General features: G+C 40.0%; 1 protein-coding gene across 2 annotated transcripts; it reads right to left on the minus strand.

Annotated features, from left to right (window-relative positions):
- Positions 1-66,493: 66,493 nt before the first annotated feature.
- SEC23A (SEC23 homolog A, COPII coat complex component) lies at positions 66,494-115,569 on the minus strand. Of its 2 annotated transcripts, XM_043516445.1 has the most exons (21): positions 115,236-115,431; positions 106,258-106,499; positions 102,758-102,815; positions 102,277-102,363; positions 101,817-101,822; positions 100,585-100,821; positions 100,377-100,456; positions 98,989-99,133; positions 96,496-96,654; positions 95,816-95,931; positions 92,909-93,032; positions 88,173-88,253; positions 87,165-87,254; positions 81,746-81,852; positions 80,491-80,644; positions 79,282-79,359; positions 78,031-78,192; positions 74,865-74,951; positions 73,849-74,004; positions 71,820-71,885; positions 66,494-67,994 (listed from the first exon to the last, which is right to left on the minus strand). In XM_043516445.1, the coding sequence occupies exons 2-21, from the start codon at positions 106,476-106,478 to the stop codon at positions 67,905-67,907; spliced, it is 2,304 nt and encodes a 767-aa protein (XP_043372380.1). In that variant the 5' UTR covers positions 106,479-106,499; positions 115,236-115,431; the 3' UTR covers positions 66,494-67,904. The 2 variants fall into 2 exon arrangements, with proteins under 2 accessions (XP_043372380.1, XP_038261813.1); XM_038405885.2 differs by lacking the exon at positions 101,817-101,822 and having other exon boundaries at positions 115,236-115,569.
- Between the last annotated feature and the right edge of the window lie 6,421 nt (positions 115,570-121,990).

Below are 121,990 nucleotides of genomic sequence, written 5' to 3' on the forward strand. Positions count from 1 at the left end.
CCACCCTGATGGATGGGGAGAGCCATGACTGCCTTACAATGGGCATTAATCAGTTTTCTTAAATAAAATTAAAAATTACAATAGGAACAAAAGAATTTAACCACAAAAGGAAGACTGACATAAATCAAACATATGGGTTAGTGTAATGAGGCAATGACTCACTGGTGCAGCGCCTCCGGCTCGTTGTCCTGGGCATTAGCTCTCCAGCCTCTGGAGCGCCCTCTACAGGCCAGCACCCTGCTTGCCTCAGGCCCCCGTGTCCCTCCTGGACCTGAGTGCCCCTTTATCTTGGGTGCTGCCCCCTGGCAGTACACCCTCTCTCTGGGTCTCCCCTCCCAGGGGAACCCCCCACCCTCTATCCCCACCTCGCCTCAGTCTATGGCTACGGCCAGTCACCATCTAGCCCCCACTCACTGGGGCCGACTGCAGTGTCCAAGCCATTCCTCATTGGCAAAGCCGGGGAGGGTTGACCTGCTGCCTTTGCCTATCCTCTGGGCTGCAGCCTGCGCAACCCCAGTACCTGGTTTGGCCTTTGACAAGGCCTGCAGCCTGGGGAGTTGCCAGGCTGGAGCTCCTCTTGCCTTTCTCCAGCCCTGCTCAGTTGCCTGTACCCTCAACTCCCAGGCAGCTAGGTCCTTCTCCCTCTGAAGCTGGAGGGAGAATGTCTAACTCCTGGCTTAACCCTTTTATCAGGGCCAGCTGTTGCTGCTTCCCCAATCCAACTAGGCTTGCTGCTTTCACCAGCAGCAGGCCTCACAGACTCAGCCCTCTCCCAGGGCTGGTTTAACCCCTTCAGGGCCAGAGCAGGGTGACTACCCCACTAAAGCTAGTAACAAGTTCAATTTTTCTGCTGACTGATCTGTGGTGTGTGGTTGCTGGTGAGTATTTGCTTCAAGTTGTGGGGCTGTCTGTAAGCGAGGACTGGCCTGTCTCCCAAGATCTGTGAGAGTGAGGGAGCGTCCTTCAGGATGGGTTGTAGAACCACACAACAAAAATACTAACCCAGGAACCTATCCTTGCAACAAAGCCTGTTGTCAACTTTGTCGACATATATATTCAAGGGATACCATCATAGGACCTAATCACATCAGCCACACCGTAAGCTGCTCATTCACGGGCACATCTACCTATGTGATATGCCATCATGTGCCAACAATGCCCCTCTGCTATGTACATTGGCCAAACGGGACAATCTCTATGCAAAAGAATAAATGGACACAAATCAGACATCAAGAATTATAACATTCAAAAACCAGTCAGAGAACACTTCAACCTCCTTGGTCACTCAGTTTCATAGAATCATAGAATATCAGGGTTGGAAGGGACCCCAGAAGGTCATCTAGTCCAACCCCCTGCTCAAAGCAGGACCAAGTCCCAGTTAAATCATCCCAGCCAGGGCTTTGTCAAGCCTGACCTTAAAAACCTCTAAGGAAGGAGATTCTACCACCTCCCTAGGTAACGCATTCCAGTGTTTCACCACCCTCTTAGTGAAAAAGTTTTTCCTAATATCCAATCTAAACCTCCCCCATTGCAACTTGAGACCATTACTCCTCGTTCTGTCATCTGCTACCATTGAGAACAGTCTAGAGCCATCCTCTTTGAAACCCCCTTTCAGGTAGTTGAAAGCAGCTATCAAATCCCCCCTCATTCTTCTCTTCTGCAGACTAAACAATCCCAGCTCCCTCAGCCTCTCCTCATAAGTCATGTGCTCTAGACCCCTAATCATTTTCGTTGCCCTTCGTTGTACTCTTTCCAATTTATCCACATCCTTCCTGTAGTGTGGGGCCCAAAACTGGACACAGTACTCCAGATGAGGCCTCACCAGTGTCGAATAGAGGGGAACGATCACGTCCCTCGATCTGCTCGCTATGCCCCTACTTATACATCCCAAAATGCCATTGGCCTTCTTGGCAACAAGGGCACACTGCTGACTCATATCCAGCTTCTCGTCCACTGTCACCCCTAGGTCCTTTTCCGCAGAACTGCTGCCGAGCCATTCGGTCCCTAGTCTGTAGCGGTGCATTGGATTCTTCCATCCTAAGTGCAGGACCCTGCACTTATCCTTATTGAACCTCATTAGATTTCTTTCGGCCCAATCCTCCAATTTGTCTAGGTCCTTCTGTATCCTATCCCTCCCCTCCAGCGTATCTACCACTCCTCCCAGTTTAGTATCATCCGCAAATTTGCTGAGAGTGCAATCCACACCATCCTCCAGATCATTTATGTCCTATTTATGTCGTTTCAGTCCTAAAAGTGGCAATTCTCCAACAAAAAAACTTCAAAAAACAGTCTCCAATGAGAAACTGCAGAATTGGAATTAATTTGCAAACTGGACACCATTAAATGAGGCTTGAATAAAGACGGGGAGTGGATGGGTCATTACACAGAGTAAAACTATTTCCCCATGTTTTTTCTCCCCCCTACTGTTACTCACACCTTCTTGTCAACTGTTTGAAATGGGCCATCCTGATTATCACTACAAAAGGGTTTTTTTTCCTCCTGCTGATAATAGCCCACCTTAATTGATTGGTCTTGTTACAATTGGTTTGGCAACATCTATTTTTTTCATGTTGTGTGTGTGTGTCCCTACTGTATTTTCCACTGCATGCATGCGATGAAGTGGGTTTTAGCCCACGAAAGCTTATGCCCAAATAAATTTGTTAGTCTCTAAGGTGCCACAAGTACTCCTCATTAAATAGTGTTAAATGCTTAAGAAAACATTGAAGGCTATTGAACTTTGGAAAGTGGGAGAAGGGATGCCTGGTGGAAATGGGAGACAGTGAACAAGAGAGAGTCCTTACAAAAAGAACCCAGTGATAGAATTAGGGAGCAAATTTCTTAGACTAATATTATGCTGGAGTAGAGTTGAGATTTGCTTGACAACTTTTTTTCTGGATCCAACAGAAATGTACCAGAGAGGTTAAGATGCCGGAATGGGTGAAACAGTTTGGATAAGAGAAATACATGTATAGAATCTTTGACTGTAATTTAAACATGAACTCAATTTTCTTTCCTGTGAGATTCTGCAATGCTATAATAAGGTTGTTCTAAGCCCCAATTCAGTATGGTACTTAAAGCAGAGACCTAACTTTAAGCATGTGAGTAGTCATAGTTGGCTTCAACAATGGAAGAAGAAATAGTATGAGAAATGGAAGACAGGAGACAGATTTTATAGAGACAGATCTAGAGTGAAGTTATGAGGTTTCACCATATCACTTGAGGTTGTCTCCAACTTCAGCAGGAAGAGTGAGAATTGTCAGCATCTGTCGGTCTACAAGGCCTACATCAATATACTAGCGCTCTTCTCTGACAGTGTGGCTCCTGCAGGAAATACATTATGAGAGGCTTCCCTGCCAGCCATTTGTGAGGATGCGGGAGTGTGTGGGTGTCAGGCACGGAGAAAAGCACATAAGCCAATACTCACAGGGTCATCAGATTTACCCACCAAAGTTACGTTAAGTGGTAACTCAAGCCCAGTACATCCCTCCAGTCTCTCTCAACATGCCAATTTTAAGAGCTGCAGAGCCAAGCTTCCATAGGGTTGGAGGAAAAGGGAATGATTCTTCAAAGGCAGCATTCCTCATTTCGCATACTCCCTGGACAATATTTCAGCCTGACTAGAGCTGGGTGGGAAACAATTTTCTCACTCCATGGAACTTGGAGATTTAAAAAAAAAAAAAAAAAAAAAAAAAAAAAAAAACCACACACACACACACATTGGGATGAATGAGACTGCTAGGTTTTTGCCCCCCCCCCCCCAAAAAAACCCATAAACATGATTCAGAGTAGGGATGTGAAGCTGGGCTTCCCACATCACAAGGGAGTGCCCTAACCACTGAGCGTTATCTATTCTGGAGTGAGGCTCTTATGCTCTCTTTGGCTTTGACCAGAAATTCTATGCTAGGCCCAAGAAACCTTTCCCCAGAAAACTGATATATTCCCACACAAAGTTTGTTTGAAAAAATAAGCACTTTCTGACAAAAAATGTTTTATTGAAGAATTTGACCATCTTTACTTCTTACCACTAGTGGAGGGAACAGTAAGACCTGCAGATGAGATAAATAATGTACTTCAATTAAAGTGTCTAAGTCGTACATGGCCATTTCATTACCATGCTACATTTAAATGATTACAGGTCCCTGAATTAAAATGCAGAGTAACAGCCTTAATTTGCCTCCACACTTGGGTTAGCACTTAGAGAAGTACAGTCGGTTAAGTCATGATGTATTCATGCTTGTGTTGGCAACATCAAAACTCCATTATCAGGAGACAAGGCAAATATACAGATGCAACGGGTCTCCTCAGCTTAATACTATTTTGTTTTCATAGGTCCTTATGATCATAGTAAGGGTTCCTCATTAGCTGGAATAAATTTAATAAGTTTTACATATTAAGAGGTATCCAGTAAGTTAGTTTGCCAAAATTTATTTTTGGCTGAAGAGATCCTTTAGGTTAAAAAAAAAAAAAGAATCCTGTGAACCATTACAAGAAAGTAAAATGCTCTGAATTACTCATGCCATTGAAATAAACTATTTCATCTTTTATTAAATGAACTGTTTGCCTTAGTTTAGTATTTTTTTAAAATTTTACTTTATTGCTACAAGAGTCCAATCTGAGATTATGTAGCAATTAAATTTCATGTCTGACTGAACAGTAACTGGCACAAACCCATGTCATTTTCCTTAGGAGAGGAAGTTTCAATGGGGTTTTTAAGTCCTGCTAAGAGCCCTTTGCCTTGGGTTAAGTGAAGCTAGAGAGAATTATATCCTATCACCACTGCCCCAACCCCAGATTTATTATTAATTTCAAATTCACTCCATGTTTCACATAGAACTAGTTTCCATTCAGTAAATAATGAGAGCCACACACTGGGGTCAGTTACACTTAAACAAACCCACTGATTTCAGCGAGGTTGCACATTCATAATTGAAGAATTTATTCCATTATCTTTTTACTGAAAAAGTGTGAAGTTACACTATCCTTTCAGAGGAGCCACTTAAGAACCATGCCGGAGAGTGTCATTTCAGTCTCTCAGCTGAACATATTGAAGATAGGATATAGAGACTATCCAACAGGCTAAAATTTTTTACTTGAACAAGATTAAAATAAAAATGGTGAGAATAACCTAAATTGTGAATCTTTGCTTAATCTTGCAGTCCTATTGAAAGAAAACATGGGAAGAGACAAGAGACCTCTGAATTTTCTGTAATGTTCACCGTAGGACGTAAGCACTGTTCCCATAGTATCCAAGAAAACAAAAAGGATGTACCAAACAGGTGGAGAACATGTGATACTTATTTCCTTCTATTACTGGCTACTAACTAAAGATTATGCAGGTGCTTCACTTGCATTTTTTTGCAGTAACACATTATAGCTTGTGGCACCTTAGAGACTAACAAATTTATTTGAGCATAAGCTTTCGTGAGCTACAGCTCACTTCATCAGCTGCATCGTGATGTAGCTCACGAAAGCTTATGCTCAAATAAATTTGTTAGTCTCTAAGATGCCACAAGTACTCCTTTTCTTTTTTGCAAATACAGACTAATACGGCTGCTACTCTGAAACACATTATAGCTTGCAATTATATAGCACTTCCCACCCGCAGATCTCAAAGTGGATAACAAATTTGGGTGCTATCCTATTCCAGTTTAAAGATAAGGTAACTGAGGCATAGAAAAGTTGTGTAACTTATCCAGGGCCACAGTCATTGGTAGAGTCAAGAACAGAAACCTGGTCTTGCAACTCCCTACTCTATGCTTAACCTGCTAGAACTGTTTATTCATGGGAGGAGTATTGCTGGGGGCAGGAGGGGAGGAAAACTTTCTGACTTAGACATAACATATTGGCCACATGTGATTTTGGAAAACAGCTCTTTTCACCATTTGGGATTTTCATGTTTTGGAAGGAAAACTGTAGCATAATGTAAGTACTAAATGTAATTTGAATGAATGCTAAATAAGATTATGAATATTTTATATCTGAGAACAAGCAAGCATTAAGCTGCTGCTTTGACTGTTTGGTGATGTACATCAACATTATTTGAAGCATGAAAAACATTTAAAGTGGTGTTAAGTCTAGTTTTAGCCCATAGTTAATAGTTTTAGTCCTATAGGGCAAACTTGTAAAGTATCCTGTTACAATATCATAGGGTGTACTGGCCTTTTAATATTGAGGATCAGAAGACCCCTTTCCAGGCATATTGGAATCAGATAGACTCCAAAATAGCCTTATAACAGGAAGAGAAGACGTGATCCAGGGGTATTAGTTGGATGGGAAAAACCAGGATACTGTCCCTTTAATTGCTTGGGATGGGGAGCCCTGTAGCATAGGGTGGGGCAGGACTCACCTCTCTCCCAACAAATCGGGAAGCTCTCTGCAGAAGGGTAGAATAGATGTGGCTTTTTCCCTCTGAACAGGGCGTATATTGATAGGGAGTAGGAAGCCAGAGCCAGGACACTGAGCTTTTGTTGGGAAAGTCAGAATGGCATTTCCACAAAGAACAGTTGGAGTCGTGGCCCTACAGGGATATGTGACAAAGCCACCTGGTACTGGACTCCATGATTATACTAGTGTTTTTCCACTGACCAGGCATGGGAATCTCATTGGGAGATAAAGGATTCCTGCCATATGTAAAAACTATTTAAGGCAGGGGAGTGACATTGTTGTTTGTTCTTCACTGACTCCCCGCCCAAGAAAGACGACTACTAGAAACATCAGAGAAAAGACAACTAGGGGAGAAGGGCTAAAACCAGGCTAGAAGGTTGTCTACCCTACGAAAGGAATAACTGGAGTTTTAAGCAGCAAGCAAGTACAGCTTGCCTTAAAAAATCTCTGCAATCTGCCTAAAACATTTAGGGTGAGAATTTGCTACACATCCAATTTCTTCAGTATATTAAGCTTAGATTGCATGTTTACCTAGGAAATAGATTAAAGCAGATTGCTTTGATCTGTTTGCTATTCCTTATAATCACTTAATCTTTTTTGTAGTTAAACTTGTTTTTGTTTTGTCTAAAACCAGCGTGGGGGGGAAATCAAAACTTTGGACAGAAGGCTGTGTATATTCCTCTCTATGTTGAGGGAGGGGTGAATTTCATGAGCTTGTGCTGTACAGTTCTCTGTGCAGTGCAAGATGGTATAATTTTGGGTTTACAATTCGGGGGGGGGTGCACTTGAGTAACTGAGCCTTCCCATGCAAAGCTGATCTCAGCATCTGTGCGTATAGCTGCAGCTGGGTGTGTGTATGTGTCTACTTGTATGTGTGCTGGTAAAGTGCAGTCTGAAGCCTGGGAAAGGGCTTGACAGGCTGCATAGCAGTACAGTGTAAAGGGAGCCCAGTTCCAAAAGACATCCCAGGCTGGGGAAAGAATCCATCACAGGGAGTTCCTAAGGGGCCTGGAAGGAGGAGGAGCAAAAGGTGGATTCTGCAGCGGCATGTCTGGTCTCAAAGGGGTAAACAGCCACCCCAGTACATGTATAGAGACAAAGACTGCTTTAATGTACATATTGTCATGGTATGTACTGGCTGATCTTTAATCAGTATTGCCAAAAACATCTTCCATAAGGGTAGATCTCCTGCTATGCTGCATTAGCTACAGAAGACCGGTGAAAGACTTGAACAGGCAAGGATAAGGCTGCCAATTTTAGTTGAATGTATTCCTGGAGATTCCATCACATGACTATCTTTAAAGAAAGATAGTCTAATTCCTGGCGACTCCAGGCCCATACTGGAGGGTTGGCAACCCCAGGTAAGGACAAATTTTCAATGTCTCTACAACAGTACCATAAGTTGTGAATGCATGTTTGTATGCACACACAGGTAACATTTCCACATAGTTATAGATATCTGCACGCTCAAAATGTAGGGTTTTGCACAAAAAAATTGATAACTCTACAAGCTCATTTTCAGATGCCCATTGAAGAAGTTTCCCAAATAGTCTTTATTCTTGGACATTTATACATTCTGATTGGCACTACAATATAATGGTTACATAGGTTGGCTATGCGTGTCTCCACTTCCCCCCCCCCCCTCTCCTTTTCATAGAAATGAAAGACTTGAAGGGACCTCAAAAGTTCATCCCCCATGCTGAGGAAGGACCAAGTATACCTAGGCCATCCCAGACAGATATTTGTCTAATCCAGGAGTTTGGCTGCCCCCTTGTGGGTAGAAATTCAACTTCATGGTGGTTTTAACTTCTCCTTTAAATGTATTGAATCAGAAGCTACAGGGGAAAGGAAACACTGCAGTTTTGCTTTTGAAAGAAGTTTCCATTTGAATGAAAGCTGCCTTTGTTTGTAAGGGACATTGAGACATGCATGTTAGTGCACTTCCCAACACTGAAGCAATACAAACAAGTGACTGATATTGACATTGGGGTCCTTGCAGAAACAGTCATCAAAATAGAAGCTGCATGTGTTGACCAATTTCATGAGTTCAGAAGGGAAAAGCCCACTTTGTCATTTCTGTTGAAATTGCTTAAAGCTGACACTTCTACATTGAAATTTTCAGCGTTTTCCAGAATTGATAGAGTGCAATTTCAACTTAGACTTGCAAGAGCAGAATTTACGGAATTCAAAATTAAAAGATCTTGTCACTGAACTTTAAAATCTGGAAAGGTAGAAATCCATCCTGGGACTACAACACAAGTGGTCAGAAATGGACAACCTTAAACAGCAAGACCAGATTATATTTGATGTTTGGAATTGTCTAGCAGTTACATACAGTCAGCTGAAGAAATATACATTGGGGCTTCTCTCAGTCTTTGGTTTAAATGTACTTCTGTGAAGGTGTTTTCCAACATGAATTTAATCAAAAAAACTGAGGAGCCGACTGCAAGATGTTAGTCTCAAGTCCCTCTTGAAAATGAAAATCATGGCATATTCACCAAACATGGACATCTTTAGAGAGTTGTTCAAACAGCAGAAGTTGCCTTAAGAGTACTGGTGAGTAGTATAACTTTAATATTCAATTATTAGTCGATAAATTCTAACTCTGAAAGTAGCTTTTCGTATGATGCAGCTCTTGAAATATTTTGGTCAAAAGACAAACCAAAAAAATTTTGAAAGTTTGCAGACCCCATGTCTAACCTGTTCTTATAAGCCTCCAATGATGGAGGCTAGCAAAGGTCTGGAATAACATGTCTGCCTGAATCCTGAACGCTGAGTGGATAGCAAAGTAATTTGCCTCCAGTGCCAAAACCTATTAAACTCCCAAAAAACAGAGCAGAGATGCAGAGAATGGATTTTACCTCCACAATCTGAATGTTTAAAAAAAATCAAAATACTTCACTAAGAAGAGTGTTTCTGGCTCACAGGGTGGAGAGACCTCACACCAAGTGAGCACAGGGCAGCTAAATCAAACAAATGCCTGGGCTTAAGAAAAATCAATGGCTATCATAGCTGACATTTCAGAGTTGGTTGAGTTTAAGGCCACGAGAAGATCTGACAACCAAGCTCCTCACAGTAAAATGACTAAGTGAGTCATTGTGCTAGAGCCTGGCCAGAGACCACATGCACGCTGCAGAGCCACCTGATGCTGATGGGGAGGGGGAAGAAGAGGAAAGAGAAGAGAGCGCGAGCGCAAGCCCACCCATGAAGAAACAATATCAGAATTAAGAAACTGCCTGAACATACTGAAGGAAGAACCCCAATCTGGTATGTAAAACCTTGACTTGTGGCGTGGTTACATCTCAGATCTCTGGAAGAGGTAAAAGAGCACATAGGGTATTGCTTGCCCCATCTAGGCCTCACAACAGATCCATGGATCTAATTGTGAAATCTGAAGATCAACAGAAAAGTTATGAAAAAAGCCAGACAGCATTCAGAGCTCACACTCAAAGCCACAAGCTGAAAATTTCCATGAGATTCCTTTGCCCTAAATTTAAAAAACAGAAGAGCTAGGAGAAATTACAGTAGCACTCAGACAGGCAGATGTAGGCTGCATATGGGGACTCCCATTTAAACTCAATCAGCTTCCAAAAAAAAATCCATATTTTACCATAAGATTCTTTAAACAAGAGAAAAAAAGCCTCAGTCACCTGGGATAAAAATCCCAATCGCAAAACGTGTCAAGGATATTCCAGAAGCAATCATTACAGAAACTGCTAAAGTTCTTGGCAGACAATGAAACCAAGGAAAAAAAAAGACCATACTGCCAATAGTACATGTGAAGCTGAACAAAAGATCTCTGTATCTGAGGAGTAACCCTGTATCTGAGGAGTAACTAGGAGGGACTTCTTAGGATTCTGCAACAAGAAACAGTAACTATCTTTTCTTCTTCTCCCTTGCCACTCCCAGGTTTGAGATCAGCAACTTTTACAGTCTCCTTCCAAAACTCTTGATTGTTCACCAGTCTGTCATGCAGATGGATCTCCCTGCAGTCTGCTGATATCCAGTCCATTTACTGAGTCTTGGTCATATTCCATCCACAACCATTGCAAGAGTCATCCCACTGCTATAGCTCTCAGGTCTCCACTGAATACACCAATGTAATCTAGCCTCCCACGACTCATCTTCAATTGAAGAAACCTGCATTAGGCCCTTAACCTCATTTTCATTTCCTATCACAGCATATCCAACCATTTGACCATCTCAACATCTTCATTTCCATGGTGGAGAGCATATTGATTTCCTTTCTTGTGGCTGAGCAAGTCCCTGTTCCATACATTAAGATGGGTCAAATTAGGTTTATGCATTCTACTTTTTAAACTTTGACAGTTCTCTTGGCATCTTTTTGTCATAATGTAGGTAGTTTGCTTAAGTGGGGTGACTATAATACTGTGATAGCTGTGTTCAGTTTCAAAAAGAAAATGCTCATAAGGGGGAAGTCCCAGTTTCAGGAATAAAGATTCACAGCTAGATTCCTTCCCTGCTAATTAAACCCCTAGGCACTAACAAGTGCAGCTCAGCGCCAATTGAGCCACCTGATCACCCAACTGGGTGGTTTGACCAAAAAGGGGGAAAAGCCAGTCTGATCATAAGACTAGCAGCATGGTGCTGGCTGCTAACAGCTGTAATAGCTCTTGCATTTGCTTGTCCCAGCACTACCCCTGCCCTGCCACACTCCAGATAGAGCTGAGCCACAGTCAAGTTGATTCCTGACTTAACTGAATGACTCTGGCATCTGGGCTCTGACTGCTGGCTACTACTCCTGCTTCAACCATTTGGCCTGACTGCCCATGTTTTTATCATGTTAACAGTGGAAGAGGATATTGATGAAAATAGAGAGGGGACAGGGAAGAGCCTTTAGTCTGTAAATCCTCCCCATGTGACAAGTGATCAGATGGTAATCTATCCCAAAGGGTGTGGGTAAAAGTCCTATAGATGGTAAAAATGTTTCTTCGGATTACAAAAGAAGTCATCCAAGAGTTCAAAGGAAGAGTATGGGGTTTAGGGTTCAGCAACACAGTTGTTTGGGGGATGGTTTTACATGTTATCTGTGGATTTAAAATGAATGTGGGAGTGGGGATGGAATGTGGGAGTTTGGGAGGGAAATTACTGCAAGAAATAGAGAAGTTTATAAAGAGAAACCAAACATAGATACACAATCAAACACAAAATAATTAAAAATGACATTGGCCACAGAAGGGTTCATGCTGTCAAACAGTTAAAGAATCACAGTAATGTCAAGTTCTCAATAAGATAAAAAGGTATCCTTCTAAAGTAATCTTTGGATGTCAAAGGGCTAACGGTCATTAAAAAGGAAAAAACCCTGGCAGAACTTAAATCCACTCATTTTGCTATTTCAAGAAACTCATTAAAGGGGGCGCAAATTATGAGCATCAAAAGCAATTGGTTTCAGCATACCTTTTGAGCTTCAGCTAAAGAAAAGAGGAGCGAGCAAAATATTTGGCTAAACATGGATCTTTCATATTAAAAAAAATCAATCAAAGATAAGGAGAGACAGTATCCTATTGAGACAGTATCCTAACAATTACTGGGTTAACAGTGGGTGTAGTGTATATTCACATACAATGTCTTTAAAATGCTGTAATACTTTGGGGAAGAGGAAGTTATACTTGGAGACTTTAGTTTGCACACTAATTCCTTACTAGGATAGATCTGATTAAACTGTTGGCATAGAGAAGTCAATGATTCATTTGCTTCCTTATCTCCCTTGTCATTTTTAATCTCTCAGAATGCTAGTGAGAATTGCATCCAAGGGAAAGACTACACATTTTATTCACACCCTCAGTTACATACAAGGATATATTTAATGTCAAAAATACATGTTCAAAGAAAGTAACTTATTAGGGGGAACTGAATGTGGAAATGAAAGTGATAGCCTTAAAAGGCATTCACTAGCAAAGCAATGTATTCCACAAATTAACAGTCAGCCAAGAAATGCTAATGAAATTGCTGCTTTTGCTTCATATTATAAAAGCCTCTATACCCGAGATACTCTGAGCTCTAAGTTAAAGATCTCAGCATAGCAGGCTTGCCAAAAGATAAGTAAAATTGACAAAGTGGTAAAACCCCAGGACTTGATGGCTTTTCCGCTGAATTTTTACAACATATTTGAGGAATTAGTGATTCCATTGAGGAGTACCTTCAGCTCTACTGTGTTAGTGGAGGAACTTCCACAACCTGTCATGGAAGCTACTGCAGTCAGAAAAGACTAACCTTATGCACCTAATATGGATTTATGTCACTGTTGAATCATGACAAAAGACTTAGCAAAAATACTAGTCAGCTGATTGTAGTCCATGTTCTCAGTTTATATAAACCCAGCTCAAATTGGATTAAGGACAGTTATCAAATATTGGGCGAATACTTGGAATCATCCAGTTACCTTGATCATAAGAAGATCCATTTCTTTTGTTATCACTTTTCACAGAGAGCCTTAGATAGAATAGAGTGGAACTGTTCAAGTCATGTCCCATAGAGACTTTGGCCACCAGTTCCTTAAATGGATAACTGTTCTTTACACCAGCCCAAAAGCTTCTGAGTGTTAATGAGGTTAAGTCTCCCGTTTGAGCAATATAGAGGGATGCCTGTTATTATCTCCTTTACTTTTTGCACAGCTTGAGCCTTTTGCACATAAAATAAGGAGCAATGAATCTATCACAGGACTAGAATTTGTAGGAACACATCAGAAGATATTACATCTGCATATAAAGTTTTTATTTAAACCAAATATTGGTTTAAAATTAGTTTCTAAATAAATCCAAGGTTTTGGGAAAGCATCTAGTTTTATACTAAGTTATGCCAAATCTGAAATGCTACCTACAAGTTTATATGCCATGTTGTTGTAGCATTGTTGGTCCTAAGTTATTAGTGACAAGGTAGCTGAGGTAATCTTTTATTGAACCAATTTGTTGATGAGACACAAACTTGCTGACAGAAGATCTGTCAGCTCAAAATCTTGTCTCTCTCACCAGCAGAAGTTCAGCTATAAGTTTGCCAGAGATTGAAGAGTCATTCAGAAAACATCTGGGTACAAATGGACAAAACAAGATATCTGGGAATTCAAATCTCAAACCATCACCTAGAAGAGCTCTCTGAATTAATGTCAAACCACTATTTCAGCAAATGGGGGGGGGGGGAGGGGAGAAGAGAAGAGGAGACAGACACCCAGACCTGGAGTGCTGGGTGGGTGGAGTATGCAGCTTCTTGATTAGGAAGAATAGCATTTTGAACATTTTAGGTTGTTTTGGTATGATTTAGTCTTGACAAATCCAAGTTAACTATTACTTATAAACAGATTATGTTATCCTGTGGGTACCTACAAATTGATTGTTTAATGATTTGTTCTAGCATCTTTCCCAGTATCAAAGTTAGGTTGACTTGTATATAATCCTGGGTCCTCTGTTTCCCTTTTTAAAGGTAGGTACTGTTGGCCCTCCTCCAGAGCCTCACCAGTCTTCCAGGAGGTGTCAAAAAGATAATAGTTAGCCAGTTCCGAGATTGCTTCATTTCTTTAATTACTCTAGAGTGAATTTCAGAGATTCATGTTCAGAGATTCAGAGCCTGACTTATCTAAACATTCTTAAACTTGTTCTTTCCCCATGCTGGCTCACTGTTCTTTCCCCCTTCTTAATATTGTATTAAGCATCTGGTCACAATTAATCTTTAGTGAAGACTAAAGCAAAATAGGTATTAAAACACCTCAGCCATCTTGAGGTCATCATGTATTAGTTCACCTTCCACACCATGTAGTGGGCCTATGTTTTCCTGCATCTTTCTCTTGCTAAATGTATATTTCCACATTCTTTCCCAAAAACCCAGCGACATTGCTGTCTTTGTGTATGCCCTAAAAATCAAAATAATCAGGGATAGAATTCAAAACTAATCAAAATGCAAGTGGAATGACAGATTTATTCCATTTTACATTAGAAAATCCACCCTAACACTGCGGCTGGAGCTCCATTGACAGTGACATTTGGCCAATTTACATTTGCAGAAAGTTTGGCCCTTCACAATATACTTGTTTTGAGGAAACAGTGAAATAAGTATTTAGTAACAGGACTGAGTTACTTTTGGTTAATATTTGACTAGATCTCATTTTAATGACATCCAGTGTTTATTTCATGCAGAGTGTAGAATCAAGTTATAATAAGACTCTTTTCAAGAGTACTTGGCATTTTATAATACTGTAGGATTAGTTACATTTTGCAGTGTCAAGACCTTCACACAGACGTTTTGTTCTATAGAAAAATCTGTTCAAAAAAACCCCAAACAGATCAGTGTCCCCATATAGGAAAGTCTTAGTGCACAGTGTTTTATATATTTCCCAAGTCCAAGATCAAAATTTTTTGCAATGAGAAATAGTACTTGTCAGACAACTACTAACAAGAAATGGTTCTGTCTTTTATTCTGTATCAAAATGTTCTTTAACATACAAGACAAAGCACGCAAGATAGCCAAATGATGCGCTTCCCCACCTCAACACATCTCTAGCTGTTTCAAACCAATTAAAACTGTTCAGGATCTAGATTGGGGTGGGCAAAACTTTTTGGCCTGAGGGCCACATCGGGGTTCCAAAACTGTATGGAGGGCTGGGTAGGAAAGGATGTGCCTCCCCAAAGAGTCTCGCCCCCCATCCCCTGACTGCCACACTCAGAATCCCCAACCCATCTAACCCCCCTGCTCCTTGTCCCCTGACTGCCCCCTCCTGGGACCCCCTACCCCTAGCTGCCCCCAGGACACCACCCCTTATCCAACCCCCCCAGCTCCCTGTTCCCCTCCCCCTATCCACACCCCTGCCAGGCCCCCTTGGACTCCCATGCGTATCCAACCCCCCCACCACCATTCCCCATCCCCTGACTTGCCCCCCCAAACCTCTGGCCCATCCAACTGCCCCCTGCTCCATGCCTGCTCCCTGGGACCCACTGCCCCTTATCCAACTCACCCACCTCTTTGCCCGGCAGGAGCTTGCAGCCCCACTGCCCAGAGCGCTGGTAGCACAGCAAGCTGAGGTGGTGGGGGTTAGGGGAATAGCAGGGGAGGGGCCAGGGGACAGCTTTCCTGGCCAGGAGCTCGAGGGCTGGGCAGGACAGTCCCACAGGCCAGATGTAGCCACGAGCTATGCTTTGCCCACCTTTGCTCTAGATAGGTCATAGAAGATTGCTGCCCTTTGGCCAATGCAACTAGCCAGCATTCAAGTTCTTGTCAGATTGCTTCCTTTGGAGTAGAAATTGATTATAAAAGTCAAGTATTTCTTTGGTGCAAACATGTTTATTTTAAAGGTTGGTACTTTTAAAAATAAAGCACTGTTTCCTTGAATACAGAAAGAAAAAACAGGTGGCAGATTTTGTCCAGAAATCCAAGCCTGGCTTTTCAGTGAGTAGCGTCTCTTGGCTTCCTTCAGGGCTACACACTGCTGCTTCACTCACTGTCTGCTCTCTTTCTGGTTCCTTTCACCCACAGACACAGCTGCAGCCAACTGATGTCACAGTCATATTTTCAATCAGTCTTCAAGGAAACCCCAGGGGCAAAATGGCTTAACTTTAGCTGAGGCTGAGCCATGCTGGCCCATGTGTTGGGCTGTGGTTTCTACAGTTTCAGTACCACTACACAGAGGCATTTAACTGCTCCTTCATTTAATTTGAAGTGTGCTTAAGATAGCCATCAATCACAGATCTGGTAAAAGTTGATGGGTGCCATTAACACCATCCCACATAATATAAAGAGCGTAGAAATAATACAGCTACAACTAGGATTTTTAAAGAAAGGCCAATGGTATCTACTGCAGTAATACTTGTACAGTGAATTTCATCTGAGGAATTCAAAGTTATTTACAAAAGGTAGATATGCACCTTCACCCCCTTTAAAGGATGAGAAAATGAGGCATCCAGAGTGTTAAATGGACAAACATGGCTGCATCCTGACAGGACTGGTTGACTTAGTAACCAAGTCACAGTGTAGCTAAAGTTCACCTATGGAGGAAAGCTAATAGCTGTGTTTATATTGCAGTAATGCCTAGCAGCTCCAGTCATGGACCAGGACCCTTTTTTGCTTGGTACAGGTATCCCTTAAAGGCAGCATGACTGCCACCTACAACTCACTGAAAATAGTAGAAAAAGGGGTTATATAGGTTAGGTTCCAGGGCTCCAAGGCCCCCCAATTCAGAAAAACCACTTAAGCACACGCCTAAGTACTTCCTTGAATAAAACCAACTTAAGGCCCTCAACTGAAGATTCACCTTCCTAATGAAACAATATTTTCAAAACACCACTATAGCAGAAGGCAAGATGGATGAATTTGCAATGTTTGCTTGCAGCAAATTACTTGCTCTCCTTGTAAAATACCACATCACTATATTTCAAGTTTTTAAAAATATTCCAATCTTTTAATCAAAGGGCCTTTTTAGCTACTTTGTGTTCTGTAACATGCACCTTAGTTTTTCCCTCCAGTTAAACCCAGGCAACCACATTGACGTCAATAGGGTTGCACAGGTGAGACTGAGGGCAGAATTTGGCCCCAAGAGTAATCATGTTTGCCATCCTAATTTGCTTTTTCATAGTCTTTGACATGACAAATCAACCTTTCAGGATTTCTCTTATTAATTTCCTTATTCTTTCAAGTTATGCATCATTAATTGCTGCCAATCAGAAATCAAGTATATAAGCAGAGCTTTTCAGATTTGAAATTTAAAAAAAAAAAATAGGATTTGTTGACTATGAAGATACAATATTAAAGTCATCTTTTGGTGTTCAACAAAACAATTCAACTTCCTGAAAGCCATGAGATGGAATAGCCATCTATTCCATTTCTAGCTGCTTGGCAGAATATAGTTAATGCCAGTTATTTTGACTCAGAAATACAACTCCTCTACAAAGATGGGGACACCCTTGACACAAACTTAAACATACTACTAGTGAAGTTACAGTGTAACTAGTCCAAAGCTGCAGCACTTTTCTCCAAATCCACAATCTACTCCTAAATACAATTTTCACATCTGCTAATGATTTGTGTAACCTTGGGCAAGTCACTTGATCTTTGTCTTACTTCACCCAGTTGTAGACCCAGGCTAATACTGCATATTTACTTTGTGGGTATTTAAGTGCCTTGAATGAAAGATGCTATATGAATGTTTTGTATTACAACAGTTACACAGTGTCAACCCCATTATAAATCATTGATTAAGGAAAAGGAGTACTGTGTCACAGAAAAGCCAATTGACGTAGGTTTAGTGATATTACATGTATTGCAATTTCTTTAAAGTGGAATTCAAAATATCTTTCCAATTTACTTTATAAAATGCCAACCTCTGCCTAGATTTTAAATCATTAATCTTTGTGGTAAATCAACTTCAAAGCCACCTTCAAGGAAATTTTAGGAGAGAATGACACTTAGTATATATTGTACATGCTCAAGGGTTGCAAGTCAGTTCTCCCCTGCAAGAAAATCAAAATTAAATTACCTGCCATAGCAAAATGGCTACTTAATAGATGAGCCCTCATGCCCATTATAATAATGGAACAGTCCCAATCACAAATGTGACTAATCACTCCCATGTTAAAAAGAAGCAACAAAACTTGTTAAAGAATCAGGAGGTTAAATCAAAATATTTGAGAAAGTTTATTCCCTAAATATCTACAGTCTAAGTTTCAGTTCTTTTTCTACTTCAGTAGTGTGAAACATCTATTGCAAATACATTGACTTAGCAGAGACTTCAAAACTTGACTATGTGGAAGTCTTTTTACTGTAAGACAGCACTTATTTTGAAGTGAATTGGACGCTGTGATTACAAATCACCAGGAGATTTTTTTTGTATGGAGTTTTCCATTAAAAAAATGGAACCAAAAAACACACATGCACTCTAACATAAGATTAAAGGAGAGAATAAAATCAAAGCCAGAATATATGAAGTGTATGAAAGCTAAAAAAAAAAATCAGAGAATTGGGCTTCCAACTCTGGACTTCAGAATTTGGCCCATCCCAGGTTGAGTTCACATTCTTCCAGGACCCATGCAGAGTGTGGAAGGGCAAACCACAACTTAAAGAGAAGGTTGTGTGGGCTCTTTCCCTTCCTATTTGTAATGCCACAAGCCATCTCTCCCTTTCCATTCACAAGTGAACAACATCCCTGTTCTAACTACAATCATCACTGCAATGGAATAGTATTAGAAAAACCATTTAGAACTGCCCCCAATACTCATTGACTTCAGTGGCTATTGTGGATTCTCAATGCCTCCAAAAGTCAGGCCTGCAGGGTATTTAATGGTCTTTAGTCCACTAAATATTTTATCCTTTTAAAAAAGGGATTATTTCCATCTCTTCCCCCCCCCCCCATTTTTCTCTCCCCAACACCAGGAAGGAGACCCAACACATGACTCACCAGCTTAATGGGAACCACCAGCAAGTGCTCCACATATCACATTTTGGAAATCTCTGCCATAGCATATTGTACTTGTTCTGTACTCTCCAATTTTGCTGATGGAAATGTCTGCATTAATTCAAACATACTATATTTTTACTAAAAGGTCTTTCTAGAAAGTCATGAGAACTACTGAGATATTATTAAAATATGAAAGATTCTGACAGTGGTATCCTTAACACCTGCTGACTGTTAAGTATTTGCTTGAAACCCTCACAATGCAACCTGGGGCCCCTGCTGAGGTAGTGTACCTCCACACTGCCCACAATACAGGCTTTCAAGGTATAACTGAGCCTGGGAAGTGTGTGCAGTGTTGTTGTAGCTGTGTTGGTCCCAGGGCATTAAGGAGACAAGATAAGGCAGGTAATATTTTTATTGGACCTACAGAAGTTGGGCCAATAAAATCATTACCTCACCCACCTTGTCTCCCTGGGAGTGTATACACACAGTGCAGACTAGTCAACTCAGACAAAGGAGGAAGCACCACACACACGGAACAGTTTAGGAAAAGAGTCAGCAAGATACATTATGCATTGATAAGATATTAATCAGACATAACAAAAGCTGTGCAAACTCCTCAGAGTATTGCATTACGACTATAGCAACTGCCACACAGCTTAATGCCTCTATAGCTGTACTACTGTGAAGCCAACACAAAAGCATGGCTAAAGGAATAGGAAGATTCCCCTCTGATTTGTCATGGTACAGGAGGGCCTTCCCTTGCCTATCCCTGCTGGCCAATTTATATTCTACTGTGTTATGGTTTTTTAGCAGCATCTAGTTGTTTCCCTACTTGTAGAGATAGGTGTGACATTCCTATTGAAATATTACCTAGGCTAGGGCTTCTCAAACTGTGATTCAGAATCACTTCTGTCACAGCATCCATTGCCTTCAAGCAGAGATGCTTGCCACTTTGTAGATCAGGGCAGGACTCAGGATTTCTAAAGCATTTCTGACTAACTGAAAGAAAAACCTCTGTGCCCTGCATGGCTGCTTTAGGACTTTATTTTTTCTGCCTTTGAAGCGGTTTACCTTGACTTGGTCTGATGCAAGTCCTCATTGCAAAAGCTGAGTTTGGACTTCCCTGTAAATAGCACTTGCCTTTCTCTCATTGCTGATTTCCACACCCCCATATCCACACCCTGGAGGCCCATGAAGAATGATCACCCTTAAATGTGACCTGTGGCACTTCTATCTCTTGTTCTCCTGACATTGTGAGTTTCTTGAAGGAAATGGCAGACCACTGACAAACTGCTTTTGTTTTGCTATTGCTATTGCCATTGCCTGGGTCTTTACCATGGCATGGAATTCAGATTTTCATCTCAGCTCTAGGAGTAAACATATTTCACTCACATCTACAACATCTTAATTTCAGAAGAATCAAAATAGGAAAGTGCCACCTCAAACTCAAGGTTTTTAGCAAAGGTTTTAAGCAAATGTTTTAGGACAACAATTGTGTTAGAACTTTGGAGCTCCAGTGGTACAAGGGAAGCAGGCTCACCTTCTATGAAAGGCAAAATACCTCCACCAAGGCAGAGGAGAACTTGATGACCTCAAGGCTTTGCTGCACTTTCAAGAACATGTAGCAAACACTCCTATGGCTCCAGCCCAACCAGACACTACAGCTGGTCTGGAAGCGAGGCCATCCCCCAGATGGAAAGTTTTGACAGAAAATTTGGTGGGAGGGGGAAGAGGGGTTGGGGCAAAAAAAACCCCAAAGAAGTTTGACTGATAATTTCAGTTTTCCAACAAAAGTAAAAAACTGGAAGTCTGAGGAATGCAGACACTTTCTATGACTTTTTTTTGTCATGTAAAACCCAATTCTTCCATCAGAAAAAGTTTAGTTAGAAAATTTTTGGCCAGCCCTCCCAGATGCTCCTTCCTCTGAGACCAGCCAATGATGCAGGAACTCTGAGCCACTCTGAACCTCTGACCTATGTTTGCCAGCATAGTCAGCCCAATTAGAGCTATCTTTGGGTGGGTGTGGTGGAAAGAGAAGGGTTCCTTGCACCATCTGTCTCACTTTTAGCACACCTGAACACAGCCAGTCAGAACTTCGCACAAGATATCTGGTAAATACAGACATGTGGATTTTAATCCCCTTTTCACAGATCTAATCAGGCCTGGAGACTGTTTCTAAAACATGTCTCGTAACATGCTATAATATAGTTCCCCTGAATCACCTCTTGTATTTATAATCCTTAAGAGTCTGGAGTAGAGCTAGAACTCCACAGAAATAAGAATTTCGTTCAACTGATTCTAACGGAAATTGCATGGGCCTGCTGGAGAATTCTAGTTCTGCCCGAGATCACAAAAACTCGGTACACTATAACTGCCTATCAGAACTCATCATAATAAGGTATACTTATACATATTAACTCTTTCATGGGTGTCGCACATAATTACACTGCTGTTGGTTCCTTGGGAAAAAAAGTGACCTATCTGCTTTTGATCCAAACTACACAGAGTGCCATTGTTGCTAAATGCTTACACAACTTTATCAGCCTAGTTACTGAAGCAAAGATCATTTCTGTTTAACAGTGATAAAACCAAAGCTGGCTTTTTAAGCACAAATAAAGGGAAAGAAAGAACTATACCAATCTTATTCTTAAAGTCAGGGAAACAAAAAGAGCATTTATAACAGTATGATTTATAGGTTACATTTCCCTGCTTTTCTCCAAGGGAACTTGTATACAAAATAAAATAGTCACAACCACATTTATTTAAAATGTCAGACCATCTTATTTAAAATGTTAAATTGTGATCCAACCTGGCATGTGCTAGAAAAACAGTGTCTGGTTTTCCTATCCATTATCTCCACACACATACTGAAGACTCAAAGCTACAATCAATTTGTTTTATTGTTCGTCTTTCACTGAGATTTGAGGGGCTTCATGTTCCTCATGTAACCTGAGGTACTCACTTTTGTTTTTCTAATTAATCCCTTCCTCCCCATTACAACCCTTCAAGTCCTGAGTCACACATTTTCAATTGAAGAGGACTGGCTGGAACTTATCAGTCAACTCACAAACAGATTGTCATGAGGTACCTCCCTCTGCAAGATCTGAGCAAAATGCCATTTTGCTTTAACCAGCCTCACTCAGCCCAAGGTAAAAACTCAAAACTGGAAATCAAATATGGGTGTCATGAACACCGAGGCACAAGCTAGAGATTGTCACTCAGACTCGCATTGCTCAATAGCAGCACCTTTGGCTCAGTAGAGTGTGGTATTCAGTTCTGGGAAGTCCAGTCCTTAGTCTGAAGAATTATGGCTGTAACATGGGACATTGAAGATGCAGGGATTTAGGGGGAGGTTTTTCAAAAAACCCACAGAGGAGTTGAGCACCCATCTCTCACTGAAAGGCCCTGGCCTATGTGACAAAGTGGGAATTTTCTGTAATTTTGTATCAATCCTATGTATGCCTCAGTTTCCTTCTGTACTTTGCATTGCTACCTAGTGGGGGCAAAAGGGTAGTGCTGCTTCTGGCACAGTACAGGAGAAAGGAGGAGTATGTGTCACCCTGCTGTCTGGATGGAATGAATAGGTCCTAAAGAACCTAATTGAAACCGACTTTAATCAACAGAGGATCCAGAAAGACAATGAGACCTCCCAACAACTGAGCAAGCAATGCTTAACAGTGGGAAACCCCACTAAGGGGAACATGTGAACTCAGCTGGAGAACAGAGAGGAAAAGGAGTGAGGGTGGAGGGGGAAGAATATGGGCTGTCATTTGGGCAAGTTAAGCATCTCTCACCTGGGCCTAAGGACAAAGGGCTTGAGACAGGACCAGAAATGAAGTCCATAATAGCTTGGCTGGTTGTCTACATTAGTTTGATCAAAACAGATTATGGCTTAACCTTTGTCTCTTTGCTATTTTAAGGACTTTTAGATTTTCTATGCCAAGTGACTAATAAATTGTTACCTTATTTTGAAAGTGGTGCCTGCTGTCACTGCATACTCACTGAGAGCATTGCACCCAGAAGAGATACAGTACTAGCCTCCCAGAGGAGTCGGGCTCAAGTAGCTTCAGAGCAGGGAGGGAGATAGGGATCACTGGTGCCTAAAGGCCCAGTCTTGGAGGCGACAGTCCTGCCCCTATGCAAGTGCATGCATCTTTGGGGCCCAGCCCACTAAAGAGGTGGTTCAAGGAAATTGAGAAAGGCTGGGGCATAGACCAAAGTGACCCTGGGGATCTGTGACATTCTGCGTCATCAAAGTCCCAAGTCACTGGAAGTTTCACCATGGACTTCAATGAGAGCAGAGTCTTATTCTTAGAATGGGGAAAGTGAATCAGGTGTAATCCTCAGGGGTCCATCAGGAATATGTCCGGCAAGGAAAATTAAAATGTAAGGAAAGCATTTACTTAATTTTTATAAAAATTTCCCAGTTATTCAAAGACATTTATAAGTTATCTTAGCACAAAGTCAAATATCTGAGGAAAAAAGTGCCCTCACTAAATTCAGATTAGATTCTGAATACCTATATTGTCTAAACCAGTGGTTCTCAACGTATTTACCATTGTGGGCCACATATGTGGCTCACAATGTGTTATCTCTATGACCCTGAGGAGGTCACGTGGGCCGCAGCTCTGTGCTGATGGGGCCACAAGTGGCCCACAGGTTGAGGACCATGGGTCTAAACTCACCCTGAAGTCGGGGAGGGGGGCACGCAGGGGGAAGGGAGAAGCAGTTCTTTCTTCTGGCCTCAAAATGTTATATTATTGCTGTGCATTACTGAACTGTTTGTTTCATTCCAGAAGTGGCTGCATTTCAATGTTAGATAAGTAAACCCTCTGTTTACTTTGTATACCTGTTTGGGATACTCCTTCAGAATGATAGGCCCTAAATAAATGCAAGATCTTGACCATCATTACCTTACTAAAATATGACATTCATAATGCATGGATGGATGTTCTCTAGATTGTAAGTTACTTGGGAACAGTCTATATTTCTGGTCCTCTGCCAGAGAGAGTTTCAGATTAGTGCTTAATAAAATAGCATTTCCATGTTAGATCCCATTTCTAAATGAAAAATTTTGCATATGGAAAAGATGCTGACCATATTAAAAACAAAGCTCATGTTGATTTCTATATAGATTAGTCATTTGAATCATTGTGTAAAGAAAGTCCTGGAGACTCCATAAAGCATAATATTAATAGGCCAGAAGTTTCATATTCCCCTCCTTACATTCTTGAGATGAGTCACATGGGACCAGATTTTCAAAAAAGTTTAGCATGTTGGTCCATGTAAGATGCTTGGTCCTGTTGAAAATCCAGCTATAAGCATCACCTTATGAGCTCCTGGATGGTGGTCACTTTTGAAAATATAGCCTCAGTTGCGGATGTGAGGTACTCAGAAAGCTGGCCCTTTGTGGTCTTTTGAAAAATCTAGCCTGATGAATACATACCTTTTACCTGTTATTGAAGGCTTGTGTTGCACTATTTTGGAAAATAAAGGGGGATTAATTATTAATATTGTATTCTATTTCTGTATTTTTCTACAGTTTATTTTTCCTTCTAAAATTTAGATTTATAAAATAATAAGAGGCATCTATGTGAAGACTCTAGATGCCTCTGACAAATACAACAACAACAACAAAAAAATTAGTAGCGACTTACCTGGTCCAGCTTCAGGACCATCTACTGCCTCAGTTTTCCAAGCCTCCTATTAAGTCACAAGAGTCTGGTTAACTCTGGAAGGAGCAAAGTCCAAAGGAAAATATCAAATCAATGTCTCGGCCTAGACTCTTGCCAGGCCTGGCCCATCTTCCAAGGGTCTGTTCTGTTCCCCTTCAGCTGGCTTCAGATTCCTGGACATTCCTTTATTCCCCTTGTTGACAGAAGTAACTGCACCCCTTCACAAGGGAGCAGCATAGGGATAACTACACTCACCCTTTACTGTGGGTCACTAGCCAAACAATCCTAATCAACTAGGTTATATACCCTATAACACAAGTTCATGGTCTTCATTTCTTAGTGCTTCTTCCCAAATGCACAGCTGGCCTCCTCACTGGCTAGTCTCCTACTTCATCAGCAAACACTGACTCCCCAGGTCTAGTCTCCCTCCTGACTAAACTCAGACTGTCCCCTAGCAAACCTGGTTCTGATTCACATGCTACCCCAAACTCATGACCCTTTTATTTATTCCTTCCACCCAAGAGGCAGGCTAAGCTTGGTTCAGGTTCCACCTCACCTGTGCCAGTTTAAAAGGCCAGTTCATCTTGTGACAAACCCTATTATCCAGACTGCAAAAATAAGCCAAAATTTCATATTTCTCCAGACATCATCCTTAATACTTGCTTCTTCGGCAGCCCTCCCAAAAATATAAGCCTTGCAGTGTGCTCTGAATAATCAACAGATCTGGGGCGGGGGGGAAATTGGGGTTGGACCAAGTTGAGGAAGGAACACATTCCATAACAAGGGGGACCTCGCAAGAAGTGTCCTGCCAGTGACCCCCTCTCTTTTATAATAAGGGGTATCCAGCTCAAGCACCTCTGCAGAACATAACTGTGGCTCTATGGTACAGGGGAGAGAGGCAGTCTTGCAGGTAGGTAGGCGCTCAGCCGTCCAGAACACAGCTGAGAAAAATCAAACTTTCCATCCTGTGATGAATTGATATTTTGACATTGTTTTCTTCCTAATCAAGAGAAAACCAAGATACCTAAATATTTTATAAAAGGAAAAGGTCTGAAAAATTTTGCAATATTAAGCTGCATCCAACTAGGTGCCATGGTGTCTCAGAGTTGCAGTTTCGATACTTCATGTCCTCATTCTTCCCTATGGATCAGGTTCCTTAGCTGGACCACATCTCCCCTCATCCATTGCAGCCATGCGACTCCCATGGTTCTCCCACTGCTCAGAGACTCTGGTGCATCATTGGAGATTTAGTCTGCTCAAAAAAGCCCTGCCTGTAGGCAAGAATTGAAACATGAAACAACCAAACAACAACTCCAATGAGGCACTACTGCAGTTTAGGAAGAACAACTTAATATTGCACCACTGCAAAATGAAATGTTTCAGTTCAGCTTGAACCTACCTGAAACAAGGTATTTCATTTCAATTTTCTTGGCAGAAAAAAAAAATTAAAAAATTGCACGCACACATACAAAAAAAAAATATCAAAGTTTCCATTGGAAAACTGAGTTTGTAGAAAACTGTTTTCCATCAAAATAATTTTTTTTGGACAGAAAGTTCCAAGCCACCTGTACCCTACATTCTACCCAAACTCGCAGGCAGTCAGTGCAGATCATGGAGCACTAGTCAAATATCTCTGTGGTGAGACCTTCCAGTTACCAAGTGGGCTGCTGCACTCTGTCCTAGCTTTAGCTCCCTAATTAAATTAAGGAGAAGCCCCCCCAGTAAAGAGCATTACCTAATCTAGTTCAGGTCTTGAGACAAAAGGCATGAGGCAGGGTGGCAGCCTGCACATCAGAAATAAAGGTTGCAGTCTCCAAACCTGCTACAAATAATAAAGACTCTGAATCAGCAAAACATTTAAACAAGTGCTTGAGTTTATTCCTTAACCACTTTGCTGAATAGGGTTCATAATAGGGTTTAAAGTGGTTTACTGAATCAGGTTCATAAGGTAGTCTTCGCTACTTCTTCAGGATGTAGATTCAGCAATAACTGAGAATCCAACTAGACTAAGTGCTGGGTTATGAATATGGGAGAATGTGTGAAGACATCTCCCTTTGGTGGAAAGGGAAGTTGTGCCATATCTTCCAGTTGCATTTTCCAACCCACCACTGCCTCTCTCATCTCTGGGTATGCCTCAGCCAGTTTGTTCTCATCCATGCCCTAGACTCTGCCAGGACAGACACTTATCTCTTTCTGACCCAGGCAGAGTAGCTAAGATTAACAGTGTACTAAAGACATCATGAGCTATGTTTCCTCACCAGAGCTCTTAACTACTGTCAGCTTTATTTCTTTGTATATTTATTTACTGTGACAGCATGTTAAAACTGTTGGGTTTTTTAGATCTTGTGCTACATGAGAGGTTAGTGGTTTGGTTTCTCGACAGCTATTAGAGAATCAGGGTTTCAGCCATGAGCTGTAGTGACAATTGGGCCTACAAAACTACCCCAATTGTGAGCTCAACTGTGGGAAAGTAGATTAAAGTTTATAAGAGATCACAATAACCTACAGCAATAAAATGTTGATGGGAAAAGGTGCAAGAGGAGAAACGCTACAAAAAGACTAAGTGATGTAACTCAAGGACTGTGCTAAGATCACACCTGGTAAACAAAAGAAATGTTGTATCAGAAATCATTGGCCTAAGATTGGTGCATCAGAAATTCAGCCTAGGTGGCAATAAAAATGATGAGGGGGGTGGGCTAGTCAACCTACCACTCCCCTTTTGGCTCCTTAAAAAGGGATATGGGGGGGGAGAGGGGGGCTGACTGCAAGACAAGAGAAGGGGAAGGAGTGAGTTTCACTATCATGGCTGCCACCCTTAAGACCCTGGAATCCACTTTGCCACCACTAAGCCTTCATTGTCCTAATATTGAGGGGTGTCCTGACCAAAGTGAGCCAAAGCTAAGGACCCAGATGACATCACCTCCACATAAATCCTGAACACTACTGAGAATGAGCTCATTCTCACACCACTGAGCACTAATTCAAAGAACTCAAGGTAGGTGAAGGAGGAACTACAAAGTGAGAAACAGCTTAAGTCTGACATCATCCAAAATCCTGCCAGTTTCTGAATCACTTCATTAATATCAGCCTAAACAGTGTCCTCACAAAGCAATCAACAAAACAAGCTGTAAGGGTGCATGACTCACCCCTGTGGCACCCCCTGCTGATCTCTCAGGGAATTAGCTCTTCCAGCCTCCAGAGCACCCTCTGTAGGTCAGTGTCCCACTTGCCACTGGGCCCAAGGCCCTCCTAGACCCCAGTGCCCCTTTTACCCAGGGTGCTGCCCCCATAGTCTCTGGGTCTCCCCTCCCCAGGGAACCCCCACCCACTATTCCCACCTCACCTCAGTCTTTGGCTACTGCCAGTCACCATTGAGCCCCTGCACACTGGGGCAGACTGCAGCCTATAAGCCAATCATCACAAGCAAGGGGGGTTTGGACCTGCTGCCTCTGCCTACCCATGGGCTGCCCCCTGCAACCCAAGTACTCATCTAGCCTTACAGTAGGCCTGCAACCTGCAGGGTTTCCAGGCCAGAGCTTCCCAGCCTTGCTCCACCTCAGGTACTCTAGTGCACACCCCCAGCAGCCAGGCCTATCTCCTTCTACAGCTAGAGGAGACTGCCTACACCTGGCCCACTGCCCTCTTATAAGGGCCAGCTGAGCCCTGAATGGGGCATGGCCACAGCTGAGCCTGCTTTCCCCAATCAGCCTGGGAACCACTTGCTCCTAGCCACAGCCTTCTCCCAGGGCTGATTTCAAGCCCTTCAGGGCAGGAGCAGGTGGCAGTAGAGAAGGGTCCTGTGGTGGTGGGGGGTGTTCATCCCTCTAGAACCCCTGGATGACTTCAGCGTATGGGTGGTATTGACCTCCGTCCTGCCCAACGCTGCCCTGTTACATGCCCTTTCCACCCTGCGGAGGCCAATTTCCGTCATCAGCCCTCTCCCGCTGGGCTGCAAGGACCCCACCCTCCGCCACGTTCTGTCCTTCTGCCGGCAGGTGCAGATTCAAGTGCCGCCGCCAGCACATGGTGGTGTGGCGCTCGACGGGACACCAAATGGCGGGACTATCTTCTACCTAAAGAGAGTGAGGAGCCCTGGTGGGCCAGCCTTTATTCTACCTTGGTCCCATGGCCCGCCGGGGACATCGGTTGGTGGCTACTTCATGGAGCGGAGAGCACGGGCGTGCACCTGGTGCAGTTCACCCCTATGCCCAAGGCCTGCCCCTTTTGTGGCGTGAGGGAGAACCTGGCGTGCGCCTATCTTGATTGTGCCAGGTTGCAACCCCTATTCAGGCTCCTCCAGAACCTCTTATTGAGATTTTGACTGCACTTCTCCCCATACTTATTCCTCTTTGCACACCCTATCCATGGCCCCACAAAGTCGCAAGACCTCCTTGTCAACCTCCTCCTGGCCCTGGCCAAAGTTTCCATCTATAATACCAGGAGGAGGATGTTGGACGAGGGGGTGCTCTGCGACTGTGGAGCCTATTTCCATTCCTCCCTAGTTTCAAGTATCCGGGCAGAGTTCCACTGGGCAGCATCCACTGGCTCCCTTGACAGCTTTGAGGAGCGATGGGCATTGTCCGGGGTTCTCTGCTCGGTGTCCCCATCCAGTATCCTCATTTTGAACCTATGACCTTCATTCCAACCCCTATTTTTCATTAGTTGTCCCCCGCATTTACTTGGTCCCTGGGTCCAGTGGTCCCTCCTGCTAGGCTGGGGGAGGGGCCTTTAGAAGTGGGCAGGCTTGCACCCACCCACATCCCGGGTTTTCCAATAAGACGCCGCTATACAAGCACAGTTATACCAAATGTATCACAGCCTTAAGGCCCTCTACTTAATGACCTTTGTAACATCCTTTAAGTCAGGGTTTCTCAGCTTGTGGGTCAGGACCCAAAATTGGGTCACCAGAATGTTTCAAAGGGTCGCATGGCAGCTCCTGTGGCTCCTGTCCTATGGGGTTGGCTAGGCTCACCTCCCTGCTCCAGGCACTGCAACCTCTGGGGTTGCAGCACCACTCAGGTTTGGCCCAGTCATCATAACAGGAGTCCAAGTAGGCCAATGAGCCAGGTAACAACTCTACTCACAAATTTAGACCAGTTACAGGGGCAGGACCATAACTGAACGGTGCTGCAACCCCAGAAGTTGCAATGCCCAGAGCAGAGAGCAAATCCCAGCCAGTCCCATAGCACAGGAGCCACCAGTGTGGGGTGAGTGCCAGGCAGGACCAAACCCCCTAAAGGGGTAGGATCTGACTGAAACCACTCCAAGGCCTCCACTCCCAGACTATTTACTGCATCATGACAGGCCATAAACATTTACAAATGGGTCCTGAGCCCAAAGGTTGAGAACCACTGCTTTAGGTGTATATTCACTAGATGCTGATTGAATGTGTGTGCTGTTTTTGATTACTTACATGGTCCATTGCACTAGGACATGACCAGGATTGTTTATTTTAACAAACACATAAGTCAATATATTTTTAAACATCAATGAGCACTATAATGACTATATCATTCGGCCTTTTGTTTAGTTTCCCTTTGACAAAGTTCTTATGCAAGTCCCAGGCCAAGATGAAGTAAGTCATGTTTCTTCAAGTACTGGTCCCTTCGGGTATTCACTGTGGATGCGCATGTGCTCTGTGCACCCAGGACCAGAAATTCTTCAGTAGTAGCATCCATCCGTCTACCTCTGCATCCTGTGCCTGCATATGCTCCCAGACAAAAGCATAAAGGGCAGCACAGTCCGACCACCTCTCTTTTTATTGCTCACCATCTGGGATGGAACCCTCCTGTGTCCATTTCTGCTCTTCAGCATTCGTCAAACCTCTAAGTATTTTAAATAGTTAAAGTTTGGGTAGTTGGGGAATGGGGGATTCTCCCCTCCCTCCAGCTCTTCCACTGTTTCAGGCACCTATGATGCCCAAACTTCCAGGCTTCTAGCTTTGCCTGGCCTGCCCCTGGGTTTTCCCAGTGAGCAACCAACTGAAGAACTGCCTGTATTGCCTTGGGGAAGCATACATGCCTTTTATGTGCAGCATCTGCCATGCTCCTCTATCCCCATACACACACCAAGCAATCTCATTAATTCAGGATCTGGAGACATCTCATGGAGCTCATGAGGCCCTGCATCCTCCTGCTCCCCATCTGGAGCCTCCAGGAAGCACCCCTCCAGCATCCGGTCCTGACAGATCACAGCCCTCAAGCAAGTATTAGAACTCAATGAAGCAGAAGCACAAGGAAAAAAAGGGCAAAACACTCCACAAGAAAGGGGCAAATCTTATAAATCCTCTAAAAAGAGGTCTTCTTCACCCTTTCTTCCAGAACAGCCTGAGACTTCACTTTCCAGGACAGATGTACATACTGATGGTAGTGGGATCTCCCTGTGCCTCAAAACTATGCACTGAACAGGAGTAACAACTCCCGCACCACTTAGGGGCAGAAGGGACCGTTCTTCTTTTGTTTCAGTGATACCAGCCCTGTGCACATCCTCTGCCTCCAAGATGGCATCGATGATCCAAGACACCAGGCAGTTCATCACAGGCGGGACCTCAGTATGCTCTCCTGGAAGGCCTAGCTATCTGGAATCCCCCAGTTTGTCAGAATTGATCCTGCGATGGGAAGTCCTGATGCAATCAACCCAGCATTCCCCAGTACTAAGCCCCAGCTATGAACTGGAGGCTCAGGATCAGTCCTTGGTTACCCATCTGCTCCTGTTCGGTCAGAATCAGATTCCCTAGCACCTTCGGTCTGACTATTGGAGCATGAGTCTTTATTAGTAATAGTAAATGCCTTTTTTGGATGGGTAAAGGCAATTCCCACCAAAAATCATACTGCAGAAACCACTGCCAAAAAGTTGTCAAAAGTAGTGTTTAGTAAATATGAAACTCCAAAAGTAATAAATTCAAATAATGGGCCACATTTTGTAAAAAAAAAAGTAACTAAAAGTTTATTAAAAGTTTTAAAAATAAAGCCAGAATGACATATCCCCTATCATCCTCAATCGTCAGAAAGAATTTAAAAAAAAAACCCCTCTATTAAACAAGCTCTATGCAAAGTAGTGCAAAAAAAAAAAAAACCTGGCAAACATTGGGACAATAAATTGCCAATGGTTTTGGCAGCCATCCAAAATAGTAATTGATTGGGTACTGGCTACCAGCCCAATCAAATTCTCTTTGGAAGGCCTATAAAATTGTGGAGCCTTTTATTGTATCCCCCCCGCCCCCAAAAAAGGCATCAGTTACCCAATGGGTAAGAAAGTTACCAATAGAACTTAAAAAAATTAAATTTAAACTAACTTACGCCATTAAAAAAGCAAGAGACTATGTAAATTCTCGTGTGGCTCAGAACAGTAAATTATAAAAAAATCAAAAATAAAATAATGTATTTAAAATGAATATAAAAAAATCATGTCCTGAAGTCTAAATGGATTAAACCATTTTCCATCAAAAACAAAATTTCACCTACTGTAGTGCAAATTAACAAGGGGGAAAAGGAAAAGTGGGTCCATACATCACAATTAAAGTTATGGCCTAAAAATTAAATAATTTTTCTTTCTTCTTCTTTTAGTTTATGTTACAAATCAAAAAAAAATGCCCAATTGCACCAAAGATTATCCTGTATGGACCTTGAATTTAAAGTGTAAATAAGGTGCTACAATTTTTGTAATTGGATTATTGCTTATACTTGCTTTGCATTTTGTGCTTATTAAAAAAAATTGTTGTGTGCATTATATTTTAAAAATAATAATAATACCGAGTTCGAGCAAAAATAAAAAAGGTTAGTGTAAGTATTTAAAATAATATGGCTGGAAGCATCGGACATTATTCCTATGGAATAATGGCCAGGGCTTCAATATTAAGGATCCTCATAATTCAAAAAAGGTAAAAATCTGGGTTTTAGCTTTTATGTTTTGTAAATATTTGGAAAAATTTAGGGGTATATAAATATACATATGGAAGCACCTCTAAAATAAAGGTATACATCAAAGAAAATCATACATTCAACTATTCATGGCACAAAATAAAAAAAACAGAACCAAACAAAACCAAATGTAAAAAAAAACCTTTTAAGGTAAAATTTAAAATATGGTGGGAAAATGGCAAAAATGTTACAAAAATATAAAAAGCCAAACAATTTAAAATGCGAGAAAGGTTTTTATACATACTAAGGAAAAAAGGTATAAAAATATGGTATAATGGCAAATCCTTCCATAATAATAAAATTAAGTTGCTTTAAAAAAATTAATGGGTAAATATATATTTGGGAATATGATCATTTATGTTTATTAATCAAATACGAGTAAACACAATTGCACCAAAAATCATGGCAAATATGCACCCATATAAAAAAAAGTAATCAAAGCCCTGTAAATCAAACAGTCTGGTTAAAAGAAGTACAAGTAAACATAAGTGCAAAACATCTGGAGTGTATACCATATGTCTTGCCTCTATTACAAGTGTGGCAACAACAATGGGAAAACAGAACTATGCAAAATCAGAAAGGTATAGGAAAATATATCATAGGTAGTATTGGTGCTGAAGCTGAAGTTTTAAGCTTATTTAATATTAAAATGTTGCCAAAAAAATGTCAGCTTTGGGTAAAACTTTGGGGGCTATGCAGACACATGTAACAAAATTTTGGTGCATTATCAAAACAAAATAAAAAGTGTAAAACTCCAATTAAAACAAGCCCGAGTCTCAAAAACGTCTCTAAATGTAAATCTATTTGGTGTGTCTAAAATTAACAATAAAACTGTACTAGCAATACAATGTGTACAGATGCAAACTTATAAAATGCAATACATAAAAAATGGTTAATCTATTAAGTAATGGGCTATGTTGCCTTTTAAGTGGTTCAAAAATCCTCATATATAAACTCAACAAATTGCAAAATAAAAAATATATAAAGTTTAATTTGAATCAAGCCACTATGAAAGGAAGTAAAAAGGCAAAATGCTGTTACACAACACAGGAAAGCAAAAAAAAAAAAGCAGCAATGCCTTGGGTGTTGCCAAAAAATATTAATAAAAAGTTATGGCAAATAAAAATAAGTGAAACACTTAATTTAAAAAAGGGAATTATAAATTAGTAAAATTAACGAAACATTGTAAAAAGTGGGAACAAAGGATATAGGTGTGCCCACAACTAACTTGTCATTTAAACCATTCAAGCGAACAATGTACCATGCAATATTTAGCCTCTAATGGCAAAGAAGTGTTTAATTTAGGCAACGGGTGTATTTGTGTGGTAACCACTAAAAAACTTGTATATTAAAAAAGTATTTTAAAAAGGCCCAATTAAGTCATGTAAATGTCATGTAACAAAGGTCATTATTAATAAGAACATAAGAATGGCCATACTAGGTCAGACCAAAGGTCCATCAAGCCTAGTATCCTGTCCTCTGACAGTGGCCAATGGCAGGTGCCCCAAAGGGAATGAACAGAGAGGTGATCATCATGTGTCCTGCGCAAGATATACTGAACAAGAGATTTAAATCCCAGTTCTGTCTATGACTACACAGAGAATTTTTCTGAAACCAAACCACTTCTAACTGGAAATAATGTTTGCATCTTGTTTACTTTTCCCCTACATGATTCCATAGCTTTGTAACATGAAAACCTAGACTAGACATAGTCATAAATGCCCCTGAACATGAGTCAGCCATACTACCCTCTTTCTTAGAGAGGAAATAATGTGATATTTGAGCTTCCTGCATCAGTTTATGTTGTCATGTTATAAACATATCTGTCCTTTGAAAGCTTCAAAAGGCTGTTTAAAAAAGGAAAGGAAAATTAAACAGAAAGTGTTAAGTTACAAGGATGTGTAAGTTTAGAGCCCAATTTCAAACCTGGGTTCCTAGGCACCCAAACTCACAGTTAAGCATCTAAAAATGAACATTTAGGTGACTAAGTGCCCATTTTGGGGTCTACATCTGTACTGAGGTACTTAACATTTAGTGACCTTGTTTGAAAATGAAACCTACACACATAAACAAAAGCAAGAAATTTCCCAGTTAGGGTTACCACTCCATCCTTAATTCTCCAGGCACCACATATAGTCAGAGGGTTTTATAACAATGAGTCATTTTATTAGCAAGACATGAAATATCTAGGTGCAAGGGAGAGCTAAGGATAGAGAAGCAGTCTAGACTGTGAAAAGTAAAATTATGGTTCATCTTACATGGCCATAGAGTAAAGAAGCAAAAGGAACCACCACCACTACTCCACCCCTGCTCTCTCGTACCAGCTTGCATGAAGCAGCAGAGCAGTCTGTACATGCCATTCCCAAGTGGGTGGAATCTTCCCCCCTTTCCTGTCCCCCTTCCCCCACACACACAGGGATGTGTGCTGTGCAGAGTATAGGCCTAGATATTTAAACTGCAGTTCAACTAGAAAACAGGAGGCAGATTGACTCTGATGGGCACAATCTGATTCCCAGGCTACTGTTGCCCTACACTTGTTTGGGGTTCATGACAAAGCCACAAAAGAGCAATAATTTACTTGCCAGCCAGATTGGTGTATCACCTTTCTAGTTCCAGCCTGAAAGTCTGAATAAATAGCTCCAGCAACTTACAAGGTGTAGCTTACTGAAAAAATAACCTACTGAATCTGAAGCAGTCAGTTTCTTTTTGTGTTGAGTTCAGCAGTAAGGACTGACTATGGGTAATAGTCAAACTTAAAAGTAAATTGGCTTTTAATACTTGACTCACATGCACCATTATTTGTTCTCGTTGCTATGTAATCAATGTGGGGGTGTAAGTCTAAAAGTGAGAGAACCAGAAGAAATTAATACTATCTGCACAATGTTTTAATGTAGTTAATAGGAAGCACATTATAGAACCAGCTAACTTCAAAGTAAAGCCAGACAGCAGTGCTGAGAGGATTCAGCAATGTTCGTTCATTTATGATCATACTTCACTCTATGTATAATGACAACTTCTTACTCCACTTCATCAATATAGTTTCATTTAGAGTCATAGAGGTTTTATATTCTCAACTCCAGCAGTACTTAAAGCACATTACAACAGGAGAGTGAGCTGAATTCTATTCTGCCTCATGCATTGCCAATTGCAGGCCAAATATCTGCCTTCATTCACACCTCTGCAACGCCACTGAAGACAAGTGGGTGGTAGAAATATTACCAAAAGAATTTGGCCTGCAGATGAATAAACCAGAATAAATTCACCTTGATTCTCATATCTTAGACTGAATTTGTAAGATGAATAGAACCATCTTTATTTGTGAACAGCAAGTTTGTTCTGCAAATCATTGCCACAATAAAAATTAAAGCCCACAATCTGATTTTACAGTCATCTTTAGAGCAGAGTGACACTAAATCAATTCATAGATTCCAAGGACCATTGTGATCATTTAGACTGATCTCCCGTATAACACAGGCCCTAGGGCTTCCCCAAAATAATATCTAGAACAGAGCTTTTAGAAAAACATCCAATCTTGATTTAAATGTTGCCAGTGATAGAGAATCCACTACAGCCCTTGGTAAATTGTTTCAATAGTTAATCACTTAAAAATGTACACCTTATTTACAGTATGAATTTATCTAGCTTCAACTTCCAGCCATTGGATTGTGTTACACCTTCCTCTACTAGATGGAAGAGCCCATTAGCAAATATTTGTTCCCAGTGCAGGTATTTATAGACTAATCAACCTTAGCCTTGTATTTCTTAAGCTAACTTGATAGAGTGATGGACTCAAGGAGCTCTAAGGCATGGTTTCTAATTCTTTAATCACTCTTTGTGGCTCTTCTCTGAACCCTCTCTAATTTATCAACAACCTTTTTTATTTGACACCAGAACTGGACACACTAGTTCAGCAGTGGTTGCACCAGTGCCAAATACAGAGGTAAAATAATCTCTCTATTCTTATTTCAGATTTCCTTGTTCATGCATCCAAGGATAGCACTAATTCTTTTGGCCAGAGCATCACATTGGGAGCTCATATTCAGCTGATTATCCACCATGGCCCCCAAATCTATTTTATAGTCACTGCTTCCCAAGTTAGAGTCCCCATCATGTAAGTATGGCCTGCATTCTTTGTCCCTAAATGTATACATTTAGCCATATTAAAATTCAGATAGTTTGCAGATGTCCCAAAAATTGGAGTGGTAAATAATGAAGAGGACAGGTCACTAATACAGAGAAATCTGAACTGCTTCATAAACTGGACACAAGCAAACAATCAGTAATTACTTTCAAAAAGAAAAGGAGTACTTGTGGCACCTTAGAGACTAACAAATTTATTAGAGCATAAGCTTTCGTGAGCTACGGCTCACTTCATCGGATGCATTTAGAGACTAACAAATTTATTAGAGCATAAGCTTTCGTGAGCTACAGCTCACTACATCGGATGCATTTATGCATAAATGCATCCGATGAAGTGAGCTGTAGCTCACGAAAGCTTATACTCTAATAAATTTGTTAGTCTCTAAGGTGCCACAAGTACTCCTTTTCTTTTTGCAAATACAGACTAACACGGCTGCTACTCTGAAACCAGTAATTACTTTGTTTTCTTTCAGGTTATTAATAAAAATGTTAAATAGTGTTGGGCCAAGAACAGAACCCTGAGAGATTCCACTATAAACACACCCATTCAAGGACTACTCCCATTTACAGGTAAATTGAGACCTATCAGTTAGCCAGCTTTTAATCTATTTACTGTGTGCCATGTTAGTTATGTCATTCAATTTTTTTAATCAAAATGTACCTAGTCAAATACCTTACAAAAGTGTAAGTATATTAGGACCCTATTTTTTTTATCAACCAAACTTTTAATCTCATCAAAAAAAGATATCAAGTTAGTTTGACAGGACCTATTTTCCATAAACTCCCACTGATTGGCATGACTGGGAATCGTAGGTGCTACATCAAAACAAATAACAATGGCATAAAAGAGTACTCCTTCACATGAATAATGGGACCCTAAAGAAATCAGCTTGACCTGTGGTTGGGAAATACAGTATGTTGTACCATGTAATGGCCCCCTATCCAGAACAGCTGAAGTGGTAGAAGTAATCATAAGTGCTGGAACTAAGGGTGCTGCCATACCCCCTAGCTTGAAGTGGTTTCCCATCATAGACAGGGTTTACAGTTTGGCTCAATGGCTTTCAGCACCCCCACTGTATAAATTGTTCCAGCACCCCGGAGGCAATGTGTTTGACTGTTCGTATTCTACCTGCTTGGCTGGCTTTTCTGTTGAACTGAGTCTTAAATTCATAGAGGTACAAAGTAAACATTTGTGTCTTTTAAAATGAGAGTCTATCGAGTACATAATATATTCCAAAGCTCACTTTGTCTGCACTTGGTTCAGGGTAAATTGGTCCCTAACATGCATTCTGAAAATTCAGACTTGAAAATCTAGGGTATCAATTGCTGTCTTGCTAACAAAGCAGTTTTACAAAATGGAATTTGTTTGGTTTTCTTCTTTGTTCTGAGATGCAGTGTAACTTGTAGACTAAAATATTTTCAAAAAAGTGACAATTAGGCACCCAACTCCCCTTGAGAGTCATTGGTGCCTTTGAAAATCTCCCTTGAAAGACTAAAGGCTTTTGACACTGTCAGTGCATGACAAGCAAAGGTGTAAATCTATAGCACTTTAGCCTACTGCTCACTAAGTGGCCAAGTGGAGTATGCTTTGACATATGATGCTTTGAAACAGTAGTCCATCAAAGCTTACTACAGAACTTTCAGTGTGCACTAGCAGTGTCCACATGGCCAGTTATGCAGGGCAAGATAGAGTGCTGTAGTTTTACACTCTGGCTTGTTGTGCACTAACAGACTACATAGACAAGCCCAGACATTTCACTCAATATTGCTAGCAATGTAACACTAGATTTTACAGACAATTTCCATCTAGACAGATCTGAAAACTTGCTCCCATAGAAAGTTTGAATAAAGATTACAGTACAAGTTTTTGGTTTTTCTCTTAATTATGAAGCCATTCAGATGCTTTTTTTTAAATGGTCTGGTTAAAGGACCAAAAGACAAAGAGATTTTTGTTTCTAAGGTCTTATCTACATTATACTGTTTTGTTGGCAAAAGGCAACTTTTGCCAACAAAACAGTGGAGGTGTACACACCACAATACTACTTTTTGCAACAAATAAAACCATCTCGATAGAGGCAGAGAGCTTTTAACGGCAAAGTTAAAGCAACAAAGCGTCAGTGTAGACGCTGCCATTTGTTATGTCCATGTAACTGGCCTCCCCCAATAACCCACAATGCTTGCCAAGCCACTCTGCTCACTGTTTTGAGCTCTGCTGCCCTGCAGGCATGTGCCCCCTCGCCTTTCCAAAGCTCTGGGAAGCTTTGACATTCCTCAGCATGGAGAGCTCATATGCTGAGCATGCCGGCAGGAAAACAGCAACGTGCTCTCCTGCCTGTAGTAAAGGGAAGGGGTGGGGTGGATCATTGGTCTGTGGGCTGAGGAAGATGTAGGAGAACTCAGAATCATTAATGTGGAATCCTGCTCTCCTTGGCACTAGGAACATAGCAGTAGGCAGAGCGGGGGGGGGGGAGAGAGACTGCTGTACAAAGCCAGGGAGGGAGGCAGGAGCTGATGTTGGGGGATCCCCCTCCCATTGCCTCAGGATTGTTTGGTTCCAGCTGCTGCCTGAACTTAACACACAGCATGCGACACATTCACTCCCCCCCACACACACACTTTCCCCCTCTCCCCCCTCTGCCAACTGCTTTTCAACTGAAGTGTGTAATCTAGTAGGATGCCCATGGAATAATGGGATTGAGAAACCTGCATCATGTGATGCTGTACCTGCTCCCATGAAGCATTGCAAACCCTTCCCAAAGCACTCTGAGGCCAGTTGCACAGTGGGATAGCTACCCACAGTGCACTGCTCTGTGTCAATCTAAAAACTGCTAGTGTGGATTCACTCTGCCGACACAAGCAGCATAGTGTGGACATGCAACAGCTGTTTAATTAAAGCAGTGTTGTATGTCGGCATAACTTTTGTCGACAAAACTCTGTAGTATAGACATAGCCTAATTCACTCAGGTGCTTTTGACAATCCCAACCATTTTCAACAGTCTGGGAAACCTATCAATGAATCTCTCGGAATAATGCAAAATAGCATACTCCGCATTCCAAAAGACCCAAAAAGCAGACCTGACTTGTGAAAAGGTCTTTAACCCTTTCCATGCTACCAGATTTACTACCTAGATGTAATAATTGTTCGTCTCCAGAGCATTCTATTGATCTGAATGGAAGTTCTATGAAAAGGCTGATGACAAAGCATGACCCAGTAAAGAACTTCATTTAAAAATAGAGTCAAAGCTAGGGATAGAGCCTTACAATATTGATTGTGACAAGTTTGATGCACTGTTAATAGTTACTTTCCACTTACAGCCCAAGAGAGAGCTGCAGATTTAATGAATGGCAGTATCATTAGAGTCAGGCTGTCATTATTTAGATATTACTATTTGGTGATTGGTGTCAATGTCTTTGTAGAGCAAAAAAATCTGCTCATTTACTAATTAATCAGAAAAGCAGTTAAAGCTTAGTCTGCGTATTGCACTAATGTTGTACAGAATGTGTAAGTATAAAATTAGGATACCTGACAAAAAGCTCACATTAAGGCATGTCATCCCTATGAGCACATGTATAGGTCATTTTAGTTGAGCGAGAATAGATTTGTCAATGTTTGCCATTAGTGTTATATTTGGGAGCTGGAGGCCTTGTTAATATTCTACAGTACCATCCAATGGGAAGCAAAAAATGTAACTTATAGAAAGAATGCAGGTTCTACCCTTCTCTCAATGTACACGTCAGTTCACAAAACAGAGGAGGAGATTGACCTCATCTGTGAAGTTTAACACCAAGAAACAAGGAACAAAGCATTGTTTTCCTCCCTCCATGAGGGTAAAATGCTGATGAGGCGTAGGCAGTCTCATTCCTAATCCATTAGTAGGGCCCTACCAAATTCACAGCCATGAAGAATGCATCACAGACCATGAAATTTAGTCTCCCCATGAAATCCGATCTTTTGTGTACTTTTACCTTATACTATATAGATTTCATGGGAGAGACCAGTGTTTCTCAAATTGAGTCAGGACCCCCAAAAGGGGTGTTGGAAGGTTATTGTAGGAGGGTCACAGTATTACCACTCTTACGTCTGCACTGCCTTCAGAGCTGCATGGCCAGAAAGCAGCAGTGTCTGGCGAGGCACCCAGCTCTGAAGGCAGTGCCCTGCCAGTAGCAGCACAGAAGTAAGGGTGGCAATACCATGCCATGCCACCCCTTTCTTCTGTGCTGCTGACTTCACAGCTGGGCAGCCAGAGAGTGGCAGCTGCTGGCCAAGAACCCAGCTCTGAAGGCAACAGCACAGAAGAAAGGGGTGGCAATACCATACCATGCCATCCTTACTTTTGCACTGCTGCTGGCAGCAGTGCTGCCTTCAGAGCTGGGCTCCCAGCCAGCAGTCGCCACTCTCCAGCCACCCAGCTCTGAAGGCAGTGCCGCCGCCAGCAGCAGTGCAGAAGTAAGGGTGGCAATTCTGCGACACCACCCCACACACTCCACAACCTCCTTTTGAATCAGGACCCTACAATTACACCACCATGAAATTTCAGATATAAATATCTGAATTCATTAAATTTATTTTTAAAATGCTATGACCATGAAATTGACCAAAATGGACTGTGAATTTGGTAGGGCCCTATCCATTAGGGTTCTACAATTTCTCCAACTATTTTTCTCAACCATGGATTCACCTTACAGGTTGACATCTGCATCCATAATCTCACTGTGTATTTCATCCATTCCCTCATTACCTTAAATAGATTTATATTCCATGAACAGTAATGAAAACGCCCAGGAAAGAAAATCGCAGGAGAAAACATCTACATGAGACTTGTCTGAACATGTGACCAGACTATTTCTGCTCATTAAGTCTTGTCCCAAGAAGATTATTTCTCCCCCCTGCCCCAAAAAAAAATCAGATTAGAAACTGCAATGGGAAAGATGAGACAGGTAGTTTAGTGGGACAAAACAGGTATGAGGTAAAAAAAATTTTACCTCCACATGTGCACTAGGAGGTATAGAAAAATTCAAAGGGCAGAACTCCCAGGAAATGAGAGGCCAGGAGATCACTTTAAGCAGGGGAAACTGGAAAAAAGTTAGAAAAGCTTAACTCAGCTGAACCTCAGTTGTCTCTGGAGCTCCAGTGTTAGAAACTGAAGCTGAAGTATGGTAACTAGTGTTGTATAAAATGTATTACAATTGCTGGACCTAAAGGGCATTGTGGAGCACTGAGTCCTAGCCAAAAAGACAAGTGAAGTCTAGGCTGTGAAAAAAACAGTAATGGTTTGGGTCTTTGAGGAGTCAACAAGTTTTCTTGTACATAAAATTTGTGGGAAGTAAGCTCATTCTCTGTCCACCGACTCCCCTACACAGACTCCTCAGCTAATAAAGTGAGCTGATCTTTTTCATCTCAGTCCTAGATCACTTCCCTTTTCAGCTAACCTACACCTCCAAAGTTATTAACTATAAAGATACCAGAGGCAATTTGTTGCTGATCTTATATTTAAAAGGGTTTCCAGAAAATCACTCTGATTCTAACACTGAAGCTGTGTCAAGTTATTACCCAGCACAAGGTTCATCAAATATGGTTGCAGTGGTAAGTCTAGCAAGACCCACAGAAAGGAAGAGACTATGATTAACAGGCAGATAAAGCAGCACCTAGAAACTAAGTCCCACAATGTTGCCCATTCGCTCTGATCCTGGGGAATGCTGGATTGCCAGACAAAAGAAATCTTGCACAAGCATGGACACAAGAACTGAACCTGTAAACAGAGCTGACCATGGGGGATAAAGATGAGAAAATTAGTGTACATTTTTTTTAACTATTTCATTGGGGGAAAGGATGAGAAGCAAGTAAGACATTGGCTAAGAATGAATGTCCAGTTGATACTCCTGGGGGAATTCTGTGCCACTGCACACATGCAGAATTCATGTGCCTTTCTCTGCAGAAAATACATTCTGCTGGAAAGGTGCTATAATTATGCCTTTCACCCACCAGGGGCTGCTGTGGCACCAGAACGGAGAGCAGCCACTCCCAGGCCAGCCCCAGCTGCAGACAGGGAAGAGACGAGGCTGGCCACATGGAGATGTGGAGGAGGGATGACTGAGTGGAGGTGCAAGGACACATGGGCTGGGGCAGAGATGCCTGACTAAATGGGAAAGACTTGGGGCTAGGGGGTCAGTATGAGGGAGGCCCCCTAACAAACCCTCCCAGTCTCAAAATATCCACCACCACACTGTTCCATACTTCTTCCACCCACACCCAACAACCTCCAAGTTCACAACCAGGCTACTTCCCAGCAATTACTTTCCTCTCCCTCTGCTCTTCTATTACCCCTGACTCCTCCAAGTCTTTGCACTGTTTCTGAGGGGTGCAGGAAATACAGTTCTGTATTGATGTAATAATAATAAATTACTCCAAGTTCTGTATTAATATGCCTGGTAAGGAACCTATTTGTCAAAAAACATTTCCTGAATCTTTTTTGTTGTCTGTATTGTTACAGACATACTTGCTGACAGGTATGTTGAAATAAACTACCAAAATAATTGAAACTGATGTGATTATATTGTGTTATCTTGACAAATAAAATATGCAGAATTTTAAAATATTGTGAGTAGAATTGTTTTTTGGGGGATTTTTTTTGGTGCAGAATTCCCCCAGGAGTAAATTGAGAGCATACGTGGAACAGCAGGAAGTGGACAAAGAGTAAGTGACCAACAGAAGACTATAAACTCATTAAATCCCAACCAGGGCCTGAGAAAAGGTTGTAACAGACTTGTTCATTTTTCTACATGGTCATAATAGATTACTGGTCCAATTTCTGTGTGCTAGACTATCTGGAGGGCACTCAGGCAAGAACTACGATCAGGAAACTACAGGTACATTTTGCAAGGTATTGCATATCTGACATGCTATGCTCAGACAATGGGCCACAGTACACTGCAGCAGAATTCAAACAATTCAGCACCAAATGGAAACCTCAACCCAAGACATCTTCCCCTAGATACTCACAAAGCCACAAGAAGGTAGAGGCAGGCAAGAGACTGATGGCAGAGGCAAAATGGACAGGAAGGGATCCTACTGGCAGTGTAAGACCATCACAATACACCCTTCCAGTGATTAGGTAGCAGCCCAGCACAAGGACTAATGGGCTGGAGAACCAAGAGTGAGTCCCATGAGGGGTAGCCTGCTGCAGCCCAACAAAGGTATTACAGACAGTACACAGCAGCAGTTAACAGAACACCAAACTAGGCAGGCAGCCCTCTCCAAAGGAGCCACGGATCTGAGGGCCCTACACACAAGTGAGCAGGTCTGTGTCCAACCAAATAGCCACTCAAAGCCATGGCAAACAGCCAGCAACAACAGTCCAAGCTGCTGTGGGACACAGAATGTATGAGGTCACTACAGACTTGGGGCACTGGTGGAGATACAGACAGAATAGCAGCAGAGAGCCAACAAATCCAGACAAACAAGCCTCGACCATCAGCAAGCCTGACAGAAGAGTCAGAACAGAAAGTATCTGGGCAACACAGAGGACTAATAAGATGCCACCCAACAGATTGAAGGCAACAAATAAGGTGGAAGCAAGTCCGCCATCAACAGCAATAACATAAACTGGAAGTCGGAGACTGGTTTGAAGACTGTAGACTTAGAGTATGAGGCCTAACAGGCTGCAATGGGCTGTTGGTAAAAGCCATGCATCACATATCTGATAGTGAGCTCACTGATGGACACTCAGGCTGCTAAGGGGATTCAAACACTGAATCCCACATGCCTTTAGCTTGCTAGGACTAGGCAGAATTTAGGCATTGTCCCTGTGTAATGGTCTTCACTCAGGATCTGGTTGGGGAGTGTGGCCTAGTGGTCATGACCGCAACCCCTGACTACCAATGGGAGGGGAGCCTGGGAGCCTGAAATTAGTGCCATCTCACCAAAGCCTCCCAGCAGCACTTGCACATTCCCCAGAATCCCACCAAGAGGTGTGACCTCTTCAGGAGCATGCAACAATGAAAGCCAGACAGACAGACTGCACTGGATTCTAACACTCTTTACTTAGGAGCACAAGAAATACATAGATCTATACAAAATAGACACCGATACTCATTTCCCTGCCTCATTTTCCAGTTCAGTGAACTTGGATAGATCCCTTTGGTTAGCCAGGATCCTTTCCGTGCAGCTCATGATTACTCTGCCAAATCATGGAGTGTCTCGAGCCCAGCTAGCTGTCCTTGATCTTGGTTGATCCTACAGTTAAACTGGATCACTCTGCTATAAAAACATACCCATTTCTTTCCAACTTCTGCCCCTAAGCTTCCTGTGCCCCCAAAAAGCTTTCCCCCTTAATTCCTTCTGCAAGTCCTTTCTAACCCCAAGTTTTGTCACCTCTGACTCTTTGTCTTGTTTGGGACTTTTCTATTCACCCCTCCCTGCAGAGATGTTGGAAGAATTAGTTTCTCCCATCTTCAGGCAACTAACTGTTCAGTCCAGAGCACAGTCATTCACCTTAAATGACTCCATTTTATCTGATCTGCAAAGGATGATTCTATAGCCCTATCAGCAGATGGTGGATTCCACATCCACATAAAGGCATTTCCTGATACAATAGCAATTTTCATAAATTTGTAACATCAGTCAGAACTCATAAATTGTACATAGGTTCTCCAAGTTGTCACATAGGATGGACTATGTACAAGTAACCTCTGGACCCCAACAAGTCAGCAAATGCTTGCACAAAAGATACCCCAAAAAAGGTTAAAAGGAGAGATGTAGCAACCTGCATGAACTTTGAGGAAGGAGCACAAGTTGCAGGAGGGAAGAATTTGGAGGAGGCACCAAGAAGCCAGTCTAGGTACACATGGCTAGAATGCTAGCTGCAGCTGCAGCACCTGTAAGTAATTCTCTTAGTAAGGAGCCAATTGTGTTTTAAAAATATTATTACCCATACATGGCACATGAAATAAAGACCTCCACTGCTTCTGCAGGTTATCAGTCCTTCCGGGGTCCTATATTTACCCCTTGAAGACTCCTATGTGCGCTGGATACCAGCTGCAAGTTGCAACAACATTGATATTTATTACAAACCCCCTCCTCGGTTTTTTTAAAAAACATCATCCCTTACTCTTATTATCCTCAGCCACCAGACATTTAGGATGCTGTGAGGAAGTGTACACACTACACACATGCCCCACCTCTTTGCCAATTTTTCTGCAGAGGGAAAAATTCTTCTTGAACACAAAAGATGATCTGATCAGCCCCCCAGCAAGCCTCCACTACCCAGTTCTGACAAGTATCACTTATAGGATAGGTGGAGATGGCAGCTTTCAACAGCAGAAATGACTGTTCTGTGGATGGGAATGCTTAACCACAAGATGAAGGGTGGCAGAGGGGGTCTGTGGCAGCTAGTTGGCTCCCTCACCCTCCTTGAACTAGCCAATGGGTAGCCCAGGAATGTGGAGATTCCATTCTACTGTTTAGGCTTTGAGCTAATGTGGGGAGACTTTGGGACAAGATTAAGACTCCCAGATAAAAAGAGTCTCACAGATGTTAGTGGGGCACAATATTTGCCCCTCAATGTACATTTTGGATTCTTATTGCTATCAGAGATGTGGCAGCGCTTTTCAAAAGGATCATTGAGTGATTAAATTGCAAATCCCTTAGGTAGTACAACTAGATTTGCAATTTATTGAAATATGTTCTTCCTTCTCTAGTCTGATTACTCCTCCTTCAAGGCAAATCAAATACATTAACAAAATTATCAAGCCATCAAAACATGCAAGACTGTGTTGCAGTCTTTTCTTTGTTTTAACAAGAGACCAGGATAAGAAGTCTGATGACTGGAAGATAAGTAATGTAAGACAGTTTTTAAAAGACTTCAGTGGTTATCCTAGCAATTACAGGCTGGTAAGCCTAACTTCAGTACCAGGCAAATTAATTGACACCACAGTAAAGAATGGAATTATCAGACACATATATAAACACAATATATTGGGAGAAGAGTCAACACAATTTTTGTAAAGGAAAATCATGCTTCAGCAATCTTTTAGAATTCTTTGAGGGAGTCAACAAGCATGCGAACAAAAGGGATCTAGTAGCTATAGTGCACTTGCACTTTCAGAAAGCCTTTGATAAGATCTTTCACCAAAGGCTCTTAAGCAAAATAAGCTGTCCTGGGATGAGAGGGAAGGTCCTCTCATGAATCAGTAACCAGTTAAAAGATAGGAAACAAAAGGTAGGAATAAATAGTCAGTTTTCACAATGGAGAGAGATAAAATAGTGGGGTCCCCCCAAGGATCTGTACTGGAACCAGTGCTGTTCAACTTATTCGAAAATGATCTGGAAAAGAGGGTAAATTTGATTGCCACTTCACATTGAGTGGATGTTTTCAGAGAACTATCCACAATGACTCCAAGATCTCTTTCTTGAGTGGTATCAGCTAATTTAGACCCCATCATTGTATATGTATAGTTGGGATTATGCTTTCCAATGTGCATTACTTTGCATTTAGCAACATTGAATTTCATCTGCTGCTTTGTTGGCTGGTCACCCAATTTTGTGAGATCCCTTTGTAACTCTTTGCAGTATGCTTTGGACTGAAAAGCAGTATCATCTGCAAATTTTACTACATCACTGTTTACCCCTTTTCCCAGATCATTTATGAATATGTTGAATAGTACTCATCCCAGTACAGACCCCTGGGACACACCACTATTTACCTCTCTCCATTTTGAAAACTGATCATTTATTCCTACCCTTTGTTTCCTATCTTTTAACCAGTTACTGATCCATGAGAGGACCCAAGGATCTGTACTGGAACCAGTGCTGTTCAACATATTCGAATATGATCTGGAAAAGAGGGTAAATTTGACTGCCACTTCACATTGAGTGGATGTTTTCAGAGAACTATCCACAATGACTCCAAGATCTCTTTCTTGAGTGGTATCAGCTAATTTAGACCCCATCATTGTATATGTATAGTTGGGATTATGCTTTCCAATGTGCATTACTTTGCATTTATCAACATTGAATTTCATCTGCTGCTTTGTTGGCCGGTCACCCAATTTTGTGAGATCCCTTTGTAACTCTTTGCAGTATGCTTTGGACTGAAAAGCAGTATCATCTGCAAATTTTACTACATCACTGTTTACCCCTTTTCCCAGATCATTTATGAATATGTTGAATAGTACTCATCCCAGTACAGACCCCTGGGACACACCACTATTTACCTCTCTCCATTTTGAAAACTGACCATTTATTCCTACCCTTTGTTTCCTATCTTTTAACCAGTTACTGATCCATGAGAGGACCTTCCTTCTTATCCAGTTTCTTGTGATTAAGCTTCTTATGACAGCTTACTTTGCTTAAGAGCCTTTGGTGAGGGACCTTATCAAAGGCTTTCTGAAAATCTACGTATATTATATTAACTTGGTCACCCTTGGCCACATGCTTGTTGACTCCATCAAAGAATTCTAGTAGATTGGAGAGGTATGATTTCCCTTTACAAAAAACATGTTGACTCTTCCCCAACAAATTATGTTCATCTATGTGCCGGACAGCTTTGTTCTTTACCATTGTTTCAACCAGTTTGCCTGGTACTGAAGTTAGGCTTACCAGCCTGTAATTGCCAGGATCACCTCTGGAGCTTTTTTTAAAAATTGGCATCACATTAGCTATCCTCCAGTCATCTGGTACAGAAGCTGATTTAAATAATAGGTTACATACCACAGTTAGTGGTTCTACAATTTCACATTTGAGTTGCTCAGAATTCTTGGGTGAATACCATCTGGTCCTGGTGACTTATTGCTGTTTCATTTATCAATTTGTTCCAAAACCTCCTCTAATGACACCTCAGTCTGGGACAGTTCCTCAGATTTATCACCTAAAAAGAATGGTGAAAATATAATGTCACTATATAAATCCATGGTACACCCACATGTGGAATATTGTGTGCAGTTCAGGTCACCCCATCTCAAAAAAGATATTAGAACTGGAAAAAGTAATGGCAAAGATGATTAGGGTTATGGAACTGCTTCATATGAGGATTAAAAAGACTGGGATGATTCAGTTTTGAGAAGAGACAACTGAGACAAAGAGTTTTGATAGAGGTCTATAAAATCAAGAATGGTGTGGAAAAAGTGAATAGGGAAGTGTTAGTTAACCCTTCACATAACACAAGAAACCAATTAAATTAATAGGCAGCTGGTTTAAAACATACATAAGGAAATACTTCACACAACACAATCAGCCTGTGGAACCAGTTGCTTGGGGTTGTTGAAGGCCAAACTGGGTTCAACAAAGAATTAGACAAGTTCATGGAAGATAGGTCCAACCATGGCTATTAGCCAAGATTGTCAAGGACACAGTTGCATGCTCTGGGTGTCCCTAAATGTCTAGCTGCATGACAGGAGATCAATCACTGAATAATTGTCCTGTTCTGTTCATTCCCTCTGAAACATCTGGCCCCAGCTCCTTTTGGAAGACTGGATAGTGGGCTAGGTAGACCATTGATTTGACCCAGAATGGCCTTTCATATGTTCTTATGATGAAAACACATCAGTTGCCACCAAGAAGCTTTCTTACACCAACAATCTTCAGTCATGAAAGTTATTCACCTGTATGAACAAAGTGCCCTATAGAGGAGCCAGTTACTTGTCTGCCGCTGCTTACTTTTCATGGTTCATTTACTTTTTCTGATGAGTAATATTTGATGACTCAGAGGAAAGCTGGCAGCTGCTGCAGCATACATGGCTTTGGCTCAGCCTGTACAATCACTAATCTCTAAGAAATCTACAGTGAGTCCTTGCATATAGAAGAGATGAAAGGGGTACAGAAGTTGAACACCAAGTATACTATAAACGAATAATAGGTTTAAGCTGAGAAATCACCCCCAAACTAATATTTACATAATGTGAGCAAAGAGGAGAGAATTAAGGCACTAGTCACATGTATACCTCTGATGGTTGTGAGCTAAGTGTGCTTCATTTAGAGCTTTTCAAGGTGTTAATTTTCCATCCCCATCATTTCAGTCAGTTTATTATATGCTTACAGATGTCCACCTATTTTTTAAATGGATACCTGATTGTGCCATAAGATAAGAGTACTTGGACCACAATTACTACTAATATTAAGGCCTCCGGCTAACATGGGCAGACTTATTACCCAAATCATAGTGTTTCTTACAAGGTGCTGAGTATCCTCAACTTCTATTGACTTCAAAGACGTTCAGCATCTTTTCTCTAAAAAGAACAAACAGATGTTGAACTTCTATTGACTTCAAAGACGTTCAGCATCTTTTCTCTAAAAAGAACAAACAGATGTTGCATTTTCAAAGGCTTTTTGCTTCAGACATCTTGTGGCCATGAAAGTAGGATTCAAAAAGCAATGATTAGGAAAAAATGCTTTTAAATGAGATCACTGAGTGACAGGAAAGCAAATACTGACATGAAAATGTTTTAAACCAGATGCTTCAGCATATTAACAAGGGATCATTTCCCAGAAAAGTAAAGTAACAGGGAAGTTACATTCATTATTAGTGCTATTCATGAACTGAACAGAACAAGTGATTTTATGGTGTTACAGAATTAAGTTGAGGCACTAAACTAAAATGTTGCCTAATTATAATTATTTTTACTCTATAGGGAACTGTCTTTCAGTATCAAACAAAACAGCCTTGTAACCTTTCTACTGTATAGCATATATGTACTAATATTTCAGTTTTTCTGTAAGATCACTTTCAGAGAGGAAGGATGAGTGTGTGATTAAGGCTCTAGGCTAGGATTCAGGCGATGTTAGCTCAATTTCTGACACTACTATGACTTTGTGTATGATTGTGGGCAAGTAGGGTAACATCTCAGTTCCCCTATCTGAGAAATAGAGATAATAATTCCTTACCTTAAAACAGGAATATGAGGATAAATTCATTAATGTTGATGGAAGCCCTCTAGTTTCTTTTGATGACAGTAGACTGATAAAGCAGTGAATGAAATGGATATAGAAAGATTCCAATGTTAACTCTGAAGGATTTAGGTGTGACACATTAGTTCATGCCTTGGTGTGCTCCTGTGTTGTATTTTGAAATGTTTGCCTTATCTCATTCACATATTCCCACTGAGGTGTCTTTTACCAGCATGAATTGGAGTTTATTAGGCAAATGCATAACATCATATGTGCAATGTTTCATTGACAAGTTTTTTTCATAGCATGCAATCAAATCTTTGAAGAAATGCTGCATTGGTGTTAGTTTTGTTACTCAGTAGTCCTTTGAGAGAAGCTGTGGTAGACAGATTGCTCTTTGTTTCATTCTCTATATTTGGAGACAATTCCTGTGAGAGCAACTTCCTTTGTATAATTAAATAGTGTGGCTGGGTCAAAGTGGAATAGCTTCAGTGGGAAAGATTGAAACACACCCCAGATTAGAATATCCAACAGCCCGGTGGTTGGAGCTGGTAGGAGAGCTGGGTTCAGGTACCTGCTCCATGGCAGTGATTTGAATCTGGATCTCAGGTGAATGCCATAAGCACTGGGCTTTTAGGTATAAGGACAGCAGCACCACCACCATTTTGTAAATGGTGCTTAAGGCCTGGTCTACAAAAAAAGCTGTGTCGACCCAGCTATGCCACTCAGGGGTGTGAACAATCCACACCCCCAAACAACATAGTTAAGTCAACCTAATGCCCAGAGTTGACAGCAGTAGTTCAACAGAAGAATTCTTTGATTGATCTAGCTACTGCCTTCCAGTGAGGTAGATTACCTACGCCAATGGGAGAATCTGTCAGCAGAGGTATGTCCACATTGAAGTGCAAATGCACAACTGCAGCTGTGCCACAGCAGCATTTCAAATGTAGACAAGCCCTAAGTCTCCTTGGGAAGCTAGCCCGAAAAACTGAAATGTTTCGAAATTTTGAAGCAGTTTTTTTAACCGAAACAACCCAGATCAACATGAATTCATGAACTGTGGTATTTGGGCCAAATCTGCATTTTTTGGCAAAAAGTTTGTCAAAAAAGTTTCATCCAGCTCTATTAGTAACACAATGTTTTAATAACAACTGGCAGTAAGAGAGGGGTAAGAAATAGATTACACCAAATACCCCCAACCTTGCCATAATAAGCCAGATAATTTTTTGGAGACTACTTTGGAAGTTGCTTGTGACCACTATTGTCATCACATGTCAGATATTGGATGTCACTATGCATGTATGTCACTTATGTATTATGTATGAAATAAGTTATATTTGTATGTTACATTTACAATAGGTGGAATAAATAGGCTGCTTATCTACATCTGCACTTCTTTTTCAAACCTGAGTTTTAGAAATCTTTTTAACAGTAATGGGAAGCTGTGAAACTAGTTAATGTTGGACTACTAATTGAATGTGACATAAGAAAGGGACAGCTCGGTATTAAACAAACTAAAAATCCCACACAAGGAAATGACTGCAGAAATTAAAGATATGACTTGTAGTCAACATGAAACAAAGCTAATTAGAGCATCCTGATGTGCCCTTAATAAATGACAGCTATATAGATAATTCTTTGTGCACTATTACATTCACCACAACTGAAATGCAATTTTTGCAGGGGGAAAAATATTAAAGTAGAACAGCAAAGAAAGTTGAGCTATAAAAAAACAATATGTCACATTCCCAATTTAGGAGCCTGATTTTCAACCTTCTTACACCAGTTTTACTGCACTTATTTCACTGGCTTCAGCAGAATTACTCTGTTGACACTGTTGTAAAGAAGATTAGAATCTGGCACTAGATCTCTTGCCACAAAATTTGTTCTTGTGCTGCTCTCAGTTATATTTGTATGTGCTTACACATTATTCAAAGAATAAATGTAACAGTTCTAATACCTTGGACTTCATCATTCCATGCTTTCATTTAACCTGCCTTTAATTTACGGCCTAGTTGTCAGAATATGATTACTACATTCTGAAACTGATTTTTCTGCTGCCATTTTGCATGACCTGTCTGGGAGCTGAGATGTAAATTAAGACTTCATGTAATTAAGGCTGCATTTGCTGTGGTCAGATTTAACTTTTTCTTCTGCAAGAGATTTCATTAACTTTGATTCATTGTTATTTTATCTCATTACTTCAGTTAAAGTAGTGTGGAAACTTTTCTTGGTTTTATTACACATTTATACCAAGGAACTAATTCTCAAAATGTAACATGACAAAGTGACAAATGTTTCATTTCCTGTAAAGTGTCAGCTCCAGTGTATAAATAACTATGTCTAAGTGTAAGAAATAGACTTCTACACATTTATCTACAGTGTGCCAGTTTGCTGAGCATTCGCTCTCAAAAAACAAGTTTATTCAACTATATTCCACATTACCAGAAAACACATACACAGGGCTTGTCTAACCTCAGAAGACATACCACTTTAACTATACCAGTATAAATAAAGCAGCACAAGCCCCATAGTGAGGATGCAGTATACCCATATAAAGGTGATTTATAGCAGTATAGGCACCCCCATATAGGAAGGGAAATAAGTTGTACTGGTATAAAGGCACATTTTAACTGATATAACTACATACATGCTGGGGTTGTACCGCTAACTATTAAATGGTTAAAAAAACATATGCAGAGTTAAGGTTGTCCAGTCATAGCTTGTACCATTCCAGAATGTCAAGTTCATCAAAACTCAAGCTTCTGAAAAAAAACAGGAAATACAGAGTTAAGATAAACACCCATGCAGCCTTAACTATGCCTTCTTTGAGCAGTGCCCCACAAACCCATACTCACACTCTGCCGTTTCTCTGTAATGGACTGACACTACCTGCACTCACTGTACACTGTCAGACCCTTCTCCCCCAGCAGGATACCACCCTAGTAAGAAGACTAGGAAGTGGCTACAAGGTAAATAATAGTTCCCTGTATATCCTGGGATTTTTTTCTTTTACATGATTCTCTAGCTGTCTGAACAAATTATTCTATACCTAGCATTCATAAATTTATGAGTTTTATTCTGAGCTAAAGTTTTCTCTCTTGAAAGATAATATTTTTCTGACACTACTAGTCCTAATTTGATTATGTTTCTGGGGAATCTTTGTTAAATTCAGTAAATATACTAATATATAAGTTCAGATTTAGAGATAGCCATCCTTTGGTTTTCTCCTTTTATAGAAAAAATTATACCATCCTAATGCTATGCATTTACACACAAATCTGTGATTATGCATAGACTTTATTTTGTATACTGTCTTTATGATGGGGTTAAAAGGGTGAAAATATTTAATTTTCACGACTGTGTTTATTTGGGCACTCACTAATTCATGGAAAGTTTGGGACTTATTTTTAAAATGATGGTTGTTTACATTTAAGTCAGTTTTTCTGATTAGTCTGTTATAAGAAGAGAATTCTATTTTTCTCTGTAGTTGCTCTTGCCAGTTCATTTCATGGCGCACCAAGAATGTAGCTGTGGAATTTCTCCAACAGACAGAAGGTGAGTTACTTTAAATGGTAATCATACTTGTTTCTGACAGGTTTCAGAGTAGCAGCCGTGTTAGTCTGTATTCGCAAAAAGAAAAGGAGTACTTGTGGCACCTTAGAGACTAACAAATTTATTACAGCATAAGCTTTCGTGAGCTACAGCTCACTTCATCGGATGCATTTGTTAGTCTCTAAGGTGCCACAAGTACTCCTTTTCTTTATACTTGTTTCTGATCATTAATGGCATAACAACCAGTAAGGAAAATGGGGGGGGGGGGGGAAATAGCTGTGTTTTCTAAATGGAAATTAATTGTACTCAAATACTGTAAGGCTTGATTCAGATCTTACTTACACCAGTGTAAGTCAGGGATAAATGCAACAACTTCAATAATTACACCAGTCCCCTGAGTAACTAGGATCAAAATCAGACCTGAGTATTATGAAGCTACTGCCCTCTTGAGGTTTACCAGTGATAGTGCCCTCAATTGAAATATCCCCACTGATCAAGTGTTCCAGTGCTTGTCTTTGCACTTTAAAAAGAGTCTAAATCACTCCTACAATGATGTACTTTATGTACCATGAATACTCCCATGGATTTCTTACAGCAAGTAAAATTAAGCAAGTGTATAGTCTTTGCAGGATTAGAGTCCAAGTCTGTTCCTCTCAAAAGTCATATGTTGATAAACTGTGTCTAGAATCTTAGGATAGGAAGGAAGCTCAGTTAGTCCACCCCCCTTCCTCAAAGCAGGACCAATCCCCAGTTTTTGCCCCAGATCCCTGAATGGCCCCCTAAAGGGAAGTCATGTGGTCTATAAAGGGAAGCGGACAAGAGTCATATGCAAAGGTATTTTTCCCTTATCAATAATTACATCATAGTTTATTAAAATTATATCCAAAATCTGTTTACCAATACCTTTTATGCTATTTAATTAGTATGTATATTTCATTCACCTACAATGGTGAAGGTAGACTGGCATGTTTATAGGACTTTTCACTTCCTGGCTCTTATGTACTTATAGACAGAGATCAAGTTACCCCAGAGACCACCTTACCCTCTATGAACCCTAAAGACAACTTCACTTCATAGTGACGATGTAGTTGGATAGACTGATGCACTAGACTATCAAGCACTGGGAGCAGAGGTTTTTTAGTTGGCCAGGCAGCAACAGTGGAAGTCACAGCTAGACAGAGCTCGAGAATGATATTATCTGTCCGTGGGAGATAGGCACCTAACTCCTTTCTCTGCCTGTGAAAATCTTCCCCTTTTCTTTACTGAAAAAGTGTAGTGTATCTCCCAGAATTAATGTTGTTAAAAATAATAATTAAAACAAAAAAAAATTCTTCACACACAACGTCACAGATTTGAAATGGGAGTTGAGGGCACTCAGCAGCACCCCGCAGTAGGGCCTCAGCACCTCATGATTGGGCTCAGAGTGTTACCCCCAAAATCAGCCTCCAAGTATCCCTATAATGGCCTGCCTAAATTCATAACTTAATCCTCAATTTGTCTGGTTTTGGTAGGTAAAATGGGGTGGCCTGCCCTAAGAATTAGTTTTACCAGGGAGGTTCCCTGCAACCTGTGGAGAACTCCCCAGAACAGATTTCTGTTAACCTTGGGGAGGACACGGATACAGCCTTCCACTCGAAGGATTGACACTCAGGCAGTAATTCTTTGAAAACAAAAATAATCTTTATTTAACACAATATTTTCTAGTACAGTAACTCTAAAACATAATATTATGAAAACAAACAAACACAGCAGATCACACACCTTCCCCTCATTCTGACTCAAGCCTGTCAGCTCTCTGCCTTATATACAGATTTTGGCCTATTCCGATTGGTTATTTTTACAATCCTAAACATTGCCACCTATCCCGTATAAGCCCTCTATCTGACAAAGACAGACCTGATTGAAGACCTGCGCCTTAGAAGCCAGACCTGATTGAAGACCTGTGATATGCTTACCTGACCCCTGCCTTTAGGTTTTGGAGTGACCTTTGTCTCACCTCAGCCTGCCTGCTCTTGGCCGAATTTCTTCCAGACCTCCATTTTGGATTTCCCTAACAGTGACTGCTTGCAACTGCCAGCTTGTTATCGCTCACCATAACCCCCCAAAACTATCTTTATTAATTATTAAACCGTTATAATTAATAAACAACTGTGCATAGCTAAGAATACCCTAACTCTACGATTCACTGTCACCACTCTATTTTTTATTATTTTAAACAAGTTTAATTTCAATCTCTCTCTGCTTCAGCTAGTGGTGACAGCGTAGTGTGCTCACTGCTGTATTTCTTACAAAGGCAGAGCAGCTGAAAAATCTCTTGCATCAAGAGGATCTGATTTAGAGTCCATTGCAGTCTATGAGAGTCTTTCCATTGACTTCAGTGGGATTTGGATCAGGCCTACAGTTGTGCTGTATAACAGTTAGCCTTTGCAAGGGGTACCTCTGCTTGGTAATGAAATATCTTGCAAAAAAAGGAGTTGAAAGTAGTGGATGAACTAATGAGACTTTGAGAACCTTAAAAGACTATCTCTTCAGATCTATTGTAGTTATTAAATGTATATCTGTATCCATGTTAATCATTTCCATGTACTGGGAACCTCTCTCCCTTCTACCCCCACCCCCGGTGCCTGGGCCCCAGAGAGGCATCAAAGCCACTTTGAGTGTGTCTTCACTCACCATTAACTAGAGACCTTACCCAGATTTTAGCCTTAATGTCCCTACCATCCACAAAGAAAGACCTTTTTCCCAGGTTTGGAGGTACGGTAAACCCAGGCTAGCTTATCAGACTGGAGCAGCAGGGATAGAACCCAAACTCAGCTTTAATTCAGTCTGGAACCAGCCCTGAGGATGCAGGCTAAATCACCTTAGTGCTGATAGCCCTCTAATGTCTTTCCCCCCAAAGGACATAAGTTCTTTGGCAATTACAGTATTGCCACTTTGCACGATTTTATCTCAAGTGACAGGGTTTTGGACCCCATCTCATGACTATGCAAGAAGCTCCAGCTCCCTTGTGAAGTTCAGCCCTGGCAGAGTCTCTCCCCTCCACTTGCCATTCTTACAGGAGGGGAGGAGGTTGCAAAGAGCCCTGTGAAGCTTTGCTTCCTCCTGTGAGGAAAACAGACAGGACGGCACCTCTGTTCCTCCCCATTCCACCCTGCAGGGGAAGGGGCAGACGGGGTGAAGAGCCCCAGGAACAACCCCCTCAGCATGGAAAAGGGGAGAGAAAAGTGGACCTGCTGCAGGCGCAGGAGAGGATGACCCTACAAGGAGGAGAAGGTAAGGCTGGGAGTGGGGGGGCCTGAAATGATGGTGGGGGAATGAGAAGTGCTGCAGGGCTCAAGGAAGGAGAGAGGCCCTGAAGGCAACAGGAGGGAAGAATAAACTATAATAAAATAAATTATTTTTAGCTATTTGGACAATTTGAGGTTTATATAAAAAGAAACTAAAATAATTTATTGTAATTACTAGATAATATACATTATTTAATTATCAAATTTATACAAAGAAAGAAGTTATTTTAAATTATTTTTGAAGTATTTTCAATGTGACTGAATGGATTTAAGAAATATTTCAGAATTATAAATATAATTAAAGAACTGAAATATATAAAACCCTAAAAGCTGGTTGATCTTTTAACAATATTCTTGCATTTAAAATATTCGCAGCTCACATGCATCTTTACTAAAAAATAAATGGAAAATTTGAGAGAGAGAGAGTGCGCTTTGGGTTCCTTGGATGTTCATTTTCCAGCTCCATTTTATAGCCCTTATATGATATATTTCTAAATGTGTGACTTATGTTTTTCCATCATATTTTAAACTTTACCATACCATAGAGCTCTCCACAGAGTATATATACAAAAAAATGAAGTAGTACCCTATGAAAGGGGTCAGCTCACCACAGGAACACCTCCTGATGGCCAGGCATAGCATAGCATCTCTCTCCCCTAAAATCCCCCTGCCAACGACTCATTTCTGTGGTGGTCCTTCATCGCATAACTTGGCCTCCTGGCTAGGTCATGATTTATTCCTCCCCTTCCAAAGTAACACAAGGCCCAATATAAGGTAGTCTAAGGTCCTCACAGAGGGTCTTTGACCCCAACTCCAGGCTTATGCCATTTTGCCAGTAGCTGGTATGGGAACCTATGCCCTCCTACTACATGGGGGTCTAGTCCAGAACTCTACAACCAACACAGTCCCACTACTTTTCATACCCAGTCTGTCTCAGGAGCTTCTTTCCTAGAGCTTCTCTAGGTTGACTCTTCTTTTAGGGCTCTGATTCCTGGGCTTATCATTTCTACTCTCCCAATTTCTTCCTCATCACTTCTCTGTTCCCAGAGCACAACTATAGACTCTCTCCCTACAGTCCCCGTCTAGGCCAAACTTACTTTCTTTATACTTACCAGCCTGCTCCTGCCCAGCTGGGCAGCATGATCAGTTAAGCCTGGCTCTACCTCCAGGTGCAGCCAGATAACAACCGGGATCTCAGGCCCACATTAACCCTCTCAGGGCCTATGTGGGGTACGCACCTCATCACATACCCCTTTTTCCCACCAGCATGGATGTCTTCCTTTCATTCCATCTCCATTTTTGAAGGAATACTTTTGAGGGGACATCCTTCCTATTAATGAGACACCATTAACAGAAGCATTACAATTATATGAAAGTGAGTGGCTTGCTATTTAGGATGAGCCCAAATAAAACAAACATTTACCATTTTGTATCTTCTCCATTCAGATTCTCGTTAAATATGTTTGTGTACCTTCAGTGTACACTGAATCTCTATTTGAGCAGCCAAAGAGAGGTATGTGTGCATTAAAGGTTGACTTTTCAACCTGAAATCATCACACACATCTTGCCAGAAAAGTAGAGGGGAGTTAAAAAGTCAGAAGAGACTAAAAAACTATGGTTTGATAATGTTTTATAGGGCCTGTGATTTTTTAGGATCTGACTCTATTATTTTTGATCTCTTGAGGTTGGGAATACAGCAACTGACAGGGAAAAAATCCTGGAGTAGCTCAGCACAAAGTAGCCTGAGATACACCCCAGACACATACAAGCAGGTGCAGAAATAGGGAGGACACAGTAAAGAAGGTGGGGCTTTGCTGTGGGAATGCTCACACCTGAATGCCTATCACTCAGGTTAACTGCGCAATGTAGACATAGTCTTGTCACCACTGCTTCAACTCTGAGGCTGCAGAAGCTCCCAAAGCTCCTGCATCCCCACTCCACAGTATCCTGTTGACAAAATATGAATGATGGAGGTGATGAGTACAATTAAAAGCAATTCAGCTGATCCCAAAGGAAAGGGAAGAAAGTACAGTGGAGTGTTTGTGCAGAAAATGCACATTTAAGACAGCCTTTCCATGATAGCCCACTTTATCACATGGTTGGATACCAGAGTGTATTTGGCTTGACTTAAATTGTGATTATTAATTGCGAGTAAAAAGCAGAAAATAGAACTGGATTGGGGTTTTGTTTCTGTGGGTATCTGTGGTGTACATAATGTATAAGATAAATCAAATGTGTTTCATCTTGTGCCAGCAATATTAGCTTCAAAATTCACTTTGGCTGCATTCTAATTGTTCTAAGGAATAATGAACAGAATATATTCTGCTAAACTTTCTTTACTAAGCAATTTTCCCCTAACAACTGCAAACTATAAGGCTAGTCTGAGTTCCAACTTGGTATGGTTTTGGTCAGTCCCATTGTTTAAGGCTGTCAACCACTTTGACAGGATAACAAGCTTTGTGGATAGGGAGGAAGCGGTAGATGTGGTATATCTTGATTTTAGTAAAGCTTTTGATACTGTCTTGCATGAACAAACTAGGGAAATGCAACCTAGATGGAGCTACTATAAGGTGGGTGCAAAACTGATTGGAAAACCGTTCCCTGAGAGTAGTTATCAGTGATTCACGTCATGCTGGAAGGGCATAATGAGTGGGGTCCCACAGGGATCCATTCGGGGTCCAGTTCCTGTCAATATTTTCATCAGTGATTAGATAATGTTATGGAGAGTACACTTATAAAGTTTGAGGATAATACCAAACTGGGAGGGGTTCCAAGTGCTTTGGAGGATAAGATTAAAATTCAAAATGATCTGGACAAACTGGAGAAATGGTCTGAAGTAAATAGGATGAAATTCAGTAAGGACAAATGCAAAGTACTCCATTTAGGAAGGAACAATCGGGTGTACACATACAAAATGGGAAATGACTGCCTGGGAAGGTGTACTATGGAAAGGGTTCCGGGGCTCATAGTGGACCATAAACTAAATATGAGTCAACAGTGTAACACTGTTGCAAAAAAAGCAAACTTCATTCTGGGATGTATTAGGATTGTTGTAAGTAAGACACAAGAAGTAATTCTTCTGCTGTGCTCCACACTGATTAGGCCTCAACTGGAGTATTATGTCCAGTTCTGGGCACCACATTTCAGGAAAGATGTGAACAAATTGGAGAGAGTGCAGAGAAGAGCAGCAAAAATGATTAAAGGTCTAGAAAACATGACCTATAAGGGAAGATTGAAAAAATTGGGTTTGTTTAGTCTGGAAAAGAGAGAATTGAGCGGCGACATGATAAGTTTTCAAGTACATAAAAGGTTGTTACAAGGAAGAGGGAGAAAAATTGTTCTTCTTAACCTCTGAGAATAGGACAAGAAGCAATGGACTTAAATTGCAGCAAGGGAGGTTTAGGTTGGACATTAGGAAAAACTTCCTAACTGTCAGGGTGGTTAAGCACTGGAATAAATTGCCTAGGGAGGTTGTGGAATCTCCATCATTGGAGATTTTTAAGAGCAGGTTAGACAAACACCTGTCAGGAATGGTCTAGATCAGGGGTTCTCAACCTCTTTTTTTCTGAGCCCCTCTCCCCTTTCCTCCCCTCCCAACATGCTATAAAAACTCCATGGCCCAGCTGTGCCACAACTGTTTTTCTGTGTATAAAAGCCAGGGCCAGTGTTACGGGGTAGGAAGCAGTGTAATTGCCTTGGGCCCCCTACCATAGGGGGCACTGTGAAGCTAAGTTGCTCAGGCTTCGGCTTCAGCCCTGGGTGGTGGGGCTCAGAGTCCCGGGCTACAGTCCCACATGGTAGGATTTCGGCTTTCTGCTCAAGGCCCTAGCAAATCTAATGCCAGCCATACTTGGTGGACCCCCTGAAACCTGCTCACAGCCCCCCAAGGGGCCCCAGACTCCTAGTTGAGAACCACTGGTCTAGATAATGCCTAATCCTGCCCTGAGTGCAGGGGACTGGACTAGATGACCTCTTGAGGTCCCTTCCAGTCCTATGATTCTATTACTGTCATGTATCCAAAGATGAAACACTCACTTCTTTTTCCTCCTCCTGTGAGAGGATGGAATTGAGCTTGAAACCTGAATTTAGACACACACTCACACACACACTTGTTACAGTTGTGCTGCTGACTCAAGACTGCTGGGTTAGCTTGGATTATTTTTTAAATATTGTATGCAGATATTGAGAAATGGGAAGGAAGATTATAAACATGTTTAAAATATGTCAAATTTTGATCCTAACTAGGTTGATCATATTGCTTGAAATTGTGAGCGCCTCTGGGATTTAAGTAATCACTCCATGTGACCCTCTGACTGCCAAAATGGTGGATTTCCACAAGTGACTATCCTTCCCTACCTTCCTTAGCTTTCACATTCACTTTTCTTTTGGACAAGCAGAATTGAATTCACCCACAGTGTTCCCATGCCGATGATAAGCTTGTTCCCACAACAAAATAGATTTAAGGGTTATTCACTGTTCTTTTAGCTTTGTGTTATGCAGGAAGTAATGTTTTGACCATCTGTCAACCTGTCATCTGTTTTCTGGAAAGGGTTCAATGTGAGCCCTTCTATATATTTGCATTATTTCATCCCAGAGCTACTTTATTGCTTTTAAATATCAATAGTGCTACATAACACTTAAACAGGCTACATCATTAGCCAGGTATGGCAGCCTGGTGAATGAGATTAGCTTGCAATCAACAACTCCTTAAAACCTTCCACATACTTCAATTAACCTTTCACTCTCTTCCACATATGCTTCCAATGCTGATGCATGCAGCAAATAAAGTTCACTCTCAGTAGGGTGGCATATTCATAAGGTCATGGACAGTAGGTGCTTAAAATGTTCACATTAAATTAGAACTGATTTTGAACTAGCTAGTGCATGCAGAGAGGGAAAAGTGGGCTACATGCTATCCTGTGCTGAGGGTCCAAAACTCTGCAAGTTTGAACTCACAGGACCTGACTCTGATCTCACACACTAATTTGGTGCCAGTGTAACTCTATTGTCTCACTTACTCTAGTGAAAGTATGAGAAGAATCAGGTGCATGGAGTTAAAGTGATAGCTTCTCCTCAAGGTGGAATTGACAATGGCTGCAAGGAGGGGGAAAGGGAGGTGGGCTATGCGGAGAGTAGATCTACAAGGAACTCACAGGCCATCCCCACAGAATTCCTACCCACACACAGCTGCTTCGTTTCTATCCTCCCCAGACAGCCTGGCTTGAAAGGGAGAAGTGCTGCAACTAGCTAATCCCCTTGTATTTTTGTCCTGCTCCCCCCAGCAATGGGGCTGGGAGGTAAAAGGTTAAAAGAAGTAACTTCCAAGCAGACTTCCACCCCATCCTGTAGAGAGTTTACCAGAGAGACCAGATTCAGCTGTGGAGTTGGAATGGCAGGACCTATGTGACAGCAGCCTGGAGTCTAGGCTGTGTGTATTTGGCAGAACTGTAACTAGGCATTTTAGCATCCTGGGCAAGAAAGCATATTTGCACCCCCTACCAGGTTTTTTTAGATGATATGAGTTAGGATATTATAGAGTAATTATAATGCATTTATTTTTTCATATTGGTACAGAACATAGACAATAAAAGCTACTGTATGATTCTGTTAGGTGCCACATTAAATTTTCACACAATCTTTTAACATTCCTCCTGGGGGCATGGATCACCATTCATGTTGCACTCCCTGTCAGTACCCATCCCGGGCTGGGAAAGTTAATGATCCAACTAGCGGACCAAATTCGGTGATGAATCATTGTGCATACGCTAAGAGGAAGTATCCTCTTATATAACCTTTAAGTAAACTCATTGATAGGTACTGAAAAAAACATGGAATGAAAATAATTGTAACATATATATGGATACTGCAATGACTTAATAGTATAAAACATATTCAGAAAGAAAAAATGCATATCTGTTTATAAAAAAGGGATTCAGGTGGTTTTTCCATCACCCCACAGTGAGACTGTGGCTAAAATAAACAACCACCTCATAGAATAAAAGGGACTCAAGAGTAAACAAAGAATGAAATTACCACTGAAGTGGATTATCTAGCAATTGAATTACCAACATAATATATATTGATTCTGTATAAGCAAAAGCCACCCTTTCTCTGGCCTTTATATGAGGGAGACAGCCATATGTGGGGGGTGGGAGAGGAGGCTGTAGGATTTCTGGTTTTTACCTTTTGCATTGTGATTTTATTTTTCTAAGAAGAGTACTGATTATTGTTTGCTTCCTGGTACAATATTATGGTTGGTTTATACCTGATCATTTCTCCTGCTGAATCCTGCCAAGCAAATTGTGATTATGCCCCTTTAAAGGTGAAGAATTTTAGCAGCATGGCTTGTTTGTATAATGCCAGTGTGGGAAGTATCATTCAGTTGGGGAAGCTATGTTGTGACAGCTGAGAAGAGGCATGACGCATCCTGCATCTTTTTGCAGGGGGTTAGACTAGATGATCCTTGAGGTCCCTTCTAACCCTACGGTTCTATGACATTTGACTTCTGGCTAGGCAAGGGCCCTCACACCTAAGTGTGGAGACAGAAGAAAGTGTATGGCTGTGGTGACTGTGAAATCAGATTATGCTGTGCTTCAGTGTGAGACAATGCCAATGCCACGGTTGTAGTGGTTAGTTGGACATATCACCAAGGTGATGGCCCTGGTCTCGTAGGTTATGTTTTCTAGACCTTTAATCATTTTTGCTGCTCTTCTCTGGACTCTCTCCAATTTGTTCACATCTTTCCTGAAATGTAGTGCCCAGAACTGGACATAATACTCCAGGCCTAATCAGTGTGGAGTAGAGCAGAAGAATTACTTCTCATGTAATATAGTGATTTATTACTATTTAGGTGATTTATTACTATTTAATTTATCAATTTGTTCCAAAACTTTCTCTATCAACACCTCAATCTGGGACAGTTCCTCAGATTTGTCACCTAAAAAGAATGGTTCAAATGTGGGAATCTCCTTCACACCTTCCACAGCAAAGACCAATGCAAAGAATTCAGTTAGCTTCTGTGCAACAGCCTTGTCTTTCTTGAGTGTGCCTTTGCACCTTGATTGTCCATTGTTACCACTGATGGTTTGAGCAAGCTTCCTGCTTCTGATGACTTAATTTTTTTGATGTCAATTTTTGTCTCTTTTGCTAGTAGCTATTCAAATTCTTTTTTGGCATGCCCAATAATACTCTTACACTTGACTTGCCAGAGTTCACATTCCTTTCTATTTTTCTTGGGAGGATTTGACTTCCAATTTTTACAGGATACTTTTAAACATGTAAAATATCCTTTAGCTCCTAACTTTGTCAAGATTCAATCATTGCAACATATATGTACAGATAATATTTAAGGAATAATGTATTTCTGTTGAAAGCATGTTTCATCGACTTGGAGTAGAAATTAGTCATCCGATGGTAATGTGTCTGTGATAAATGAAGTAGGGGGTAGCTCCCTTTGATGGACACCCAGCCAGCCAGCTAGCTATAAAATCCATCTTAGTAGCTGTTCTCTGCTTGCTTTACCTGTAAAGGGTTAAAAAGTCCACAGGTAACAGGAAAGGAGTGGGCACCTGACCAAAAGGGCCAATGGGAAGGCTTTTTAAAATTGGGGAAAACTTCCCTTTGTCTGTTCTGTTGTTGTTCTCCAGAGAGAGGGGACAGAGCAGAGACAGGGCTGGGACTATGCTGTAAAAAGCTTTTTGGCAGGTATGGAAATCATCAGATCATACCTAAAACCTACTCATAAATCAGAAAATGTCTAGAAAGATGCGATTAGGTTTATTTCTTATTGGCTTGTGGACTCCTCTGTGCTAACTCCAAATGCTTTTTGTTTTGCTTGTAACCTTTAAGCTGGGCCTCGAGAAGGTTATTCTTGATGTTTAATTTTTGTAAGTGGGTTTTTTTTTTAAAATCTTGCAAAAGCCTAAGTTCCAGATGTATTTTCTTTTTGTTTTTAATAAAATTTCCCTTTTTTAAGAACAAGATTGGATTTTTGGTGTCCTAAGAGGTTTGTGCATATGTTGTTTAATTAGCTGGGGGCAACAGCTAATTTCCTTTGTTTTCTTTCTCAGCTCTTCCCTGGAGGGAGGGTGAAAGGGCTTGAGGGTACCCCAAGTGTGTATTCCTGGGTTCCTAGGCATTTTGCATTTGGGTGGTGGCAGCATCTATCCATCCAAGGTCAGAGAAAAGATGTAACCTTGGGAGTTTAATACAAGCCTGGAATGACTAGTATTAATTTTTTAGAATCCTTGCGGGCCCCCACCTTCTGCACAGAAGTGCCAGAGTGGAGAATCATCCTTGACAGTGTCTTAGAGATGTCCCAAGATAGAAAAGAAACTGAACAATGATGGAGGGGTTTGCCCTGACTGTGAATAGAAATAAAAGGCTGTTTTCAGTATAACAAAGTGTAGGGAAAGGTACTCTGGATCCATTCACTGAGGAAAATCCCTGGCAAAAGAGGGTGCTTTCATGAACATTTGGATCCTGGTTCTTGAGAAGACAGCCACCTCTGCAAGACTGAACTTTGAGGGGGAAATCTATGTTCTAAGATAGGAGAGGTAGCTATTGGTAAGTGTGGACCAGATTTGCATTTTATGATTTTGTTTTTTATTGTAACCACTTGTTTCCACCATTCTCTCTTGTTCCTAGTTAAATCTTTATCCGTTTCTAAAAAATTTTTTGTATTTAATGCTTACAAGTGCTGTATGGTTGACAAAAGCATTGGTTTAAGGTAAAAATGGTAAACTGTGGCAAGCTGAACCTTTGGGTGCAAAGGATCTAGAAATTCTGTGAGTAACCAGTGTCGGGCTGGATATCGCAGGGGAATGATTCAAAAGAGATTCAAGGATTGGGGTGCACCTATCGTTAACCTGCAAGGCAAAGGAAGGGCTTGCACAGCCTAGAGGAGAGGGCTTGAGTGGCTAAAGAGCGGGCAGTGTCAGGAAGCTGACACCCAGCAACCACAAGCAAGACACCCTTTCACTGGAGGCAGGAATAATAAACTCAGTCCTGGGTACCCCAAGAACTGTCACAATTCATGCTACCTAAATTGTCAGTGATTTGGGCCCTTTCTGAATTTCTAGAAACTAAGCTGAAAGTTTGATGGCTACAGCAGCAAAATTATACAATTGTGTAAATATACAAAATATGTAACATTATTATGACTTTCATTATCTCCAACTTTAGTACCACATCTGCTTTTAGACAAAAGTTTAATCAGATTCAAATATATTCTACCAAGAGTTAAGTAAATACCAAAACAGTGAGAGAAAAGGTATGCTTTATTTGAGCTTCTTTTGGCCTGGATATAATCTCATTTAGATAAAAGAAAATTAAGGAAATAAAACTAAGAGCTATTGATTTCATTAAGTTTCACAGAATTTACAGACAAACAGGAGAAAACTCATGCCTATCTCATGAGCATATAACTGGATTTCTAGGTCAAAATTCTCTCTCTTCCTTCAGTCATTGTATAACATGTTCTTATTATCCACTACCAAATTTTACATTTTTGCTTGTCAAAATAGCATCAGCAATGTAAACATCTGTTCCATATGTAAACTTTAAACAGTAAATGTGAACACACATTAATTTACCAAAAAAAAAAAAAATCAAGAACAGAGTATCACTAAATTTATTACAATTATGGCATATAATGCATAATACTGTTTCAACAAAAATTTGCAGCCTACTGAATTTATAACAAAAAGGAAGCAGAAACAAAAAAGCATATGTGTAGTACCACACATCAGAGTAATATTATTATAAGGCTATAACAAAAAAATCTATGTATCCTAGGGAAAAAGTAAATTTTCTGGCTAAGACAAATCAAGACTACATTTCTAATCTCTTCACAACTGTAGTGTAGGGTTTTTCTTAGAACAATCTAAAATGCATTGATATTATTCTCCTTTGCCTTGAGTATATTCATGTATGGTAGTGTTTGATAGTACTAACTGTAATAGCGTAGAATTACTGGCAGAGATATAACATGTGGATTGTCAGGTTTACACTTTGGACAAGAACTGATTTTTTTAAATTGTGCTCAAATTCTTTAAATAGGAAGGAGGGAAACAATCTGTTACCAAAAAAGCAAAGGTAAAAAATAAACAAAAAAAAGTCAATACTTGAAAGAAAATTTTTTTCCTAAATAATCACAACACAAACATAACTGATTATTGAAGAAATTAAACATTCTGTAGACTAAGTCAGAAAGAGTGAGTTTATATTATTTATTTTATATGCTTTTGCTGTATCTTTGTTTGCTTTTTGTTCAAAATTAGTAAAGAGAAGTAGTCACAAGGCAATCTAGAAAGCCCAGTGCCACTATAGACTTCCTTTGTAATGTTTAACATGTCTTTGTAGTGCAAGGTAGAGTCACATTCTCAACCATTTAAAAAAATATCACATTTCAAAGTTATCATCAATGGTCTAAAAATAATATATATATATATAAATCATCATGGTAACCAAAAAGACTTTGTTCTTTTTCCTCTAATTATATTCCATGAAGACATTTGCTGTTAACAAATGCTTTCTTGAAAACGACACCACTTTGAAATCTAGTTAGGCAGCTTGTGCATATCACAGCATTCTGATTGCAGACAATGAAAAGGAAAAAGAAAGCTGAAATATAGTTCAGCTTGTCAATGTCTGTAATGTGTTGCATCATTTTTAGGCAGCACTAGAGACGGCAAGTTTCTTCAGATGATCCATAAAGACTTGCAAGCTGACATCATCAGTCAGAATGGGTGCTCCAGACTCCTCCAAGAGAAAGTAAAAACAAGGAGAATTCATTAGATTATATTAATTATGAAGCAAGTGTAGTTGGAAAAAAAACATTTTTAATGCACAGTATGTTCTGTAAAATAATAATTTAATATTTTTAAAGGGCTTTACAAACATCATTTTGACAAAAATGCTAGATTGTAGGTTTACATACATTTAATATATTTGCATAAATTCAAGTATAAACCATCACAACTATATTCCTTCCCTTCTTAAACAGATTCTGCAACAAGACATAATGTGGGGGAGATAATTAAATGTATTTGTGGGAAGCCTAAAGTTTCAGATAGTTGACAAATATTGAAGATACATTTTATAGAGAAAAAAATTAAAAAGTCATGCCATATTTCCTACACTGTTCCTATCTTAGTGCACCAAATAAGAAAAAATAGAAAGACAGAGGAATGCCTGTTACTACCACCACTAAATTAACTATGATTTAACACACACACCCAAAATATCAATGGGAAACACAAGACAGCAAGCTGCCCAGGGCCTGATCCAATGCCCACTGAAGTCAAGGGGTATGTCTACAAATTGACATTCATGTAGCTCCAATGTACAGATCTAGCTAGCTTGGGTACTGAAGCAGTGAAGCCGGGCAGCACAAGCTTCCAAATGAGTAATACATTCCAGGCGGGCTAGTACAGTCCATTGCTCCAGTTCCCAAGTCAGCTCGGGAATGTCAACATAAGCTGTAATTACACCCCAGGATTGCACGATAGACATACCCAAATGGAGAAGTCTTTCCATAGACTTCAATGGATGCTGGCTCAGAGCTAAACAGCCATTCCATTCTGCGGTTCTTAAAACTGGTAATGATATCTAAAGGTCATACACTGCAGAGTCAGGGATCAAAAAGATGCAGTCTCTCCATTTTTCTTTTCTTTGCTCTCTGACCTCAGGGAACAACTTGAAGAATTCCAAGAAGTTCCCTGTGAAGCGCTCATGGCAAAATACAAGCTTTAAGAGGATGAAATGAAAAAACTGAGTGTAGATATTAAAGAGACATATTTGCTTGGACTCACTTGGGAGAGAGCCTTAGATAGCTAAGAAGTCAAGGAAACAGACTGTAAATTTTCAACATTTTAGTGTGAGCACTATTTTTAAAACACATACAAGTGGTTCTCCAATTTCCTATCAGATCTGCCCATACTAAGCAATGAGTCGAGCATTAGAAAAAAATTGGCAAATTGCTCAAGTTTCCATGTAAAAAGGCCAAAACCTGTAGTACATAAAGAAAAACAACAGACTTGGCAGCTCTGCAAACATTAAGTAATTAAAGCTCACAAGACCTCTTTTAAGGAGGTCAGTCTCATTATACCCATTTTACAGAGGAGCAGGAGGAGCACCCTATAAACACCAGCAAAGCTGCCTCATTGTCCTCCCTCAAATCCCTCCTTAAAACCCTCCTTTGCTGTGATGACTATAAAAAACTTGAGAATGGTTAGGCTGTGGTTGTGCCGAGGCCACTGCCTCTTATGCTGACCTATACTGTCTTCGTGTACTCACCCATCTATCTGTCTATTTGTCCATCTAATATATTTTTTCTTACAAATTGTAAACTCTTTGAAGCAGAGACCATCCTTTTTGTTCTGTGTTTGTACAGTGCCTAGCACAGTGGGGTCCTAGTCCAAGGCTGTGGCCCCTAGGCACTATAAAAATGCAAATAATAATACAGATGAAGAAAACGGACAGACCACAAAGGTTAAGGCCACATTTTCAAAAATGCTCACTATTTTGGGGTACCTGTCTTTGCATGCCCACCTTGACACAACTATGATTTCATTTCAGAGACACTGAACACTCATAACTTCAATGAAAGTCAGTGAGCTGAATGGGTGTTTGTGACACTTTTCATGCTCAGGAAACAGGTGTCTAAATTAGGGCACTCAAAATTAGTAGACTTTTTTTTAGAACTGGCTGAAGCCGCAAAGTGATCAGTGGCAGAGTCGGGTTTAGTAGTTTAGTCTGAATTCTCCTCTCCTTGTGCAAGGAGCAGCAACAGGATTATAAATAGACTGTCATCAAGGAGTGAGAGTGTGACTCACCACTCCACAATTTTTAAATCGGAAGAGAGCTCGACATCACCTAATAATCCACCACTAATTTAGCTGAAGACCATCTAGAGAGTAGCTCAGTAAATAACAAATCGAACACTTTGTCTACTGAGAATTCTGGGCTCTGTAGTTTACCAGTGAGAAAACTAGAAAGGTTTCATTGTATGAAACTAAGAAGTACATGAAAATTAGCTTTGCTTTGTACAGACTGAACAAATATATAATTTCTATTCATTTAAAAACCCAGCACTGCAGCATGCAAATATATACAAAATTTAAATTTAACAGAGGCAGCTATATTGATGCCAAGAAGTTTGGCATTAGTAGAGACTTAAGAAATTGTACGCAGCTTTTTCTCTTAAAAACTGTAAAATGCCCAGTCACCACTAAAGAAAGAGTACAGTTGAAAACAGTGACAAGCACAGCTAGATATTATCTTGTACCAGTTCAAATTAAACTATTACAATTGCTAAGAAGAGTAATTTGAAGATGTACTTTCAAGTAAATACAATGGAACTCTACTGAAATTTTAAGTTATTTTTTTCTGATTATGTTTTAAATACAGTAAATGCACATACAGGGACAGTCTGAAAAATCTTCACTTACAGTTAAATATTAAAGCGTAAACTATATGACTCATTGCCTCCTGAAACACCGTTTCAATGGTGTGCCTGTGCCCTCTTCAGGGCAACGTGGAGTATCAAATTTTATTGGTGATTTTCACCAATTCAGACATCAGCCAGAATAACAACAACCCACATAACTCAGGGAAAGGTTAAGAGCAAAATTAGTTAAGTTTAAAATTGAAAAAAATGGCATAGATCAACCGAATAAACTAGTCTGTTTATCACAAAGTCTGTTTGCACAAGTAGCTGAAAGTTAACCTTGCAGGAGTTCATGCAGAAATTATATAATACAGTGTCAATGGAAAAGTGAAAAATTCTATTTTTACTTTGCAGCTGAGTCTATGTCAATAACATTGATAGGAAAAGGCAAGCTTCCCCTTTCTAAATAAAGAAGAGTCTAACTTGTCCAGGCTCAAATACAGTTACTTAGTTTTTAAATTGGGTCAAAGTTTGGTTTTGGTTACATTTTAAATTGAGAAATACTCTGACATCTTGTTAATGTTTCGGACTGAATATGCCCTTCATCAGACTACTTGGTAAGAGCTTCTGCTGTTTTGGTCAACAACAGAAGTGTGTACAAACCTAATGTCAGTACATTTTTGTTTGACAATGCCACTAACTTAGCATTTACCCATAGTTATATTTCTTTTCCTGTTATAAAGTTCAAAGCTGGAAGGGAGGGTAGGGGATTGGGATGCAGAGTCGTTATGGCTACAACAGAGTCAGGAAAGTGAATTGCTGTAGATAGCCCTACTTCCCGAATTTCTGTATATTTAATAAGCTTTCTTCCTGGAGATAGGACTTGAAAAGCTAATTTTCCAGTTACTCAATGGCAGCCTGGGCCATGGGAAACCCAAGTATCAATAAAATACTGGTGCACTGCCCCACACTTGTTAAACCTCTGATCTTAGAGTCTATCAGTTTGTAGGACAGTTTTCTGGCACTTTTTGGTGATCAATTCCTGAACTATATTGCCGAGATGGATAACAGATTTTTCTGGATGAAACTAATATTTCACTGTGTCTAAAGTTGGGAAACTCTGAACATAGAAAAAAAAATTCCTTCAAGCATATTCACCACTGAGATAAACTTAGCACAATGTTTTGTATGCTTACCTGTCCCCAGGCATACATGTTGTTGTGAGTCTGAGAGGGATTGACTTTAGAAAGCAGGAAGCGGGCCTTTGAAAACATAAACCAAAGAGGAAATAAATCACTAAATTTAAAACAAAAGAAATCTTGTAGTCACAGAATTTTACCTTGATTATCTGAAGCAAAGCATGCATGGTTGTCATTTTTTTAGTTTCAGAGTAGCAGCCGTGTTAGTCTGTATTCGCAAAAAGAAAAGGAGTACTTGTGGCACCTTAGAGACTAACAAATTTATTAGAGCATAAGCTTTCGTGAGCTACAGCTCACTTCATCGGATGCATTTGGTGGAAAAAACAGAGTAGAGATTTATATACACACACACAGAGAACATGAAACAATGGGTTTATCATACACACTGTAAGGAGAGTGATCACTTAAGATAAGCCATCACCAACAGCAGGGGGGGGAAGGAGGAAAACCTTTCATGGTGACAAGCAGGTAGGCTAATTCCAGCAGTTAACAAGAATATCAGAGGAACAGTGGGGTGTGGGGTGGGAGGGAGAAATACCATGGGGAAATAGTTTTACTTTGTGTAATGACTCATCCATTCCCAGTCTCTATTCAAGCCTAAGTTAATTGTATCCAGTTTGCAAATTAATTCCAATTCAGCAGTCTCTCGTTGGAGTCTGTTTTTGAAGCTTTTTTGTTGAAGTATAGCCACTCTTAGGTCTGTGATCGAGTGACCAGAGAGATTGAAGTGTTCTCCAACTGGTTTTTGAATGTTATAATTCTTGACGTCTGATTTGTGTCCATTCATTCTTTTACGTAGAGACTGTCCAGTTTGGCCAATGTACATGGCAGAGGGGCATTGCTGGCACATGATGGCATATATCACATTGGTAGATGCGCAGGTGAACGAGCCTCTGATAGTGTGGCTGATGTGATTAGGCCCTATGATGGTATCCCCTGAATAGATATGTGGACAGAGTTGGCAACGGGCTTTGTTGCAAGGATAGGTTCCTGGGTTAGTGGTTCTGTTGTGTGGTGTGTGGTTGCTGGTGAGTATTTGCTTCAGATTGGGGGGCTGTCTGTAAGCAAGGACTGGTCTGTCTCCCAAGATCTGAGAGAGCGATGGCTCGTCCTTCAGGATAGGTTGTAGATCCTTGATGATGCGTTGGAGGGGTTTTAGTTGGGGGCTGAAGGTGATGGCTAGTGGCGTTCTGTTGTTTTCTTTGTTGGGCCTGTCCTGTAGTAGGTGACTTCTGGGTACTCTTCTGGCTCTGTCAATCTGTTTCTTCACTTCAGCAGGTGGGTACTGTAGTTGTAGGAATGCATGATAGAGATCTTGTAGGTGTTTGTCTCTGTCTGAGGGGTTGGAGCAAATGCGGTTATATCGTAGCGCTTGGCTGTAGACAATGGATCGAGTGGTATGATCTGGATGAAAGCTAGAGGCATGTAGGTAGGAATAGCGGTCAGTAGGTTTCCGATATAGGGTGGTGTTTATGTGACCATCGCTTATTAGCACCGTAGTGTCCAGGAAGTGGATCTCTTGTGTGGACTGGTCCAGGCTGAGGTTGATGGTGGGATGGAAATTGTTGAATTTTCTTTTTGGTAAAGTTAAGTTTTTGCAGGGAAAAGTGAGTAAGCTCTAAGTGAAGGTTAATGTGAACCAAAACGTAAAGATCCCTAGATTCCATAGCTACATCACACAAATAATCTGAGATGTTAACAACATTTCAAAGTTGTGGAAAATTTAATTTTTTTTAAAGAAAAACCTAGTAAAATAAATGTAAATAATAGAATACTAAGAAATGTTTCAAAACTCAAAAACAAATGGAAGAATAGTAGTGACTAAAAAAGGGAATCAAGCATTAAATAACAAGTTACTTCTACATACTTATTTCTGTCAGAATTTCAACCTCCTAATTGCTAAGTCACCATTTATATATCTATCCACTACATTAATTTTAATCATTAAATGAACATTTTTTAGTTTCTTTAATTTAGACACTAATGACACCTCATTTCTTAAACCTATGTACACAATTCACTGTACCTGGCTTCCTCCATGCTCTGTATCAATGTACCGGGGCATTGGGAATCTGGAATGGAGAATTTCCTGGGCATCATCTATTGGAGCTTGTAACAGATGGCGAAAATTTTCATATTCTGGCATATCTTGGTAGCCTGACTTGCGCCACTGAGCTATGGTCTAGAGAAAAAAAAATTTAAAAAGCACTCATTATTATCATCATTTGTATTATTATCATAGTGCCTGGGATCCCCAATCATGGACCAGTGATTGTGCAAGGTGCCGTACAAACACAGAACAAAAAGACAGTCATCCATTTTCACAGTACAGTTGATATAAATAGGACTTTCAGAGGGGAACGTTCCAATGCTCACCTCTACTCCACCATTCCTGCCATCTTGCTAGACTTTGCTTCCTCCAACTATTAATACCTATTAACTTATAAAATTGACTCTCTAAACACAAGATCTAACAAAATGTGTATGTAACAAAAGCAAGTAATATAATCTTTTACTCTTGTAGCCATTGTCCTTGCCCATACTTTTCCCCACCTTTGTCTGTCAGGCTAAGCTGTGCTAAACTGTAAACTTGTCAGGTCAGGGACCAATCTTATTTCCTGTAAAATGTCATGCACACCTAAAGCACAGAATAAATAAATATTAATAGGAATAATGTGTCCAAAAGTACAAAAAAAACCTTTTGCTGTTCTACATAAAAATTTAGCATGCTGATACCATGTAGGACAAGTTTTAGCTTGAGGTGTGCGGAAGAAAATGAACCTTAACCCCCTTGAAAAACAGGATTTATAACGGAAATAGCAAATAATACCTGGTGCCACTATATTAAACCACATTAGGTCATAATCCTCCAAACATTTATATACATGTTTAATTTAATGCATGCAAGTAGTTCTATCGGGTTCTACTCAGGTACTCTCAGTCAAGTACTGTAGTAAACGCTTGCAAAATTAGGGCTTTAGTTTGGTCACAGAATATTTCTACAATGAGTAGGATGTATACATAAGAATGACTGGATCTTACCTCTCCATGATAAATAAGGATCTGGAAAAAGGTGTCCATAAGAAGAATGCGATCTGGCAAAATGCTGCTGCTATCAAGAAGAACAGGCTAAGATAAAAGGAAAAAAATTCAGTTTGAATATGCAGAACAGAGTAATTAAGTATTTTACAAGCCTCTTTGAACAGATCACCAAATTTTAGGAAATGCTTTTCTTTAAAATTACTACTAGTTCTGCATTGTTACTTCTCAAAATTACATATCTATAACCCTTATAATTTAATTTTAAAATTAGACTGCTTGATTCCAAATACACAATATTTCATGAACATGTAATGTAAAAAAGTAAATACGGAAGTCAAGAGTTGGGAGAATTATTTCATCACGGTGCCTTTGCCTTGTCTTTCAAACACCTGCATTTTATCAATACCATGTCACCAGGCCCAGTCACAGCAATTACGGGCCTCAGAGCAGAACAGTCAATGGGCCCCCTAGAAAGGGATGGCTGAGGTTTGATTCGTGCAGGGTAGGTTGGAGCCGGGCCCCACGTTGCTGCTAGCCAGGTGTGGTGTCACCACATGGGCACGGAGCTACCACATGCGGCGACTGGTACACACACGTACAAGCCGCGGATGCTGACATTTAGGCGGTGCTGCACCTGCACTTTTCGCCACTGCCGGTACCACCCTGTGCGCGCCTAGGAGCCCTGTGTCCTGCCCAGGTGATTTAAAAGAGACCGGGGATCCCAGGCCCTTTTCAATTGCCTATGCTCCTGGGCAACTGCCCCCCGCCAGCAGGCCTGCATGTCACTACTTTAAAGATGCTTCAAATGTGTAAAGAACCAGTGGTCGTCCTGGAACATATTTTCCTTACAGCCTTACTTTTGCAATTAGATAATAGTACTATAGTATTGTCTATGCTGCCCTATATTCTGTATACTGAATACTTAGGCATATATGAATTCTGAGGTATTATTACTTAAAAAGGCAACTGGAAGGCTTTTAATGTGGCCTCTATATGTTGATGTCATGTGAGGCAACAGGATATATCATGATAGAGATACCTCAAAGTATTGATTGCACAAAAAAATTGACAAAGAAAATTGTGACTAGACTGATGTTACTTCACCTACAGCCTCCAGCACATCATCAAGGATCTACAACGTATCCTGAAGGACAATCCCTCACTCTCACAGACCCTGGGGGACAGGACAGTCCTCACTTACAGACAGTCTGTAACAATCTGACATCACCAATCTGAAACAAATACTCACCAGCAACTACACACGAAAAACACCAACCCAGAAACCAAACCCTGCAACAAATCCCAGTGCCAACTTTGTCCACGTATCTATTCAAGGGACACCATCATAGGACCTAAACACATCAGCCACACCACCAGGGGCTCGTTCACCTGCACATCTACCCATGTGATTTATGCCATCATGTGCCAGCAGTGCCCTTCTGCCATGTACATTGGCCAAACCAGACAGTCTCTATGCAAAAGAATAAATGGACACAAATCTGACATCAGGAATCATAACATTCAAAAACAAGTAGAACACTTCAAGCTCCCTGGTCTCTCAATAACAGACCTAAAAGTTTCAGAGTAGCAGCCGTGTTAGTCTGTATCCGCAAAAAGAAAAGGAGGACTTGTGGCACCTTAGAGATTAACAAATTTATTTGAGCATAAGCTTTCGTGAGCTACAACTCACTTCATCGGATGGCAATTCTTCAACAAAAAAACTTCAAAAACAGACTCCAATGTGAAACTGCAGAACTGGAATTAATTTGCAAACTGGACACCATCAGATTAGGCCTGAATAAAGACTGGAAGTGGTTGGGTCATTACAAAACCTAAACCTAATTTCCCCAATACTAATTTCCCCCTACTGTTACTCACACCTTCTTGTCAACTGTCTGAAATGGGCCACTCTCATTACCACTTCAAAAGTTATTTTTCCTCCCTTGGTATCCTGCTGTTAATTGATTTATCTCATTAGACTGACCTCACACTTGGTAAGGCAACTCCCATCTTTTCATTTATTTATACCTGCTCCTGTATTTTCCACTCCATGCATCTGATGAAGTGGGTTCTAGCCCACAAAAGCTTATGCCCAAATAAATTTGTTAGTCTCTAAGGTGACACAAGGACTCCTCGTTGTTTTTACTTTGTAGTGTGGAGATCTAACCACATGAGAAAGCATGAAGCCATTATAACTTCAATGAAAAGACAGGCACAAATTCACTGGCATACCTGGGTGCAACCTCATTGACTTAGTGGAATTGCTTCACATACTAAGACTGAATTTGACTCAGAATTCTTCTAGATTACTAGCTTTCTTGAGCAGAGACTGGCTTGTATCTTATCTGTTCCAAATACCCACACACACTAAATAATTTATTAAAATCATCCAAGTATTATTCTCTATTTACAAAAGTTGGTTTTAAAATGTTTGCAGAAAGGTATTTGTTTCACTTGACTATTACTGTAGCTTCTGGTAAATCCATTTCAAAATGGAATGCAGGGTACTCAGGATATGGGATCTAATAGTTTGGGACAAATAAGTACTAAAGCTTTGGAAACTCGCCTACATTATATCTAAACTAGCCAGAATTCTTGGGTTTGCAAAACTGGCTGCAATGTAACTAATAGGACTGCAATACACTAATTAACTGTAGTCAACTCTATGAGAATGGAGGGGGTCAGTTCTGGGTGAGATATATGGTGGGACTATGATATCACCTTTCATAAACAGCCTTGAAACTTTGTTTTTCCTAGAAATTGTGTAAAATCCTTCACGCCTAGTAAAAAGTAAAACCTAGGGTTAAAAATAGGTTACACCAAGGGGAAAATCCTGATGTCATTGAAATCCCATTTAACTTGAAAAGGTCCAGAATTTCATCCCAGGTGTCTTGGTTTGGAATGTCATCATACAAAAAAGCGAGTTATGCTCTCGAGGCTATTGTGCAATAATCAGATTTCATTGTTCACATAGCTGCCTTGCTCACAATTTTCTGTTTTATATAAAATACATTTTACACACACACACACACACACACACACTTTCACAGGCGATGATGCATAAGGTTGTTTTAATACTTACATAAATATCTGCAACACAGCCATGAATACAAAATCCCACATCTAGTGCACTTTTGCTCTATAGTTGAATTAAACATTGTCATACCTCTGGAGGTCCACTGAAAGAGTAGGCATAGAGGATTGGTTGAATCATGATAAGTGACTGGGTTAGATCTTGACGCATGAAATGATGACGATAGTATGAACTCTCATCAGGGCTGTTGTTAAAGACTTGCAAGAAAGGGGACCTCCTTAAGTGAAACATGAACTGCAAAACAAAAAGTCCTACAGGGTTGGACAAATAAAGTGGAAAAAATCTGTTTCCAATAAAATTAACAAACTACTAGGTAGTGCAACATTAGAAATGTACCACCCACAAAACTGCATCCCAAATAATTTAACATTGCACTTCTCTATGAAAATAAAGTAAGGTTACTCTCAAAATGGGTAGGCACAAAAAGGAGAGTTTAACATCTCTTCTCTCCCCTATATTTATACCTAAAACAGAATATTCTATACTGTTATAATCTTTACTAAAATAGCATGTGTAAATTAACTGTACAGTTTTTAGGAGTTAGTGTACTATGTTTTAAACACAGAAACTGGACAAAGAGCAGTTTTACTATGAGAAGGAATACAATTATTATCAACTGCAAATTAGGACCTTTTAGTTCAAAATGGAAAGCCCAAACCCTTTATTGCTGGACCAATGTTTCTGCAGTGCAACCAGTTTATACTGGAGGTGCTTTGAGGTCAATGGAAAGTCCAGATGCAACAGGGTTTAATAGTGCTCTGGAAATGGTTATTTACTAAATGCACAATTCCTTTTAAGCTCAGCTGCATTAAAACTAACAAAACATCAGTGAAGTGTTTCCTCATCAATTTAACATTTTTAAGTAGTACATGAAAGACATCAGCAGAGCAATCCTGTATAGCATGAAATTTAAAATATTTGTGAATTTCTTTTTTTAATAGCTGTCCCCAACATCTATTTTAATATTATTATTTATATTACGATAGTACATAGAGGCCTCAGCTAAGAACAGTCCTCCATTATGCTAGGCACTGTATACATTGTTACACATGTATACATTCTTACACATTGTAAGAAACAGTCCCTGCCCTGAAGAGCCCTAAACAGACAAGAAGAAAAAGGGTGGAAGGGGAAAGAGACGCACAGAAAGGTAAAGTGACTTGCCCAAGGTCACACAGCAGGTTAGTGGCTGAGCTAGGAAGAGAACCCAGGTCTTCTGATTCTGAGTCCCAATCCAATGTCCTATCCCCTCCACCGCCTCCTAAATCCATGCTTTTCCCCTAATCATTTATTCTTTGCTTTTAACACCTTCTTTCTACTCACCTGTGGATAAAGTGAGAAGGTTTCTGAAAATCTGAAGGAGCTTGGATCATCTTTGTGATATTCTCCAAATTTCTGACACTGAAGGAAAAGAAAAATGAATCTAAATTCGTATGGCAGCTTTGTTTATGCCACTATTGTATTTTCAAATATTTCATTTCATTTTATTTATTTTATAATCAATATTTTTTCCTTCCCCAAGTTTCCTTTACTGTACAAATGTAGTCCAGGATGAAACTTGATACAAATGCTCTTCTTGGCAAGTAATAATTTCCTTCCATATCGGGTAGTGGAGTTGTTTTTTTAAATCCCCAAAGAGGAATTACAAAATTAAATGTTCCCAGACAAAAATCATTATGACAGTTAAAGTTGTACATAAATATCACTTACATGTGGGAGGCAAACTTAACACTACACTGAATAAAGTATTAGCTGAAAAAATTTCACCCACCTCCAGTTACAGTACAGTAAGACTGACATTACTAACAGAGACAGCTTAGAAAACTATCACAAATTTTAACTTTGGCAAAGGACTTCTCTAAGGATGCATTTATTTGGTGCTTGCATAAGGAGTTAGTGAAGCTAGAAATAGCTTGTTGCAACTATCTAGATGTAGTTTAACTAGTATACAGGCATTTAGACAATCCATAAGAAACCAATGGGGGGGGGCAAAAATGGGGGGGGCTGTATCTACAGCCATCTTAACCACTGACAATACAGAATGTATTTAACCATATACACTTCTCAATATATGAGTCTGTCCTTCACCAAGTGTAATACATTTCTTTTCATGTCTTATGTGTCCATCTTAACTGTGGTAAGCTACACTTCAACTTTCTCGGTTGCAAAATTAGGTTGAAATGCATACTTTTCTTCTCTCTCTCCACCTCCCACCCAGCTTTAAATTTCTACTCCCCAGAGCCAGATCTTTAATCTTATTTTAAACTTCTTGATACTTGGCTGCTTCAGAGCAGTGACTCTGTGCTGAGAGTTGAACACATACTATCTAAAATCTAACTATACTATACTAACTAAAATCATAACTATTTTAATTATTTAAATAGGAAATCTTGGTTAGCGATGCATTCATGGTAGTGATGGTGGTCGTGGTGAAGTATGCAGTCTCTCTGTATATAGTATTTACAGATTACCACTGGACATCTGAATTATTTAACAATGTAAACTTGGAGAGAAAAAGTATGGTCTTCTTACCAGTCGTATCAGCTGTCTGTCCAGCCACCTAAGTACATCAGGTCCTTCTTCTGTCTCTGCCCTATAAACTGCCAATCTGGCCATAAGAATGGCAGCTGCCTCTTGGTCAAAAGAAGCAGCAATGTTTTGGATCTGTGTCTGAGCATCTGCCCAGCTGTAAAAGAAAGCAATAATTTTTACCACATCTAAAGGAAAAACATCCAGACTCAGGATATTCTATTAAAATTAAGGCAGATAGCATAGCTGTAGTAATTTCGTAACAGACAAGCCCATGTTGGAATTCCAAAATCTTCGTTAGGGTGGACTCTTTACTTCCCAATTGCCACTTCTCTTTTCAGAAATCTCCTAATTTTGAATCAAATGCAGCTCCACCCACAAAAACATAATGTAGTGTCACTATTATTACAAGTCATTGATATCAAAAATGCTGAATTATGAAAGGAAGGTTATAGAAAATGTTAAACTGAAAATTAATCACATATTCCGATTCCTGCAATAATAATTTCCTTGTGCCCCTCATTCTAGGTCTTTGTGTCATTCTGTGCCCTAATTTTGGGCCCTTGCAGATTGTGAGAAGTGAGTGTACTGTATGCATACAATGTCAGTTCTGTTGAGTACTGAGAAGATTTTAATTAAATATAATGTAATAAGTGTAAGTCAACCTGGGACTCATGCTAACAGCGACTGCCCACACCTCTTTTAATAAAGGGAAATCTACCACCAAATTAAGCATGCAATAGTCTGTCCAGTACTAAAGAAAACATCACTCAGTATTGCAAACTGCCTTCTTAATGTCTAACCTCCATTTTCTAAGCAAGCTAATTGCAATGCTAATTGAACCCATGAAACTGCAGGTGAGGATTTTGGTGGTGGAGGAGCAATTGTATATAATGACCTTCTGGATAGACCTCATATTCATAGATTTTTAGATCAGAAGAGACCATTATGATCATCTAGTCTGACCACCTGCAAAACACAAGCCATAGAATTTCACCCAGAGATTCTTGCTTTATCTACAAGGATTTGGGTCATTTCAGGGCATTTCCATTCAGCCCTGCAGCTTCTTAGAAATTGGATGCCTTATAGCTCTTCATCCAGAAGACATACATAGTATATGAGGCACAATCCCATCCTTGCCATGTGCACTGTACATCCAAAAGCACTCAATTGGTTAAATAACTGAATAATTCTATTTGAAATGCAACAGATGTGTATCACACTATTGCTAAATTAATTCATCACAATTAAAGCTTACTTTCTGGCAACTGTGGTTACTTTGATACGTCTCTGTCCACTTGAATGCTGGTACTGAGTCACAAACTGGATTGCACCACGTCCACCTTGAGGAATTGGAGCATTGTGCTGTGTTAAAAAAAAAATTAACAAAATCTCACTAAGATTCTGTAGTATAATCATCATATTAGGATTCCTATCACTGCCAAAATCCATTCTGAAATTAGAAATTATACAAAAGAAGCTACTTTAATAAATCTAATATGCTCAGCAAATGTCTAGTGGATAAAAAATGTAAGCCAGTAAATTCACTGTCAATCTTGAGCTATAGATTTAAGTCCTAAATTTGTCTAACTTTAAAATTACAGTAATCTAATGGACAAAGTCCTACATTACAAAAAATCATCATGCCAGCAGCAAGGTTTTAAAGAGACACTGTTGATTTGAAAAATCTAATTTCTGTATAATTGTTTTTTAACCTACCAATAACACCCAAGATTACTATAATGGAAAGACGTTAGAGAAAAAGCAATGCGCTTTTTTTCCTTTTTGTGCATTCTTGATATACTTGATAGTTTTTGGTGTATAGTGATATGATTAGTTCACTTCACATAAGTTAGGTGGGAGCGGGGGGGAAGATCTGGAAAGAGGATGTATTGTCAACTCATGATTTTATTGCAAGTGTCACAGTATTGGGTATCAGAGTAGCAGCCGTGTTAGTCTGTATTCGCAAAAAGAAAAGGAGTACTTGTGGCACCTTAGAGACTAACAAATTTATTAGAGCATAAGCTTTCGTGAGCTACAGTGAAGTGAGCTGTAGCTCACGAAAGCTTATGCTCTAATAAATTTGTTAGTCTCTAAGGTGCCACAAGTACTCCTTTTCTTTTTGAGTATTGGGTAGTTTTACTTAAAGTCACAGGTTCCAGGTTTGTGTGATTACACAAAAATCTCAGCTATCATTAAAAAAAAAAAGTTTCTAAACCTCATGTGTACTGTAAAATGCTTAAAATATGTGACCCAATTGCTCTGTAAATGCTCAAAACCAAACTCAAAGAACCCAAAACACTTTTTAATTCATGATTTTTAGCTAATCTCATGATTTTTGGGGATATGGCTCATAAATTTGTTTTTTTAACATTTGGAGTTGGCAATACTGAAGACTTCCTCCTTATTTTCCGGAGAGGAAACTCTTGTAAAATATATAAATTCAATATTATTTTGAAACTAGTTAAACTACCCAAATATTTGCATTCCTGAAAGATATAAGGAAGTATCTTTAGTGTTGCTTGTAAATGTTACCATTGTAAAGCACAATATGGTAAATCTATGTCTGATATGAGTAATTTCTTAATGGTACTGTATTCTCTATGCTAAGGGTTTATTGCTTTAAAACAGTTAAAACAATTCTATTTTTAAGGATTAAAAACAACTGATAATAAAATAATGTACAAATATTTGTCATTGTCCCTTAAACCAGACGTAGTGAAAATGCTGAACAATAATTCACAGAACACAGTGTCATAGGAACTGGAATACTGATGCAAACTGAAATTTCACAGCCCAGGTCAGTCGTCACAGTATGGTATATAATTGAGTGATGTACAGATTTCTGTAAGCTCGAAAGCTTGTCTCTCTCACGAACAGAAGTTGATCCAGTAAAAGATATTACCTCTCCCACTTTGTCTCTCTAATATCCTGGGACCAGCACAGCAACAACAACACTACATATAACTGGTTAAGTGTGACTCTTATACCTTTGAAATAAGTATCCATCACTTTAGTTTTCAAAATATGCCTGACAATAAGTGGATGCTGAGAAGTGTTAGTTTTTTAAATCACCATTTTACACACTTTTCTGTGTAAGGATGACTTTTAAAACTATGTTAGCGATTGTTAAATCACAAAACAATAGATATGATTTACAAAAAATTATATACACGCACATACAGAATGATCACTGGCTAATGCTGATTTTATGTTCACTTTTCCCCATTTTACAGTATCTTCTGGTATGCTGAACTCCTTATTGTTTCTGTGAAACTTTGTGTGACAATCATATTTCAGTAGAAAAGGAATGCAATATGACCGGTGCTGCAAACATCTGGGTTAAACCTATGTTTCAACTCAACTGTACAAAAGAACATAGCATACCAGATATTAATTTATACAGATTAAACAATAGAACATTAAAATTAAATTCAGTTGTGGCTGAAATGGGGGAAATACACTGAAAACATCATATTCTGCAACTGAAGGGGAAAAAATAGCAAACATTTTGCCTTTTTCTACAAACTAGGATTTCTCAAATATACTGCAGTACAAACCTAACAGAAATAGAAATAACCATAAATAGAAGACTACCTTGTTAAATTTAAGTGAAGCATAATGAATGCAATCTTATCTGGAAATTTTTGAGCTACGATACACCTCTAACATACTATAAATTTCTTGGGGGTGGCTGTCTAGTGAAAATTCACAAAGAGGAAGGCAAATTATATCTAATTCATCTTAATGAAGGCAGATATCCTAATTTTAAAAACAGAGGCTTAACATTATATTTACGTGACACCTTTCATGTTGAAGGATCCCCGGAGTGCTTTACCAACTATACACGAATCATTTCACCTACTACTGAAATGCAGCAAAAAATGATGAATGTAATGATGAGTGTAATGATGAAGCTGTTCAATAGGAAAAGCAATATTACACAACAGTTTCAGACAAGAAGTGAAAAATAATGTATCCAACTGCAAATGCAGGGAGAATAAGTAGGAAGAATGTAGTTATTCTAATAATTATGTAGGACATTGGCACTTTTTGCAAGAGTGCAAAAAAAATTTAGCTCCACAGGAATTTTAACAAGTAAATCTAAAGTAAATGTAAATCATCAATCACTGAGCAGGTCTCTTCAATTTTTATTTTACAAAAGCTGACTGTCGTATCTATTTTTCCAATGCTTATAACCATTTACTGAATCTAAAAGATTTTCATACCTTCTCACTTGAATTAATTGTAGTTTTAAAAACGAGGATTGCTACAAGTCTTGCTCAGAACTTATTTTGCATCTCTGTTCTCTTCTACTATATCTGGGTGCAAGATACAGATTATGTTTGAAATCTTTGCCACAATGGCTTGAGGAAACAACCTCCTCCCTCTTCTGAGGTGAACAGAATAAAACTTACGTTTTCTTCAAGTATCAAGCATTTCTAATTAATCCATAACACTTCCAATAATTAGCAATTTAAATATGCTTCAGGAATAACAAATGTAGATTTTCAAAACCCCTATCTAGACGAAGAATAACCAACAGTTTGATAGTAGACTAGAATTTCATACAAAGGACCACATTTTCAAAGTTACATGGGGGCAGCCATTTGTGTACATCTAATTTACACATGTAAATCAGATGTTTGCTCATGCTGATAGCAAGTAATTGGCCAAGTATGTTCATAAATCCCTGATTTATATGCATACATCAAGTATTTGTTTATGTTAGGCACGTACAAATGGATGTGCATAATTGCAGGTGCCTAAGATTTAAGGTCTGATCTATAACATTCAATTTGATAACCAAAACAATCCATATTTCAAAACAGAAATACAGTACAGAAAAATACATTCAGTTACTACTAAAGTACTACATTATTTTCCAAACTCTTGACATCTATTTGGTAACACAGAGCTATTACAATTGCTGTTTGTTACATATGAGTATTTTGAGTCAATATTACTGACGATTTTAAAGAGAACATTTTTCAGAGTAGCAGCCGTGTTAGTCTGTATTCGCAAAAAGAAAAGGAGTACTTGTGGCACCTTAGAGACTAACAAATTTATTAGAGCATAAGCTTTCGAGTGAGCTGTAGCTCACGAAAGCTTATGCTCTAATAAATTTGTTAGTCTCTAAGGTGCCACAAGTACTCCTTTTCTTCATGGGGAAATAGTTTTACTTTGTGTAATGACTCATCCATTCCCAGTCTTAGGCTTGAATAGAGACTGGGAATGGATGAGTCATTACACAAAGTAAAACTATTTCCCCATGAAGAAAAGGAGTACTTGTGGCACCTTAGAGACTAACAAATTTATTAGAGCATAAGCTTTCGTGAGCTACAGCTCACTTCATCGGATGCATCCGATGAAGTGAGCTGTAGCTCACGAAAGCTTATGCTCTAATAAATTTGTTAGTCTCTAAGGTGCCACAAGTACTCCTTTTCTTTTTGAGAATACAGACTAACACGGCTGCTACTCTGAAACCTATTTCCCCATGGTATTTCTCCCTCCCACCCCACCCCCCACTGTTCCTCTGATATTCTTGTTAACTGCTGGAATTAGCCTACCTTGCTTGTCACCATGAAAGGTTTTCCTCCTTCCCCCCCCTGCTGCTGGTGATGGCTTATCTTAAGTGATCACTCTCCTTACAGTGTGTATGATAAACCCATTGTTTCATGTTCTCTGTGTGTATGTATATAAATCTCTCCTCTGTTTTTTCCACCAAATGCATCCGATGAAGTGAGCTGTAGCTCACGAAAGCTTATGCTCTAATAAATTTGTTAGTCTCTAAGGTGCCACAAGTACTCCTTTTCTTTTAAAGAGAACATTGTACTTTTGCCTATTAAAAGAAATAAAGAATTATTTTTTCCTCTCTCTTCTCAGGAGGTACAGAATAGATGTATCTGCAAATTGAAATAAGTCTTTATTCATCTGGAACAGAACCCTTTGCCTTCACCTACAGAGAGAGACTTATACCTAAAATATCAACAATTCAAAGTACCACTCTGGCTTCTGTTCACACAAGAAGAAACATGTTAATATTCAGTTTATTGGAAAATCAAAACCTGAAACTGCTGAATTCAATCCAACAATGCATATTAAAGAGTGTTTACAACAGTCTGAAAACTTGCTAAAATATTTATAAAGATCAGAGATTTGGTTGATTGGCTTTGGTGTTTTATTTTGTTTTTTTATTTTTTACTAATTTGAAGAAAAACACAACCATGTAAAGCCGCATATTTATATATCTGGTAAAAGCAATGTACAATGTAACTCTCCAATTTTTTCTCCAACTACACTATACCAATTTCTCTCTTATCACTAGATTATCTGCTTATTGAAGCTTAAATAGCAGAATTTACAATTATTCGGTTTTTTTATATATTAAAAAGTGAACATTTTACAGCTAACACACACCATTTGTTATTCTATCTTCTGATATCTGTCATTCAATAAATGGATCGCTGCTAGTGTACGTAATGTAACATTTATAAACAAAGTCAACTCATCACATTGGGTGGATACAAATCAATTTAAAAACTTGACTGAGGATGGTAATAGACTGCGGGAATGGTTGAGGGAGTAGTAAAAATAAAATACAGTATTCAAGATTTACATAAAAATCAAACTACTGTGTTTTGAGTTTATTAAAAGTGGAGTGAAACTTCTCTTACCTGATTGACCACCTCAAAATACAGCGCAAGGGTTGTATTGGGATTAAGGCCACAGATCTTCCATTGACATGTACCTCCTGTTCCTATCTCCTGTCAATAAATCATATAGAATGATTTTTAAAACAGGAATATTTTGTTGTTGTTCACTAATATACCTATAGAGTGATTAAAAAATGCTGCACTTCTTGCATCTGATCACTACAGGCCACTGTTTCCACTATTTTCTCTCTGTTATGGAGCCTCAGGGCTCCCTCTACTGGCTTCTAGAGGCAGAGAGGCTGCCAACATGAGCAGCAGCTGCAGGCCAGTTCCCTCAGAAAGAGCAGAAGAACAGGCACCAATTGGGGGCAGAAGAAAGCAAAAGAACTCCATAGGGAAGGCAATAAGGGACACTCCCAAGATGGCACAGAGAAAGTATGGAAGGACAGACATCACAGGAAGGGAATGAAAAGGGGAAGAGAAGGTGATATCCCTCTATCAAACATCCTAAATGTTGAGTTCCCCGTCACTGGTTTAATACTTATTTTTGCTATATTTGTAGTTGGGCTGTGCATGTTTTTGTGTGTTTTTACATTATATCATATTGATAGAATATTACATATTGATGCAACGTCATGATACAACATAAATGGGTCACAGGATGTAGGGCTTCATGGAACTGTGGTCTTATAAGAGAGCAGAGAACACAGTGAAAAAACTATTTCACTGTTGGTTTCCATCCAAAAACAGAGAATTAAAATACATCCAATATATTTTAAAAAACCTAACCACCTAAATTCACCAGACTCTGTATATAGCCCTCTGATGACTGAGGGCCTTGAGTCATGAGTCAGGGGCATATCTGAAAAACCGTTCATGGACAAATTTTGAAATGCTGATAATGATTTATACAGGGGTTTTGATCCAATAATTAAGTAGTACCAGTAAATTCCTCTACAAATCGAGAAAACCTAGGTTTTATTTTCTAGCAATTCAAAATTGCACCCACTTACAACAAAAGTAACTTACATTTTCTGACACACAAGGTCCTTTGGAATTGAGAGAGACACAGGGTCCAATAGCTCCTGAAATCTTGATTTCTCTTGAGGTCTTTATATTTAAAAGAAAAACAAGTCACATATTGAGCTATGCTTACTTATACATTCAATACTGATAAAATAACATTTATTTTTCTTTTAACCCTTCTGGCAGGCATTCAGTGTTTCATCCACACTTTTAGAAGAGGTTATAAATACATAGGATGTTCAGTATATTTATAATTCTTTCAGCAAACAAAGCCAACTGCTGTTGCAAACATGCAAGTCTAAAAAGTGAACTCTGCTACATGTATAGTTTTCTAAATCTGAAAATTGTATTGTTTATGAATTATAGCATATAAAAAACACCTGCTACTACTTAGACCTCCGAGTGCCCCAGAAAGCATATTATAGGTGATGTCTACATCACATAACTAAAGGCATTTTCTACGGAAGATACAATCATTAAAATATTCACGAGATGAGGCTCAGACGAGGGGCTGTGGGATGGGCCATATGATTGTATAAATATCATATTAAATTAATATTCTGTATCTCCTAAACATGCTTTGGTAAAAGCAACATCTAATAACTTATATGATTCTAATACAGTTTGTACCATGCAATGGTGTCCTGAAAGAGTTGGGTTTCCCTATTTACCCTTGCCAATTTCTTCAACCAATCTCATAGCTATGTACGTACAAAACAAGAAGGCCAGATCATTACTTCCAGTAATGAAATCCTCCTAAGGGGGCTTTGGGAAAGGAAATACCCAAGAGAAGGCCCTCTCAGAGGTCCAGAGAGACCTGGGCCACTTCCAGCTTTTGAGGCCCCTAGCCATAATAAAAATAAAAAATGATGACATGAAAACAAAATGAGGCACCAAAAAAGAGAGAGTGAGACATAATTTGAATCTCTTTTTATTTAACAAATGCTTTTCTAGCCTTTTTCTGTGCAAATGCACTAATTATTGAGGAAATATCTAGCTTTCGTGCAATGTCACAGTTGATATTAAGCATAGTGAGCCCATTCAAATGCTCTTGTCCCATAGTTGAACGGTGATCATTCTTTACCTGCCTCAACACATTGAATGTGTGTTCACCTGAAGCCACTGATGCAGGCAAACTGACAAAAATACGCAATGCAATTGTGATATTAGGAAACATCCCAGAGAGTCCAAGTTCAAGTATTTCTTGAAGCAATTTCTTTGGCTTGCAATCCAATTTGAAGTTCGTGGAATATATTTGTTTGAGAAAGATGACCTTGTCACTGAGATCTTTTGAGATTTCTTTGTTGTACTGTTGCTGAAATTGTTCAGCTGCAGAAAGTAGATCTTCATTATTCAGTCTGTTGAACTGCCAAAGAAACTCAAAAAGGGTACAAATTAGTCGCTGTGACTCAAATCGACATGTAAGACATGACTGAATAGAGTCAATGATGACAAGGAAGACATTGACCCTATAATGATGCTCGGCATCAGATTCAGTTGGTAAATTGCAATTGGTGGAGAACTCAGATGAAATGCCAATACTCTGTGCTACTAATTTGGACTCAGTCAGGATCGCATCCCATTGTTCACGAATCTGTTGAATGTCATTGATAAGACTTTCAGTGTTATCCCTCTCAACATCAATTGTAGCATTGCGTGCTTCAATTACCAGATTTGTTTGGTGAATCATCGTAAATAGCTTTACCCACAAAGATGACATCAGAATGCATTCAAATTTGGACATGTGCTTCCGAATAGACTGAAGTTCAGTTCAAGCCTAAGCAGTGAGATTGAGAGATTCAAGCTCATTTAAAGCCTTTCTCACTGAATTAAATGCTGCATAACTGGTTAAACACCATCAATCCGTGCAGACCATCTAGTTTTGGACATCCCATGCAGTGAAACAGGAAGATATTGCTTCAGAATTTCCCACCTTTGTGGACTGCTACTGAAGAGTTTGTACATTTGCTAAACAGTTCCAAAAGTAAGTAATTGCCTCCTTGCATGATTCAGCATAGTCAACACCTACAAGGTTTAGTGTGTGGTTTCCACAATTGAAGAAAGTTTGAATTATGCTCAAGCAGAACTGCTTGTACACCTTTGCACTTCCCAGCCATATTAGATCCATTGTCACAGGCTTGACCAATGCAGATTTGAAAATCTAACTTAAAACCTTCTAGAATTGCTAGAACTAGAGCAGCAATTTCTTTTCCAGTTTTTCTCATGGAATTATCAAACAAAATAAACCTATCTTAACATTTTAACCATAGTAGTCTGTTCCTTGTGAGAACAATCTGGGAGTGGCATCAACAATGATTTAAAAATACTTGGCATTTCAAATCTCATCAAGAATTGTTGTTTGTACGAATGACCCACATAGCTCAATAAACTCGTTCTGTATGCGTGTGGAGAGATAATGGACTTGCATGTGCTTTTGACTCTCTTACAACTCTCAAACACATTTTACATGCTCTCATAAAAGTGGGTCATATTTGCTGAGGAGCTCAACTATGCCTAGAAAGTTTCCATTTGCATGGTCAACAATACGTTGACTGGAACCAAAGAAAGCCAGTCCCTGCTCAGAAAGAAAAAAGATGACATTCAGGATGCACTCAAGAAGTTTTTTCCAGTTATTAGTTTCTGTAGAGAGTTCAGTCAAGAGTAAATTCTCAACGGAACTTTCAGCTGATGCTGCCCTACTGGCTGATTTCCATGTAACACAGCTTTCTTTGTGTGATGTTCAACTCTCATATGATGATATTCAGTCTTTCAGCTTCCTCCAACCTCTGTTGATGCTCCATCCTGATTGATCAGAGAGAACTGGTGCATTTGCATCACTTTTGTTCAAAATGAAGCAGGGTGCACAGTACAGAGATTGTTTTTCCGTACTCCAGCATAACCAGTCTCTTGTGCACGTCTCACCATTTGGAAGAGTTTTTGTCAGCAGATGAGTAGGGAAAGCATGATTATCAGCATCTCGTGGAATGTTACTTGGAATTTCAAAACAACCAATTTGAAGAAAAGATTGCATTTGAGCAGCACTGCTCTTGTCAATAATTCCAATGTCAGTCACAGTCAAACCTGTAGTACTCATGAATTGCTCTTGCTGCGTAAGATTTACATCTTCCTATTGCTGTTGAGTTTCTTGATTGTACACAGGATCTTCTTCTGCATCTGTTACTGTTGGCACATCTCCTTCTTGAATCTGGGTCTATAGACTACAAAAGCCTTCGATGAAGGCCAAGCTAGGGCTCAACCAACCAACCAGTCACCTCTTTTAGCTACCATATGAAAATAAGAATGAGGAATTCTCACACATAAATAATTCCTTAGTCAACTAGACCTAAAACTATAAAGACACTAAAATGTAACAATTCTCTACCTTCAATGTGCACTTGATCCAGCACCAGCCACTAGTCATGGTTTGTTTATATAATCAGCTGATCTGAGAGGACACATTCATCACGGTCTAATCTTGTGCCATCAGATGTATTTTTATTAATATTTATGAACATTTTTAACTCCTTAATATGACAAAATCTATACCAGTTAACAAAAAATATGTCTTAACAAATCACTTCTCTTATTTGCTTAAATTTGCAGCTTTAAGCTGAGTGTGTCTCTCTCATTTTGGTCTGATAGGGATGCACATAAAAAGAAGTTGCAAAACTTATCAAATGCCAAAAAATTAACACATGTCTAAATTTGAGGCCACCTTTGAGCTTGAAGCCCAGGCCAAATGGCCCTCCTGGCCCCCCCCGACTGGTCCTGACAATGAGAACCCCACCATTTTCCTGATGGGGGCAGGTTCCCCGCATAGAGAAAGTCCTGGGACCCCACACCTGATCCTCGAGGATTTGTGAAAGGCCAGCTTGCAGCTACAACGATGGCCCTTGCACCTCCACACCAACTCTGGGCCCTGGCAGGACACCTCTGTTGAAGACATGCTACCAGGAACTCTCCCTAGTCACAGTTGCTCCCAGGTTTCTGAGCCATACATACAGGAGGGGACAAACAAGCAATGAAAGGTACCAAACAATCATCTGGCCTTTTGAATTCCCACTACAGCAGAGCACATTAGTTTTCACATTAGTTAAAATTTGCTTCACGCTTCCTCACATTGGCGTACCTAGTATATTATTTTGTTTCTTCTGATATATAACAAAATTTCTCAGGACATTTTATCAATGTATATACCTGAATTTAGGATACAGACTGTACTTTCCATTGGATCTGAGCCTCTACTGTACAGGTGCAATGGTGGGAAGAAGGTTGGGAAGAAAGAATATAGAAAGCCTCTTATCCCAGTGCTGGCAACAGAAAAGATTCTCTTCTTAATGCTCAAAATGTGCTAGCAGGGTTAACTACCATGCCTGCCCACACACTGTAGCCCCCAAGACTTCTTGTGCTGGATATGCATAGCCTCAGCTGATTAGCATGTATGTTGGATTAAGGATAGTTTTGTCCAAATAAGAGAAACAGGATCCCAAGCACTCTTGCCTCAAGACCTTATTTTTATGGTAAAGTAATAAATCCCTAAAAATAAAGGTTTAAAATGAAAGGTTACTGAACCGCTACTATAAGCAATGCAAATACATCACTAGAATTGATTTGTTAGAACTTCTGAATTTCTAACATGTGCATGAGTTTAAGTCTGACCACATCTGCAGTGGTACCTAAGGGAAGTGGAAATACAACACCAGACCCTAATAATATTCATATTAAGTTTTGACTCTTACCTTTATTTCTAAAGTGCCACCAAATCCCATTTTAAATTGCCCTTGCATATCTTTGGTAAATACTCTCTGAAAGGTTTGTTTGAATAAGGATGTATTGAAAGAGTCTCCCATTACCATGTAGCCTCTGGATGAAAGACCAAAAAAATACCAAGATAAAACACAGAAACACAACTAGAAAGCATCTGGACTAGTTATTATGCATTAATTTAGCAAACAGGATATACTTTACTTATCTCTCAAAGAACTATCAAACATATCTACACTACAATTAGACACCCATGGCTGGCCTGTGCCAGCTGACTTGGGCTCACAGGGCTTGGGTTGCGGGGCTGTTTAATTGCACTGTAGACTTCCCTGAGGGTCTCAGAGCCTGGGCTCCAACCCGAGCTGGGAAGTCCACACTGTAATTAAACAGCCCCACAGCCTGAGCCAGCAGGCACGGGCCTGCTGCGGGTGTCTAACTGCAGTACAGATATACCCTCAGAGTTTAAAGTAAAAACAGTTCACTATGAAATACTCAAACATTTTTTTCAAAATCACCTTAACAGGAGCTACTTTCAGTTATCTCATCATAAAGCATAATGGGGAACTTTGTAAACAGGTTTCTAATGGGGAACTTTGTAAACAGGTTTCTTACAAGATCAGCATGTCAAAGTCATCAGGCTCTTAATTCAAAACAAAAGCTTCAACTGGAAAAAACATTGCACTGGACTTTATCATTACAGCTAATTTTTAACCCTGCCTTGCGGAGATGCAGCCGTTGATTAACTTATCCTAATATTCTGATACTTTCTCATATCATTTTGCTTCTCTCAGATAAGTAATTATTTCAAACCTGAAACTATTCTCATAAAACACATTTTGTGTGTGAGCTCAGCAGTGCTCATTGAAGAAGAAATTACTTTGACTGCACTGCAATCTGTAACTACTCATATTGAGCAGTGAAGTATTTTTAAATCTATCTGATTAGCATTTAAGGAACGAGCGTAAGACATGATTAGTGTTTATCCCCAGTAGTGCTCACAGTGTACAAATATAAGGCATCCATGTTTTTAATAATACGGTTGATAAATTTTGTGTTAAGTTCTGCCCTCCAACTTTCCCTTTATAAATTGACTAGTTGCTGGTAGGTCATCACAGTAGAAGTGGGTCTTCAGGAGTTATTTTAATATGGAGAAAACAATACTATGGGGACCAACTCAGAAAGAACAACCCTGTGCCTAGCAGGCAACATAGTAACGGACAGTGAGAGAAGTAGACAAACGGGATGTCAAGGCTGGTATTGTTGGAGGGGCCAGAATGGGATGGGGCATTGCAGAAAGAGACAGAGGAAGGGGCAGATTTACATAGCACCTTGACTCAAAGTACAAGAAGCTTGAACTTGATGTGACAGAGGAACAAGAGCTAGTAGTGGGATTCTAAGAGGGGTTGACATGATCACATTACAGGCATGGAAAATAATTTTAGCGACAGAATTTTATACTAACTGTAGAGGGGTAGGTAACATGAGAGTCCAGGAGGCCACAAAGCAAGAGGTTACAGTAATCAATATGGGAAATTATGAAAGCCTGAGGGAATTTTAGCTGTTGGGACTGAAAAGGTGGAACGTAGAAAAATTGTACAGCAAGAAGTGGCAGGATTTGGACATGTGAGGGACAGTGCAGACCGAGGAGTCGAAGATTAACCCCATGCTATGGCCTTGAGTGACATAAAGGATGAGGGTGGTGTCAACAGTAAGACAGAATGGGGGAAAGCAGAGAGTTTCGTCGGAAAGATCAGTATTTGTTTTGACCATGGTAAGCTTTACTGGTGATGCGATCCAGGAGACATCAGAGACATGACTGAATGAATGGAGACAAGTCAGGAGTGAAGAATTTGAGAGTCATCAACACAGAGACTGTAGTTGAAACTGCATGAGTGAATCAGACTGTCCAGAGAAAGGGTAAGCAAGAAGATTAAGGCTCCAAGGACAGATCGCTGTGATATCCCCATGGGCAGTGGGAAAGAGAAGGAAGACAACAGACCACTCCTTCTCCACCCTCCCCCCAAAAAACACTCAGAACAGCCAGAGAAGGAGAAGAATCAGGAGAGAGCAGTAATATGAAAGATGAAGGAAGCAAGACACTCAAGTAGAGTATGGCCTACAGTGCAAGGCAGTAGAGAGGTCAAGGATGATAAGGAAGGCGTAAAGAACTGACGATGTGGCCAAAAAGAGGGCTGTTTGAATCCTTGATGAAAGTAGTTTCAGTAGAGTGAAATGAGAGGAAGTCAGACTAGAGACAATAAAAGATCTAACACACTGTTCTGAAAAATCTTAGTTTATTACCCAACACAAGATCAATAGTAAAGAGAATGTTTTCAGGGAGGTCAAGAACACACTATACACAGTACATCATACATGAATAAATTCAAGACACTCAAAAAAATGACATCTAGAGAAGTAAGGTTTCCCCCTCAATCAAAGGACAAAAGGAAGAACAAAAATGTAACAGAAATAAAAGATCACTGTGAAAAAGGTATGTGCTGACCATTACTGAAGCCCAAGATACATATATGGAAAGGAAAAATAGATTATTTGGCAACAGTACACAGGCTAAATATTTTAAAAAGACATTTACACTATTTAAGCCCCAAATATTTAATGTTAAAATTAATGAGAGGAAACACCCTCATAATTAAACCCAAAATTATGGTAACAAATTCTTTCCAGGCTCACAACAATTTAGGTCTATATGCAAGCTACCCACAATCACAGTACACAGACATGGAGTAGTGACTTTTTCTTCTATCATTTGGAACTAAAACAAAGTCATTAGTATTTTTTGTTAGGTAATGACAACTCTTTTTTAAATACTTTTTTTTTTAAGTGAACCTTCATAAACTACTTTAAACAAATTAGTCACATACCCAGTATAGTTGGGGCAGCACTTCATCTCCAGAAGACCAGTCTGATCTAGTGCACATGCATATATGTCAATAACATGACCAGTTGTAGCAGCACGATTAGCCAGAGCTTCAAAATGCTAAATACAAGATTAAAATGCATTTATAACAATATGCAAACTGAATTCGTCACATTTTAACGTTAAAACATAAGCTCTCAGAATTCTTGTACAACAGCTAAATTAAATTGTATCCATATTATACTCTAACATTGGCTAAGAGATCTTTTTTTGAGAAGTAAAAACTAAGTGAGAAAGGTCTAGAATTTTTTATGACTATTCCCTACTTTTCCCAGCCAGCTTAAAAGATAATTTGTGGTAGATTGATCAAGGTGGCATTCTACTTAAAAATCAATGCTACCGTTCTTGATCACTGTGCATTAAGGCCCTGATCCAACTCCTACTGAAGTCAGTGGAAACACTCCCAGTAACTTAAATTGGAGTTGAGGTTCTCACTCAATGTACTGAAAATCCTTATGAAATTTTGGAAGATATGTAGTTATTCAAGGAACGTTCAATAACAACAAAAATGTTTGTAAGTTCTACATCACTTTATACATATACTAATATCAAATGTCTTATTCTAATTATCTGTCAAATAAAAAAAAATTACATCTCTCTTCCCCATCTATTGGTAAGTCTTACCTTAGTAGCCTTTTTAACATAATTAGCATTGTCTTTTTCAATGTCATGCCACGATCTTATAGGTAACTTCAGTTCATCCCCTACAACCATCCCAGGTCCTTGAGTGCCTGGTCCTCCAATGAACATCAATATATGTGCACCAGTATTAGGGAAAGTACACTGTAAGACAAAGAAAATCTCAGAGAGCAACTCTTTTTGCTATAATAACAGTTAGTACATAATATTAATAGAGGAAACAACTATGAAGTTGTGTCTATTGTATTGCATTAGAATATCTCAAAATTCTGAGTAGTAGTTTAACTTAAAATACCATTCTTGCCTCATAAAAACTAGTATTTTTAACTTTTAAGGAAGTTCTGCATACATCTGAGGTCAGATCCTCTGCTAGTCACCACACTACTGACTTCAACTGAGCTAAGATAATTTACACAAATTGAGGATCTGGTCCATGGTATTTTTGGTATTTCTCTTTCTCTATTAACTACTACTAGAAATAACTGAATGGGGGGGAGGGAAGACTGTCTTTACGTTCAAAATTTTATCTGCTTCCACATTCTGAAATCACAACCCTCCTCTTAGTGCCATTACATCAACTTGTTACTGAAATGGTTGTCATCACAAAATAATGATGTAATATGGAAAATAAACTGCAGAAACAAATGGAATCTTCATACAAAACATCTTGTTTCCATGCAAGTGTCTTGGGAGATAAAAATATCAGAGAGGGGAAATATTAGATATTGGCAGAATTGTTCTAAATAGAAAGTTTTTTTCAGTTGACTTTTGTGCCTCTGTGAAACTAGTGCCTAGAAAACAAGTAGCTAGTTTCTGCTCAAGAGGTGTCAACCACACAACTGGCAGTCTCAGCAGAGAACTGAATGGGTATGGAGACTGAACTAGTTTCTGCTCCTTAGAGGTGGACCCTTCTGGAAGCAGCATAAAAGCAAGGGGAAGCTTGCAGTTTGTTGCCCAAACTCAACCTCTTCTACAGTTAAGCAGGATTTTTGTCACAGAGCAACCAACCTGGCAATTTTCACTAGCACTGAATTCACTTCTTTAAATTAAAGTTTGTTCCCCTTGGCGTCAATACATCTTTAAGGACATAAAGAGGAACAATAGAAGTTAAAAGGACCCTGGGCCTGCGAGGTGCCAAAAAGACTAATCTCAAAAATGGATTTTAAATCATAGAAAAAAACATAACAGTTCCCCCAATCTTTTTCAGCTAAGCTGGGATATAAAACACAGTCACTCAACTTTCTGCTATGTTCTTTTTAAAAAAACCATCAAACATGTGCATGCACATGAAACATCTCAGTTAAACTCAACCAAAATAAGACCCTTCCCATGCTGTACTGATTAGTTGGGGGGGGGGGGGGGGAAACACACCATAAAGAAACCTTCTAGGTTATTCCTGTAAGGAAATACAACCTTTAAAGGTAAGTAAACTTATGTAAATTAAATCCCATTAACACAGAAAGACCACAAGGATTGGGGAGAACACAGGCAAGATTTCACAGGCCCAGCAGTGACCATGAGCATCTTGACAAGCTGCCCTCGCTACTTTAACAGGTATCATCACCCAAACATATGACTACAAAGGCTGCAAAGTAACATTACAGGTAGAGAAGGCTGCGCTGTTTAGAGACTTGAAGGAAGGAGCCAAGACAAGTATGCTGCCACAATACCAGTGTCTTTCAGTATTCAAAGCAAAGAGACAGTTCTTAAAGGGAAGAACAGTCTACTGACTAAGGGTTAAAAACTGTAGAAAATAGTGTTAAATAGTAAAGGGTTATAAACAAACAAAAGTCACAAAAATCAAAATGGGAAAGAGTTAAAATAGGAAGGGAATAAAAACAACAAAAATAGAAATTAAGGAAAAGGCTAAGAAATTACAATGAAGAATCGAACAAAAATAGGTATTAAAAAGAAAAAAGATTTGTAACAAATAGAGTCAAAGCAAACAGGCATGATTTAAACAACTAAAAGACAAAAGGTAATAAAAATAACTGGATAAATTAGGCAAGAACTAAGAAAAAATGTATTTTTTAAAATCTTGGGCTGCATCCCATTTCCTTCTCCCTCTTTGCCCAATACATTTTCAATACAGATTCTTAGCTCTTTGACCAGGACAGTATTCTTGCTTCGTACAGTGCCCCGCACACTTTTGGGAACAATATAAATATGAAGTTAATATAGTAATAAAAGACTGGTGGACTTCCTTTAATCTAAACAAAAAGTCACCAACTAAACAAGCATAAGGTAGTAACGTAATTGTGTGGAATATAAAAATAGAATGAGATGCATGCATTTACTCTGATTAAATAGAGGAAAATTCAGTAAATGTCATGTTTGCCTGAATCTGAACACAAGACTAATATACATGAATTACAGAGATTGTTTTTGTTATGTGTTGACTGCAGATCCACCATAGAAGGTTTTATGTAGCACAGTGATCTAGTGACATTTAAAAACAATTTTAGGTTGAACTATTACCTCAAGGAGTCCTACAGCTATAGAAAGAGCCACTCCAGAGGAACGCAAAGGTCTCTTCCCTTGTGGAACAGGCCAAGGATCCCGTTGTAATTCACCCAAAAGATCAGTAAGATTCATATCAATTTTCTGCACTGGCTGTAGGAATCTAAATATAGATAAATGGCATTATGTTAGCTTTAGGATTCTTTTGGCTATATGACTTTTAAAAAATAATCAGGACGAGTAATTCATTGCCAACATGTTAGATTGCAATGCCAAAGATCCAAATCTGGGTTCAGAGCACAGTCTCTTGCTCAACAGGCTGGCAAGGTCTGGAAGCACTACATACATGGCATACTCAGCCTAAGGAGACAGGAAGCTCCACATGGAGCACTGTAGCAAGGCAACCAGGGTCCAGAAGGAACTACATGCAGACAAAAAACACATCAGGTCACCATGGGAATTTGAGACAGAGACTAAAGGAAAGAGGATAATCTTGGAGGGAAGACAAAATGAAAATGTGAAGGGGTAAAATTTTCAGAATTGTCTAGGAATCTAAATCCCAACGGATTATTTAGCAAAGAGCCTTTTTTGCCTATCATCGTATCTAAGAGAATGAAATATGGATAAATACTTCTGTTGATATATTTTAAAATGTTGGATATATTCATACAGATAGGAAGACAGAATCAGCACCTCTATATATTCTCAAATGTGCTGAGGCACAGTAAGTTTGTTAAAATACATCTTCAGAAGAAGTCATGAAAAACATGTCAGAAGCAATGGAAATAGCAGAAAGGCCACAAATACTGATGTCTGTAAGCAAACTACCCTTGTAGACAGGGATCTTTTAGTAAAATCTTTTTGAAGGGTGAATCAAATGCATTCTTAGATGTGGAATCCCTTCTCCTTATACTGTAATTCTCCTATACCACCTTTACAGCCTAAGCTCCCATCTACACTACAAATGTTACCATGTTAGATGTTCTAATTATCCCTTGAAATGGTTAAAGCAATTTGACTATTAGAGACCCTCTTAGAATGACCAATATGTATGGTAAGAGGGGGAGTCTGTTATCTGGGACAGACTTTCCCCATTCTTTTCTAATGGGAAATTCACTACTGTCGCAACTCTTCCAGCCTCAGCTTCCAAAATTACATTCACAGTCTCTAAGGACAGCCAAGCTAAGATTCTGCTCCCCAGAAACCTTCTCGGATGATCCTTTAACCTAAAAAGCCATTTGCATTAAAAAAATCTAGGATAATACACAGCACTCAACCTACTAGAGCAACAAAGTGTGTGACCCTCTAGTTGTACCAATCACACAAGAAAAAAAATCATGAGGTAAAGTTTTCTGGTAAAGCAATTTAGCAATGAGATTTTTTTTGTTTTTTTTTTTAAATAATACCTGTTAGAAGGTGGTGGCTGCTGTACTTGAGGACCCCGGCCTACTTGTGAAACAGATACTTTAGTAAGCCCCAACATTTCCTGTAAAAAAAAAAAAAAGTATATATATATATATATATATATATAATTTGATTACAGATTATCTTGAAGTTCACCACTATGATCATTTTCATGGTCTGAGGGGTTTTTAATTGTTTTTTGTCTGTTACCTGAAGTTGTTTTGCAGAGAGGTCCTTTGTGCCTCTGAAGACATAGCTTTTTGAAATTCCTTCACAACCAAGCTCATGGACCTGCACCATTCTCCCAAATGTAATAAGACCTACCAAAGCAGTTGGTGGTAAGAGACTTAATGACATTTGCATGGATTCCTTCAGGGCTTGCAAATCTTCATCTTCCATGCATGTGTCCACAACGTAAAGAAATATCAAAGGCATCTGAGGACCACGCTTTAAGAAATAATAATAACTCAGTGAAAAAGCACATTGGGCGGTATATACTGTACAGAAAATAATCAAATTGCAAAAATAAACTTTGTTCAAGTTATATTAATTTTAGTAAATATAGAATTTACCTCACTAGCTCAGACCAATGCTCTATCCAATTTGGCAACCCACCCAAGGCAGTGGCCAATACCTAATGCTGCACAGGAGAGTGAACTCGGTACCATAATTAACCCTATCCAAAAGTGCAATGTTCAATATAGAAGAACAAATTCCTTCCAGGTCTCACCAGATAATGTTGAATCATGAGATAATGTTATTAACCTTACAAGATGAAAAACAAAGTATTACTCAAAGTGCTGCTAGTGGTCATTAAATTTATCAAAACTTAGAAAAAAACAGAAACAGTATTAGATCTTCTGTGACATTTCATTCCATAGTTTGACTCGATAATTAGCAGTTCCCCTCATTCTAAATTCATTCCCCTGTAATTTCAGCAACTGTTCCCTTTTATCTAGTATTACAAAACTAGCCAAAAGGAGTGGTTGACAAATTTTAACTTTACCTTTCTTAATTTGAATGCCTCACTGCAGTCCCCTCCTAACTCCTTCCTTTTCCGGTCTAATTAATTTTATTTTTTGCAGTTTCTTGTTGCATGGCTTTTTTCCTCTACTAATCTCTACTAAGACACTCCCATGCCCTACCATGATGAAATGGAGATAGATAAATTATGTTAGCTATGCCTGCTTGGTGTGGCACCCTGTACCCCAATAGTGGCACCTAGCCCAGCTTGAGACTGATGAGTCTGCTACAGTGTTGGCTAAGGGCAACATAGCTTTTAACTCATGCAGTAGAGGCTCATACACTAAGATTCAGAGGTCCCAAATTCAATCCCACCAACCAGGGTCTGTCAGTATTACAATTAAATAAGAAAATCCAAATGATATTAACTGATTGGCCAAAAAACAGTTATCTGTAAACTTAACCAGTTCACTACTAACCTTCTCCTAGAAATAAATTGGTTCCCATACCAATCCACAATTATTCAGATATAATCTTCACTTCAAAGACCAACTACTCACTAAAACTTGATCTAAGTTATGTTGGCAAGCAGCAATAAAATGGTTTCTCCAAAACAAGCACAAGAGAACTGAACTCCTCATGAAGAAACACATCCCAACAGAAGTTTAAATCTCTAGAACATATAGAGCTTCCCTCTCTTGTATTGCCCTTAATAATCAGATAATGTTCCTATAATTTTATTATGGTCACTATAATCAAAAATAGTACTCTCCGTTTCCAATGGATGATACTGGTCAAAGGTCTACAACTGAAAACATGTAGATTATTCACTGCATTTTAATCACTGCTAAATCAAAACAAAAGTAAAATAAGCCATACTCTGTGTAGCTAGCTTCAATGCAATTTAATGTCAAAGATTTTGTGTTTTTGTTTTTTTACCTGTACTACATATTCAATACTAGAAAACTGAGGTAAAAGTTCTGCAGGCTGGTTCATCTCTGATATACCAGCGTAAGTAGGAGGAAACTGCAAAAGCAAAAAAAAAAAAAAAAAAAAAAATAAGTACACATTTCAAAATTACAAGTTACAGAAAAACACTGAAAAATAAACATCAGCATATATTATTTGCTTCTGTAAAAAACGATAGCTATCACTACTATGAAAAGCTCTCAAGACTAGTGTGTCAGAATGGGCAGATATCCGCATGTTTAGCATCCTGTTGGCAATTCCAATTCACATGTATAATTTATAGGAGGAAAATTAAATGCACCATTCCTAAAAAGGTCATTCTATAGTCTCAAAAAGAAAAGGAGGACTTGTGGCACCTTAGAGACTAACAAATTTATTTGAGCATAAGCTTTTGTGAGCTACAGCTCACTTCATCAGATGCAACTATAGTCCGAATACTTCATTTTCTTACCTGATTTCTTTGATAACAAAAATTGCAAGCCCAAAGTTTTGCTCGATAATCCACTTGGCTATAAAAATAAAATTAGAGAAGTATTAGTAATAGTTTGTTTTACACTACCAAGGGGCTTTGACACTAAATACATATGTTGTGTGTATGACATGGATTCATTCTTTATCTGTTTATCATGCCCTTTTTCCTAATTGTCAAAGATTGTGCGCTTCAAACAAGAATTTCCCCCTCACCATCTTCTCCTTAATGATCCTGCTGTAAATTCACAATAAAGAACGTATAACTTTGTAATTATTTCAATAGCAGCAGACTGATATATGGTAACTCCTCACTTAACGTTGTAGTTATGTTCCTGAAAAATGTGACTTTAAGCAAAATGATGTTAAGCAAATTTCCCCATAAGAATTAACGTAAATGGGGGGGGTTAGGTTCCAGGGGAAAAAAATTTCACCAGACAAAAGATTATATTATATTTTATGTATACATACATACACACACACACACAGTACAAGTTTTAAGTAAACAATTTAATACTGTACGCAGCAACGATGATTGTGAAGCTTGATGGAGGTATTGAAGTCAGAGGGTGGAAGAGGGTGGGATATTTCCCAGGGAATGCCTTACTGCTAAATGATGAAGTAGCACTTGGCTGATCCCTCAAGGGTTAACGCATTGTTGTTAATGTAGTATCACACTCTACAAGGCAGCACAAATGGAGGGAGGGGAGACAGCATAGCAGACAGAGACACACAACCTGTGTGTGAGACAGAGAGAGAGAGATGCGCATTGCCCCTTTAAGTACACTGACCCTACGCTAAGTACATTGCCGTTTTAAGTAGATCAGCAAGTTGAGACAGCAGCTGCTGTCAGCAAGCTCCCTCCATCCTGAGCCCTGTCTCCCCCCGCCCAGCTCTATAGAGAGGGGGTAAGCAGAGGGCAGGAGCAGGTGGGAGAGGGACACCCTGACATTAGCCTCCCTCTTCCCCCCTCCTCTACCCACACAGCAAGGAGGCGGCTCGGGGAGCAGCTCCAAGGCAAAGGGCCGGAGCAGCACAGGGCAGTGGGGGGAGGGACAGCTGAACTGCTGGCAATTGATAGCCTGCTGGGCCACTGTGACACAGGGAACTTAGGGAAGCAGGAAGCTGATGGGGGGGTCCACCCTGGTTCCAAGCCCCCACCAGCTCACGCCAATGGGCTGCTCTTCCTGCAAGCAGTGGACAAAGCAGGCAGCTGCGGAACAACGTTATAAGGGAGCATTGCGCAACTTTAAACGAGTATGTTCCCTAATTGATCAGCCATGTAACGACATTAACTGGGACGACTTTAAGTGAAGAGTTGCTGTAATTAACACAGTATTATGGCTATAAGAAAGCAAGGATGATAATTAAGGCATTGGACTAGGATGTAGGAGGCCAGGTTCAGTCCCAGCTCTAACACAGACTTCCTGTGTGGTTTTAGGCAAGTCACTCTATGTCTCTCTGTCTCAGTTCTCGACCTGTAAAATGGGAAAGTAATACTTCCTTTCTCTTACCCTCCATCTATCTTGTCTGGTTAGATGCACGCTCTTGGATTCAGAGATTCTCTCTTACTATATGTATGTACAGTGCCTAGAACAATGGGTTCAGGCCCATTGATGTTACTTGTAATACAAATAATAATAATAATGGCTTCACTACTGGTCCAGACAAAAGGAGAAGTTAGCATGATAAAAGAAAAACTCCTACTCAAAAAGATTCCTTCAGTAATAACGGGTTGTGGAGAGGGTTAATACGCTGTTTTTATATAAATGTTCTTGTTTTCCAAGTATGCCCAAGAGCAAAAGTCCCTGACGGTAAACCAAATACCTATAATTTCTTAAGTCCTCCAAAAATTAAAATAGATACACGCATTTCAAATTGCACCAACACTGCTATTTGCAGTAACATAAACCATGTTAGACTGTGCAAACAGAAAGGGTACATGCCAACTCTGTCTACCACATCCCAAGCCAGCTGATCTTCAGAGGCATTATTTTCTCAGCCTTCTTTTTGCAAACAGGATATTAATGCAATAGCTTCCACTTAGACACGATAAAAAAATAATTAACTGAGTTTAAACACAACAAATTTCTTTAATAGAGACACACCCTAAGACAGCTATGTCAAATATTCAGTATGTCCAAAATCCAAAAATTTTAGACACAGTTCACCATGTGGGGGTTTTTTTTGTTGGTTTTTTTTTTTTTTTAAGTATATAGCACCTTTCATCTGAGGATATAAAATTACAGAGATCAGTAATTATTATTACCCCATAACAATAATAATAAAAGTCAATGGAACTTGTGCTGCCAAGTCACATAGGTGCTTTTGAAAATCCCACCCACTGTCTTTAGACAAATAAGTAGTATGTGATTCCTAGTATTTTTTTAACCTTATTCTTGTCTTCTCCTGACAACAGCAATAATAGGGCAGAAGAGTTAAAGAAAGATGACCACTAAAGTCTTTGGATCAGATCCTCAGCTGCTATAAATAGGCATAGCTCTATTGAAGTTAATGAAACTGTGCCAATTCATACATTTTAACACCAGAAGGGATGAGCAAATCATCTCGTCTGACCTCCTGTGTAACACAGGCCACAGAGTGTTACCACATTATCCCTGTACTAAGCCCAATCATTTATATTTGAGTAAGTGTCTCTTCCAAAAAGGCATCCAGTCTTTACATGAAGACATCAAGAGATGGCGAATTCATACTAGCTGAGGATCTGACCCTTCGTTTACAAATTTTGTTTAGCCATACTTTTAATTTTACATGTAAAAAAACCTTGAGTGAAATGTAGTGCTTCTGATAAGGATAAGCTTACACTAGACCTGACTTCATCTATAAGCAACTACTGTTCCAGCTTCAAAACATAACACAGACCTCTATCCTGACACACTACTTTACAGCTGTTAAAGTCCATCCTTTGTCTCCCAAGCTGGGGACGCTGAATTACATAAAATTGAGCTAACTGATTTTGTGATGTGCGCAAACATCTAGTACAAAAAGGACTAGCTGACAATAATGAATTTATTTTATAAGGAACATAAGTCACATAGAATCCAAACTATACAAAAGATGAAAAGCTATTACACTAGCTCACCTCTTCATATTTATTTTCTAGAGATAAAAAAATTTAAAACTATATCTACTATCCCATGTGACTTGCAGTTACTGAAAACTTCAGACTCTTATAACCTGATTCAAACTAAAGTTAACATAAATCAATTTAATTAACTGGATAATTTTTTGTGAATGTCTTCCTTCAAAACAACTATGAGCTGGATCCTGAAATCCTTAGTCGTCACAGGTTTGGGCCCTACATTTCTGACTAAAATATGCAAAATTTTATAAATAACAATTTATGCATGAGATGCAGTATTTTCAAACCAGCATTATGAAGGAAAGTTTTTGAATACAAAATTTAAGTATTTTATATATATTAAATATTAAAGTATTATCTAAATTATGTATTATGATTACCATAACGGATTCAGAACTGCACGACAGGTGGTTCTACTGCATAGAACTGGCTCATACTGAATGGGAGGCAAATCAGGACGCTCTTTCAGTGGTGTAAAGAGGGAAGCCACTGGGACTACCATTCTTGTGGCTTCAAGACGACTTGAAGGCCAAACATTCCAGCTGAATCTAACTCCATCTCTGTCTTCATTCTGCTGGATGAATTCCAGGAAGGTTGTCATTGTTAACTTATTTTCTTATTTCTGAAATAAAAAGGTATAAATTAACAGGATATATGTGAATTATATATATATTGAAAAGAATCACAATCAGGAACAAAAGCTTTAATTACAACCAATATTTTCTGGTTAAACACATGACAAAATGCCACATACTGAAATTTTATGTATTCAGTTAAAAAGGAGCCTTCAGAAATTCTCTAAAACGTCTAATTCTAAATGCATTGTACAGAATTCCAAGAAAAAATGAAGAAAATAAAACTCTCAGAATGCAGCAACATCATGAAAAGTGCTAAATGTTTGCAAAGTTAAAATAAATGTACTGCACTGAAACATGACATGTTTCAAATTCGTCTTGGTTGAGGAACATAAATTCAATCCAGCAGTGTTACAATTAAAGCAAAGATTCAGGAGAGGAAAGTGGGAGTCAGGTCAATGTAAAGCAAGTATTTTAAACATATTTTAAAAGATATGAGGCTTCTTTACAAAAAAAGTCATCTCTCTTTTGTAGACCGCTCTTGGCATCTCCACTAATGGCACTCCCTGTGATTTAATTATTCATTCCACTTTTACTGTAATTATTTAATCTGTCACTTTCCATTAGCTAATTCAAGAGAGATCATTTTAAACTCATGACTTACATTTTCTGTTTTGACAGAAAAGTTTATAGGAATGTGCTAAGAGCACAAGCAATATTTAGAGACATAACACACCAACATTTTTTTTTTTAAATAAAGCACACTACTGGGCCCATCCACAAATATAAATGTGTGACAGTGTTCTACCATGGTTAGGGAAGTGCACGTTCTGGGACAATAAGGGTTCTATACGCTTGTTGGGGAATAGCATTACAGGTGGTACATGTAGAACCTTATACTTAAGGTTGCCCAAATCTTTCCTTTACTAGACCTGGTTTTTGGTTGCTTGTAACTTTGCCAAACTTAAATTCAACCCGAACAGTTTCTCCTGGCAGGTGTTTGCTTCAGGTTGTATTTTTTGTTTCAGCTAAAATGGTTTGTTTCAGACAACAAGGCTAGGGTAAAATAAGTTGTTTTATGCATGTTAAAATATTCTTACAACTGTTTCATTCACCAGAAACTTTGGTGCCTCCAAGTTTAGCATCAAGAACTTGAAATTTGACACAGGATGATCACCCCAGTACTAGGGATATGTAGTTTGCTGTTCCTGTGAATATCTGTCCAAATTTGGCCAAGTTATGAGCCTCCACAAAATCTCAGTTCACATATGCTCATTAAAGACTTGTTAGAGTACAGCAGCTAAATTCTCTGAGAGCTCTTCTGCACTGAGTCTTCTCCGTCCCAACAGAGCACCTGCATGCTGACCCAGCACTGAAATTCCCTGCAATTGCTACTGCTGGGTGGGCACCACTGTGGCACTGAGAGCAAGGACGCTCTCTTCTGTTCTCAATGCTCCCCTTGCTTGCACCTAGGCAATGAAAAGGACACAACCTGATTCTAACGCAGAAGGGTTAGGAATAGGAGGAGAGGATACAAGAGGGGGTTGGGAAGATAGGAAAAGGAGCTCAGGGAGACAAGGGATAGCATTCAGAAGGAAGGACAATGGGCAGTAGCCATAAAATGGACGAGGACAGAAGCAGGGACAGGGAACCATGGGAAGGAACGGGGGGGGGGGAGAGGAGGCACAGTGGGCAACAGAGCAGAAGTTAGTCAGTGGGGATGGAATGAGCAGAGGTCCAGGAATAGCAGCAGCAGAGGGGCCAGGGAGCGGTTGAAGGGACGCAAGCAAAAGGTCAGCAACCACTCGATCACATTCCCTACAGTGGTTAAAATGCCAGTGGACCAGTCTACTCTAGCACTGCCACCACTGATAGCAGTGAGGCTGCACAATGTTAGACTCAACAGCAGAAGGTCTCAATGTAGACAAGCCTAATACAGTTACAGAACTGAATATATGCAAAAAAAAAAAACAAATAAACAAGTCCAGGATCAATCCACGTGGATCCAAATGCAGGACTGGAGCCATAGTGTGGATAGGCCCATAGTTTCATATACTTGCTTAGCCACTCGAGTGATAAGTAAATTGCTTACTTTCTAAGTTATAAAAATGCTAAGGGTCAGAATCATCCCCATGAGCATAGCTGCACAGGAAAGAAGATTTGCCTTGATGGAGAGCAGGCAATGGTACACAGAAGGAGTAGGTGTTCTGAAAGAGGGTGAAACTTTAAAATACGATCAATACCAACCATCTAAGCAGAGGTTGCCTCGGAAGATACTATAAGGATCCAATTCAGCAAGGTGCTTAAGTACATCTGCAGTTTTAAGAACACAAGTAGTCCCATAGATTTCAGTGGGACTACCCAAGTGATTAAAGCTATGCACTTACTTAAGTAACTTGCTGAACTGGGGCTTAAATCAACACATTTCATGGCCAGGCTAGCTCCATACCTATGCTTTAGTGGGTGCTTGAAAGCAGTGTGCATCTCTGAGTATGTCTCCTGGCAAACTTCCCATTGCCAGGGATCTGGCTCTCATTTAGAAAAGTTTTAATATTTCAGATATGGCATATACCACTAGTTTACAGTGTTGATGTAGGAGTTCAGATAATCCTTAAATGGACATCAAGTTTTTTAGTTCTAAAATATCAGCGGTGAAAATTATCCAGAAGGTAAATGTAGTATCTAGATTTTTGTTTCATTGTAAAGTTCTATTATTCCATTACTGGGAAACTTAATAAACAACTGCCAATGCAAATTGACAATTTGAAAATGGCCCACAGTAACCATTCCCAAAACTGACTGTGTACAGCATGATAAAATAGAGATAAGAATATAAGAATGGCCATACTGGGTCAGACCAAAGGTCCATCCAGCCCAGTATCCTGTCTGCCGACAGTGGCCAATGCCAAGTGCCCCAGAGGGAGTGAACCTAACAGGTAATGATCAAGTGATCTCTCTCCTGCCATTCATCTCCACCCTTTGACAAACAGAGGCTAGGGACACCATTCCTTACCCATCCTGGCTAATAGCCATTAATGGACTTAACCTTCATGAATTTATCTAGTTCTTTTTTAAACCCTGTTATAGTCCTAGCCTTCACAACCTCCTCAGGAAGGAGTTCCACAGGTTGATTGTGCTCTGTGTGAAGAAGAACTTCCTTTTATTTGTTTTAAAACTGCTGCCCATTAATTTCATTTGGTGGCCCCTAATTCTTATATTATGGGAACAAGTAAATAACTTTTCCTTATTCGCTTTCTCCACACCACTCATGATTTTATATACCTCTATCATATCCCTCTTTAGTCTCCTTTTTTCCCAAGCTGAAAAGTCCTAGCCTCTTTAATCTCTCCTCATATGGGACCCAATCCAACCCCCTAATCATTTTAGTTTCACTTCTCTGAACCTTTTCTAATGCCAGTATATCTTTTTTGAGATGAGGAGACCATATCTGTATGCAGTATTCAAGATGTGGGTGTACTGTGGATTTATATAAGGGCAATAAGATATTCTCCATCTTATTCTCTATCCCTTTTTAACAATTCCTAACTTCCTGTTCGTTTTGACTGCTGCTGCGCACTGTGTGGACGTCTTCAGAGAACTATCCATGACGACTCCAAGATCTTTCTCCTGATTAGTTGTAGCTAAATTAGCCCTCCATCATATTGTGTGTATAGTTGGGGTTATTTTTTCCAATGTGCATTACTTTACATTTATCCACATTAAATTTAATTTGCCATTTTGTTGCCCAATGACTTAGTTTTGTGAGATCTTTTTGAAGTTCTTCACAGTCTGCTTTGGTCTTAACTATCTTGAGCAGGTTAGTATCATCTGCAAACTTTGCCACCTCACTGTTTACCCTTTTCTCCAGATCATTTATGAATAAATTGAATAGGATCGGTAATAAGTTGAATAGGATTGGTATAGACTAATTGTCAATGTCTACAGACTGGATCCTTTTCCTTAAACTCTTCCACAGTTGCTACCCTCAAACACTGCTCTAGTTCAATGGTGGGAGCACAAGTACAGACTAGCTGCCAGTGTTTTAACAACCATATCATATAATCCTACTATGAGCAGGTCTACAGGACATGATAATTAAAATGCAGGGAGCTGCCAGGAACTCTGTCCACGCTAGCACTCCCTTCATTGCTACTAATAGTAGAGGTACATCAGCAGTACTCAGGGTGGGAAGATTTAAGAAAAGTAGCCTAGTGTAGACTTGGCCATCCAAAGTGTAGATTGGGGGGGGGGGAGGAACGGCAGAACACACAAAAACTAGGATGTATGTGTGGGAAAGAACAGAGAGAGGAGAAATATTTAGTCAGTTAAGGAGTGAGGGATAGGCTGGTACTTAAAAGGAACTAAAAATTAAAAGCCTTCTCCCCTAATATTTCAGGATCCAGCACTGTAATGTTGGGAAATAGATAGATGGGCATGGGTGAGAGTGAGAGAGAGAATGTTACCCCAATGAAAAATAAAATAGTAGGCAATGTGGATGAAGAAACAACGATATCTGGCATAGCTATGGAATCAAATTTGAAGGGAACAGTTTCTTTTGTTAAAATGATTTACTGAACAGAGATAGGAAATGGCAACTCATTACGAGAGGAGCACTATTTCAGACACTATACATGAAGTTTTAAACAAAAAAAGGGGTAAATAGCAAGATGGCAAAGTTTGCAGATGATACAAAATTACTCAAGATAGTTAAGTCCAAAGGGACCTCACAAAATTGGGAGACTGAACAACAAAATGGCAGATGGAATTCAATGCTGATAAATGCAAAATAATGCACAATGGAAAATGTAATCCCAACTATACATGTAAAATGATGGGTTCTAAAGTAGCTGTTACCACTCAAGGAAGAGACTTTGGAGTCATTGTGGATAATTCTCTGAAAACCTCCGTTCATTGTGTAGCAACAGTCAAAAAGATAACAAAACGTTAAGAACTATTAGGAAAGGGATAGTTCATAATACACTATATAAATCCAGGGTACACCCACACCTTGAATAGTGTGTGCAGTTCTGGTTGCCCCATCTCAAAAAAAGATACATTAGAATTGGAAAAGGTACAGAAAAGGGCAACAAAAGTTAGAGGTATGGAACAGCTTCCATCTGAGGAGAGATTTAAAAGACTGGGATTGTTCAGTATGGAAAAGAGATGACTGGGGGGGGACATGATAGAGGTCTGTAAAATCATGAATAAGGCTAAGAATCATTCACAGAGGTCACAGCTTCCGTGACTTTCCGCAACCTCCGTGAATTTTGCAGCGCTGGTGCAGCTGACCCCAAGACCACCCCAACAGCTGGGCAAGCCCAGGGGACAGCCACACCGACCATTACTCAGGCAGCCCCTGGAGCAGCAGTCTGGGACCCGTGGTGGTGGCGGCAGGGCCCTGGCCACTCCCCACCCGGAGCAGCAGTGGGGCCATGTGCTGCCCCCCCGCCCAGACCAGCAGCAGCAGCAGGGGGGCTCTGGCCACCCCCCACCCAGAGCGGCAGTGGGGCTACGGGCCACTCCCTCGCCCAGCAGTGACAGGGGGCCCCAGGCTGCCCCCACCCTCTCCAACAGCAGGGGGACCCAAGCTGCTCCCCTCCCCCCGCAACAACAGGAGGCCCTGGGCCACCCCCAGCTGCAGCGGTGCCCCAGGCTGCCCCCACCCCAGCAAAAGCATCACCCCGTGCTGCCCCCACCTCAGCAAAAGCATCACCCCGTGCTGCCCCCACCCCAGCGGCAGTCTTCAGGAGCGCCCTCCTCCTAGCATGTAAGATTTAGTCACAGGTATTTTTAGTAAAAATCACGGACAGGTCACCGAGCCCTGACTTTTTGTTTATTGCCCATGACCTGTCCCTGACTTTTACTAAAAATACCTCTGACTAAAATGTAGCCTTAATCATGAATGGGGTGGAAAAAGTGAATAGGGAAGTGGTATTTACCCTTTCATGTAACATAAGACCCAGGGGTCACCTGATGAAGTTAATAGGCAGTAGGTTCAAAACAAAAGGAAGTACTTCTTCAGACAATGCACAACCTGTGGCACTCATTACTAGGGGATGTTGTGAAGGCCAAAACTATAACTGGGGTTCAGAAAAGAATTAGATAAGTTAATGGAGAATATGTTTATCAATGGCTATTAGCCAAGATGGTCAGGGACACAACCCCATGCTTTGGATGTCCCAGAGCCTCTTACTGTCAGATGCTCAAACTTGACAACAGGGGTGGATCACTCAATAATTGCCGTGTTCTGTTCATTCCCTCTGAAACATTTGACGTTAGCCACTGTCAGAAGGCAGGATACTGGGCTAGAAAGACCACTGGTCTGACCAGTATGGCCATTCTTGTGTTCTTATGTAAAAATAACCCTCCAACTCTACTCGTGACATAAGTAAAAATCGGAAATTAAGACAAAGTATTTCAAAGCTAACTCCCTTTTTCTGTACGGTATCTTTTAAAGTCTTATTTCCCCTTCATTTTTCCCCTACTTTGAAGTACAGTAGCTCCATGTAGTCTTATTTTTATCCCCTTATTACTTGGTTATGTGCTCTACAGAGGGCAAGGTACGCAAACTCTGTATGGTGACTCATAAAAATGAAGAGCATGCATGCAAACAAAGCCCCATAATATGCAACGAGTTAAATGCACTTGCATTTCTAAGATAGCATATGCTTCTTGTTTAGATTTAGGAAACATTTTCATGCTAAATTTTCCCCCCTTTCTTTCCATCCTTTCCTTCCAAGACCTGACTTGGTTTATGTATCACAGTTTAAGTTACCAAAATAGGATCCAGCTTGTTAAGATATGGATTTTGCAGTTGAGTTATTGTAGTTATACATACAACTTTCTCACTAAAACAAAGACATTCTGATAGACTTGGAGGGCTTAATTCGGTAAAGTTTTGCCCATGTAAGTAATCTCATTGGGATATGAGGGCACTTAGCACTTTCTAGGATCTTGCCCTTAGTATGTACCAAATATGTTTGTTATACTTCACAAAGATATCCCATAATTGTACAGTTTTAAAATATATGCTGTTAAGTAATCATTCTAGAAACAGCTGTTGGTTTGCTGATTGATGCAAAACAAGCAATAATATGTTTTTTTTCAACACAGATTCATTCTTTTAATACCCCCTCCTTTATTACAGCACTTGCAAATACCTTTAAATATTTCTAAACCTCTTTAATTTATTTCAAAATAAAACCTACTCAACTGACGTAGAACATCTGAACACCACCGATACCCTAAAAATAAACATCTTGTTTTTCTAAGGATCCCAGTGGGGCAGCAGTCATATTTCAATACCATAAAAACAATATAATGTAGTACATACTCATTCTAAAATAAAATTAAACTGGTAAGCTTGAAACTGTGGTAATCACACTTTAAGCAGCTTATTAGGTCATTATTAGCTTTATTTCTGATTTGGTTATTTTCTTTCTAATTTTTACACCAGAAGAAAAAAAATCAGACAAATATGTTCCAATTCCAAAATGTTTAAATTAGGGAAAATAGTTGGCACAGATCAGCATTAACTGTAAATTGTCAAAATGACAGAATTTAACCAGACAGTAATAAATGGTCAGCAGCAGCTTCATTAATTCCTCACTTTTCTGTGATTTTCTTCTTGAGCACACCAGTACTCCAGACCTGCTTCCCAAGTCCCCTCCATTAGGGACTGATTTTAAGAGTAGAGTAAGTTAAAGCCCATCTAAGGAGGGGAAGACTTTTGCTGCATATGGGCTTACCTACAAGCAGTTTTTGTACTGCTATGACTCTAGCTATTTAGGAACTGCTATGGTCCCTCCAATCCCCTAGTGTGGGCTCAGTAATATCAATAAAGGATACTTACACCTGATTTCTGAAAAATTACGGATATAAGCTATACCAGTGGTTCTCAACCTATGGCCCATAAGCTGCTTGCGGCCCATGTGACATCCTCAAGGCCAAATAGGTAGTATTGAACGCGGCCCGCAATAGTAAATAGGTTGAGAACCACCGAGCTATACCAATATAAGCACCTTGATACTAGTTAGTATAACCACATCTACGCTAGGGGTTTGTAGCACTTTAACTATTCTTTGCTGTGTCAGTAAGACAGCTCCCCTCCTCAACAGAACTGAGCATCTCCTCTTATACCGCTGATCCCACCCAGTCCTACGGAGCAGGCCAGAGTATAACATATCAGCAAACTGCTGTTCTTGAATGGCCAGTATCCCAAATTCCAGCCTCACAGCCACAGGAGGGGGCTCTGACACCGCCGAGCCCGAAGCACATGCACTTGGGGGAGGGGTTCTTGCAATGGGCTCTCTACACGCATACCCCAGCCCACAGCATAGGGGTGACAGGACTTTGACTCCCTACACCACCCAAACCTCAGGCGCTGGGGTGGACTCCCCGCATCCCCCTCCCCATCCACTAACAAGTTGGGGAGAGCTCCCTGCACCACTCCCCTCAACCCAGAGACAACTGCATCCACCCTCCAACCCACAGATAACTGGGGTGGGGGGGGGCTCCCTGCCCCACCACCCCACAGACAACTAGGATGGGGGTCTCCCTGCACCGCACACAGCCGCGGGCACCGGGGTTCTCCCTGAAGACCCCCCCCCCTCCCAGGCAGCAGGGGAGGGCTCCGTGCAACACACACAGCCCCAGGGCAGGGGCGCAGGGGGATTCTAGCGCCCTTGCACCCCCTCAAACCGGGGTGCTGGGCTCCCGCGTCCCCTTGCTGCCCCGCTCCGCGCAGAATTGTTATTCAGCTGCCGAGCCTCAGCCCCACTCACCTGCCAGCGTCCCAGCCTGACTCACTCACTGAACCCAGCAGCCCCGCGCTGCCGACGCGACAACATGGCTGATGGGATTGTCCGTGCCACGTCAAGGGGCAGAGAGCGCGGGGCCGGGGCCGGGCCGGGGCTGCGCCCGCCCCGCCGTGGGGTCTCCGCGGGGAGGAGAGCAGGCACCCCCGCCCATGGCTCCCCCTGCCGATCCGCCCCCGCGCTGCAGGCAGAGCGTCCCGGGGCCGCTGGGGCAGAATTGACTCCCGCGGTGTGCGAATGTGTCTGGCTGAACCTCAGGGGAGCCGCGAGGGAGTCGCCGAACCACCCTGTCCTGCCGCGGGTGCTGCCGCCTAGCACAGGGCTTCTGACATCCTGCTCCGGGGTTTTGCCACAACCGGGCATGAGGGACTCCGTGCGCCCGCGCCCCTAATCCCCAGACAACTGGGCCTGGGGGACTCCCTGCATCCACACCCCCAACCCAAAAACAACTCGGTGTGGGGGACTCCCTCCACCAAAATCCCCAACCCACAGACAGGAGGGCATGGGGGAGTCCCTGCACCCACACCCCTGACCCACAGACAACTGGGCAAGGGGGACTCCCCTCACCCATACCTCACAGACAACTGGGTGAGGGGGACCCCTTGCACCACACTCCAACCTACAGACCACTAGGGTGCAGAGACTCCCTGCCATCCTTCTGCTACACACCAAGGTTCTGATGTGGCACTGCCATTGATTTAAATGAGCTTTGGATCAGGCCCTAAGTGAGTCACAAATCCTCTGAACCCCTGCTGTATTATTCACTACACAATGTCCATTCTGTCTAGGAAGGGCCCAAATGTGCTGTCATTTGCACTTGTGTAAATTTGGGTTTACTGCAGATTTACCCAGTAATTACAAATAGAATTTGGCCAGAAATTAAGGACAGATTCTCAGGACCCTTGTCCCATTCAGTACATACTGCTGACTCATTCAGGCCCAGTCCATGAAAACACTTTAGCATAGGCCTAGCTGAGCATGTGAGTAGTCTCACATACACAAATATAAAAGGAGTACTTGTGGCACCTTAGAGACTAACAAATTTATTAGAGCATAAGCTTTCGTGAGCTACAGCTCACTTCATCGGATGCATCCGATGAAGTGAGCTGTAGCTCACGAAAGCTTATGCTCTAATAAATTTGTTAGTCTCTAGGGTGCCACAAATACTCCTTTTCTTTTTGCGAATACAGACTAACACGGCTGCTACTGTGATACCCAAATATATGCTTAAAGGCTTTGCTGATTCAGGAAGGGCTTTGTTGCACACTGCATGAGGGAGAGGTCCTGTGAGAAAAATATATATATTTAAGAAATTAAATCTCTTAATTGTATATACTATTAATATATACTATTAATGTTAGATTTTTTTTTTTTCAGGGAGGAGGAAGGTTGTCAATTGCTTGGCTGGAATCCACCTTTTACAGACTTTTATCACGTGTAATATCTGGAAGCTCTTCATAATTAGTCATTTCTAATTATTTTCCCAACTTTGTTGTATGTTTTGTGGGTTTTCTTATTGTTTTAGAATTTCTAATTCTAAATCTTTGTGCACAATGTTGGTATCACTCTCAAAATAGTTGAAAATTATTTTTGATCAACAACCACCAGAGGGAGCGTTTACCTTTCTTTACTTTTTCAACTTAGCTGACAACGATGTTCTATTGTAATATTTCTACCACAGATTTGATTATATTTATATGGTTAGATGGTATTGTGAAACCATTACATCACTCTTTATTTATTTTTATATACATACACAGATGGTGTGTGTACATATATGTATTTGTATACATTTTTGTTCTCAGTCCTGTTTTTTCTACTCTATGGTCCGTTTCAGGTAAACTCTTTGTACAGAGAAGACAGCTAGAACATTCCCAGGTTCCACAAATTCACTTTTCATGTTGCCTATCTTTTAGGATTTGTACTTAATAGGTGTTTTGGGTGCTTTTTATTCTGTAAGGTGGTATGAATATTTTCTCAGAATTGCTTTTTCTCACTGCTTTCAAAATTACTCTATTATTTGTTTAGACTGCTTGTCTGTTGTGTAAAAGCAATATTCCTTCTGTTATTTCTAAAAGTATAATAAATTATGTAAAGAAAGAATACAGAGTTTCCCCATTTAGATCAATAATTAATCCATGTTCCAAATATCAGTGCTTAGTTCCCCAAAATAATCTGCTTTATTTCTTTCAGGCACAATTATTTTTTCTTGTTACGGTTTACCAAAATAAATTTAAAACAGAATACCTAGTTGTTATTTTAAATTGGCTAGACTGTATTATTTTAGTTTTAGTAACTAAACTTTGCATAAGCATGTATGTGCTATATTTCAATAGATTATTTTATTTCATAAATCTAACTGTCACCCCTTAGTTATGAGAGAAACAAGATGGGTGAGGTAATATCTTTTATTGGACCAACTTCTTTTGGTGGAAGAGACAAGCAAACACTTCAAATCTCTTACTTATTTCAGAGTAATGATACCAGATAGCTTATATATATATTTTAATGAAACTTCTGTGTTATGCATTTGCATTTTACCCTATGAATTATTATAGTTTATTTGAAACATACAATGTTTAACCATTTAAAATATTTGTATATAGGAATGGAAGTGTATGTTAATAATCATATATAATAATAGGGTGACCAGATGTCCCGTTTTAAAGGGACAGTCACGTTTTCTGGGACTTTTTCTTATATAGGCGCCTATTATCCCTCACCCCCGTCCCGTTTTTTCACAGTTGCTATCTGGTAACCCTATAGAATAACAATGAAATGGTAGAGGGGACCAGAGGTGCTGACTTTCTGATTTCCTGGGGGATGCTCAACCCCCAACTCCACCCCAGGCCCTGCTCCCACTCCACCCCTTCCCCCAAGGCCCCATCCCTGCCCTGCTTCTTCCCACCCCCACTCCCCCCCCCACTCTACCTCTTCCGGCCCCTTCTGCCCCCTCCCCTGAGCGCACCGTACTCTCGCTCTGCTTCTTTCTGCTCCCAATCCTCCCCCTCCCGCCCCCAGGACCTCCTGCCCTCCACTGAACATCTGATCCTTGGCAGGCAGGAGGTGCTGGGGAGGAGGAGCTGATTACCTGGGCCCTGGAGCACCCACGGAGTCAGCACATATGGAGGGGACATCAGAAGTGGTCACCTAAGTATCCAAAGAGTAACGGTTATATTCAAGGAGATACCTAATAAAACAGGATATTATTACACTTTTCATTTCTTCATATGACTGTCCCTGATTATGTTTCCAAATTAATTTGTTTAAATGCGAATTTTCCAAAATACTTTAGCAAGTAACAATAGCATTTAACCCTCAATGTATCAGAGTTTTTGTTTAGGCTACAAGCTACTGTATCAGTTTTTGTTTTCTTCTAAAACAAAATTCTTACAGTAATTCAGTTTGCAAAGCAATGTTACCATGCCAGAAAGATTTTAACCAACAACTCCAAGAAAGAGGATTAAAATGTCCTGGACAAAGCAGTAACTGTAGTCTTTTCTGAGGAATCTTATTGATTGTGGGGAGCAAAACACTTATCATCTCTCTTGCACTTTTTCTCACAGAATCTGAAAATATATGTCACATGGTAATGACCATCTAATATCAGTGAATCAATTATGAGTGACTATAACATCATTACATCCATTATTTGTACTTTAACTATGGTTGTGGTGAAATTCTACACAATTACTATCTTCACTGCTATTCACCAGTCATCTTATGGTCTGAATTACCAGGCTGGCTTCATGACTTAAGGGGCTTGCAGACAAAAACAGGGTCCCACACTGCCTAAATGGAGAGATTCAGAGTTCTGCTACACACTCTCTGTTGGAGAGAGTTGTCACACTGTCAGTTGGAGAAAATACTGAACTGTGAGCTGAGGGTATGCAGACTCCCTATCCTGCAAAAAAAGGCTGGAGCCCCAAATAGTCCCTTGGCAGGTGCTGTTAAAGCAGATGGAAAAACTCCCTCAATATTATGGTGCCCAAAGAAAGGGTGTAAAGGGAAAAGAAATGAGGGTCAAGGACAGAGCCCTGGAGTACCCCTGTAGACAGCAGCAGAGAGCTAACTATGAAGAAAGAAAGAAAGAAAGAAAGAAAGAAAGAAAGAAAGAAAGAAAGAAAGAAAGAAAGAAAGAAAGAAAGAAAGAAAGAAAAGCAGGAGGGTACAATATAGTGAAAGCCCAGTGAGGATAAGAGGTATAAAATATTTTTGTTACCAATCATTGTAAGAATAAATATTTAATTTTATAAGGGCCCAGTCCCACATTTCTTGTGTCCCGAAGAGCCCTTCAGGAAGGTGCACAGATTTTGTGGTGGCGGGGACCTCAATGGGAAGCAAAAGTACCTGGATGGACACATAGATACATATATGGAATGGATAAACAGGTCAAAATACAAGCAATCACCGTAATCAGAAAATCTCTTTTCTGTTATCCCCTGGTGTTACAATATATGGTAATTCTACTTTATTTTGCTTACCTTATTGCAATATGTTACAGATTTGTGTGTTAGATTTTGAATCATCAGTTCACATCAACAGGTGGCAACTCACCTCTTCTTCAAGAAATTACTCCTTTGTAACTCCTAGGCAGTTGATAAGGAGAAAGACTATTCAGGTCTGACTGTTTTCTCTTCTTCATCCTCTGAATCATAGTTAGCTCTGCCAGATATTGCAGGAATTCCATTGTTAGGTCTTGTTTCTTGATAGTCCTAGGAAAACCATCAATTTTTCCTGTAATAGTCCATTTAAAAGTAAGTAATTAGTTCAAAGTACATTATTCAGCTTCAAAAAGCAGCATTAGAAATGTTCAGGAAAAAATTTAAACTTGCTGCATCAAAATCCCTGATTCTCTCTTTTATAATTCTTGTCTTCACGCCAGATAAAATCATAGATCCTAAAATCTGAATATTTTCAAGAAATCTATTTATATATTGACAAAGTTAAGGTTTTACTTTTACCACTGTGTCCAACTCTCCTGAAATGCCAACGTAGTTTTGATTAAGCAGGTCTTATTTCAAGTGATGTTAACACTTGTCACTTGCACTAATAGGAAGTTACATCCTGGTTTCAGAGTAAAGCTGCCTGTTACACGTAAATGGTTATGAGATACACCTTAAAAGCAAATAAAAATGAATGGAGAGGAAAGTTGAAGGTCATTGCTTGTTCAGAACTGCTCAAATATAGAAGAAACAACCAAAAGTGCCTTTCAAATAGTTTTTTTTAAAAAATACAATAAATGCAGTGTGTGCAGTAAAATTTAAAAATCCTTTCTCTGACCCTTCAGGAATAAGTACATAAAATATTTGTATCATTGCCTAGAGCAGGCACTATATTTAATTATTTTATTATTATTATTTTATTATTAATTAATATTTAGATCTTATAGTGCTTTTTATCCATAGATCTCAAATTGTTTTACAGAGAAGGGAAGTATCATTATTCTCATTTGACACAGGGGATTGAGAAAGTTTTATGTTCTCTATAATGTACATTGTTGTTTGGTTTTTAAATGTCCCTTTGCCTTCATTTAAGATGGCTTGTGTGTATGTGCCATCTTTTGGCTGAAATGTGTACTCACTTGATGGAAGTGTCAGCCTGAAATAAAAGAGCTGGTTTTAAGATTTACCAAAGATGGTTAGTTTATTTCTCTGAGACATGGGGCAAAAGACAGGCAATGGATCCCTGTATATAAAAGTCCAGTTCCTGTCAACCTCCTAAATTCACTGATCTTTCCTTCTGCTTTTACAGAAAGCAAGGGGAGTTGTCAGATGAGACAAATTTTGAAATCAAGAAATAATTTACTAATGGCAAAACCTCCATTGACTTAAATGGAGAAAGATTGAATCTTAAGCACTGGCACTGAAAGAAACACTTGCTAATGCTGAAATTTAGGTTAGAACACTAGCTTTGGTCCTTTAAAATTGTTATTAAAGAGCTAAATAGATTCAATGGCATTTTGGAGATTTAATTGCTTTATAATTTGTGGATTAACATCAGAGAACTATTTGGGCACAAGTGTGCTTGGTATATATGGTATTGCTTGGTATTTCTGCGTGTTAAGCCAAAGGTTAGCCCTTCAAGAGGTTTTCTCATAGGGATGGTGTAGAAACTTCCTCCTCTCTATCTTCAGTCCCAATCCATCATTCCACTGTGATACATCAGCCCCCAAAAGGCAATGATGAGACATAAATCTCTTGGCCAACTGTTACATTTTATTCTGCCATTAATTTGTGGCCATAGTGACAGCAAACCCATTCTGTAGATCTGTACACAAGTGTACTAAAGTGTGAAAAGGTGTCTGATTCAGGACTGTTAAAATGAGGGGAAAGCTGTGGTACACCTGGTTCTAGGTTGAAGTGCAGTGGCAAAGTTGGCTTAGTGTGTTTCTGGGTCCAGAAATTATGTCAAGAGATGACCTGTGGTCAGTAAAGAAGTGGGCAAGTGTGCCCTGAATTATAAACTTAGTACATGGCAGTTCTCTGTAGACCTGTCTGTCTTTGCACAATTTTACTCACATTCTGTTTCCTAGCTGAGAGCTACATACCAAGCTTGTGCTAAGGTTTCAGTATTTCTGAGTTTGTGCATAACAATGGTCATATTGCAATGTTATTTTGGCAGGTCACATTCCAACGTGGCAGTGGTTTGTTGGGCACCTATTGCATAACAATGCCCTCCTTTTGTCACAGGAGAGTATGGAACTGTATGGAAAATAAGGC

The sequence above is a fragment of the Dermochelys coriacea genome, chromosome 6 (genome assembly GCF_009764565.3).
Source record: "Dermochelys coriacea isolate rDerCor1 chromosome 6, rDerCor1.pri.v4, whole genome shotgun sequence".
Lineage (NCBI taxonomy): Eukaryota > Metazoa > Chordata > Testudines > Dermochelyidae > Dermochelys > Dermochelys coriacea.

Excerpts from the sequence above, each read along its gene's own strand:
- SEC23A (XM_043516445.1), bottom strand. The coding sequence starts at position 106,478 with ATGACAACCTTCCTGGAATTCATCCAGCAGAATGAAGACAGAGATGGA. Across the intron at positions 99,134-100,376 it reads CAGCCACCACCTTCTAACAG|ATTCCTACAGCCAGTGCAGA; the intron begins GTATTATTTAAA and ends ATCTATATTTAG. Across the intron at positions 81,853-87,164 it reads ATTTTGAGGTGGTCAATCAG|CACAATGCTCCAATTCCTCA; the intron begins GTAAGAGAAGTT and ends TTTTTAACACAG.